The sequence below is a fragment of the Anomaloglossus baeobatrachus genome, chromosome 2 (assembly GCF_048569485.1).
Source record: "Anomaloglossus baeobatrachus isolate aAnoBae1 chromosome 2, aAnoBae1.hap1, whole genome shotgun sequence".
NCBI classification, from domain to species: domain Eukaryota; kingdom Metazoa; phylum Chordata; class Amphibia; order Anura; family Aromobatidae; genus Anomaloglossus; species Anomaloglossus baeobatrachus.
The window spans coordinates 193351016-193495194 of NC_134354.1; positions in this window are offsets into that span (position 1 = coordinate 193351016).

The window sequence follows — 144179 nt, forward strand, 5'->3', positions numbered from 1 at the left end:
ACAAAAAGTGTGCTGCCCCGCATCAGCAGCCAGGCTGCTCGGATCCGGATCCGCGGTGGTTCGAGGGGTATCCGGACTCGGGGTCATGCGGCCGCTCGGATAAAAGGGGGGATATTTACATGGAATGGTATGGTTGAAGTTCGTGACGCCACCCGTGGTGCGTGGTAAGATGGAGTACCACTGCTGTGATTGGGAGTATTCAGTGGCGATGGTGGGGGCAGCTAGGTATTTAACCCCTCCATGGGTAGGGGATGCCCCGGGACTCAGTGATGGTGACAGGGAGGTGCTGTTGGGATGGTAAGGGTCACTTGCATACTCATTCAGTCCAATAACGCTGACACTGACAACTGTAGTAAACCAAAGTTCTGGACATTGCTGCCGCTGAGAGGGAGCACGCCTGGATCCCATGCCCATTAGTGTTGCCTGTTAGTCTGTGACCTTTGCCTTGGCACCTAGTTTTCAAGTTGGTCCCTTTAGCCTCAAACAAATCGGGTCCCACTCACCAGTATGGCTAACTGGGTGAGCTTGCTCCCAGGGTTCAGGCTTGGGATTTTCTGGACCGTGTAGTTGGAAAGTCCTATCCCCCTTGTTGCGCTAGTACCCCGATTTTGGAGCGGGTGGAGAACGGATCTTGAAGGCTCCGTCCTCGTCGGGTAAATTGTCAGGACGTCTGAAGCTCCTTCCTAACCTAGGGTCGACATACCCCGTCGTGACCTGGCCCCTGCCCAGTGATGGCACAAGGCCGCCGGCTGTCCTCCTCGACAGTTCGTGCCCCTTGTCACGATCTCCTGCGACCGGGGTCCAGCTCCTACCAGGCCCAGATCAACATCTGCCACCTAATAGTCTTAAGGAGCCCAGCTCCTGACCTCTCCTCTCAAGAGTCACTCTACAACTGACTGTCTCCTAACACTACTGACCTCCCCTTAACCAACCCCCCAAGTGGGCAACCCTATTCCACTCAGGCCGTCCACTGGTGTGTCTGGTGGGTGTGGTGCAGAGTGTTCCTAGGATTTTGATTAGCTTGTTCTTGGCAACACCAAAGGTCAGGGTCCCGTAACCAAGGAGGAGTTGGATACTGTACAGAAGGGCAGATTGCACAATACCCTGTGACGACCTGATAGGCCAGGGCATCACAAAAGGACACCCAGCTGTGACCTGCATGTGCCCAGCTGTCCAGGTCACCCCCACAGCCTAATCCACCATCTGTGATACAACTCTCACACATTCCCCCACTGCTTGCATAGGGGTCATAGTACACCACTGATCCCATAAAAATAGATGGTGCGGACTCACAGATTACACCAGAGCTTACATTGAAGTGTATGGAGCAGGGTCACATATCTAATCACATTTTGTGTGATACACTACACTGATCCATGTATCTAACTCCAAAGTGCATATGTAATCGTTACGTGACACAGCGAGCAGCACCAACTAACAAACAGCTCTACCAGCCGTCCTTCGTGTCCCTGTCCAAATGAAAGTATCACTTTGCAGTCACCAGTAGAGTTGAGTGTGGTTCGTGGTTCGCGGTTCTCCAGTTCGCGGTTCAAGTGATTTTGGGGGGTGTTCTAGTTAGAACTCGAACTCGAGCTTTTTGCTAAAAGTTTGGTAGCTCGAGTTACGTTCGAGAACGGTTCTATCACTATAAATGTGGCTTTTCACAGTAAGGCTATGTGCACATGTTGCTATCTGCATGTGTCCTGCGTCCCCAGCACATTCCCTCTCCCTTTCCTACTCACCGATCACGGGCGTCTCGCTCCCCGGCTGTCACAAATCTGCGGCGTCTTTTCTTCTTTAGAAAATGGCTGCCGCTTCATTAGTCAATTAGTTATTCCGTGCTTTCCCCGCCCACAAGGCGCTTATGATTGGTTGCAGTCAGACACGTCCCCAAGCTGAGTGACAGCTGTCTCACTGGAACCAATCACAGCTGCCAGTGGGCGGGTCTGTATCGTGCATTAAAATAAATAAATTAATTAAAAAAAAATGCAGTTTCCCCCATATTTGATACCAGCCAGGATAAAGCCGCACGGCTGGAGGCTGGTATTGTCAGGATGAAGAGCGTCACGGTATGGGGAGCCCACCACCCTAACAATATCACCCTGCAGCCGCCCAGAATTGCCGCATCCATTAGGTGCGACAGTCCTGGGACTCTACCCAGCTCATCCCGAATTGCCGTGGTGCGGTGGCAATTGGGGTAATAATGAGTTTAATCATGGCACGCGTCTCCCCGAGACACCTTCCATGATTAACCTGTAAGTGAAAGTAAAGAAACACACACCGTGAAAAATCCTTTATTTGAAATAAAAGACAAAGAAACAACCCTGGTTCACCCCTTTATTAATCCCAAAAATACCCTTCCATGTCCGAAGTAATCCACATGACAAGGTCAGCTCTGCGCTCTCGGGATGTAGTGGCTCTGTAGCAATGAAGCAGGGACTTCCTATCTCTTTTGAAAGAAGCAATAGACTAGTGGGTAAAGTGCCCGCCTAAGAAGTATGATGCTGGGAGTTCTAGTCCTGGTAAAGAATTTTTTTTTTTTTTTATTTATAATTTCAAATTATAATTATTATCTATTTATAAAGTGAAATTAAATAAACACACACCGCAAAAAATCCTTTATTTGGAATAAAAGACAAAAAACACAGTTTCACCATTTTATTAAAATCCTCCAATACCCCTCCAGGTCCGACGTAATCCACATGACACTGTCATCTCTGCTATCTCTGCTACAGAACATGAGTGCTCTGCATGAGCTTCACATAGCTTTAAATGAATCACTTCAGCAATCCAGACTTCAAGACTACCAAATGTGCCAATCATTCATATTAGAATCAATAGCTGAGTGGATAGAGTGCTCACCTAGGGATTATAGGGTTGTGAGTTCTAAACCCGGTAATTTTTTTTTTATTTATTTTTAATAAATTATTTTTATAAATATAATTTAATTATGCACTGAGGGGAGGAGCCGGACATCAGCTGTGAGCTCTCTCTCTATCTCTCTCCTTTCTTTCTCTCTCTCCTTTCTTTCTCTACTTTCTTTTCTTTCTCTACTTTCTCTTCTTTCTCCTCTTTCTCTTCTCACTCTTCTTTCTCTCTTTCTCTCTCTCTCTCTTCCTTCTCTCTTTCTTTTCTTTCTCTCCTTTCGCTCTCTCTTTCTCTCTCTCCTTTCTTTCTCTCCTTTCTCTCTCTCTCTCCTTTCCCTCTCTCCTATCTCTCTCTCCGTTTTTTCTCTCTCTCCTTTCTCTCTCTCCTTTCTTTCTCTTCTTTCTCTACTTTCTCTTCTCTCTCTTCTTTCTCTCTTTCTCTCTCTCTCTTCCTTCTCTCTTTCTCTTCTTTCTCTCCTTTCTCTCTTTTTCTGTCTCTCCTTTCTTTCTCTCTCTCCTATCTCTCACCTTTCTTTCTCTCCTTTCTCTCTCTCTTTCTCTCTCTCCTTTCTTTCTCTCCTTTCTTTCTCCCCTCTCTTTCTCTCCTTTCCCTCTCTGCTTTCTTTCTCTTCTTTCTCTACTTTCTCTTCTTTCTCTTCTTTCTCTACTTTCTCTTCTTTCTCTTCTTTCTCTACTTTCTCTTCTTTCTCCTCTTTTTCTTCTCTCTCTTCTTTCTCTCTTTCTCTTCTTTCTCCTATTTTGCTTCTTTCTCTCTCTTCTTTCTCTTTCTCTCTCTATCTTCTTTCTCTCTCTCTCTCTTTCGCAGACCTGGCGATGATCACCTGATGCGGTCACCTGACAGAATCAGCTGACACTATAAGTCGAGCGGTGAGGCCGTTTTTTTACCGCCCGGCCGGCTAAACTATCAGCTGATGCTGTCGGACAGGAGTCTGCACTGAAGTGTGTAGTTTGTTTTTTTGTTTTTTTTGCACTGATGCATCAGCTGATTGTATAAAAGCCATTTTTACAATCAGCTGCTGTGTCATGTGAATCAGGCCCTTGAACCTGACACATCATCTGATCGCTTTGCCTTCCAGAAAACCGATCAGATGATATTGGATCCGGATTGGACGACGCGGGACCCTTGACCCAGGATTACTGCGGAGGGGGGTTCTTTATTTCAATAAAGATGGAGTCACTAATTGTGTTGTGTTTTATTTATAATAAAAATATTTTTCTGTGTGTTGTGGTTCTTTTTATCGGTACTAGAAATTCATGGTGGCTATGTCTAATATTGGCATGCCACCATGAATTTCGGGCTTAGGGCCAGTTGATAATATACAGCTAGCCCTAACCCCATTATTACCCAGCAAGCCACCCGTCACCAGGGCAGCTGGAAGAGTTGGATACAGCGCCAGATAATGGCGCTTCTATGAAAGCACCATTTTCTGGGGTGGCTGCGGACTGCAATTCGCAGCAGAGGGGCCCAGAAAACTCAGGCCAACCTGTGCTGTGGATTCCAATCCCCAGCTGCCTAGTTGTACCTGGCTGGAAACAAAAATATGGCGAAGCCCACGTCATTTGTTTTTTAATTATTTCATGAAATAAGTGAAATAATTAAAAAAACGGGCTTCCCTATATTTTTAGTTCCCAATTGGGTACAAATAGGGAGCTGGGGGTTGGGGGCAGCCCGTAGCTGCCTGCTGGACCTGGCTAGCATACAAAAGATAGGAATCCGCAGCACAGGTTAGCCCGAGGTTTCTGGGCGCCTCTGCTGCGAATTGCAATCCGCAGCCGCCCCAGAAAATGGCGCATTTATAGAAGCGCCATCATCTGGCGCTGTAGCCAACTCTTCCAACAGCCCTGGTGACGGTGGCTTGCTGGGTAATAAGGGTTAATACTGGCTTTGTTTTACTAGCTAGTATTAAGCCAGAGATTCTTAATGTCAGGCAAGTTTGACCCGGCCATTAAGAATCTCCAATAAAGGGTTAAAAAAAGACACCACACAGAGAAAAAATACTTTAATAGAAATAAATACACAGACACATTAGAGACTCCATGTTTATTACTCCCTCGCATCCCTCCACGATTTGGCTCTTCTGTCTTCTTTCTCCTTCAACACATGCAGCTCTACTACATCAGCGCTGCATAGGAAGAAGGCGGTGCTATTCCCGGAGCTGCTGCTTGTGAGCGGTGACGTCACCACTGACAAGCGTGTTGCTATAGCAACGGTGATCTCTGTTATCGACCGGCTGTGGCAGCCGGTTTATAACGGAACGGGGAAGCAGACCGGGAACCTGACCGCGTGCCAGAGCATGTCCCCGGTACACGGCGATACACAAACGATCACCGTGTACTGGATAGATCTACTCGCAGGTCCTACATGACGCGTCATAGTCATGTGACCAGTCTGTAGCCAATGAGATAACAGACACGTGACTGGTCACATGGCTATTTTGACGTCACGATAGGTCTTGCATCACTGCTGGCAGTGCTGGTTACCGGGAAGATTCAGCGATCATCGGATGGAATAGCGGCAGGAGACAGAGTGCAGGACGCGTCGCGGGGACCGGTAAGTGTTATGGAAATGTTTATTAACCCCTTCACGACCTTGGACGGATCTATCCATCCAGGATCGTGTCCCATTAAGCCCCGCCCCCTGCTTTTCAACAGCTGACATGTGTGCCTGCTAGCCGTGGGTGGAATCGCTTCCACCCGCGGCCATTAACCCCTTAAATCTTGCTGCCAAAGTCTGGCAGCAAGATTTAAATGCGCGCGGCCATGTTTGTTACTTACCGCCGCCCCCACCGAAAGTCACGTGTGTTATCACGTGACTATCGGTGGTTGCCATCGTAGCACAGGGTCATGTGATGATGCCTGCTGCTATGATGTTTCACTTTCGTTTTCCCTCGGCCGAGAGCAGAGGGAAAACCAAAGTGACTGAATCTGCTGTTTACAGCTGTATTGCTGTGATCAGCAGATAGCGATCAGTGATCGGATTGCTGATTGCTATAGCCCCCTAGGGGGACTAGTAAAATAAAAAAAATAAGTAAAAAAAAAAGTTTTAAAAAATAAAAAAAAAAAAAAACAACCTAAAAGTTCAAATCACCCCTCTTTCCCCCCATTGAAAATTAAAGGGTTAAAAAATAAATAAATATACACATATTTGGTATCGCCGCGTTCAGAAATGCCCGATCTATCAAAATATAAAATCAATTAATCTGATTGGTAAACGGCGCAGTGGCAAAAAAATTCCAAACGCCAAAATTATGTTTTTTGGTCGCCGCAAGTTTTACGCAAAATGCAATAACAGGCGATCAAAACGTAGCATCTGCGCAAAAATGGTACAATTATAAACGTCTGCTCGAGACGCAAAAAATAAGCCATCACTGAGCCATAGATCCCAAAAAATAAGAACGCTACGTGTTTCGGAAAATGGCGCAAAACGTGTGCCACTTTTATTGGACAAACTTTTGAATTTTGTTTAACCGCTTAGATACAAGTAAACCTATACATGTTTGGTGTCTACAAACTCGCACTGACCTGAGGCATCACATAGATACATTAGTTTTATCATATAGTGAACACGGTGAATAAAACATCCCAAAAACTATTGTGCGATCACACTTTTTTTGCAGTTTTTCCACACTTGGAATTTGTTTGCTGTTTTTCAGTACAATATATGGTAAAACCTATGGTTTCATTTAAAAGTACAACTTGTCGCGCAAATAACAAGCCCTCATATGGCAAGATTGACGGAATAATAAAAAAGTTACGGCTCTCGGAAGAAAAGGAGCAAAAAACAAAAACCGCAAAAACGGAAAGTGCCCGGGGGCTGAAGGGGTTAACTATATTTGTACATTTATAATGTGTTTTTATGTGTTTGTGTTTGCCTCCCATTGTTTCATATGGGTTTGAGTGGTTCGCTGAACCCAACTCGAACTAGACCTCCCTTCGACAAACCAAGCTTGAGCCGAACCGCGACCGGCTCGCTCATCTCTAGTCACCAGTAATGTCTCTGCACTGTACAAAAGGATAAGGGAGGGTGAAGTTTAAGCTAAAAAACCTAGAAGGGAGGAGACATCAAGCACGAGAGCAGATCATGCACACATTACTGCAGGTGTAATGTGACCTAGCAGTACACTTGGGTTTTATAGCAAATTTCAGCAGGTGCTCATTGCTCACCACATACATTTTTTAAATTATATATTAAAAAGTTTAACTTATTTTTCAATTAAAACATCTTTGCAATTTTTAAGTGGGTTGTTTTTGTTTAAGTTGTCAGCAGATGCTGATCATGCACCATCATGTTGGATTGGATGACTGGCAGGCGATATCAATTTACCTACTAATCGTTCTTTGTACAGATGTGGCAATGCAATGTCACCTGCATGTCCATTTTTTCATACTGGTCTGATCATAACCTAAACAATTTTTTTTATTATTTGTAGCCATTTGGGCCTACAAATTCTTTCAAGTGATTTTCAGCTTAAAATTAGCATAAAAAAGCCAAATAGTGAATGTAACCGTGGTGGACACACTGTTTGATTGTTGTGCCACTAAGGCACTTGTTAATAACATCAGCAGCAGTAGCAACAACAGCCACAGAAGCCACGACAAAGATAGACTGCAATAATGCAAGATCAATGCAGCACACTGAAAACTACACCATCGCCTAATCTGCACAGTCTGCGACTGGGGTGGAAAAGTCATTGGAGATCCATGACTCGTTCATCTTGATGAAAGTTAGGCAGTATACACTTTCAGGGGACAGATGGTATCCATCAGGACACCACCAGCAGTGGTGAAGACATGTTCTGAGTGAGTGCTGACTGCCGGGCATGACAAAAGTAAAAAATTCCTCCCGTCGTGCCTCTAACTATGAGATCCAAAAGGTGAACTAATTAAAATCAATGGGGATCTTCACACCTCCGTATTTTCATATGGACTGTGTGTCCGTGTGAACCACCTGCGTATCTGTGTGATCCACACAGAGAAATGTTTTTTTTCTGGCAGCATGGATAAAATAAGGACATCAAAGTGATAGCATCTGTGTGACATCCATGTGACAAGTACCAGAAAAAATGGATGATACTGAAATGATGGGTTTTTATGTGTAAAAGACGTGCAACGATAGATAGATAGATAGATAGATAGATAGGCAGCTATTTAGCCAAATAAATAAATAAAAGGAAAAAAATGTATGTGGTGTTCCCTTATATTTCATAATCAGCACAGGTAAAGCAGAAGGTGCGGCTGCAACCCCCCAGCTGTTTGCCGTACCTTGGCTGGTTATCAAAAATAGAGGGGATCCCATGATGTTTTTTTAAATTATTTAAATAAATTATTTTTTTTAAAAAATGGTGTTGGGTTCCTCCTATTTTTCATAACCATCTAAGGTACAGCAGACAGCTGAGGGCTGGTATTATTAGAGTGGGAAGGCACATGGTTATTTGGCCCTTCTCAGCCTAAAATTTGCATCCCGCAGCCACCCCAGAAGTGGCGCATCAAATTCTAGTGCTGTACTTGGTTTATCAACGGACGTGTGAAAGTGGCATAACTGAGTTTCCAATATAGTCAAGCAAATGAACTCGTCGGTATTGGAAACTCTGATGGAAGCTTATATAGAGAGAAGCACATGCTCTGACACCTCTGTGTTCACAAGTCACTGCACCAAGCTACAAAAATACCAGGCTGTGGATATGACATAAATATGTAAGCTAAGAATCCCACCCTATTAATACACGCCATGTCATTCATGAAGTGCAGAATGATTGAATACCACAGGATAGTTCACTTTTCTTGTGATGCTCATACTGGTTAATATGCAAAATCTTGTAGACTGGCTTCAGCAATAATTACGAAACTGTAGATCCTGTTTGTTCTTCTCATGGAGATATTTGTATTTTGTGTCTCATGATATAGAATTAAGCACACATTTTCATGTATATAAATATTGTTTTTATTATACTAACATTTGACAGTCCTGACACCATTTGTCATGAGACTGCTCATCTATCCCAAGTTGCTGTAAGATTGGTATTATAATACAGATCACCCAGCCATTTTAGGTAGCAAATTCTGATTTCAGGATCAGGTTATAAATTCTTATATACAGTCATATGAAAAAGTTTGGGCACCTCTATTAATGTTAACCTTTTTTCTTTATAACAATTTGGGTTTTTGCAACAGCTTTTTCAGTTTCATATATCTAATAACTGATGGACTGAGTAATATTTCTGGATTGAAATGAGGTTTATTATACTAACAGAAAATGTGCAATCCGCATTTAAACAAAATTTGACCGGTGCAAAAGTATGGGCACCTCAACATAAAAGTGACATTAATATTTTGTAGATCCTCCTTTTGCAAAAATAACAGCCTCTAGTCACTTCCTGTAGATTTTAATTAGTTCCTGGATCCTGGATGAAGGTATATTTGACCATTCCTGTTTACAAAACAATTCCAGTTCAGTTAAGTTTGATGGTCGCCGAGCATGGACAGCACGCTTCAAATTATCCCACAGATTTTCAATGATATTCAGGTCTGGGGACTGGGATGGCCATTCCAGAACATTGTAATTGTTCCTCTGCATGAATGCCTGAGTAGATTTGGAGCGGTGTTTTGGATCATTGTCTTGCTGAAATATCCATCCCCTGCGTAACTTCAACTTTGTCACTGAATCTTGCACATTATTGTCAAGAATCTGCTGATACTGAGTTGAATCCATGCGACCCACAACTTTAACAAGATTCCCGGTGCCGGCATTGGCCACACAGCCCCAAAGCATGATGGAACCTCCCCCAAATTTTACTGTGGGTAGCAAGTGCTTTTCTTGGAATTATGTGTTTTTTTGCCTCCATGCATAACGCCTTTTTGTATGACCAAACAACTCAATCTTTGTTTCATCAGTCCACAGGACCTTCTTCCAAAATGTAACTGGCTTGTCCAAATGTGCTTTTGCATACCTCAGGCGACTCTGTTTGTGGCGTGCTTGCAGAAACGGTTTCTTTCACATCACTCTCCCATACAGCTTCTTCTTGTGCAACGTGCGCTGTATTGTTGTTGACCGATGCACATTGACACCATCTGCAGCAAGATGAAGCTGCAGGTCTTTGGAGGTGGTCTGTGGATTGTCCTTGACTGTTCTCACCATTCTTCTTTCACTGCCTTTCTGATATTTTTCTAGGCCTGCCACTTCTGGGGTTAACAAGAACTGTACCTGTGTTCTTCCATTTCCTTACTATGTTCCTCACAGTGGAAACTGACAGTTTAAATCTCTGAGACAACTTTTTGTATCCTTCCCCTGAACAACTATGTTGAATAATCTTTGTTTTCAGATCATTTGAGAGTTGTTTTGAGGAGCCCATGATGCCACTCTTCATAGGAGATTCAAATAGGAGAACAACTTGCAAGTGGCCACCTTAAATACCTTTTCTCATGATTGGATACACCTGCCCATGAAGTTCAAAGCTCAATAAGGTTACAAAACCAATTTAGTGCTTTAGTAAGTCAGTAAAAAGTAGTTAGGAGTGTTCAAATCAAGAAATTGATAAGGGTGCCCATACTTTTGCACCGGTCAAATTTTGTTTAAATGCGGATTGCACATTTTCTGTTAGTACAATAAACCTCATTTCAATCCAGAAATATTACTCAGTCCATCAGTTATTAGATATAAGAAACTGAAATAGCTGTTGCAAAAACCCAAATTGTTATAAAGAAAAAAGGTTAACATTAATAGGGGTGCCCAAACTTTTTCATATGACTGTATACTAGTACACCATTTATTTACTGTATAAAAATTATACTGAACAAAAATATAATTGTAACACTTTTGTTTTGCTCCCATTTTTCATGAATTGAACACAAAGATAGAAAAATGTTTCTATGTAAACAAAATAGCTGCTACTCTATACGGAACAATAAACCTACAGCCCATACTTAGTCATTGACACACAGGTCCGAAAATGAACATGTATTAACTGCCATGGGTTTGTTAGGAGTAGATAAACCCCCTGAAGGACAGACAACAGAGGTATCCCCTGTGTCTTCAAAACCTTACCCTCAGGAATAGGACACTCAGTGGGAATGACCACTCTCCCTCTACCACCTGCCCAAAGGAACACCGAGGCCTGAAATTAACCTGAAGTGAGGGCAGAACACCGCCCCTTCTCACCAGAAGCACCTTAGACCCTTCAGATGGAAAAGAAGGTGTAGACTTTATAAGGAAAAGCAGTTGTTTTCACAAAAACTACCCAAACTGACAACATCTCTAAACCACCAATCAATCACAAGATTGTGTTTCATCAGCCAGGGAAGGCCCAAAACAATGAGAGTGGGAAGACCCTCCATGACATAGCAGGAAAAGAACTCCTTAAGAAGAGTCCCTATGCGCAAGTTCACATTATGCACGACTTGGGAAAAACATATCTGGCTGAGAGGAGCAGAATCAATGGCCAGTATGGGAATGGAAGTAAAAACATGCCCCCATTCCACGGTGAACCACAAGCGACCTTGTCTGATGGGATGACCCCCACCCAACTGCATGGGTTCGTCAGTACACCGGTGGAACCTCCTCCCCAGGGAAAACTACAGATGATGGGGTCACTGTACGTCTATTCCTGAGGCATCTATCTACCCTTATATCATGGCCATGGTGGCTTCTAATTACTCTTGAGTAGCATACTGAGCCTACCTACCAGACACCGGCAAAAATGACTCCTAAGCGCAGGATCATTGCATTTGGTGTCAGTTGCCCATCTGCGGAACTCAATACTCCTCCACTGACCGTGGCCCCTGCTGGGGCTTATGGAGATTAGACTCACCAAGAAAGACGCAATCAGGGTCATCATAAACATGGGACAAAGCCACAAAAAACCTCATCCATCGACCGCAACTACTGAGAGTCGATCGGTAGAGAGAAGGACCAGAAATGGAGAACTCCCTGAAGGAAAGAGATTACAATCCCCACTCATTATGAGGGAATATCCCAAATTATGAGCCATATAGTAAATACTCCGCCAGCACACTTGCGTTGGTGGAATATATGCACCACTCGCAATAGAATACAACAAATAGAGAAAAAACGAGTGTATATGCAGAAATGTATTCATTAAAAAAAAGACACAAGCAAAACAGCAATAGAACAAGGATTAAAAACAACTACCACAAAATCAAGGGGGGCATACATGGTGAAGAAAAATACAGTATGTAGGCCGCCAATAGTCATGGGAGAGATGAATGTGTGGTAATGTTGTACAAAGAGATACTAAGTTGGTTGGAAAATAGTAATACATCAAATGTTCATCATCCCTGTTAGGCCCGTTTCACACGTCAGTGAAAAACAGTGACGTTTTTCACTGGCGTGTAAAACACGCACATGTCCCTGCGTGTGCCGAAAATCACGGCACACGTGGGTTGTCTAAGTGCAATCCGGGCTCCGTTCTCCGTGGCCCGTGATTGCACTTAGAGATTCACTCACCTGCGCCCGCTCCCGCTGTCCATGGTGCTGATCGCTCCCGCGGTGCAGCATCCGGCCGGCGGTGACCCCTGCAGCAGCTGCTTCCGGGTCGGCTGTGTCGTGCATAATGAATATGCGCGACAGTAATCAGCCGGCACAGAAGGAGCAGGGAGAACGGGCTGCAGAGGACATCGCTGGACGCCGGGTGAGTTAAAATGTTTATTATTTTAAAAGCACGTTTTTTTCTGGCACGTGTTTCACGGACCACACCACTGCGTGGTCCGTGGAACATCAGTGATGCCAGAAAAAAATGGACATGTCTCCGTGCAGCAATCACGCACACGCGGGTACGCTGCACGGAGACACGTGCAGTGACAAATCACTGACGTGTGACCAGACCCATTCATTAGAATGGGTCTGCGTATGTCAGTGATTCTGGTACGTTTAAAAAAAAGCACAAACGTACCAGAATCACTGACGTGTGAAAGGGGCCTTAGTCGTGGGAAAAATAGGTGGTCAAAAGAAAAAAATACAGTCAACCAGTAATTGGTAATATATAGCCGTGGTCAAGAGGAAATGCAAATTAAAGTATCGTTCTCTAGTCGTGACCCAGGCGTATGAAAATTAATGCATACACATAATAACCAAAGGCTTAATACAGTAAACAGTAATTAATAATATATAGCCGTGGTCAAGAGGAATGCAGAGTCTAGTTCTTTCTCTAGTCGTGGCCAGGGTGTATGGAAGTTAATGCATACACATAATGACCAAAGGCAATAGATTACCAAAAACATCTTTTTGTGAACATATTATCAAAATTATAAAGTGCAAGTGCACTTACCATTCACAATATCATATGACTCAAGTGTGGTAAAGTACCGCATGACAAGAAAAAAAAAAATTTGGACTACTGGCAATAGGCGTATACAGGAATCATCACATAATGCACATACCCAAATAGAAGAAAAAAGGGATCACCACCAACGCGCATTTTGCGAGGTGTTTTTGCTTTTTCAAGGAGGAGACCCTACTGGCAGTATAGAGCTGCTGGATATAAATAGCCTAGTAAATGAATCTAATCCAAATCAGGTGTCGGTTCCCCATGGAGGAAGTGTGTACAGAGGCGGGTCAAACAATCAATGATCCAATAGGTCCACGGCTCACTACAGGCATGTGTCAATCATACAGCTCCTGCAATATGGTAAATAAAGAGATCTATCCGGAACCGGTAAATCTCCCTTACTTTATCCATCAGAGTGAATCCAAATGCACGACTATAAGAAACATCATTATGAGGGACATACCTCTATGTGTTAAAAGAATAGAAACCGCTGAAATGAAAAAGCGGTGCTGTGCACGGGGATCCAGGAAGTCCCAGCACGCAGAGCGCCCCGCCACCAAGCCAGACCGGAAACGAGCATGCGACGCCACGGACGCGTAACCATGGCGATCGCACGCTCCAACCAAGCCATAGGCCAACGAGGGCGGAGGACGCTGCGGATGGGAACACCCCCGGAAATCCCGCCCATCGAAACACACTGCATGATGACACATGCCACGCAAAGCCGTGACATTGGACACTAAGGTCCGATTGATTGCAAAGACGTATGTAATAGTAAAAAGGTGTAGTGGCCATAAATAGGGCGCTGGAGAAATAGAAACATAGCCAAAATATAACAAATATATATACCACAAGACAAAAAAGTATGAACGTCCCCGCATAAAATAGCAGATGTCATAATCAGGGATGTATTAATAAGTATATTATAGCCATACTATGAGCAGTCATGGTCCATAACCCGTGCACACATGAAGGAATGAGAGAGAGAAAAAAAAAAAATTAAACATAAAAAATAAAAATTAAATAAATAGAAAATGAAAAAATAAATTATAAAGAGTGAAAATTATATCCCATGTCAGCTGACCGGTCCCAACACCCGACGTGACACACCATGGATTGCAGGCGCATTACCCCTGGCACGCGCAACCAGAGGGCAGAGCACAAGCATCCACAGTGAGCCACAAAGGGACAAGGGACGTCATGTTGGCAAAAGGAAATTGAATAGTAACTATTCACTTACTGTGAAACAAAGGTCCCTATAGTACATATTGCAATAAAAGATGGATAAATGACAACAACAGGTGTCCCTGAATCAAAAAAAGCAGCAACGATGTTGCTAGTGATGTTGCTGTGTGTGACATCCAGCAACAACCTGGCCCCTGCTGTGAGGTCGTTGGTTGTTGCTGAATGTCCTGGGCCATTTTTTAGTTGTTGCTGTCCCGCTGTGAAGCACAGATCGCTGTGTGTGACAGCGAGACAGCAACAACTAAATGTGCAGGCAGCAGGAGCCGGCTTCTGCGGAGGCTGGTAACCACAGTAAACATCGGGTAACTAAGAAGCCCTGTCCTTGGTTACCCGATATTTACCTTTGTTACCAGCCTCCGCCGCTCTCACTGTCAGTGCCGGCTCCTGCTCTGTGCACATGTAGCTGCAGGACACATCGGGTTAATTAACCTGATGTGTGCTGTAGCTAGGAGAGCAGGGAGCCAGCGCTAAGCATTGTGCGCTGCTCCCTGCTCTGTGCACATTTAGCTGCAGTACACATCGGGTAATTAACCTGATGTGTGCTGTAACTAGGAGAGCAGGGAGCCAGCGCTAAGCGGTGTGTGCTGCTCCCTGCTCTGTGCACATGTAGCTGCAGCACACATCGGGTAATTAACCTGATGCGTGCTGTAACTAGGAGAGCAGGGAGCCAGCGCTCAGTGTGCGCTGCTCCCTGCTCTCTGCACGTGTAGCTGCGTGCGCTGGTAACCAAGGTAAATATCGGGTTGGTTACCCGATATTTACCTTAGTTACCAAGCGCAGCATCTTCCACGCGGCGCTGGGGGCTGGTTGCTGGTGAGCTCACCAGCAACTCGTGTAGCGACGCTCCAGCGATCCCTGCCAGGTCAGGTTGCTGGTGGGATCGCTGGAGCGTCGCAGTGTGACATCTCACCAGCAACCTCCTAGCAACTTACCAGCGATCCCTATCGTTGTTGGGATCGCTGGTAAGTTGCTTAGTGTGACTGGACCTTTAGAGACAAGCTCAAGGATTATTATTGTCTCTAAATGTTCTTCTTATCTTCTTCTTATCTCATATGCATGACTCTACATTTTTGTTTTGCTAAAACTTAAGGGTCATATGAGCAATTTGTAAAGTCCAGCTAGAAGCCTTTTTTGCAATATCACATTGATCTGTAAATGGTATAAATAAACTGTACCTTAGCTGAATAAACAGAAAATTGATCATGCTCACATGAATGCAGGTCTTTTTCTCAGAGCGTTCGATCTTGATTAGGTCTGCAGTGGCCTAATTCAGAGGACATCACTGGTAATCCCCTAAGCTGACTTGTGACAAAACAGAACAGCTACAACAGTTTTTGGCGCCCAACGTGGGGCCGTGGCCAACCATCCTATTCGGAAGAAGTTTTGGGGACTCTTGAGACAGTGAAATTTCAGCTGCAGCAAGGTGAGAAGCTTTATTCTTACACTTTATTTCACTCTCTCTGATTTCCTGAATATTCTGGGTAAGGCTGTACACACGGTTCAAGAACTCTGGCATCACCAGTGAGTATTGTTTTTTTTCTCATGCATGTCTGAATGAGAGTTGAAATATAGAGTAATAAGATAATCTGTTGTCCATCCATTAACTGATTGCATAGATTGCATAGCACAGAAGTTGGGACAGTCTCTGTATAATTACATTTGCTGTGTTGCTGTGTTTTGTGTTTTGCTTTGGCCATCTTTGATGGGCAATACACTGGTCTAGGGATATGTGTTCATAAATGGTTCCATACTAATGCCTAGATAAAGTAGGCAGGCAGTAAGTTGTTGTATATTGATGAGAAGCCTCTGAATAATAAAGTGATGAGTAATTGAGATAAGAGACTTGGTGAAATAATATGTATGTATAAGTCTAATGGTTATAGGTCATACTGTGGACTGTGAAAAGATGTTCCGGTTGTGAAATGTCACAGGGCATAGCCATATAGAGTGTATACCTGACATATGTATTTTTTCCCATCAGTGTCAAGAGCGGTTTAGATAATTTTATTTGCATGTGAGGTTAACTGATCCTTGGAAGGTGTATTGTTACATATGTTTCTGGAATCAATGAATGAGTAAGACAAGTGGTCCTGGGATCTGTCCTTATAGTGAGATATTGTGTGTTTCTTCCCCTCAAAATAGGGATGAAGGTTTTATAGCAAAGTAGTTTTTCCCTTTAAGTAGAATATTAGTACTGTGAAGGTATATAAGTAATCTCAATTTTCTGCTAGGATTGTGTTTTGGAAAGCTTAATCTGGACGAGATAAGACTCTTGCTAAACAAACTGTGCGCTGCTATTCTGTTGGGAGGGGGCAAGTGAACAGCTGTGTGATTTTCTGTCTTCTGCCCTCTGTGAGAAGTCAGCTCTGAGGATTGTTTTGGTTTAACTCTAGTTTACGTTGCTGGAATACTTTGTAAAGGACCAGCATGAGGTACCCAACTGCACATCAGGTCTAAGTGGGTTAGAGAGCAGTGTGGCCTTCCCACTTACATGGAGGTGGTCTAGTAGGTGAGAGGACTATCACACCTGGTCCTTCCTGCTTTAGTCATCTGGTCTATTGGGTGAGAGAGGTGTTTTTTAACCCTTCCCAATACGCCCTGCAAGTGTAGCAGGTGAGAGTGAATGCTGATTTAGCCTTCCAGCTACCACTTGAGAGCCCATTCTGACTTGCCAGGAGACGTGTGGCCTGTTGACAAGGTCCAGGGAAACTGAGAGGGCATTTGCAGAAAGGTGGGCTGTGTGGGAATAAGTTGAAGCCATGGGTAACTTGTTCAGTGTGCAGTGTGGGTCTCCAGCGGGATCCAAAACAGCCAAACAGATAGTGCAAGAAAGGAAAGTCAAGGAAGCAGTGAAAAATATCAGACCAATATCAGAAAGGCAGACATGTCAGAGTGTGGGTGTTTGGATGTTGAGAAATGGCACAGATTCAAGGAAGAGGTGCAGCATTGTGGATGTAAAGAAATAACAGTGGGATGTATTATTATATTATTGTTATGTAAAGTGTATTATAAATGTTTTAATGCACCAAGAGCAAAATCTGTGACTGCTACCGCCCCCCTTCACATGGTCAGAAACCCAGACCAGATGAATGGACTTGTAAACATTGTAGTCAGAAAAACCCAGACTGGAGAAGTACTTGTGCTACGTGTAATGTTACTCGCCCTAAGCAGATTGCACTAAATCCTGTTCGAACCAGATCACATGTGATGACAGAGGACGCTGACACTGAGACAGAGGTAGTGAAGGAATTGAGTTTTGGGGAGGAAGCTGGACATTACTCTGACGGTGAGGAAAGAAAACAGTTATCTGACCCTGAAGACCAACCTTTCCCTCTTTCCCTGACTGACGTAATACAGCAGGAAGGGGAGAGTATAGAGACGTACTTTTGGAGGTTACAGCTGAAGTGGGCAGACATGGGGTACATAGTCAGAACCTCCCTTAATGACAAAATACTGATGAGTATATTCGTTAACGGTATGAATAAGGTTTTACGAGAAGCAGTACAGACAGCCAGACCTGATTGGAGAAACATGTGTGGCGCCCTGGACAAGCCAGGACGTCACAAGCACAACACCAACACACCCCACACTCCCGGTCAGGCACACCGAAGTCCGACGAAAACCCTTGTTGCCTTCCTCCAGGGGATGATGTCCACACCAGGGGGTGGGCCAGGCGGTTGGCCCTGCCCACCGAGGAGTTCACAGTCCTGGAGGCGGGAAAAGTAAGGCAGATTAGTTTTGGAAGTACAAGTGGAAGGAGGAAAGTGGCAGTAGAGAAGCCTGAAGTTGGTCCGGGTGTGTGGCCCGGACGGATCAGCAAGGTTGGCAGACGGTGGTGACCGTCTGCAGGAGAGGCCTATTGGAGCCAGCCGTAAGGACCGTAGATGGGCGGTGGCCCGGCGGTACCGGACCGGTACGCAAAGAGAAGCCAGCACCATCTGGCAGGGGCTTACGTACCCCGGCAAGGCTAGGAGTCGCCGTGAATTTGCCAAATCCGTTAGCGAAGGGAACCTCCTGGGTTTCCCAGCAGCCAAGTCCCGACAGAAGGCAACAGTCCAACCGAGAGAGGGAAACACAGTCACCGCCAAGGCTAAAGTTCCCAGGGCCAGAGGCTGCGGGCAAAAGGGGCTTCTTCAGCACCCATCCAAGCTGGGGGAGCGGGTTACCGGTGGGAACCCATTGGAACCATACACGCTACACAGGTGCAGGGAAAGGCAGTCACCATCAACCTGCCGGGAGGAGAAACACCGCAGCCGTCAGTGGGACCCGTCCATCCAGCCGTGTGTTTTACCGAGAACTGAGTCTTCATCATTGGCTGAGTGAGTACCACCGTGCCGTGCGGCACAGCGCTGCCCCCGCGACCCTGCAAGTCACCAGGCCTCGTAACCCGCCGGCCATCCATCCCTACCCCATCACCGGGGCCCCAGCACAACCAACCCCCTACCCACGGAGGGGAGAACTAACATCCAGGCTGCTCCCTGTCATCGCTCCCGGGATCCCCGTCCAGAGCAGCTGTGGTGTCACCAATCTCACCACAACCGTGGGTGGCGTCACGGACAATATCCAATCCCCACAATCAATCCCCACCCTTTTCACTCACGGGCGAGGAACGCCGCTCGAGTCGCCAGGATCCGGCCCACCGCTCGAGCCACCACCGAGCAGCAGCAGCCGGACCCGAGCAGTGGGAGAGCGCAGCGTCCCCTCCTCCGCCAGCGACACATGGACCCAACAGACGTTCTGCAAGTAGCTAAGAACTAAGCTTGAACTGACAAAATGCAAGCGACCAGTTATGTATGCTAGAGCACAAGGAAAACAGTGGAAACAGAGAGGGAGGGCACCAGGTGACCTAGTGACCGTACAGTGCTGGAATTGTGGACAGAATGGACATTACGCCAGACAGTGCAAAAACCCCAAATAGGAGAGGGAGCAGACTGACTCTCCTCCTTCCCTCCCTTCTCCTTTGCCTCTGGCCTAGGAAACTGGTGACCACGAAGGGACTGGAGGGATTGGTGTCTGAAATTCCCTTGACAAAACAGTATCCCTTAAGCCCAGCCAAATCAATGGCCCTGACCAGAGATAAGAGAATATGTGCAAGCAGGGGCTCTAGTACAAAGGTCCCCCCCCCCTGTAACACTCCCTTGTATCCAATCAAGAAAAAAAGGGCCCAAAGGTTCCCCTGATACATACAGAATGGTGCATGATTTGAGAGCTGTCAATGCTGTCACTGAGAGTGTAACATCCATTATTCCAAACCCACATACCTTACTGTCACAAATCCCAGGGACCTCCAAATGTTTTACAGTAATTGATTTGGCAAATGCATTTTTTCTCTGTGCCTCTACACCCTGACTGTCAGTATCTTTTTGCCTTCACACATGAGGGGAAACAGTACATGTGGACAGTCCTCCCGCAAGGAGGAATGAATTCACCTACCATTTATTCTACAGCTATGGCAGGAATTCTGGAGCAGTGGCAACCGCCTGATCCACAGGTTACGCTATTGCAGTACGTGGATGACCTTTTGCTCTGCTGTCCAGACCAGACATCCTGCAAGGAAGCCACAATTTCTTTGCTGTGTTTTCTGGCAGAGAATGGTTGCAAAGTTTCATGTGAAAAATTACAGTGCTGTAAGCAAAAGGTAACATTTTTGGGTCACTGTATCTCTGAAGGTACAAGACACCTGACTGAGGAGAGAAAACAAGCAATCCAAAATCTCTCCTTACCCAGGTCCCACCGGCAACTGCGCACCTTTTTGGGCTTAGTGTCATACTGCAGGCCTTGGATAAGGTCTGCCTCGCAAATGATGCAACCCCTCTATGATTGTCTGTCATCTGACCCCTTTGACCTTGCTCAGGAAGCTATTGATTCCTTTCATTCCCTTAAACTACTCAGCGCGACTGGACCCAGTTGTCAGAGGGTCTCCCACGTGTGTCCGTGCTGTAGCGGCTGCTGCAGTACTGCTAGGGAAAGCTTGCGAGATCACATTGATATTTCCCTTAGCAATTTACTCCCCGCTTGACATCCATGCTAAACTTGTGCAAGTCCAACCGAAACACCTGTCTATGGCCAGACAGCTCAGACTTGAATGTGCCCTTCTGATTCCTGAGTATGTCACCCTCAAGAGGTGTAATGTTCTGAATCCAGCCACCCTTTTGCCAGTAGATTCAGAAAAGGGGGAATTGGTGACAATGGTAGCAAGTGAGGATGAATACTTTGACATGACGCATGAACATGACTGCATAGAGCTGATGAGTCAGGAGACAGCAGGTTTTCCGCATGTCTATGATACACCTATTACTAATGCAGATTTTGAGTTTTTTGTAGATGGCTCCAGATACCACCTGGATATGCAGTAGTATCCTCACATGAGGTAATCCGAGCTGAACCACTCCCGCCGCACATGTCCGCGCAGGAGGCAGAGCTAACAGCGCTCATTGAGGCGTGTAGAGCGGGATCAGGTAGGAAAATTAATGTTTAGTCAGACTCAAATTATGGATTTGGGATCTGTCATGATTTTGGCCCTATCTGGAGAAGTAGAGCTTTTCTTACGTCAGCTGGTAAGCCTATTAAAAATGCAGAATTGGTAAAACGGTTAACGGAGGCACTAATGTTACCAGTCCAGGTTGGCATCATTAAGGTGAAAGCACACACAAAAGGTGACTCACTGGAGGTAGTGGGCAATAGAAGGGCGGATGCGGCTGCGAAAGCAGCGGCAAAGAGGCCTAGGGATCAGAGGATAGTGGCAGGGAGCCAGCAAGTCCCAGCCACAGTGAGTCTGGATGTCCTGAAATCCCTCCAGCATCAGGCTGCCCAAACAGAGAAGGAACACTGGGAGAAAATGGGAGCTGGGCTGAACTCAAATGGAGTATGGGAAAGTAAGGATAGGTTGTGTTTACCAAGGTCCCTGTTCCCTATGATGGCACAAGCAACACATGGCCCCACTCACGCCTCAAAAAGTCCCATATGTAACCAGGTGAATGCCTTCTGGATCGCTCCTGGCTTCAGTTACGTAGCCTCCAAACACGTACAATCCTGCATTATCTGCGCACAACACAACCCAGGTAAAACAGTAAAAGTCCCTAAGAAAGCAACACCCAGACCGCTCTACCGTGTCAACGACTGCAAATAGACTACATACAACTACCCAAGGTAGGAGTGTATGAATACGTCCTGGTATGTGTAGATCTCTTCTCAGGATGGGTTGAGGCCTATCCAGTAAAATGTGCAAATGCTAAAACAACTGCAGATAAACTGATGAAGGAACTAGTCTGTAGGTATGGCATCCCAGAAGCCATAGAAAGTGACAGGGGTACGCACTTCACTAGAGAAATAATGAGGGACATTATGCATGCCCTGGGAATAGAGCAGGCATTCCATACCCCTTATCATCCACAGAGCAGTGGAAAAGTAGAGAGATTAAACAGGACACTTAAACTAAAAATTCAAAAGGCCATGGCAGAGACAGGAAAGAATTGCGTAGAGTGCTTATCCTTGGCACTCTTTTCAGTCAGACACACTCCAAATAGAAAGACAGGCTTGTCTCCTTTTGAAGTCCTGTTTGGTAGTGCCCCAAAAACAGGTCTGTACTTTTCACAAGTGTTACAGATGCAACACGGCACTATGACAGCCTACGTCCAGGCCTTACAGGAAAGACTTAATATGGTGCATAAACATGTCTTTTCATCCATTCCAGATCCCAATGCAAGTGCAGATGTGCATCAGCTGAATCCAGGTGATTGGGTGGTCGTGCGCAGACACGTGAGAAGGAGCCTAGATCCACGCTTTGATGGCCCATTCCAAGTCCAGCGTCACATCCACCTCAGTGAAACTTGAGGGAAAGCCCACCTGGATCCACGCCAGTCACTGTAAAAAGGTCACTCCACCGGCAGAATGACAGTTTTGCTAATTATCCTGCTAGGTGTAGCAGGGTTGCTGCACCAAACAAAGACACTGAGCGAACTTTTAAATACGGACTGGGATAATAAACTCATTCGCCACCATATTTCTCTTACTGAGGACATGGAAGGAGAAAAGCCAAAAGACTGTTGGATCTGCACACACAGTTTTATTTTCTTCAAAGACTATGCCATATTTAGCCTTACCTCTGGAACCACAGGAGGTGTTGATATCAGACTGTATGTACAATGAAACCTGGACTCTATCGATATTCTGGTGAAAAGATGTATTTGCCACCTTGACTATAGCTGGAAAGGTCACTAATCCCTGGTTCCAGCTAAATATCACACAGCCTAGGAGACAGTCGTGGTGGATGGAATACAATCCGGACATTGAGGGTGTAGTTACCAAAGTAAAGACTAAGATCCCTCATTCAGGCCCCATTACCTACGATGGATTATGGTTCAGTCTTCAATATAATGATGTTGCTATCTGTGGAAAGGACAATGATTGTTTCCATGTGTTTGTGTCTATGTGTGTATCTACATACATAGTCACCAGTTTTTGTCTGTTCTCCTATTATATGTATATACATGTGTATGTATATATGTATATATATGGATGATTCCAGCAAAGACTCCTGGTGGGGAAATACATTTTCTTTTATGAATCCAGCTAATTGGTTTAAGGGCCTAGCAGGTTGGGTTTCTGGCATTATACAATCCTGTATGCAAATATTGTTATTCTGTCTATTGCTTTATATAGCTGTAAAAGCATTGATATATGCATTAGCTAAACTACTGAATAATGTATGTTCTAAGAGTTTCAGTATTGAACCCTCTGTAGTTTACTACGGACCCCAAATGGCCTCTACTGACGGGCAGTAGGTGTCCACACTGAGGGTGGATGGGTGAAGTGGTAGGAAGACCCCTCATGGGTACTAGGCCCAGGAGCCAGCAGCTCCTGTTTGGGCACCTACTGACCCTGTAGTGAAGGTTATACCATTTACAAAAGGGGGAAATTGATATAGAAGGGTTAATAGTTTCTCTATTTCTTTCTTAAAGATATTTTATTGAAATTTAGTAAGTATATTTGGTGGTAGTTCATAATAATCATGGAGCCTTCAGAATTAGAGACAAGCTCAAGGATTATTATTGTCTCTAAAGGCCCCGTCACACTAAGCAACATCGCTAGCAACATCGCTGCTAACGAACAATCCAGCAACAACCTGGCCCCTGCTGTGAGGTCGTTGGTTGTTGCTGAATGTCCTGGGCCATTTTTTAGTTGTTGCTGTCCCGCTGTGAAGCACAGATCTCTGTGTGTGACAGCGAGACAGCAACAACTAAATGTGCAGGCAGCAGGAGCCGGCTTCTGCGGACACTGGTAACCACAGTAAACAGCGGGTAACCAAGAAGCCCTGTCCTTGGTTACCCGATATTTACCTTCGTTACCAGCCTCCGCCGCTCTCACTGTCAGTGCCGGCTCCTGCTCTGTGCACATGTAGCTGCAGCACACATCGGGTAATTAACCCAATGTGTGCTGTAACTAGGAGAGCAAGGAGCCAGCGCTAAGCGGTGTGCGCTGCTCCCTGCTCTGTGCACATGTAGCTGCAGCACACATCGGGTAATTAACCCGATGTGTGCTGTAACTAGGAGAGCAGGGAGCCAGCGCTAAGCGGTGTGCGCTGCTCCCTGCTCTCTGCACGTGTAGCTGCGTGCGCTGGTAACCAAGGTAAATATCGGGTTGGTTACCCGATATTTACCTTAGTTACCAAGCGCAGCATCGCTTCAGTGCGTCGCTGGGGGCTGGTCACTGGTTGCTGGTGACAGCTCACCAGCAACCCGTGTAGTGATGCTCCAGCCATCCCTGCCAGGTCAGGTTGCTGGTGGGATCGCTGGAGCGTCTGACTGTGTGACCTCTCACCAGCAACCTCCTAGCAACTTACCAGCGATCCCTATCAGGTTGTATCGTTGTTGGGATCACTGGTAAGTTGTTTAGTGTGACGGTACCTTAAATGTTCTTCTTATCTTCTTCTTATCTCATATGCATGACTCTACATTTTTGATTTGCTAAAACTTAAAGGTCATATGAGCAACTTGTAAAGTCCAGCTAGAAGCCTTTTTTGCAATATCACATTGATCTGTAAATGGTATAAATAAATTGTACCTTAGCTGAATAAACAGAAAATTGATCATCCTCACATGAATGCAGGTCTTTTTCTCCGAGCGCTTGATCTTGATTAGGTCTGAAGAGGCCTAATTCAGAGGACCTCACTGGTGATCCCATAAGCTGACTTGTGACAAAACAGAACAGCTACAATAATATATATCAGGGATGTTTATGCAGCATATGTGTACGCGGGTCAGGGACCAACAGTCTACCAACAAGGTGGCGCAATGTATAAGACATATATATATAAAAAAAAAAAAAAAAAATTTGATGAAACAGGATGAAAAATGAGAACAGTCCATATTAGAAACGTCCATAATTTTCAGGGCCGATGGTCGTGATTGCTGAAGAGACCCGAAATCACTGTAGGAAAACTCCAAATCCGGGGAACCAATAGAGTGTCAAAACAGGCCAAAAACGATACTAGATAAAGGGAATAGATAACACATATGAGACATCCAGCAGATAGACAAACAATATACATGCCAGATAAACTAAGTAAACTAGAGGTAGATAGACAAGGTTAAAAAACTAAAATAAAAGACAAGATGATACAAAGAAAAAAAAAAAAAATATTTACCATATTGCAGGAGCTGTATGATTGACACATGCCTGTAGTGAGCCGTGGACCTATTGGATCATTGATTGTTTGACCCGCCTCTGTACACACTTCCTCCTTGTGGAACCGACACCTGATTTGGATTAGATTCATTTACTAGGCTATTTATATCCAGCAGCTCTATACTGCCAGTAGGGTCTCCTCCTTGAAAAAGCAACAACACCTCGCGAAACGCGCGTTGGTGGTGATCCCTTTTTTCTTCTATTTGGGTATGTGCATTATGTGATGATTCCTGTATACGCCTATTGCCAGTAGTCCAAACATTTTTTTTTTTTTTTGTCATGCGGTACTTTACCACATTTGAGTCATATGATATTGTGAATGGTAAGTGCATGTTACGGGGGGCTGTCTGATAATAACCTAAATGAGTATCAGACAGTCAAGGTCCACCGTGCAAAGACTCTGCTGCAGACTATGGCAGAGTGCAATACCTCTGTTAACTCACAGAAGGATATAATAAGAAAGTAAAGCAATTCCTCCCTTACTTGGAGGGTGTGTGGAATGATCTCTGTTAATATTCACAGAGACAAAGGCAATGTGTGCGAAATGGCACCTACCTAGGTCCGCTCCTCTAGCGGTGCAAAAGAGACGAACAGCAGCGTAAGCCGCACAAAGCTCCTACCTGCGTTCGCTCCACTAGTGTGCGAGGACACGAACCACTAGATATGGCACCTGCCTAGGTCCGCTCTTCTAGTGGTGCAAAAGAGACGAACAGCAGCGTAAGCCGCACAAAGCTCCTACCTCTGTTCGCTCCCCTAGTGTGCGAGGATACGAACAACTGCCAGACGCAGTATAAGGAACGTGACCCTAGCGGCAACGTCCACCTACGAGTCGAACCACAAGGCCCAGCCAGACCATGTGCCTCAGGCACCTGCCTATGTCCGCTCCCCTAAGAGGTAAGGATACGGACTGCAGCCGAAGCTGTAAGGTATAAGAACGCTACCCTGCCGGTAGCGCTCACCTAGCATAGACAGAGGAATGCCTAGAGGAACGCGCACAGAGCGTCTACTCTTATGCATGAACCAAGAGGACTGAGCGCCATGCGGCATGTGTCAGGGTCTTATATAGACTCTGTGCCTCATCCAAGATGGAGGACACCAGAGCCAATCCGCTGCCAGAACGACAGGAGTGACGTCATGCTGGCCTATCACCGAGCAAGGCATCACAAGCACATGACCAGCGACAAATCGGCATAGAAGGTGTCAGAGACATGTGACCTCGTGTCAGCGATGATGTCACCCGCACATGTGCAATGGCTCCAATATAGGACTTAGTCTCCAGCGCTCGCACATGTGCAGTAGCAAGAAATCTGGACTTAGTCTCCAGCGCTCGCACATGTGCAGTAGCAAGAAATCTGGACTTAGTCTCCAGCGCTCGCACATGTGCAGTAGCAAGAAATCTGGACATAGTCCCCAGTGCTCGCAGCAACCGTAACAGTACCTCCCCCTCAAGGGCCCCCCTCCCGGCGACGCAGGTAATCGGCAACTAAGTCGGGAGCATGGACAGCCTCCTCTGGCTCCCAAGAGCGATGTTCCGGGCCGTAACCCTCCCAATCTATCAAGAAGAACCTGCGCCCTCTAACCATCTTAGAACCAACTATGGCTCGTACCTCATAGCTAGAGCGAGAGGAATCAGAGGCAGGAGAGTGCACTTCACGAGCGTGAGGTAAAATAGCCGGCTTTAGTAGTGAGACATGGAATTTGTCATGAATCCTAAGATGGACGGGTAACTTCAATTGGTAGACTACAGGATTTACCTGTCGAAGAACCTCATAAGGACCCAGGAAGCGAGGAGCAAATTTGACAGAGCTCACTCTAAGTCTCACGTGTTTTGCAGAGAGCCACACAAAGTCCCCTGGAGAAAAGACAGGAGCCGGGCGACGAAACCGATCGGACACCGTCTTCATACGGTCCTTAGCTGCTTGGATCGACTCTTGAGTCCGATCCCAAACCTCTCTGGCATTAGTTGCCCAGTCGGCCACAAGAGGAGGAGGTGCAGCAGCGGGAAACGGTACCGGTACCCTAGGGTGTTGCCCATTATTGAGTACGAACGGTGTCTGCCCAGTGGCCTCAGCCAGCGAATTGTTAAGGGCAAATTCTGCCCAGGGTAGGAGGGAGGACCAGTTATCGTGGTTCTCAGCAACAAAGTGTCGAAGGTATATAATCATAGATTGATTGGTACGCTCAACCAAACCATTGGTCTCCGGATGGTATGCCGAAGAGAGATTCAACTCAATTTGCAGAAGGCTACAAAGATCTCGCCAGAAACGGGAAGTAAATTGAGGGCCTCTATCACAAATGATACGATCTGGCATCCCGTGAAGCCTAAAGACATGCTTGAGGAATAGTTTGGCTAGTACCCTGGAAGATGGGATTCTCGATAACGGTACGAGATGAACCATCCGGGAGAAATGGTCCGTAATGACCCACACAAATCTATGTCCCTGTGAACATGGAAGATCACCCACAAAGTCCATGCCTACCACCTCCCATGGTCTATCTGGCACTGGTAAAGGATGCAAGAGCCCAGCCGGTCTCTGCCGTAATGGACGGTTGCGAGCACACGAGTAGCAGGAACCGACATATCTCTTGACGTGGCTGGCTAAGTGTGGCCACCAATACCACCTCTCCAGTAACTCTCGTGTCCGCCTAATACCAAAATGCCCACCCACCTTTGAGGTGTGGGCCCATGACAGTATATCATTCTGTCGATCAGGCGGAACAAAGGTCTTGCCCGGTGGGATTTGGTCTAACGTCACAGGGGAGAGCGTATGAAAAACCCTGGAGGGAAGGATAAGACGAGGTTCGTCAATGTCTTCCTGGGTAGAAAGCATAGAGCGAGACAGGGCGTCTGCCTTGTTATTCTTACTCCCAGACAGATAGTTGATGGAGAAGTGAAAGCGGGAGAAAAACAAGGACCAGCGGGCTTGGCGAGGATTCAGACGCTGAGCGGTTTGTAAGTACGTCAGATTCTTATGGTCTGTATAGACCTGGAAAGGATGTTTCGCTCCTTCCAGCAAGTGACGCCACTCCTCCAAGGCTAATCTCAAGGCGAGCAGTTCCCTATCCCCAATGGTATAGTTTCTCTCTGCCGGTGAAAAGGTTTTCGCAAAGAAGAAACAGGGCCTTTTTCTACCTGCACCGTTCTTTTGATACAAGACCGCACCAGCACCCACTGAAGAGGCATCAACCTCTAAGAGGAAGGGCTTACTCTCATCGGGTCTTTGAAGAACGGGAGCAGTTGAAAAGTGTCTTTTTACTGCCTCAAAAGCCTGAGATGTCTCAGTAGACCAGGCTTTGGGATTAGCACCTTTCTTAGTCAAGGCCACCAAAGGGGCCACCAAAGTAGAAAAATGGGGTATGAACTGCCTGTAATAATTTATGAATCCTAAGAAGCGTTGCACCGCCTTCAAGGAATGAGGTTCGGACCATTGCAGGACAGCAGAGAGCTTCGCAGGATCCATAGCCAGACCCTCTTGTGAGATAATGTAACCCAAAAAAGGCAATGAGGACTGCTCGAATACACATTTCTCGAGTTTAGCAAACAATGAGTGCTCCCTTAAACGGGAAAGGACACGAACGACATCCTGACGATGAGTCTCCAGATCAGGAGAAAAAATCAGGATGTCGTCCAGATACACCACTACTGAGGATAACAGTAAATCCCTGAACACATCGTTTGCGAAGTCCTGAAATACTGCGGGTGCATTACATAACCCAAAAGGCATGACGAGGTATTCATAGTGACCGTCTCGGGTGTTAAAAGCGGTCTTCCATTCGTCACCCTTTCGAATTCGTACCAAGTTATACGCACCCCGCAGATCCAACTTCGTAAAAACTTGAGCTCCTCTCAGTCTGTCAAAGAGCTCCGAAATTAAAGGTAACGGGTATTTGTTCTTTATTGTGATTGCGTTGAGACCCCTGTAATCTATGCAAGGACGCAAATCACCCTCTTTCTTCCGAACAAAGAAAAACCCAGCTCCCGCGGGAGAGACACACTTACGAATGAACCCCTTCTCTAAACTCTCTCTTATATAGGTCGACATGGCCTCCGACTCAGGTATCGACAGGGGGTAAACCCTGCCTTTAGGTGGAACCGAACCTGGGATAAGGTCTATGGCACAGTCATACGGCCTATGGGGTGGAAGAACCTCAGCACCCTGTTTGGAGAACACGTCAGCGAAATCCAGATAGGGTGTAGGTATGGGAGAGAGATCAGTAGATGCAACCGCAATGACCTTAGGTGGTAAGGGAAGACATCGGGACTGACATTTCGAACCCCAACTAATAATGCTGTCAGACTCCCAGTCAATGTGAGGAGCATGAGTCCGAAGCCATGGGAGACCCAGAAGGACATCGTCTATACCCTCAGGCAAAACAAGAAAAGAAATCTCCTCTATGTGACCCTGAGACAGGGAAAGGCGCAAGGGAACTGTCCTCAATGTAATGGAGTCAGACAACATAGTTCCATTAACAACACGGACAGGAATAGGCGCCTCTAACATGATAGAGGGAATATTGTGTCCCTTTACAAATCCTGAGGACACAAAAGTCCCGTCAGCTCCGGAATCCACAAAAGCCATAATAGGCCATGTATTCTCAGATAACGAGAGCTGACCTGGGATACAACACTTAGAGGGTGCAGAAGACGTCTCTAGTAACCCCCCTCTAATGGTTACTAGGCCAGGGAGTTTCCCTGACGACTAGGACACTTGTTGGCATAGTGCCCAGCCTGACGACATACGTAACATATAGGAGGACCAGACTTGTGTAATCTGGAAGACGTATGACCTAACTCCATAGGAGTGGGAGATGTTTCAGATGCTGAGGAAGATGGTAGTGGACCCTCAACAACTGGAATAGCCCGATGCTTAGGGCGTGAGGAAGAGACCTCGAGTCTACGTTCCTTATGGCGTACATCGATCCTCGTTGCTACTGTGATCAAGTCCTCCAGAGAAGCAGGGACCTCACGAGTAGCAAGAGCATCTTTTACATAGCCTGCCAACCCTCTCCAGAAGATAGGAATCAACACCTTCTCTGGCCAATCTAGTTCTGCCACCAGAGTTCTAAAAGCAATGGCATAAGAACTAGTGGATACCGAACCCTGAGATAGATCTAACAGTCTCAGGGCCGCATCATGTGTAACCTGCGGACCCATGAATACCGCCTTAAGAGCATCAAGAAAATCTTGATGTCTCAGAGTAACCACATCAGAGCGCTCCCATAGGGGAGTCGCCCATTCTAAGGCTTTGTCCTGAAGTAAGGAGATGATAAAGCCTACTCTGGACCTCTCCGTAGAGAAGCGAGAAGAGTTGACCTCTAGGTGTATCTGACACTGACTAATGAAACCACGACATGATCTGGCATCACCAGAATATCTGTTTGGCAGAGCAAGTCGAGGATCATGTGCAGATGTCACCATGGTCTGAGGTTTATCCTCTATACTCTTGAGCCGTGACTCAAGTACTTGTATGTAACGGTGTAACTGCTGATATTCTGCCATAACTGCCAGACCCTTGGCTCAGTCCTAATGTTACGGGGGGCTGTCTGATAATAACCTAAATGAGTATCAGACAGTCAGGGTCCACCGTGCAAAGACTCTGCTGCAGACTATGGCAGAGTGCAATACCTCTGTTAACTCACAGAAGGATATAATAAGAAAGTAAAGCAATTCCTCCCTTACTTGGAGGGTGTGTGGAATGATCTCTGTTAATATTCACAGAGACAAAGGCAATGTGTGCGAAATGGCACCTACCTAGGTCCGCTCTTCTAGCGGTGCAAAAGAGACGAACAGCAGCGTAAGCCGCACAAAGCTCCTACCTGCGTTCGCTCCACTAGTGTGCGAGGACACGAACCACTAGATATGGCACCTGCCTAGGTCCGCTCTTCTAGTGGTGCAAAAGAGACGAACAGCAGCGTAAGCCGCACAAAGCTCCTACCTCTGTTCGCTCCCCTAGTGTGCGAGGATACGAACAACTGCCAGACGCAGTATAAGGAACGTTACCCTAGCGGCAACGTCCACCTACGAGTCGAACCACAAGGCCCAGCCAGACCATGTGCCTCAGGCACCTGCCTATGTCCGCTCCCCTAAGAGGTAAGGATACGGACAGCAGCCGAAGCTGTAAGGTATAAGAACGCTACCCTGCCGGTAGCGCTCACCTAGCATAGACAGAGGAATGCCTAGAGGAACGCGCACAGAGCGTCTACTCTTATGCATGAACCAAGAGGACTGAGCGCCATGCGGCATGTGTCAGGGTCTTATATAGACTCTGTGCCTCATTCAAGATGGAGGACACCAGAGCCAATCCGCTGCCAGAACGACAGGAGTGACGTCATGCTGGCCTATCACCGAGCAAGGCATCACAAGCACATGACCAGCGACAAATCGGCATAGAAGGTGTCAGAGACATGTGACCTCGTGTCAGCGATGATGTCACCCGCACATGTGCAATGGCTCCAATATAGGACTTAGTCTCCGGCGCTCGCACATGTGCAGTAGCAAGAAATCTGGACTTAGTCTCCAGCGCTCGCACATGTGCAGTAGCAAGAAATCTGGACTTAGTCTCCAGCGCTCGCACATGTGCAGTAGCAAGAAATCTGGACTTAGTCTCCAGCGCTCGCACATGTGCAGTAGCAAGAAATCTGGACATAGTCTCCAGTGCTCGCAGCAACCGTAACAGTGCACTTGCACTTTATAATTTTGATAATATGTTCACAAAAAGATGTTTTTGGTAATCTATTGCCTTTGGTCATTATGTGTATGCATTAACTTCCATACACCCTGGCCACGACTAGAGAAAGAACTAGACTCTGCATTCCTCTTGACCACGGCTATATATTATTAATTACTGTTTACTGTATTAAGCCTTTGGTTATTATGTGTATGCATTAATTTTCATACGCCTGGGTCACGACTAGAGAACGATACTTTAATTTGCATTTCCTCTTGACCACGGCTATATATTGACAATTACTGGTTGACTGTATTTTTTCTTTTGACCACCTATTTTTCCCACGGCTAACAGGGATGATGAACATTTGATTGTATTACTATTTTCCAACCAACTTAGTATCTCTTTGTACAACATTACCACACGTTTATCTCTCCCATGACTACTGGCGGCCTACATACTGTATCTTTCTGCACCATATGTCACGCTCCCGATGCCTCAGCACCGCTCCTTACCCATTGACCCGGTCGCACCATCTCGGCACCGCTCCATGACCACTGATCCGGTCCACGTGTCCTCCGGTCACGGCTACCGCCCCCGCTCGTGCTCTCCTGTGTTCTGTTCCTGGTCTCAGGAGTCTGACTCTGACTAGTGCCTCTGTATAGGACCAGGCCGCGCCCACTCTCCTGGTCTTATAGGCCCAGCACACCTGAAGCAGGAAATGACATAGGGCTGTGCTGGGTATATGAGACTTGCCTTTCCATGTGGGCGGGGCCTGATCAACGTGTCTTGAAGCCTTGTCTTTTGAGTTAGGTTCTCAGGTCCTCTTGTTCCGTGTCCTGTTACCTGTACCAGCATTCTGTACCGTCTTAAAGAACTCCGTAACCCTGGTGACCTGGTTATACCTGTCCCTGCCACGCCAGTGCTCCGGCTGCCGTGTACCCTGCCCTCCGGTGGGGTGCATGGCCAGTGGATCCACCTCCTGGGCCTACCAGTCCTCCCTGCCCTGACAGATTGATCAGGCCATGGATTCCGCCGGAGCACAACCGTCCGAACTGGGCAAACTGCGCCAGGAACTGGTGCGACAGCGAGAGACCCTGACCCGCATATTGAATTTCTTGACATCTGTGGACCACCGTTTGTTTACCGCCTCGACCCCGTCTACGCATCGAACAGCGACTACGTCCGAACCCGTTGTCTCCCCGGCTTCGCAACTCCACCTCGCTGCACCACCTCGCTATGCGGGAGATCCAAAGACCTGCAGAGGCTTCTTGAACCAGTGCTCCCTGCATTTCCAGTTGCTCCCGCACCTGTTTGTTTCTGACCAAGCAAAAGTGGCATTTCTGATGTCCCACTTGGAAGGCGAAGCGTTGGCCTGGATAAATCCATTGTGGGAGAATGAGGATCCGGTAAAGGCCGACATCCGGGAATTCCTTCAGGCTTTTCGAAGTACCTTTGATGAACCGGGACGCACTACCGCGGTTACCTCCTCGCTCCTCCGGCTACGCCAAGGAACCTTGAGGGTGGGCCAGTACGCCATCCAGTTCCGCACGCTTGCCTCTGAGCTAGGCTGGAACAACGAGGCATTGACTGCCGCCTTCTGGGAGGGGCTCTCCGGTCACATCAAGGACGAATTAGCCGGTCGTGATGTTCCCCGTACCTTGGATGCTTTAGTATCACTAGCTACCCGGATTGATCTCGGTTTTCAAGAGCGAACCAAGGAAGTATCTCGGGAGAAACGACCAATCCGTCACATCTCCATTCCGCAGAGGTCTACCATTCCCCCGCCATTGCCTTCCTGTGATTCAACTCCCGAACCTATGCAAATAGACCGGTTGAGCCAGGCCGAACAACGCCGTGCAGAGCGGCTCGCCCGGGGCCTGTGTTTCTATTGTGGAAGTAGTTCACATCTGCTCCGCTCTTGCCCTGAGAGGCCAGGAAGACCCCAAGTCCAAGGGATGGTGGGAACCGCCACCCTTGGTACCGGAATCCCCTCAGTCCCGGTTACACAGACTGTCCAGGTAATGACTGAGAAGACCCGGTTCACGGCAGAGGCTCACATTGATTCGGGGGCAGCGGGTAATTTCATCCTACAAGCTACAGTGGACCGTTATCGAATACCGGTCATCCCGCTTGCTAAACCCCTTTGGTTCGCCTCTGTGGACGGAAAACCGCTATACGAACCCGTCCGGTACACCACCGAACCCATGAGACTTTGTGTTGGGGCCCTGCACACTGAGACTATTGCTTTGTACGACATCCCGAGAATGACTCCCGCCCTCCTGCTGGGTCTGCCCTGGCTACAACTCCATGACCCTGACATCAGTTGGCGCTCTGGCGCAATCACTCGTTGGAGTCCGTTGTGCCAGGATACCTGTCTACAGCCTGTTCCTCGGTCCCTGTCACCTGGGCTTGTCATGTCACAACAGGAGGAAGAAGTGACGACGCAGTCCAGCGTCGTACCACAACTCCTGTCTCTTGTACCTGTGGTGCCACCAGAACAAGAAGAGGAGACGACGCAGTCCAGCGTCGTACCACAACTCCTGTCGCCTGAGTCCTTGGTACCACCGGGCCCTGATGAAGAAACGACGCAGTCTAGCGTCGCCCCACTGTCCCTGGCTATTGAGACTTCGATGTCCCCGGCTACTGAGGATGAGACAATGTCCTGTACCCGGTCCGAGACGCCCGATCCGGTCGTCCATGACCCCGGTCCTACTTCTGTCTGTCCTCCGCTTCCCGTTGCCCCCGTTGCCACTACTGGTAGATCGTCGGCTAAGCGTCGTGTGGCCAAGAAGGCGGCACGGGGTCAGCGGTCCTTCCCCACCTTTGCCTTGGTTCCTGGTCCGGTGATTCGATCCGGGGTGCCCCTGGGGTACTGTGCACAGAGGGGGGGGCCTAGAGGGGGGGTACTGTTACGCTCCCGATGCCTCAGCACCACTCCTTACCCATTGACCCGGTCGCACCATCTCGGCACCGCTCCGTGACCACTGATCCGGTCCACGTGTCCTCCGGTCACGGCTACCGCCCCCGCTCGTGCTCTCCTGTGTTCTGTTCCTGGTCTCAGGAGTCTGACTCTGACTAGTGCCTCTGTATAGAACCAGGCCGCGCCCACTCTCCTGGTCTTATAGGCCCAGCACACCTGAAGCAGGAAATGACATAGGGCTGTGCTGGGTATATGAGACTTGCCTTTCCATGTGGGCGGGGCCTGATCAACGTGTCTTGAAGCCTTCTCTTTTGAGTTAGGTTCTCAGGTCCCCTTGTTCCATGTCCTGTTACCTGTACCAGCATTCTGTACCGTCTTAAAGAACTCCGTAACCCTGGTGACCTGGTTATACCTGTCCCTGCCACGCCAGTGCTCCAGCTGCCGTGTACCCTGCCCTCCGGTGGGGTGCATGGTCCAGTGGATCCACCTCCTGGGCCTACCAGTGCTCCCTGCCCTGACACCATGTATGCCCACCTTGATTTTGTGGTAGTTGTTTTTAATCCTTGTTCTATTGCTGTTTTGCTTGTGTCTTTTTTGAATAAATACATTTCTGCATATACACTCGTTTTTTCTCTATTTGTTGAATCCCCACTCATTGTTCTTCACTCTCTGAGGAATGAGGGGGGAGTTTGAAATATAATTTACAAACATCTCTAAACCCCATGAATCTATCCCTCCCCTAAAAAACCTGTCTGGGAGGGCAATCTTGGGTTTGGGCTGTGTCTGGTAATGAGCCGAGACAAGCAGACCCACAATTTGCTGCAGCTTCTGCACAACCTGCAACCACAAATTCATCACCTGTTTTGATAGACTCTGGTTGTGTTGTGCAAAAGCGGCAGCCGGATTCATATTGAATCCAAAATATTTAGGGGGCGGGTTATAATGTCATGCTTAGGCAAGGGGATGTCCGGTACACGGCTCAGAACTGAGGTTAGAACTAGAGATGAGCAAACTTCGAATTTGGGTTCGGATTCGCAAACACTTTTATCAGTAAATCCGTACAATTCGGCCTTTGTTTGGTAACTGTTCACAGTTGCACTAATGCTTTTCTTCTACCTTATTATGACTATGGCTAGAATAGTGGGACTATTTGATGAATGGGGGAGGTGTTTAATAAAGAGAGGGGGTAAAGAGAGGTCAGAGGAATGTTGGACTGTTTTTTCTCTTGACTTAATGTGTGGATGTTCCAACAGCCAATTAGGGTATAGTAACCATCCACAATGTTCAGATACAAGGTCTTGTGTTATTGGCTGCCTAAGTCACATGTACCTCTGCATATAAGAAACGGACATGAGGCGGTGGTGCCATTTTGAGACAGCTACAGATTGGGGAGGGTGCTGCTGCAGCATATATCTCACTGCAGATAAATACTAATTCATAACATTGTGCTCCTGGGACAGATAGACATTTCACCATCTACAGTATATACTGATTGATAATTCTGTGGTCCTATCAAAAATTGAAATTTCAGCATTTAAATTCTAATTGCTAAATCTGTTGTCCTGCAGGCCTGCCACAAAAAGACATCTCAGCATATACACTGTGTTCCAAATTATTATGCAAAAAGAATTTAGGAGTGATAAGGTCAGAAATTTTTTGTTTGTCATTTAAACTCATTGATGGTGATGTGTGTCAGGGCTGTTTATATCACTGAAAGCAATTGCAGATACCTGTGCAAATTAGTTTGGAAGGTGTGTCCAAATAAAGGCAAGACTACTTAAGGCTATGTGCGCAGGTTGCGTAATTACATGCAGTTACGCTGCGATCTGCACCGCAGCATAACTGCATGCATCCTGCGTCCCCTGCATAATCTATGAAGATTATGCAGGAGCCGTGCGCACGTGGCGTCTTAGTTCTAAGAAGTGACATGTCACTTCTTCCCTGCGCTTTGCCTGCATCCCCCGCTCTGTCTATGGGAGGGGCTGCAGTCAGAGCGCATGGAATCGGCTTTTTTTTTTCATTACGGACTTTTTCTGCAGCGATTTGAAGCGCACGTGTGCTGTTCAAATCGCTGCAGAAATTTCTGCAGTGACAGTACGCAACGTGCGCACATAGCCTAAGAAGGCTGTTCCACATTATTAAGCAGCCTACATTTTTTGCCAAAATGGGAAAGAAAAAGGATGTGTTGGCTGCTGAGAAGCAACAAATTGTGGAATATTTAAGTCAAGGCATGACTACAATCAACATTGCCAAGAAACTTCATTGTGATCATCGCACAATCCAGAAGTATGTAGGTGATTGACAACACACACTTGATAAGGAGAAATTGGGGACTCTTTCCAACAGGCAATTGCGTCAGGTTAAAAGAGCAACTGCTAAAATGCCTTCTCATAGCAGCAGATAAGTTTTTGAAGCTGCTGGTGCCTCCAACGTCCCCCGAACAACAAGATGCAGGGTCCTTCAGAAGTTTGCAGCTGTGCGTAAGCTATCCTGTCGACCACCTCTATCCACTGCACACAAGCAGAAACGGCTCCAGTGGGCAATACGATACATGAAGACTGACTTCCAAACTGTTTTGTTCACCGATGAGTGCCGTGCAACGCTCAATGGTCCAGATGGATGGAGTGGAGGATGGCTGGTTGATGGACACCCCATGAAAACACGGCTAATGCGCCAACAAGGAGGAGGTGGAGTACTGTTTTGGGCTGGAATTATGGGGAGAGAGATTGTCGGCCCCTTTAGAATCCCAAAAGGGGTAAAGATGAACTCCATAATCTATGTGGAGTTTCTAAAACAGCACTTCCTGCCATGGTTCAGGAGGAAGAACCGTGCATTCCGCAGCAAGATCATTTTCATGCATGATAATGCACCGTCTCATGCTGCAAATTACACATCTGCATCTCTGTCTGCAATGGGCATAAAAGAGGACAAACGTATGGTGTGGCCACCATCTTCCCTTGACCTCAACCCCATTGAGAACCTCTGGAGCATCATTGTAATTCCTGATTGGAGCCACAGACTTAGACTGGCTGTAAGGGGAGTCTAGAGAAAAGCCGCTCACAAAGCAGGACCCCAAGAACTCTGCAACCCTTTAACCCCTATACAGGGATTTGGAATTACACAGAGCCCCAGAGATCACTACCTGTGGTAGGCTGTAGTCCGTGGTCGTCAGGCAGGGTCAAAAACCAGGAGATGCTAAACAGGAACAGAATCAGCAGGCAAGGGCGTAGTGAGGAGACAAAGCAGAGGTCAAATCTGGAACTGGCAGCAAGGTACAAAAACGACAGGCAGGAGGGTAGTCAAACAACAAGCAAAGGTCAGCGCACAGGAATCAAAATACAAACAGCACATGAACCAGGAGTACAGAACTATCTCTGGCAGTGGTCATGTGACAGGAGGGGGAATAAGAAGGGTGTGGTGTCTTCCCATTGGCTGCAGGTGAATGTTGGCAACTTCAGCTGGAAGACACACTCCACCTACAGTCAGTCAGTGGTATTGCAGGTTCCAGCGAAACCCAGCCTAGTGGATGAGCGGAACCTGTGCTCCGCAGAGCCACGGGCACCGACTCCTCTCCCATCACCAGCACTATCCATGGTGGGAACATGGCATCGTCTGGCGATCGGAGCAGAAGTCGCAGTAGCGGACTCCAGTGGGGACGTGACAGTACTCCCCCTCCACGAGGGGCCACCAGACCCTCAAAACCTTGCTTGTCAGGGAACTGGAGGTGAAATCGCCTGACAAGACTTTTAGCGTGGACCTCACTTGCTGGGACCAATGATCGCTCCTCAGGGCCATAACCCTTCCAATGTACAAGATGCTGCACCACCCCTCTAACAATACGGGAGTCAAGGATTCTCTGTACTTCATACTCCAGGTTACCCTTGACCAAAACAGGAGGGGGGGCCTGACTGGGTGAATGGGAACACGATACAACTTGAGAAGGGATTTGTGGAACACGTTCGATATTTTGAAGGACTGAGGGAGGTTCAGGCGGAAAGCTGTGGGATTGATGACCTCGACTATCTCGTAAGGTCCAATAAATCTGGGACCCAGCTTAGCAGAAGGGATCTTGAGTTTAATATGACGGGTGGACAACCATACCTTATCCCCAACTCCAGGGCTTGGGCCCTTGGAATGCCTCTTATTAGCAGCTGAGGCTTGATCACCCCGCATCCTCTTCAAGTTCTCTTTCACCTCAGACCAGATAGTCTTCAGTTTGTTCACAGTGCTTTCAGCCTCAGGAGTATCCACCATAGCAGAAGAAAAGGACCCAAAACGTGGATGCAACCCGAAATTGCAGAAAAAAGGGGTAGTCTGGATAGACTCCTGATACTGGTTATTAATGGCAAACTTAGTGGTAGATATTCCACCCAGTCAGACTGATGATCAGACACATAACACCGGAGATATTGTTCTAAGATTTGATTAGAACGTTCAGTCTGACCATTGGTCTCTGGGTGGTAGGCGGAAGAAAAAGATAACTCTATATTAATCTTTTTACAAAAAGCCCTCCAGAATTTCGAGACGAACTGCGTTCCTCTGTCAGAAACAATATTTTCAGGAACCCCGTTTAACCGCACAATATGCCTAATGAACAACCTGCTAAGCATTTCAGAATTAGGTAAACCGGACAATGGGACAAAATGACACTGTTTACTGAATCTATCCACTACTACCCAGATACAAGTCTTCCCTTCTGAGGGTGGAAGGTCAGTGATGAAGTCCATGGAGAGGTGGGTCCAAGGACTTTCTGGAATAGGTAGGGACTGGAGAAATCCAGCGGGACGGGTACCGGGTGTCTTGGCTCGAGCACAAGTTTCACAGGCCAGTACGTATTCCTTACGGTCCTTTGCTATGGTTGGCCACCAAAAGCTCCTAGTTACAAGTCGGAGGGTATTGCCTATACCAGGGTGACCTGCAAGGACAGAATTATGAGACTCCTGAAGTACACGTAGACGAAGTGGGGGAGCGACAAACAGTTTACGGTCAGGAGTGGTTTCAGGGGCTTGGTCTTGGGCATCACGGATTTGTTCTATCAAATCCATGGATACTGATGGTACAACAATGCCCTTACCTAAAATAGGAACTGGTTCAATGTTTTCTGACTGAGAGGGACAGAAGCTACGGGAAAGTGCATCAGCTCGTGTTCTTGGTACCGGGCCGAAACGTCACCACAAAATCAAATCTGGAGAAGAACAATGCCCACCTAGCTTGCCTAGGATTGAGTCTCTTAGCAGATCCCAGATAAGTGAGGTTCTTATGGTCTGTGATGACTGTGACCTTATGTTTGGCACCCTCGAGGAAGTGGCGCCATTTCTCAAAGGCCCATTTAATGGCCAACAGCTCACGATTACCAATATCATAGTTTGTCTCGGTGGGAGAAAATTTGCGGGAAAAGAAGGCACAAGGACGAAGTTGAGTGAGAGACAGAGTACCTTGTGATAGCACCGCCCCCACACCAACTTCAGATGCATCGACTTCTACAATAAACGGATGCATAAGGTCAGGCTGAACCAGAATCGGGTCTGAGGAAAAACATTCTTTTAATGTAGAGAAGGTATGGATCGCCTCTGGCTTCCAATTAACCACATCAGCCCCCTTTTTAGTCAAATCTGTGAGGGGTTTGGCAATCTTTGAAAAATCCCTAATAAATTTGCGATAATAATTTGCAAACCCAAGGAAACGCTGCTAGGCTTTCAGGGACTTGGGTTGCACCCACTCCTTAATCGGCTGCAGCTTAGAGGGATCCATGCGGAAGCCTTCTGCAGACAATATATAACCCAGGAAATTGACCTCATCAACAAAAAAACCCCACATTTTTCATACTTAGCAATTAGGGAGTCTCTGAGTCTCTGGAGTACAGTGCGGACATGTTTGACATGTGACTTAGCATCAGGAGAATAAATCAGGATGTCATCCAGATAGCCCACCTCATATTGACCACAGATATCTCTGAAAATGTCATTAACAAAGTTCTGAAAGACAGCCGGCGCATTATTTAACCCAAAAGGAATTACCAAGTACTCATAGTGTCCCTCTGGGGTGTTAAATGCCGTTTTCCACTCATCTCCTTCTCTGATATGGATTAGGTTATATGCACCCCTGAGATCCAGCTTCGTGAAGTATGGGGCTCCTGTGAGCTGGTTAAAGAGATCAGGGATTAGTAGCAGAGGGTACTGATTCTTTACAGTGATAGCATTACGTTCACAGTAGTCAATACAAGGTCTGAGGCCACCATCTTTTTTTCTCCACAAAAAATAATACAGCGCCGACTGGTGACCTGGATGGTCTGATAAACCCTCTCTGCAGACTGTCTGCTATATAATCTTTCATGGCCTGACGTTCTGGACCAGAAAGATTATAAATCCTACCCTTGGGGAGTCGGGAATTGGGGACCAAATCTATGGGACAGTCATAATCTCTGTGTGGAGGTAATTTTTCAGAGTCAGAAACAGAAAACACGTCAGCAAAATCCCTGAATGCATGAGATATGAGGACAGTTCAGCTCTAGTCAGGTTAATAGATAAAGACATGCATGTCTCCTGACACTCAGGGCTCCAGCGCACAATCTCACCCTGGTGCCAGTCTATGACCGGGTTATGCTTGCGCAGTGATGGCATACGCAATACTACTGCTGCAGTCAGGTTCTCAAGAACAAAAAATGACACTGATTCTACATGCAGAGCCCCAACAAGCATGGAGATCTCTGGGGTAACTGTTATGATCCGGAACCATGGAAGACCACCATAAATCATTGGTAAAAGGTGACAAGAGCATTGGCAACTAATCTGGCCGCCATCCCCTTACTAACCATCAACACTAGAAGTAGCCGAGGGGTGAACTAACATCCTGTGCACCACGAACCCAGCCGGAGAACCAGCTATCCTAAAGGAAGGAAAGATGAATAACTCTCTGCCTCAGAAAATAGATTGCCAAAGAATAGCAAGCCCCCCACATTCAAAGACTGCGGTGATATAGGAAAACACAATACACAGATAGATGATAGGATTATCAAAAGTGAGGCCCTACTGACTAAATAGGACAGGATAGGAAAGGGACTGATGGTGGCCAGAGAAAAACCCTACAAAAATTCAAAAACCTGATAGTACAAAAAGTCCTCAGATCGCTAGATCTGAACTCCGTCCTATACCAGGCGCTCTTGTCATACCAATGAACAGAAAGCAGGAACCATACAAATTCAAGAAGCAACAAACACGTGGACTTAGAGGAGCAATACTCCAAACATAGCTGCAGGGAACTTCCCAGCTAAGCAACTGAGAGGGAAGATTCCTGCAAGCAAATAAACTGACAATAACCACAGCAAATGACAAACTCAGATAAGAGCAAAAAGAACCAAACAACAAATAAAGAGCCAAGCACTTATCTGGGGTAGATGTGGTCTGGAGCAGGATGAAGCAGGCTGGTGTACAAAGAACAACTCCGGCATAGCCTGCTAGCAGATCAGGGTTTCAATAGGCAGAGAGTTAGCAATGGAAACGCCCATTGCTCAACACACCTGGTCTCTGTCCAAACCATTCCTGGACACAAGAGGGAGCCTCACAGCAGCAAAAGCATAACTGACATTCACAACAGGTAACAAGGTTAACCACACCCTGAGTGAGAGGAGTATTACACTGGGGAACAATTTGAAAAAAAAATTTCTGTTGAGTTAGGTTTTTGAGCTGATTTATACTAGAATTGGCATGCTGATTCTTCCAAAACTGTAGTCAGTTTTTTTCTATCACGTCAAGTTTTTCCTCCTCAACTTACCTGCCATAGAAGCACAATTGCACTGATTTCTGTAATAAGACTTGTTATCTGAGTACAATTCGACTCATATAGAGCTACGTGGCAACTTGTAAGAGTAGTCACAACTGAGACAGTGTAGTGAGAGGTGAGTGCAGCTCCCAATACGTCATAATTATCAATATCTTTACACAAAAAATGTATCATAGTAGGAATAAATAGGATTTGTGATAGCTTTTCTCTTTACATTGGGCGCTTAGTTGTAATTTATATATCTTTTATGATTTTTTTCTTTGTTAGTTTTCAAAGCTTGTAATTTTCCATCTCAGTGTTTTATTTACTTATGTACATATTTCCTTTGTTTCAGATCATGTCTGCTCCTTCTTCCTCTCGTCGTAAATGCCTAAACAACCCTGACACCTTCTGCTATATTTGTGGTGTTTTCACCATTCCACTTCAAAGGGCAAACATCAGTGCATTTGTCAAAACTCGGTGATCAAGATAAGCCATGGGCCCCTCACATAGTGTGCAAGCAGTGTGTCGAGAGTTTACGGATGTGGACCAAAGGAACACATGAAAAGTTGGCATTTGGTATCCCCATGGTGTGGAGAGAGCAAAAAAGTCATTCCACAGACTGTTACTTCTGTTTAGTGAAAACATCAGGATTTAACAGGAAAAATAAAAGTAAAATAGAAAATCCAAATCTACCGTCAGCTATCAGACCAATGCCTCATTCAGCTGAAATTCCAGTGCCAGTTTTCGAACAGCTACCATCTCTAGAAGTTCTGAGTGATGTTGACGAACACAGTGACAGCAATGATGCAGAATTTGAAATTCACAAGGATTCAGTTCGTAAGGGATTTGATCAGCACGAGTTAAATGATTTAGCACGTGAATTGGGCTTATCAAAAAAAAGCTTCAGAATTACTAGCATCAAGGCTGAATGAGAAACAGTTACTTGAACAAGGAGTGAAGGTATCATACTTTCGTACTAGAGAAAGTACATTTTTGCAGTACTTTCGGTGTGACAGCGGTTTTGTGTTTTGCCATAATATTCTTGGTTTACTACAAGAATTAGGGCTTTCAATGTACAATCCAAATGAATGGCGACTGTTTATTGATAGCGCATCCTATTGTGTCCTTCTACACAATGGCAATTTATTTGGTGCAGTCCCTATTGGGCATTCTGTCTCTCTTCGTGAAGAACATGGAGATGTAAAGAGAGTTATTGAGTTATTGAAATATGACACACATAATTGGATCATCTGTGTTGACCTTAAAATGGTTTGCTTCCTTTTTGGTCAGCAACATGGGTACACAAAGTATCCCTGCTTTCTCTGAATGTGGGATAGCAGAGCTCGAGAAAAGCATTGGGTTGAGTCGAATTGGCCTCCAAGATCTGGTCTTAAACCTGGAGATCCTAACATTCTACATCAGCCACTTGTTGACAGGAAGAATATACTATTCCCACCTCTGCACATAAAACTAGGTCTCATGAAGCAATTTGTAAAAGCATTGCCAACTGACGGCGACTGTTTTAAGTACATCATGTTGGCACTTCCTGGACTGTCCCTTGAAAAAATCAAGGCTGGTGTGTTTGATGGTCCACAAATTCGACAGCTCATCAAAGATGAACATTTCACCGGGACTATGTCAGATCTTGAGAAGAATGCTTGGTTATCATTCAAAGACGTCGTCAAGAACTTTCTTGGAAATACACGTGCAAGTAATTACAAAGAAATTGTTCAGAAACTATTGGAGAGCTTGGTTGCAACATGAGTATTAAACTACATTTTCTGCATTGCCATCTTGCCAACTTTCCGGAAAATCTTGGTGCTGTTAGCGATGAGCAAGGTGAACGATTTCACTAAGATTTGAAGGTTATGGAAGACCGTTACCAGGGTAGATGGGATGTACATATGATGGCTGACTATTGCTGGAGCATCAAACGTGATTGTCCTCAAGTTAAACACTCCAGAAAAAGCTATAAATGTACATTTTTACCTTAAATACTTGCATATATATATATACAGTTAGGTCCAGAAATATTTGGACAGTGACACAAGTTTTGTTATTTTAGCTGTTTACAAAAACTTGTTCAGAAATACAATTATATATATAATATGGGCTGAAAGTGCACACTCCCAGCTACAATATGAGAGTTTTCACATCCAAATCGGAGAAAGGGTTTAGGAATCATAGCTCTGTAATGCATAGCCTCCTCTTTTTCAAGGGACCAAAAGTAATTGGACAAGGGACTCTAAGGGCTGCAATTAACTCTGAAGGCGTCTCCCTCGTTAACCTGTAATCAATGAAGTAGTTAAAAGGTCTGGGGTTGATTACAGGTGTGTGGTTTTGCATTTGGAAGCTGTTGCTGTGACCAGACAACATGCGGTCTAAGGAACTCTCAATTGAGGTGAAGCAGAACATCCTGAGGCTGAAAAAAAAGAAAAAATCCATCAGAGAGATAGCAGACATGCTTGGAGTAGCAAAATCAACAGTCGGGTACATTCTGAGAAAAAAGGAATTGACTGGTGAGCTTGGGAACTCAAAAAGGCCTGGGCGTCCACGGATGACAACAGTGGTGGATGATCGCCGCATACTTTCTTTGGTGAAGAAGAACCTGTTCACAACATCAACTGAAGTCCAGAACACTCTCAGTGAAGTAGGTGTATCTGTCTCTACGTCAACAGTAAAGAGAAGACTCCATGAAAGTAAATACAAAGGGTTCACATCTTGATGCAAACCATTCATCAATTCAAAAAATAGACAGGCCAGAGTTAAATTTGCTGAAAAACACCTCATGAAGCCAGCTCAGTTCTGGAAAAGTATTCTATGGACAGATGAGACCAAGATCAACCTGTACCAGAATGATGGGAAGAAAAAAGTTTGGAGAAGAAAGGGAACGGCACATGATCCAAGGCACACCACATCCTCTGTAAAACATGGTGGAGGCAACGTGATGGCATGGGCATGCATGGCTTTCAATGGCACTGGGTCACTTGTGTTTATTGATGACATAACAGCAGACAAGAGTAGCCGGATGAATTCTGAAGTGTACCGGGATATACTTTTAGCCCAGATTCAGCCAAATGCCGCAAAGTTGATCAGTCGGCGCTTCATAGTACAGATGGACAATGACCCCAAGCATACAGCCAAAGCTACCCAGGAGTTCATGAGTGCAAAAAAGTGGAACATTCTGCAATGGCCAAGTCAATCACCAAATCTTAACCCAATTGAGCATGCATTTCACTTGCTCAAATCCAGACTTAAGACGGAAAGACCCACAAACAAGCAAGACCTGAAGGCTGCGGCTGTAAAGGCCTGGCAAAGCATTAAGAAGGAGGAAACCCAGCGTTTGGTGATGTCCATGGGTTCCAGACTTAAGGCAGTGATTGCCTCCAAAGGATTCGCAACAAATTATTGAAAATAAAAATATTTTGTTTGGGTTTGGTTTATTTGTCCAATTACTTTTGACCTCCTAAAATGTGGAGTGTTTGTAAAGAAATGTGTACAATTCCTACAATTTTTATCAGATATTTTTGTTCAAACCTTCAAATTAAACGTTACAATCTGCACTTGAATTCTGTTGTAGAGGTTTCATTTCAAATCCATTGTGGTGGCATGCAGAGCCCAACTCGCGAAAATTGTGTCACTGTCCAAATATTTCTGGACCTAACTGTATATATATCCTTTGTAAAAAAAAACGTGATAGTGTTAAAAAACATATTTGTCATGCCTATTTCTTATATATTTCATTTTTTGTTCATATTTGTACTATTTAAAAAAAAACAACACTTTTTAGGTACAATAGTTTACACATTTTTGAGAAGACAAAAATCCTATAGTTCAAAAACTTGACGTGATAGAGAAAAACTGAGATCATTTCTGGATTTAGCATCCAAAAATTAATTAAGAACAGTTGCCTGACCTAACTCCTAAAAAGTTGCGTTCCCCAGTGTTATCAATTACAGAGATTTTAATGGGAGAGTTCAGTCTCAGCAAAGGCAAACCCAGCTCTTTTGCTACATCAGAGTTTATGAAATTAGCTGCAGAGCCACAATCAATAAAGGCCTGCAGCCACACAGTTTTTCCCTGGTGAGACAATGAGACAGTTAACATTAACTTTATAGGGTCTGCAGGAAGTACCTGGGCGCCTGAGTGAGTATCCTGGGGCTCACTCAGGTGCGGGTGCTGCTCTGGTCTACAGGAGGGTAGTCAAACAACAAGCAAAGGTCAGTGCACAGGAATCAAAATATGAGCGGATGAGATGAGCGGAGCCGGTGCTCCGCAGAGCCACGGGCACCGACCCCTCTCCCATCACCAGCACTATCCATGGTGGGAACATGGTGTCATCTGACGATCGGAGCAGAAGTCGCAGGAGTGGACTCCGGTGGGGACGTGACAATCATCAAGAGGAGTGTCTATGATGGCGGAAGGCAGTTCACATCTAAGCAACAGCTCTGGGAGGGTATTCTGTCTACATGTAAAACAATTGAAGCACAAACCATCCAAAAACTGACAAATTCAATGGACGAGAGAGTTCAGAAGCTTCTTTCAAACAAGGGGTCCTATGTGCAAATGTAACATCACCTAGAATTAAGTCTTGACTTGAAAACTGTTTGATTTCATTTTGTAATAAGCTGATAAAGCTAATAATTTCACAATTGACCATTTTGTTTTTCAAAATAAAAATAAAAAGGTTGAAAACTCTGCTGTGCATAATGTGACGCCCTGGACTAGCCAGGTAGTCACATACATACCAACATACACACCCCCACCCTAGGCAGTTACAACAGTCTATCAAAAATCCTTGTTGCCTCTCTCCAGGGCCTGATGTCCACACCCGGTGGGGCGGAGCCAGGCGGTTGGCCCCACCCACCGAGGAGTTCAGAGGCCTGGAGGCAGGAAAAGGTGTCAGATCAGTTTTGGAGGTGAAAGTGAGAGGAGTGAACACTTGAGGTGTCTGGGTCGGAGCCCAGGCACTGACAGCAAGGTTGGCAGACGGTGGTGGCCATCTGCAGGAGTTGGTGGAACTCCGCAGAGCCATAAGGACCAGGGTCGGGCATTGGCCCGCCGGTACCGGGCCAGGGAACGGAGTGAAGCTGAGCACACAGGCAAGGCCATCGGACCCCGACCAGGCTTGGAGCCGCCGTCAATAGTCAAATCCGAATGTGACAGGAACCCCAGGAGTTTCCTAACAACCAAGTCCCGATTGAAGGCAACAGTCCACCCAGAGAGGATATACAGCCACCGCCACAGGCTAGAGATCCAAGGGCCAGCGCCTCTGGGCAAAACAGGCTCCTATGGCACCTATACGCCGGGGAGCGGACTACCGGTGGGCAACCACAGGAGTCAGAACATTCTAAAAGGTGCAGGGAAAGACAGCCACCATCAGCCGTCCGGGGAGAGCACAACAACAGCACTGCAGCCGGCTGCGGGACCCGTCCATCCGGCCGTTTTGGTTTACCAGAGACTCTGTCAGTGATTGTCTGAGTGAGTACACCAGTGCCGTTCGGCACCGCGCCACGCTGTCCCTACAACCCTGCACCCCAGCCATCCAGCCTCCCCGTTACACCACCGGACCCCGGGATCACCAACCCCCTACCCACGGAGGGGACAACATCCTAGCTGCTCCCTACCATCTCTCCCGGGATCCCCGTCACCAGCAGCAGTGGTGCCATCATCACCACGTCCTGTGGGTGGCGTCACGAACAATCTCCCTAACCAAACCACCCCTTTTCACTCACGGGCGAGGAGCGCTGCTCGAGTCCCCGGGTCCGGCCCACCGCTCGAGCCACCGAGCAGCAGCAGAAGCCCCGGAGCCGAGTGTGGCGAGCGCGTCCCCTCCGCCCGTGACAACTTGGCGTCACGAACAGGATAGAACCAATCTACCTACCGCTAGAAGTGCACCCTGCAGTCCCCGCCGGCGGCGTCCGGCCGAAAAATTTGAAGCGCCGCCATTTTTGGAGCGAAGATTTCCCGCTTGAGCGTCTTCCCCGAGCAGGGAAGGCGCGAAAAGCGAAGCCCCGCCCCCCAAAGAGGAAGTGCTAGAAAGAACCAAGGGGGGGCGGGTGAAGGCCTGCCTAATGTAGCCGAGGGCATAAAAAGCGGGGACGCCAGGACTCTGCAACATATCCGGTTCCTGGAAGTCTGCCAGCAAGCATGTCCATCCCATCCGGTGATGCCGAAATTCCTGAGCCCACTCCAGGAACGGCGGCGTGGGTGGAAGCCCGGACCGCACAAATGTGCTGCCGCCTGCACGACCAGGTCTAGTTCTTAATGGAGCGCTGGGTGGCCGAGATGGAGGAAGTGGTGGCGGCCGTGCGGAGATGCGAGGTGGAGGCAATGTTGGAGGAGCGGGTAAGCGACCCACGCCCCTGTGTCCGAGAAGGACCGGCCACTGCGGCTGAGGGGCCCAGTCTGCGTCCACTCACCCTCCTGTCTCCCCCGCCATACGTGCCGGTTGCTGTTGCCCCTCCATTCGGTCCGCTACCCCCAACATCGGTAGCGGAATCTAACCCGTCCGCCCTGGAGGACCGGCCTGGGGGCGTTTTCCGTGAACGGCCCGCATCCCTCCTGCTGCCATGGAAGATCCCGCGGGAGGTGCCCGTCCACGACAAGAAGCCGTCGGCCCCGGAAGCAGCCGCACCTGAGACCATCCTGGCCCCGGCCATGGAAGAACCGGCCGCTGTGGGCCCGAAGGCCCAACCAGTGAGGCCAGCTGTCCCTGAATCCCATGCCTCGGCTGAGGCTGCGCCGGGCCACCACTGCAAAGCAGCAGTCCAGGCCACGTCACCGCAGGACCCCCACAAGAGAGTACTGGTTGTGGCCGGTGTGGGCGTGGTCCAGGGGGCCCGACCCGAGCGCAGGGGTGTGCCAACGCCCCTTACTGGGACAGGGAGCCAAGCCAGTTGGGCCGAGAAATTGCCGCCAGGGAGCAGCAGAGGGCCGAAGTGATGGCACGAGTTATCAAGGAGAAAAACGCTCTCCGCAATGCCACCTTTCGGGTGCGGGGCCCGGTGTATGAAGACCAAGTTCGGCATTTGGACCAGCGAAGGGGGTTCGGCTTTATTTATGAACTGGGCCTGGAGGCCGAAGTGTTTGTGGCTCACCGCGACATGAACTCGCACCTCCCAACGGGCCACCCAGGTTGCGATCTGTTGCCGGGCGACCTGGTGACCTACACCCGACACTGCGGGGAGAGGGGCTGGTTCACCCTGGATGTTAAACAAAGGGAAAGCCGCGGTGTGCAGATGCGGCCACAGCCCCCTCCTCCACCGTGCCGTCCGGATATCGAGCTGGAGGAGGTCCTTGATGAGTGCGACCTCAAATAGTGGCAGCGGTCCTCCATTGCAACCAAGTTGTCCCCGTTGGGACCCTCAGCACTTTGAATGAATGAATACAAATCAAACAGAGTTTTTCATCTGATTGTCGACAGTGATTATCCCGGCCGTTGCCGGCAAGTTGTCCCCGGAGGAACCCTATGTGTTTTTACCGTCCGCATGAGGAACTGCTCATGGACATGGCCGAGAACTGGCAGGCAACCCACGAACTTGTGGGTTTGTAAATAGTTTGGTGGGCTGGTTTTCCGTCCGTGCCGCCTTCGGAGAGGCAGATTGGAGGTAGAGCCCGCAGCAGAGGAGGCTGGGGTCCGGCCACCATCTGGACCGGTGGCCATCCTCCGGGGGTCGGGGGTCCCCCTTGGACGTGGGTTCCCCTGAAGTGACAGCCGGGTGCGAGACACCGTACCCGTTCCCGCTCGGGTAACCTGGACCAGGACTGGGGTAGAGGGGTGCTGCCCGTTTCTTAGGGGCAGCATCGAGGATCAGGTTATTTGGGTGGGGGAGCGGATGACCACAAACCCGTCCGTTTAATAAAACTGTTCAATATTTGAAACGTTAAAGTACCGTGCCTCCCGTAAGGGAAGATTTCTAAACATGCTTATTTTGACTGTTTTACATGTTAATTTATCTCTTACAGTTTGAAAATTAAAACCGGTGATGGACGGGCAGCCCGCGGATGGTCTGCATTTTACCAAGGAGGAGTGTGACGCCCTGGACTAGCCAGGTAGTCACATACATACCAACATACACACCCCCACCCTAGGCAGTTACAACAGTCAATCCAAAATCCTTGTTGCCTCCCTCCAGGGCCTGATGTCCACACCAGGTGGGGCGGAGCCAGGCGGTTGGCCCCACCCACCGAGGAGTTCACAGGCCTGGAGGCAGGAAAAGGTGTCAGATCAGTTTTGGAGGTGAAAGTGAGAGAAGTGAACACTTGAGGTGTCTGGGTCGGAGCCCAGGCACTGACAGCAAGGTTAGCAGACGGTGGTGGCCATCTGCAGGAGTTGGTGGAACTCCGCAGAGCCATAAGGACCGGAGTCGAGCGTCGGCCCGCCGGTACCGGACCGGGGAACGGAGTGAAGCTGAGCACACAAGCAGGGCCATCGGACCCCGACCAGGCTTGGAGCCGCCGTCAATAGTAAAATCCGAATGTGGCAGGAACCCCAGGGGTTTCCTAACAACCAAGTCCCGATTGAAGGCAACAGTCCACCCAGAGAGGATATACAGCCACCGCCACAGGCTAGAGATCCAAGGGCCAGCGCCTGCGGGCAAAACGGGCTCCTACGGCACCTATACGCCGGGGAGCGGACTACCGGTGGGCAACCACAGGAGTCAGAACATTCTAAAAGGTGCAGGGAAAGACGGCCACCATCAGCCGTCCGGGGAGAGCACAACAACAGCACTGCAGCCAGCTGCGGGACCCGTCCATCCGGCCGTTTTGGTTTACCAGAGACTCTGTCAGTAATTGTCTGAGTGAGTACACCAGTGCAGTCTGGCACCGCGCCGCGCTGTCCCTGCAACCCTGCACCCCAGCCATCCAGCCTCCCCGTTACACCACCAAGCCCCGGGATCACCAACCCCCTACCCACGGAGGGGACAACATCCTAGCTGCTCCCTACCATCTCTCCCGGGATCCCCGTCACTAGCAGCGGTGGTGCCATCATCACCACGTCCCGTGGGTGGCGTCACGAACAATCTCCCTAACCAAACCACCCCTTTTCACTCACGGGCGAGGAGCGCTGCACGAGTCCCCAGGTCCGGCCCACCGCTCGAGCCACCGAGCAGCAGCAGCAGAAGCCCTGGACCCGAGCATGGCGAGCGCGTCCCCTCCGCCCGCGACACATAATAATTTGGAATATGCATTTTAAGTGCATTTTGAGTGTTTATTATTTTTAAAAATATACTGTTTTCATAGGCAGTTTGATCAAAAACATTTCAATTATACTCAAATAGTAGATCACTGGAAAATAACAATGACTGCAATTCATAAAGTTAATTTAGGAAAATATGAAAAAATATTTTTTGCATAATAATTTGGAACACAGTGTAAGCTCTGAGTGATAATTCTGTGGTTGTGCCATATAAATACTGATTGTTAATTTTGTGATGGGTGACTGATAGGTGTGGGCCTAAGGTTGCGAAACAGCTGGTTAAAAGAGGGCAAGGGTACATCAACCATGAGTGGGAAATCTTGAGGTTGTGGTGGAAGGGGGAATAGGCGTGGAGTTCGAGGTGAAGCTATACTGAACAAACACTGACTCGTCCTATCCAAAGACAACTGACAACTTCTGTTACTAGAAAGACTACTCGACTACCTTTCTTTGGCAGTTGTACAGTGATACAACTTGTATATGAGACCCAGAAAAACCATATGCTACATTGGATGGCATGCGCTGCATCGAGTGGCTTCTCCTCCTCTTCCTCCACCTCAACATTACACACAGTACAGTCCTCAGAGGTGGCACCACAATTACCCTTGTTTCCCCCCCATGTCACAACTCTTCGCTTAAGGCCTAAAACACACTTCCGCAAAAAAAACGTCCGTGTGACACGGTCCGTTTTTCAGGTCCGTGTTCCGTTTTTTTGGGGCGTTTCTCCGGTACGTATGGCATCCGTGTGATGGCGTATGCGAGCCGTGTGTACGTGTAAAATGTCCGTGTTTGTGTGTAAAATGCCCGTGTATGTGTACGTGGAATGTCCGTGTGGAATGTCCATTTGTGTGTTGCACAATGTCATTGATACATGTCGGCTGACAGCAGACAGAGTTGCGCGATGAGAATGAACTCGGGTGAACTTCACCCGACTTCATTGTCATGCCACGGCTCTGTCTGTGTGCCGCGTATTTATTAGCGGTCACCTGTGAAGGATTCACCAGTGACCGCTAATCCCCCGAGTGACTGAAGTGAGCAGCCCTCTCTCATATTCACCGCTCCCCGATCACCAGCGCGGCGAGGAACAGCTGTGCAGAGAATACGCGGCAACAATTACTTTGAATATGCCGGCCGCTGATTAATCAATCTCGTATTCCCTACTTTCCCCACCCACAGGCGCCTGTGATTGGCTGCAGTCAGACACGCCCCCCCCACGCTGAGTGACAGCTGTCTCACTGCAACCAATCAAAGCAGCCGGTGGGCGTGTCTATGACGTGCAGTAAAATAAATAAATAAATAATTAAAAAAAACGGCGTGCGGTCCCCCCCCAATTTTAATACCAGCCAGATAAAGCCATACGGCTGAAGGCTGGTATTCTCAGGATGGGGAGCCCCACGTTATGGGGAGCCCCCCAGCCCTAACAATATCAGTCAGCAGCCGCCAAGAATTGCCGCATACATTAGATGCGACAGTTCTGGGACTGTACCCGGCTCTTCCCGATTTGCCCTGGTGCGTTGGCAAATCGGGGGTAATAAGGAGTTTTTGGCAGCCCATAGCTGTCAATAAGTCCTAGATTAATCATGTCAGGCGTCTCCCCGAGATACCTTCCATGATTAATCTGTAAATTACAGTAAATATACACACACACCTGAAAAAATCATTTATTAGAAATAAAAAACACTAACAAATTCCCTCATCATCACCAATTTAATAAGCCCGAAAAAGCCCTCCATGTCCGGCGTACTCCAGGATGGTCCAACGTCGCATCCAGCTCTGCTGCATGAAGGTGACCGGAGCTGCAGAAGACACCGCCGCTCCGGTCAGCTCCACGCAGCTAATGAAGGGAATAGCGCGATCAGCTGTATTCAGCGTTGGCCGCGAGAAACCTCAGTGACAGCTCAGCTGATCGCGTTCCGTGTGATTTTACGTGTGTGTGCCATCTACCATAGAATAACATGAGTCTTCGTGTGTACGTGTGTCCGGTACGTGCAATTACGTACCGCACACGTACAAATTAAACGGATGTGTGTTGCGGGTCTAACTGACTGTGGGGAACCACATATTGACGAGTCTGCAGAGCTGTTCACATAGTGTATTCCATGGACATCAGAAGTCTACTCCAAACATTCACAGACTGAAGAGAATGAATGTATCTGCACCAATGACCAAAATTTTTGTCAGTTGGATCTGGGGCCGGACAAAGTAGGGTCCAAGCAGAATCCAGACCCTCGTCACTAGATGTTAACCCACGGGGGTGGATGTGATCATGATGAGCCTCAGATACCTTATGCATACACATACTGTACTGTGCCGTCAGGCCAGGATGAGAAGGAAGGTAACTCTCAGGGCGATGAGTAGGATAACAGAGAGACTGATGAAGAGGTTCTAGATCCCACGTGGGGTGAACCCAGAGGCATGCAGCTGAGAAGCCTTAGCAGAGGGGGTGGAGGAGAAGGAAGATGAAGAGTTTACGTTCTGGCTTCCTGCACAGATATAGAGAGTTGTAACCGCTACAACACTGCATCCTCAGCAACTCTTGCTGTGGCCAGCAGCGGTCGTGGGTCTGCAGTCCACATGGGCGGCAAGGATTGCCAAGCCTGGGCCTTTTTTGAAACCGCAAAGGATGACCCAACTTTTGTAATATGCCAACTTTGTAAAAAAAGACTCTATAGAGGTAAAAATTCCAATAATTTGACTACTACATGCATGAACCAGCACATGCGCATGTAATCTGCACCCTCGACCTGTCTCCTAGTGTGACATATGTTCCTGCAGAGCAGAGGGTATCTCACCACCTCCATACTGTGCAGCCAGGGCTCACCACAATCGGGTAATGTTGAAATTAAAATGCATTGGAGAACGCAGTCACACAGCTGAAGAGTTGTGGACAGCTATCCAGGCCGAGCTTCAGCAATGGCTTGTTTCCACTGAACCTGGAGCCAGAGAAGGCCGTACGTATGCGATAATGTTGCAAACCTGGTGGTGGCTTTATGCCGGGGCAACCTCACACACGTCAGTTGCATGGCTCACGTCAGCAACTACTAGGTCACTATCTTGGCCTGGATGCGCTGCTGCAAAAGGCACAGTCTCTGTGAGCTCAATTCCGCTGTTTGAACCCCATGGTTTATCGACTATCATTGCTACAGAGGTCTTTTAGCTTACTGGTTAACCGTTGATATGCAATGTGCCAACATGGTGGAAAGCCACTCTGCACATGTTGTAGCGACTGTGGTAGCCCTGCTGAAGTATGTCATAACACGTAGCATGGGCCTATATGGTACCCTTAAGGTTTCAGTCGCCACAGGGTACTGCATTTCACCAGAGGTGCAGTATTCATCCTTGGTATGGAGGAGGTCATTGCCGGTATACCACCACAATCCACCAAAACACACAGATAGATGCCCTCTCACTGGGACCGGGCTAGGGTAGAGATATTGGGGGGTGGCCATCACTAATGTAGTGGACCCTCTGCTCACTAGTTCAGGAACCCGGGGGGAGGAGCTTGACACAGGGGAGCAAGGCAACAGACGTACACTCAGACAGTCTAGCAAAGACACGGAACAAGTGAGACGCAGAACACGGTCGCTGAGAGGAGAGCTGCGACATAGCTCCCTCAGCACCAAGCGCACACGACATGGTGCAGAGCCCTAGGCTGGTGGGCACTTCACGTCCCGTCACCAGAATCCGCCGAGCAGAGGATTTTAAGTCTTCTGGCCCACCCAAAGCGCCCGGGGCACAGCAGCATATAGAGCCAGGAGTCATGACAACTGAGCGGCACCAGTAACGGACTCGCGCTGCCTGCTATATGGGACAGGAACGGGGTCCATCCAAGGACCCAGATCCCCACGTGGCTTCAGGCCGCAGGGACTCACGCAGGGACTCACACCACATAGGGCAGAGGAAGGACTCAAAGACAGAAACACCGGTTCTGGCCTCCAAACTATCCAGGATTGGGTGGGGCCCATCACAGCGGAGTCTGGCAGTCCAAAGGCGGTGACATCTTAGTGAGTAAAGAACTTAAACTGCAACCGCTGTGTCGTCCAATCCTTCCCGCACCCTGCGCTCCTTCATTAGAGTGGACTACTACTCCCAACCTCCTTATGGGCCTGAGCTCTACCGGTGGAGAGCTGTACCAACCTAGCTGCACTACCATCTGCCCTCAGAGGAAACCTCTTGCAGAGGTGGCTCCCATATTAGCCGCAAACAACAGGTGGCGTCACGAAGACAAACTTTATTCTCCCCTGTAAATAACCCCTCCATTTTTATTGACACCGCCGGGGTCACACAACCGGGCCTGGCTACTATGACATCCCTATTCCTACACTGGCCCAGTGTCGAGTGATCCCCAAGACCCCCGTGGACGTGTCAACTTGGCGTCACGAACAGGATTTCGTGCCCACAACCGCTGGTACTGTGCGCCTACAGACTGTATGTTGTAACTATATCACACTAGCGGCCATTAAAGAAAAACTGGCGCCATGTGTCATCTAGTGATCTGGGTGTATCCGCCCTTCTTGGGCTGGGTGGCGGTTTGGCGCTAAGAGCTGCGCCAGTCCCCTGCAGCAAGTGACCAAAAACAAAACTTACCTAAGGTCCCTGAAGTCCCACCCCCCGAACATGCGGAAGAGGATGGGTTAACTGGACAGTCGGCAGGAGACCACTGGAGTGTGTGCAGAAATCAGAGCTACCTGGAGCACGGGGTAAAGAAAATGTCATCCTCTGGCTGTCCTGGAGGTGAACCGGTGCTACTAACGGTGATCGATGCGGACTACTTAGCAGTGGAAGTGGAGCGGCTGAGTTGGAAGCTGAAGGAGATGCAGTTGGATGCCATCCAATTCTAGGAGTCGTCCATGATGGGAGCGGTGTCAGAGATGCGCGTCCATAAAAGGAAGGCGACGCCAACCCCGGAGGAGGCAGAGACCAGTGTGGAGGTAATGGCTGATCCAGTTGCCCCGGTGGCCGATGACACCTTCGGGGAGACCACTGCCCATCCCCCTGCTCCTGTCCCTGACCTGGCAGCCGCTGACACTGTTCCTGACCCGGCAGCTGATGACATCAAGCTGCCCGCAACAATGGCTCAGACCAGTGAGCCTTACCTCCCAGTCGCAAGTGAAACCATGGCCCATGGTCAAGCTCCGTCATGTGTGGCTTGGGGGGACTGCTATCCACCCTTGTCACCTACTTTGAGGCTTGCCAGGTGATGATCGCCAAACTGGCAGCCAAGGAGGAGCAGCGGTGGGCCCGCTGGGAAGCGATGGAGGCCCGGAGCATGGCCGCAAAGCAGCGGCTCCGGAAGACCCGTTCATCTGCCCGGGGACCGCTGAGGAAGGGAATGGTTGTCCAGTTCAACCTGGATAAAGGATGGGGCTTCATCTCCGAGCCATGAAAGTCCAAGGAGATCTTAAGCCTGCTTTACACGGTACGACCGATTGTGCGATTTCACAATTGATCGTACCCGCCCCCGTCCTTTTTGCGTCACTTGCAAATCGCTGCCCGTGTCGCACAAAGTTACTAAACCCCGTCACACATACTTACCTCTCGTGCGACCTCGCTGTGGGCGGCAAACGTCCACTTCCTGGAGTGGGAGGGACGTTCGGCGTCACAGCGACGTCACACGGGCGCCGGCCAATAGAAGCGGAGGGACGGAGATGAGCGGGACGTAAACATCCCGCCCACCTCCTTCCTTCCACATAGAGACGGCGGCGGCCGCGGGAGGCAGGTGAGCTGCTCATCGTTCCCGTGGTGTCACACGGAGCGACGTGTGCTACCACGGAAACGATGGTCAACTAAAGTAAACGATATTATGGAACCTAACGAGCAGTACCCGACTCACGATTTGTGAGCGATACTGCGTCGCTAGGAGGTGTCACACAGGCCGGCATCGCCAGCGATGCCGGATGTGCGTCACAAAAACCGTGCCCCCGACGATCTATCGCACGATAGATTGCCTGGTGTAAAGCAGGCTTAAGTCTCTCAGCGGGATGTTGAGGCCCATCTGGAACAGGGACACCCGGGTCGTCACCTTTATCCAGGAGATGTGGTAATTTACATCCGGCACAAGGGTGAGCGGGGCTGGAATGCCCTGGATGGGGGGTTGTGCCAGGAACAGAACTCAGTCCCGGTCTCCCGCCAGGAGCCTATTCCAGCTCGTACTGTTGGGAGCAAGCTCTGGAATGCCTATTGGTGTGAAGTATCCCTACCCATATTAGAAATGCGTCCCTGTTAATACAGTTTTTTTTTTTGTTTGTTTGATGGACACCTGGATCACTGAACTATGGGTGGTCAGAACTTTGCCTGTAAAAAGTATGCACCTGTTGTGCTCCCTACCAGAATTATTATGATCACAGGATCCCAAAACCTGTCGTGCGTGCAGAAGTAACGAAGAGTGTTCTGGTACACTCTGAAGCATGCCCACAGCCTACCATGGGGGTTTGAGGCAGGTCCCTCATATTGCTGCCATTTCCTAAATTGTTGTACTTGATTGAAACCATGCAAGGTGCAAAAGTGAATGTTTTATTGCATTTTATTGTCCCAAAAGTTTTAAATGTCTTAATGTAGAAAATGTAAGAGTTTGTATTGTTCATGAAACCATACCTCCCATAAAGGGAAGAAATGTTAGTGTTTTACAGCATCACAAAATATTGCAGTTATAACCTCCCACCAACCACTGACAACAGAGAGGGGATCAATATCTTCTTCATCTCCTGACTGTTGCGTGCCTTTCTCCTCATCCTCTTTATCCTCCTCCATTTGTTCCTTGGCTCCTGCACCTTCATTATTTGAGACCCAACAGTTTGAGCCCCCCTCGATCACAGTACTCCACCCTCTCATGCCACTCACCTGTGCAATGACAAAATCATGTCCTTCATCTGGATTTGATCTTCAATTTATTACCCACGGCAGGTCGGTAGTAACCCCTTTCTTTCTAGCAAACATCCTTTAACAATGGAACTGTAGCAGCCGTTGTGTATAACGTATGCCCTTCATAGTGTCATGTCCTCATCAGAGTCCGCTCCTGCAACTTCTGCTTCAGTGACCAGGCACCGCCGTATTCCCGCTGTGGACTGTGCTGGTGATGGGGGAGGAGTCTGTGCCAGTGTCTGTGCTGGGCGCAGGCTCCGCTCATCCACTAGGCTGGGTTTTCCTGACGCCTGCAGTACCAATGGCTGAGAATACAGTAAGTGGTGTGTGTCTTCCAGCTGAAGTTGCCACTATTCAACTACAGCCAATGGAAAGACACCACACCCTTTTTATCCCCTTTTCTGTCTGCTGGCCATTGCCAGACACAGATTGTATTCCTGCTAGACTCTGGTTCCCCCTGCTCTGATTATTGATTCCTGCTTTGACCCCGGCCTGCTCTCTGACTACTCTCCTGTCTGCTGTACTTGTACCTCGCTGCCTGATCCGGATTTGACCGCTGCTTTCTTTTCTGATTACATCCTTGCCTGTCTGATTCTGTCCCTATTTTGCATTTCCCAGTTTGACCCTGCCTGACTACTACTCTCATCGCACTGCAGCCTACCACAGGTAGTGATCTCCCGGGCCTGTGTAATTCCAAATCCCTGTATAGGGGTTAAAGGGTTTCAGGTTCTCGGGGGTCCTGCTTTGTGAGCGGCTTTCCTCTAGCCTGTCCAACACAGCCAGTCTGAGTCTGTGGATCCAGGCAGGCGTTAGTATAGTAGTTGTTCAATGCGACAAAAAGGTTGCTTGGTTTCTCAGGTGCTGCAGGTATCAGGGAGCCAAAGGTGGAGTATGAAAGTTAGTTTATTCAGGCACAACGCATTTCTGAGACCACTGTCCCTTCATCAGGTGAACATTATGTCCACATTGGGACCCATTTATAATGAACACCATACAAGGATAATTAAAAATAATTGATTCCCTCAATCAATTAACTAAACAACATAAATAAAATTAATACAAATATCAAAAATTAAAAGAAATGTGATTGATTAAAATGCATGTATATACAGTACGTCCTACATATACCCTAGCAATGAAATATCTATTAATTTTAATATATCAATTTATTTTATTTATGAAGCATTGATTTATCTTGTTTGTTTACTTTTCTTTGTATAAATAAGCATCAAAAATTGGCTACCGGAAATGGACACAATATTAATGGTTACTGGAAGGAACCCAATATTAATGGCTGCTGGGAGGGAACTCAGTATCAGTGGGTAGTGTTCTCTATACTGAAATTAAGGCCTTCCGGTGTTAGAGTGGCCAATTTAAGAGTCTATTGATCAATTCCCCATATCTATTTATCTAAAGTCGGCGTTACACGCTACGATAAATCTAACGATATGTCGTCGGGGTCACAGAATTCGTGACGCACATCCAACATCGTTAGAGATGTCGTACCGTGTGACACCTCCGAACGACTCTTAACGAGCAAAAATACTCACCTTATCGTTGCTCGTTGACACGTCGTTCATTTTCATAATGTCGTTCCTTCTTCTGCACGCCGGTTGTTCGTCGTTCTTGAGGCAGAACACATCCTTTTGTGTGACACCCTGGGAACGATGAACACAGCTTACCTGCGTCCTCCGGCAATGAGGAAGGAAGTAGGTGGGTGGGATATTCCGGCCGCTCATCTCCGCCCCCTCCGCTTCTAGTGGGCGGCCGCTGTGTGACGTCGCTGTGACGCCACACAAACCGCCCCCTTCAGGAAGAGGATGTTCGCCACCCACAGCAGGTAAGTACGTGTGATGGGGGTTAACGAATTGCCCGTGACGCACAAATGACGGGGGCGGGTGTGATCGCTCATGCGATTGCACGATATATCGTAGCGTGTAACGCCGCCTTAAGGCATAATCAGCAATTTGTTCTATGATGAATAACCGTAAATGATCAGGATTTTGTGATCTTCAGTGAGGAAATGTTTGGAAATGCTGTGATTTAGGATGCCATGATTAATGTTGTGATGATGTTTATTGAGTCTGCAGTGCATCGGCTGAATGGTTCTTCCAACATACTGTGGACCACAACATTCTTCATCTTATTCATGATAGAACAAATGCCTGATTATGCCTAAGATAGTTATGGGGAATTTTGAATTCTAGTGTTTGTCTTCCTTGACCTGTTGTTTGCCACTCATTACTGTGGGGTTTTCCTCCCTTCTTTTAAATTTCCTCCTTATTTGACCTATATTTGTATATGACATTTACATGCTATTTATTTTTTAATGTGAATCAATAAAGTAGTATTTTTTTCTTTCACTGGTTTATGATTACTCCACGTTTTTGTTGCTAATATATTTGAAGTAGTATTCCACAAGTTATTATGGGGAAACAGGACAATTAAGGTTTATATTTCTCACCCCGGCCAAACATTTTGTGTTACATGAATATTTGGTTACTGATCACACAATGCAGGATCTGGTCCTGAACCCCCAAGTAGGTGAGCAGTGTTCTGCCAATAGTGATGTGTCATTCATGAACGATCTGAGACAAAGCAGCGGCTCCCTGCTGTGAATGACGAGAGCCGGCACCCCTGTAAGAAATCATTAAATTATTATAATGGCTCTCATTGGACGTAAAATTGCAGTTTATGGCAAACGAAACCCTGCCCACCCAAGCAAAATCCCACTCACTCATCAATATAATTGGCTGGCTGCAAGTGAGCGTAGTTTCAACAGCGTTAATGTCATCTTAAATATATGTTCACCTGGGGTGACCACATATTTAGTAGGGATCGATTTAGCATCCAAAAGATCAGGTTCTTTTTGGTGAGCAGAGCCAAGAGAGCCGGATAACCAAAAAGAGCAAGCCTGCCCATCACTACCTGCCACTTCCTCACTAAACAAACAACACAAATCTCCTGCCCAATCATTATCCAGAGAGCTATCCAGGATACAAGGTTGTCCGACCTCCCCCACTGGTCACAAACTGAAGCCCCCCTCCGGCAGGCAGAAGAAGGCAGCATGATGTGAGTACTGTACTGGTTGATACATGTGACCATTTCAGCGTACAGTTCCGGCCCCTCTGCTAGTCCCGTTATAAGTAACATTACTGTCTCACCTATACATTGGCCTTAGTAAAAAAAAATAACTGCAAAGGCTAAAACCTGCCAGTATTATGGGATATCTTGTCTATCATTTATCTATCTACAGTCATGGCCGAAAGTGTTGGCATCCTTGAACTTGTTCCAGAAAATGAAGTATTTATCCCAGAAAATTATTATAATTACACTTTTTGTCATACATATGTTTATTTCCTTAGTGTGTATTGGAACAACATAAAAAAAACTGAGAAGAAACGGAAATTTGACATATTTCCACGTAAAACCCCAAAAACGTTCAGGAGAAAACTGTTGCCACCTTTCCAAAATTGTGCTTTGTTTCAAGCATGTGATGCTCGTTCAAACTCAAGTAACAAGTGGGCAATATGAAAATCACACCTGAAACCAGATAAAAAGGAAAGAAGTTGACTCAATCTTTGCATTAAGTGTCTGTGTGTGCCACACTAAGCATGGAGAACAGAGAGAGGAGAAGAGAAGTTTCCAAGGATTTGAGAACCAAAATTATTAAAAAAATATATTAACAATCTCAAGGTTACAAGTCCATATCTAGAGATCTTGATGTTCCTTGGTCCATAGTGCACCATATAAATCTAGAAGTTAAAACATAAATAAAAAAAGTTTTGAACCAATAATAAATGATAATGTGCAGTATGTGTAAAGACAACTTTCTTGAAAATAAAATAAGAGGATAAAAAGAAGAAACGTTACTCGAAACAGACCCCAAGATGTGTTTGTCCACAAATGGATAACTTATATATATGACCACGGGGGAAGACTATACTCTTTATGGACACCTGACAACCCAGTCTGGCTGTCAGTGGTAAGGGGGCTTATAGCTGCAATGCCCCTCTGGGAATTATTCAAATTGTCGCTCCAGTAAAAGAGACAAACTCTAGCGCCACCTATTGGAAGCAGCAATAGGATTACTGCTTCCAATAGGTGGTGCTAGAGTTTGTCTCCTTTCCTGGAGAGACAATTTATATATATGAAAAATATGTATGCAAAATTATTTTACATGGAGCATATCAATACAAAAATTCAAAACTCCATTATTTAGATCTACATTGAAAAATAAAAAAAAAATACACAAAAGGGGACAAAATAACAATCCAAATCTAAATGATATGTGATGACCAAAAAGATCCACTAGATGGCAGTAGTGTGCTGATATTGACCTGAATGAGATCTAGAGTGGAAAAGTAAAGAGTAGTCACTGCTGGATTGACTTGGAAAAGAAATGCGCATATCGCAAAAATATAATGCAGAGAGGGGATGCAAAAAAGAAGAGAAAGGCAACCACAATACAGTGATGAAATGTTGCACCAAAGGAACACGTTTAAAATCACTGACACTGCATAAGAATGCTAATAATTCAAGTGAATAGGATCTATAGGTGTGCAAAAATACAAGAATGCATATGTTTGGGGAAAAGCAAATTAGTCATCCATAATAATGGAGAACAGAACAATGTGGACCATCAGACCCGCATCAAGGTTGTTTGTCCCACCCTTCCTTTTTGTCCACATTATAACTAATACTTTGCATTTTTTACTATGCATTTTTCCCATACATTTTTTTCTGAGTGTAACCACACACTATGTGTTCTTGTATTTTTGCATAACTTGAATTATGAACATTCTTATGCAGTATCAGTGATCTTTAATAATATGGTGCAACATTTCAATACTGGGTTATGGCTGACATTCTTTTTTTTTTTTTTTGCATCCCCTCTCTACATTCATTTTCTGCAATTTTTGCATTTCTTTTTCAAATCATTCCAGTAGTGATTACTTATACAGTGTGTCCACCCATATCCTGTCCACCGCCATTAACTTGAGAACAGCGGCAGCTATAGGAATAGAAGTAGTGTCTAGGTATAGTAAAGTAGCCATGCGCTTCGCAATGGAACCTATTATGCCACCTGGTGGAAAACAACGGAGTTTGCATTTTTATCTCAAACGGAACGAGATAGAGAAAAAAAGTGAATTACAAAGTTGTAGGGCATCATCAATTCAATGAGAATCGACACCTTGCATACAAAAATGGTATGATTAGAATGTGTAAAACTCACAAGGCTGCGGACGTGAAGCGATACCTCATGGAGACCTTCCTACAAGTCATTGGGTATGGCGGCTGCGTGGAGTGGCCTCCACATTCACCTGACCTGACCCCATTGGACTTATCACAGATGTTTGTGCAAGCGTGTCACCTACCATATTGCACAACGTGCAGCAAGACACAGTATGCTGTCCAGAGTCCAGATGTGCATTGCAGCTGTTGGTGGCCACTTTGAGCATTAAAGTTAAATGAGCGCCATATGCGTGACCAGCATTCAATGTTTTGGGGGGGAGTCATGGGTTTCATATCATAGAATTTCTGTATGCAAGGTATCGATTCGTATTGGATTGATGATGCCCTACAATTTTTTAATTCACTTTTTTTCTCTATCTCGTTCCGTTTTTGGGATAAAAATGCTAACTCCGTTTTCCACCAGGAGGCGCAATAGGTAGTTTCATTGCGTAGCACATGTCTACTCTACTATACCTAGACACCATTTCTATGCCTATAGCTGCCGTCATTCTCAAGTTAATGGCGGTGGACAGGATATGGGTGGACACACTGTATTTTCCATCCAATGATCTCATTCAGGTCAATATCAGCATACAAATGCCATCTAGTGAATCTTTTTGGTCATCCCATATCATTTAGATTTGGATTGTTATTTTGTGCCCTTTGTGTTTATTTGTTTTTCAATGTGGACCTAAGTAATGTACTTTTGAATGTTTGTGTTCATATATTCTTTATAACATAATTTTGCATACACATTTTTCATATACACCGTGTGCAGAATTATTAGGCAAGTTGTATTTTAGAGGATTTTTTTATTATTGAACAACAACTATGTTCTCAATCAACCCAAGAGACTTATAAATATCAAACCTTAATATTTTTGGAAGGTGGAGTGGGATTTTTTTTTTAGATTTGGCAATCTTAGGAGGATATCTGTTTGTGCAGGTAACTATTACTGTGCAGAATTAGGTAACTTAATAAAAAACAAATATATTCCCATCTCACTTGTTTATTTTCACCAGGTAGACCAATATAACTGCACAAAGTTTAGAAATAAACATTTCTGACATGCAAAAACAAAACCTAAAAAAATTAGCAACCAATATAGCCACCTTTCTTTATGATGACACTCAACAGCCTCCCATGCATAGATTCTGTCACTTGCTTGATCTGTTTACGATCAACATTGTGTGCAGCAGCCCCCACAGTCTCCCAGACACTGTGCCGAGAGGTGTACTGTTTTCCCTCCCTGTCGATCTCACATTTTATGAGGGATAACAGGTTCTCTATGAGGTTCAGATCAGGTGAACAAGGGGGCCATGTAATTATTTTTTCAACTTTTAGACGTTTAATGGCCAGCCACGTTGTGGAGTTGTTGGATGCATGTGATGGAGCATTGTCCTGCATGAAAATCATGTTTTTCTTGTACGATACCGACTTCTTCCTGTTCCACTGCTTGAAGAAGTTGTCTTCCAGAAACTGGCAGTAGGTCTGGGAGTTGAGCTTCACTCCATCCTCAACCCGAAAACCTTGCTGGCGTCTGAGTCGGAGTGGAGCTCTTTGCCCTTTATTGATCCAGCCTCTGGCCCATCAAGAGTCACTCTCATTTCATCAGTCCAAAAAACCTTTGAAAAATCAGTCTTAAGATATTTCTTGGCCCAGTCTTGACATTTTATCTTATGCTTCTTGTTCAAAGGTGGTCGTTTTTCAGCCTTCCTTACCTTGGCCATGTCCCTGAGTATGGCACACCTTGTGCGTTTTGATACTCCAGTAACGTTTCAGCTCTGAAATATGGCCAAACTGGTTGCAAATGGCATCTTGGCAGCTTCACGCTTGATTTTCCTCAATTCATGGGCAGTTATTTTGCGCCTTTTTTTGCCCAACATGCTTCTTGCAACCCTGTTGGCTATTTGCCATGAAACGCTTGAGTGTTTGGTGATCACTCTTCAAATGTTTGGCAATTTCAAGACTGCTGCATCCCTCTGCAAGACATCTCACAATTTTGGACTTTTCAGAGCCCGTTAAATCTCTCTTCTGACCTATTTTGCAAAAGGAAAGGAAGTTGCCTAATAATTAAGCACACCTTATACAGGGTGTTGATGTCATTACACCACATCCCTCCTCACTACAGAGATGCACATCACCTGATTTACTTAATTGGTAGTTGGCTCTCAAGCCTATACAGATTGGAGTAGGACAACATCTATAAAAAGTATCATGTGATCAAAATACTCATTTGCCCAATAATTCTGCACAAGGTGGATATGTTATTCATTTGTGGACAATCGTCTGTTTTGAGTGACATCTCTTCTTTTTATCCTCTTATTTCAATAAAGTTGTGTTTTATGCATACCTTTACCTTTAAATATTGGCTCAATACTCCTTTTTATGTAAATTTTTATAACTTTGAGTAGAGCCGCCCCATATAATTACATGGCCATTTTAGGTTTTCTTAACATAATCAAGAAGTTTATAACCCATGGCACTGTGGCTAATCTCCCTCGATGTGGATGGTAGAGAAAAATTAATGAAGGGTTTCAACACAGAATAGCACAGAGGGTGGATAAGCAGACTTAATCAAGTTCCAAAGAAATTCAGGCTGTCCTGTAGGCTCAGGGTGCATCAGTGTCAGTGTGAACTACCCATCAACATTTGAATTAAATGAAACCATATGCAAGGAGACCAAAGAGGACGCCACTGTTGACACAGAGACATAAAAAAATCTAGACTGTATTTTGTTAAAATGTATATGAGTAGCGATGGGTGGAAGTGGACTGTAAAAGTCTGGATTTGCGCGGGTTCAAAAGTATCCAAGCACCAACCGCGGGCCCAGAGTTCTCAGGGATCTCTGGGTAATGGTCCAGGTTTGGAAATTCAGGTAATTAAAAAATAAAGGAAAAATAAAGAAAAAGAAAAAGGAAAGCAGTGTTATACTTACTGAGTCTATCACGCCGCTGTACACTAGTTCAGGGCTGCTCATACTACTTCCGGAACCGCTGATTATTCTTCATGCATATGCACTGCTTCCCCTGCCTACCAACAGTCCCCGCATCTCATTGGTTGCAGTGAGACACACCCTCACCCTTTGTGACAGTGTGTCTGACTGCTTTCAATCAGAGACACAGTGTGTGCATCTCTATTGGTGTAAAAATAAATAGGTGTAGGGTCCTCCCATATAATGATATCTAGCACAGCTAAATCATACAGCTACCGGCTGCAGCCCCCAGTCGTGTGCTGAGCTTGGCTGTGTATCAAAATAAGAGGGACCACATGTGGCTTTTCTTAATTATTTCATTAAAAAAATGACTTGCGGTCCCCCAAATTTTGATACCCAGCCATGATAAAGCTGGCAACTGAGGGCTGTTATTCTCAGGCTGGGGAGATTGTTTTTGGGCTCCCCAGCCTAAAATAGCAGCCTGCAGTTGCGCAGGATTGCCACATCCATTAGATGCAAAAATCCCGACACTTTACTCAGCTCATCCCAATTGCCCTGTTGCGGTAGCAGTTGGGGTATTAAGGGGTTAATAACAGCTAACAGCTGCTACTAAGCCCTAGATTAGTAATGGGAGGCGTCTATGAGATCCCCCATTACTAATATGTAAGTGAAAAGAAAAAAAACAGCAAAAAAATCCTTTATTTGAAATAAAATACAAAAAACCCACCCTCTTTCACCCCTTTATTAACCCCGAAAACACCCAGATTCGACATAATCCACACAAGCTCCCACGACGATTCCAGCACTGCTACATCTAAAGTGACAGTGCATCAGCATATAACATGACCACCTGTTGTGGGCTTTAGGCAGAGACTGAGCGGCAGAGATGAGTGATGACGTCAGTCAGGTTATTTGTGGTCACAGCTGGATGTTCTCATGTTTCTCCACCTGTGACCACAGGTATCCTGACTTCAGGTGACCTCATTTAACTGAGTGACCTCACCTGAACCTTCATCCCCTGGCAGAACACTGCATGTTTTTTGCCAAGAAATACAGGTTTGATGTTGAAATTTCTACACCATATTCCTCAATCTACACCTCCTGGCAAAAAAAAAACAAAAAAACAACACGTGAAAACACCATGCGGTTTTTGATGTGATAGTGATGCAATGTTTTTGCCAGGAGGTGTAGATTGGATGTAGGAATACAGTGTGAAAATTTCAGCACTAAATCTGCGTCTCATGGCCAACAAATGCACAATAACAGTTTTAACGCTGTTTTGGTGTGGTTTTCTGCCGGGAGGTGCAAATTTGGTGCTGAAATGTCTGCACCAGATTTCAGCACCAAATTTGCACAATCTGGCAGGAAATCTGTCAAAGCCATTTTTTGTGCATTTGTTTGCCAAGAGATGCAGATTTGGTGCTGACATTTTTTACACCATATTCCTGCACCCAATCTACGCCTCCTGACAAAAAAAAAGCATTACTATTGTCACGCTAGGTATGGGGAAATACCAAGCGCACAGCAAAAGAGAAGGAAAACCCTATGTGTAGGGAGAGGGAAGATGGTGACCCCTGACCGAACATACTGCTGGTCTCTAGAGTCCCTCACTACCCTAGATAGGTTCCGCACCGATGTGCCAAGCCGATTACCTGACCCTAGGTATCCCTATTGCTGGGCCCTAAATAGGTAACAGATGGGATGAGTTTTTCGTCAACCCCACTAAACACTATAGAAGGGGACATTAGTGAGACCAAATTGAGAAAAGAACAAGAGGAAAGCTAGCTGATGTGCAGAAAAATGATGGGATCACCAAAATATCATAATCAATAGTTTATTGAGTACACAAGAAACAAAAAAGCACTATAGCTGATACAAAAAAACAATGGGTGTGCATATTACAGGACAACACTCATCCACCAAATTCCATAACATTAAAGAAAGAAAAACTCTGCCATGCCCTGATATAACCACACTCTAATCCCTATACAAAAGAGTGTGCAGCAAAACCTGGGATAATACATATGAAGTAAGAAGTCGATCTTATAAAAATCAACACAGGAAAAACATGAACAAGTTGAGAATACAAAAGATAAAAAAATATATCACAATAGCATAATATTAAAAATAGACATAAGACGTGATAGAAAAGAACAAAACCTGTTTCAGCAAGGGCAGAGCATTTAAATGAACAAAATTATAGGAGAGCTGGAAGGAGAGGAGACGCCCATGTGTATCGCCAAGGTGGCTTCCTCAGGGATAGACTGTATTATCCCAGGTTTTGCTGCACACTCTTTTGTATAAGGATTAGCGTGTGGTTATATCAGGGCATGGCAGAGTTTTTCATCTTTAATGTTTTGGGATTTGAAGGATTGGTGTTGTCCTGTAATAAGCACACCCATTGTGTTTTTTGTATCGGCTATAGTGCTTTTTAAATGTTTTTAAATAGTGCCTTTTTGTTTCTTGTGTACTATCATATTGATTCTGATATTTTGATGATCCTCAATTTTTTCTGTACATCAGCTTTCCTCTTGTTCTTTTCTCAATTTGTCCTTGATGTGTATTTGGGTTTGATCCTACAAACTGTGGTGCCTTCTATCTTTAAAGGGAACCTGTCAGCAGAAATTTCCCCTAAAACCTAACAGATTCCCCCTCTGCAGCTCCTGGGCTGCATTCTAGAAAGGTCCCTGTTATTATTGTGCCCCCTTTCTGACCAAAAAAAAGAGTTTATAAAGAGGTACCTTTTTGGCTTCGGATTCTATAAATGTGACACGGGGGCGGACTTTCTGGTGTCCGTTATTCTGCCCCCTGGTCCTGTATGCCGCCCCCATCGCTGATTTCCATACTTTTGGACGCCGCCCACTGCTCCAGCCATCCCCGCGCATGCCCAGTGCCAGTCTCAGGGACTGAGCACTGTGACTGCTGGTGACGTGTGCGCAGGCAAGTGATTATGGGCGGGACTGTGACTGTTATCAGCAAGTACCCGCCCATAATCTCGTGAGCGCGCAAACCGCTCCAGCGGTCACACTGTGCTCAGTGTAGATGCTAGACTGTATGGGCTGCTTCCAGGGATGACGTCCCTTTGTCACGTGATAGTATTTTGAACACGCCCCTATCACGTGACAAAGGGACGTCATCAACACCCTCTCTGATTCTAACCAGATTGTAGGCCCTCCTTAAGTCTCATTTGGAGAACCCCTTAGCTGCCACAATCTGGTTGAATAAATCTAAAATCAGAGGGAGAAGATAAGGGTCTCGGACGATAATCTAATTCAATTCCCGAAAGTCCAAACAAGGGCGGAGAACCCCGCCTTTCTTTTTAACGAAGAAGAACCCTGCCACCATGGGTGAAGATGAAGATCTGATATGTCCCTTCTCCAGACTCTCAGCAATGTAATCTTTCATGGTCTGTCTTTCTGGGCTGGAAATATTATGCAGTCTGGACTTGGGAAGTTTTGCTTAAAGAAGCAGATTAATGGGTCACTCATACACGAAGGGGAGGCAAATCCTGACAACCTCTCTCAGAAAATACATCCTCAAAACCAGACAAAAATGCAGGTAAGGACACCGTAGAGACCATAGGGAGAGAAGTGTTCAAACAATTATCAATACAGTAGTTTCCTCACTCCACAATTTCCATGGATTGCCAATCCACTACTAGATTATGTTTCACCAACCAGGGTAGACCAAGTACAATGGGAGGAGAAGGTCCTTCAGGACATAACAGGAAATAACTTTATAATGCAGGGGTCCTACCCTCAGTTTTATACCATGTACTATTTGTGTCAGGCATCCCTGAGCAAGTGGTGCTGAGTCAATGGCATAGATGAAGATGGGGTTAGTTAACATAATGCAGGTAAGCCCATGAGTTCTTACAAATAAAGCATCCACCATGCTGATGTGACGCCCTTGGACTATCAGGTCGTCACAGGGTATTGCACAATCTGCCCTCCCGTGCAGTATTCACCTCCCTCTTGGTTATGGGTCCCTAACCAAATGGTGTTGCCTACATCAGCTAATCAAATCCTAGATACACCCTGCGCCACACCCACCTGACACACTAGTGGACGGCTTGAGTGGAATAGAGTCGCCCACCTGGGGGGTCAGGGAGGGGAGGAGTGTAGTCAGTTAGTTAGTGAGTTAGTCAGTAGGAATGGTGGTGAAAGTAGCCCTCGAGCTGTGAGGAGCTCTGAGGAGGCCGGGAGCGGTGACTCCCATAATGAAACTGTCTAAGTAGCAGACGGTGGTCTGGGCCTAGAGGAGTTGGACCCCCGGTCGCAGGGGATCGTGGCAAGGGGCTTGGGTCTGTCGAGCAGGATGGCCGGCGGCCTTGCACCATTACCGGGCTGGGACCAAGGCACGACGGGGTACGTGGACCCTAGGTCGGGGAGTAGCTGCATGCAACCAGATAATTTACCCGTGGCGAACGGAGTCTTCAAGATTTTTTCCCAACTGCTCCAAAATCGGGGTACTAGCGCAATGAGGGGGATAGGACTTTCCACCCAAAACGGTCCACAAAATCTCAAGCGTGAACCCTGAGAGCAAGCTCCCACGCTTAGCCATAGTGGGGAGCGGGACCCAGCAAGTTTCACACTACCGGGACCACCAGAGAAGTAAACTTAGTGCCAGAAGGAAGGTCACGGATCATCAAGCAGCACCATTGGGGACGGGACCTTAACTAGCTCCCCTCAGCGGCAGCGGTGTTCAGAGATTTGGTTTACCCAGTTGTCGGTGTCTGCTTAATGGACTGAGTGTGTACAAGAATTATCCCTGCATCCTACGGCCTTATCTGCACACCGAGTCCTGGGGCATTTCCCCCTACCCATGGAGGGTTTTAACACCTTGCTGCCCCCTTCCATCACCCCCGGGTACTCCCAACTGCAGCGGTGGTACTCCTAGTTACCACACACCACAGATGGCGTCACGAACTCTATAATCCCTTGTAAATACCCACTTTATTTGAGAGGCTGCATGAACCCCGGGTCCGGAGACCCTCGAGCCACTGCGAATCCGGATCCGAGCAGCTCGGCTGCTGACATGGGGGCGGCACACTGACTCCTGCTGACTCCTGCTCCACTGTCCACAAACACTTTCTCAGTTCTGCTCTCTAGCACCACCTCTGCTGTCAGGATAAAGTGAGAATTACATGTGGAAGACAAACATACACGCTGATTGTCCATCCCCACACTACCATGTGTAAGCCAAGTAACAGATATTCCTTTTTGCTTAGGAATTGAGAGATAGACTCTAATAAAATGACCCTCTTTACAACAAAAAAAAACAACTCTTCTCTTTGCAGATTTCAGTGAGAAAATGCAAAGTAGTAGCTCCCCCTAGCTGCATGGGCTCCTCAAAAGCCATGAGTGATGGTTCAACCCTAGATCGCCCCCCACCGACAATAGGGTACTGCCCCAAGAGAGAGTCTACAAGGAGAATGGTCTAACCAGTCTATCTCAGAGGTGTCTGTCCATACATATAGTGAAGGACATGGCAGCCTAAAAGGACTCAATAGTTAAGGCCCCATTACACGCATCGATTTATCATGCGATCGCATGTGCAATCACACCCGCCCCCATTGTTTGTGCGTCACGGGCAATTTGTTGCCCGTGTCGCACAAAGTCGGTCACCCCTGTCACACGTACTTACCTCCCGACCGACCTCGCTGTGGGCGGCGAACATCCTCTTCCTGAAGGGGGAGGGACGTTCGGCATCACAGTGACGTCACACAGCGGCCGCCCAATAGAAGCGGATGGGCGGAGATGAGCGGGACGTAACATCCCGCCCACCTCCTTCCTTCCTCATTGCTGGCGGGATGCAGGTAAGCTGTGTTCGTCATTCCCGAGGTGTCACATTGAGCGATGTGTGCTGCCTCAGGAACGACGAACAACCTGCATCCAGGAATGTGACCGATATTTTGAAAATGAACGACGTGTCAACAAGCAACGATAAAGGTGAGTATTTTTGCTCGTTAACAGTCGCCTCTGAGAGCCAGGTCATTCCATTTAGTGTTGGCTGCCTATCTACAAAATTCCAAATTGTAAAGGCTGCTTTACACGCAGCGACATCGCTAGCGATGTCGCTCATGAAAGCACCCGCCCCCGTTGTTTGTGCGTCACAGGCAAGATTAGACATAACTGACTGCAGCTCACTGAGGTTCTTTTTGCCCCTTTTTCCTTATTCTTGTGTTTGAGGACTTACTAGGATTTTACTCTTAAGGGGGCTTTACACGCTGCGATATCGTTAGGGAATTATTGTCGGGGTCACGGTGTTTGTGATGTACATCCGGCTTCATTAACGAGATCGCAGTGTGTGATACCTACGAGCGACCTTAAATGATCGCAAAAGAGGTCAAAATCGTTTGCCGTGGAGAGGTCGTCCTGAAACCAAAAATCGTTGTCTGCTTATTAGCGATGTTATTCGTCGTTCCTGCGGCAGCACACATCGCTGTGTGTGACACCGCAGGAGCGATGAACATCTCCTTACCTGCGTCCCGCCGGTAATGCGGAAGGAAAGAGGTGGGCGGGATGTTACGTCCCGCTCATCTCTGCCCCTCCGCTTCTATTGAACGCCTGCCTTTGTGACGTTGCTGTGACGCCGTACTAACTGCCCCCTTAGAAAGGAGGGGATTCGCCGGCCAGAGCAACGTCGCAGGGCAGGTAAGTCCGTGTGACGGGGACTAACAAGGTTGTGCGCCACGGGCAGCAATTTGCCCGTGTCACACAACCGACGGGGGCGGGTACGATCGCATCGTGTAAAGTACCCTTTAGTCTGAGTAAAGAAAGAAACAAATCATTAATCTCAATTAAAAAAAAGTTTGGACTTTGTGTAAAATGTACAGAAAACAAAAAAGCGATGTTTGGGAAATTCTTACAACCAGATTTTATACATAACGGAACATAGAAGATGAACATTAAACATTTTTCCATTTCATTTGAAAAAAAAAAAACTAAATTGATGACAGTAATATCTCAAAAAAGTTGGGACACAGTTAACAAACGGCTATAAAAGTAAGTGGTGCTACTGAAAACAGATGGAGGCTTAATTTTCACGTAAGTCATATAACTGCATAAAAGGAGCTGGTTAGGCTGGTTTCACATTTGCATCGTTTTGACAGAAACGGAATCCAGCACAGATGCAGTACAGTTCTTTTATTTACAGTGGAAGCGCAACACCATGCGAATGTGTGCTTCATACACACACATGTCCACATGGTGTCGCATTTCCACTGTAAATAAATGAACTGTCCTGGATTCTGTTTCTATCAAAACAACGCAAATGTGAAACCGGCCTTAGGGAGGCAGAGTCTGTCAGAAGCAAAGATGGTCAGAGGTCACTGATCTAAACAACTGCATCTAAAATTTTAGAGAATTGTTCCTCAGTGTAAATTTGCAAAGACTTTGAATATCCCACCATCTACAGTACATAATATAATCAAAAGATTCAGAGATTCTGGAGAAACCCATGTACACAAGGCTGACTGTCAATATTTGATGACCATGCTGTACATGCCATCAAGCAGCACTGCATTAAAAGCAGGCATAGATCATAATGATTCAGCAATACAAATCAATGCATGTGTAGTGCCCCTGAGACTGTGTCGCAACAGGGTATATCATAATATCCTTCCCTGGCAGGTCAAGTTGCTAATCTAGTAAGTTGTACACACACCTCACACAACCATACAGCAGGGAGAAGCAGTCACTAGGAAAGGGTTAACAATGTTTCTTCAGACACAGGAAGCCAGTTCTTAGCAGACCCAGATTGCTATAGCAACCTGGGAAAGTGGTGGGGGACATGAGCAGTTAGGAGTAGAAAACAGTTTCACTTTACCTCAGAATAAGCTTGGACACGAGACAGAGCAGACACACAGTGGTGCAGCTCCCTGAAGGGGAGGCTGTCAGGCCTTCAGGGAGGCAGAACCTAGCTGTCTGGATGTAACACTGAACAGACAGCTCCACCAAGCTGGGGGCCAGTAACATGTAGAGAGACGGGACCCTTCACCTGTAATCGTAGACTAAAAGGGAGCAGTCGCCAGAGAGACGGGACTGGGCACGAGAGGTACAGAGCCATAGTTCGAGTGGCCGAGGTGCGGCAGCAGAGAGGGAGCCTGAGAGAGGGGGATAGAAGTCCAACCCACGAGAGGCCCAGGCTGTCGGCCATGCGGACCGAGACCAGGGAAGAGTACAGAGTTGTGCATGGAGGAGAAAGGCCACAGATTACCAAACCAGATCCAGCCTCTGACCTGCCCAGGAAGCGACCAGAGTCTCTGATGGCGAGGACCAGCACTCGGGGTGCAATACCACCTGAGCCAGTAAATAAAGTTACTGGAACCCGCACCTGGTGACTCTGTGAGTAACTGCCGCCGCCCTGCGCTCCGGCACTCCCGTGGACTGCCGCCCCCGTTCTCACCAACCTCCTGGGGTACCCCGCTCTGCCCGTGGGGAGCGATACCATCCCGGCTGCACATAACACCTGCCCCGGAGAGAGACTGTGCAGCGGCAGCTAGTTCCTGGCCGCATACCTGCGGGTGGCGCTGTGAAGCATGGCCATTCCTCATCCAGTACTGCCCCTGGGAGAGGACTAGTCACAGGAAGGGTCGGTGGCAAAGGAGAGCGAGACCCCAGTCACCGCTGCAACCGGTGACACACTTCCCAGGGGCCTGTCACCCTCATTCCATCCCCATCTGTACTGGACACTTGTCCATTTGCTGTTCTTATTTAACATGTAGCCGACGGGGTCACGAAACCAGGTCAGGCCAGTCACAGCTACCCCAAGGAACCACTGGCATGGTGACGAGTACCATAAGGCCCCGTGGACGCTACACATGGGCTCAGGAAAACTTCCAGAATACTTCCTTCCAGAAATCACTTGCTGTGAACACAGTTCGCCGTACAGTCCACAATGGTAACGTAAAGTTCTATCATGCAAAAAGAAACTAAATATCCGCACAATCCAGAAACGCCAATGTCTTCTCTGGGCCAAACCTTATTTCAAATACACTGAGTCTGAATGGAAAACTATTCTGTTGCTGACACGCCCGCGCTGGAGCCGTGGGGCACTCGTTACCGGGCCGTGGTTTTGCTTCTGGGACGCCCAGTCCCGTGACCCCAGCAGTGTCATTTAAATATAAAGGGGATGATGACAGTTTATTTGTGACGCCACTTGTGGTATGCGTCAAGTTAGGTGCCGCCGCTGCGAGATGGAGACCTCTGGGGCAGATGGTGACGCAGCTGAGATGGTGCGGCTCTCCACAGGCAGAGCTGGGCCCCAGGGCAGATGGGGGTAGTAGTAGGTGATGGCAGGAGTTGCAGGGCTGGAGGCTCAGGTGAATAACAGAGCGACACAGGGATGCAGTCCCAAGATGTTTACTCACTGTAGGAGGTTTCAAGGTAACACAACGTGAGTGACCACCTTTGGAGTGCTGGGTTCCACTGTGAAGGGCTCCAGCCGATCCCGGGTAGTTCGGAGGACAAGTCTTGTGCACCTTTCTTATGTACCTTCCCTCATCATCTTCCTGCGATTGCTTCTCCTTCCTGCTTTGCGCCCTCACACACAGAGCCCGGAGCTAGTGTCCGTGGAACCTTTTGTGTGGCGTAAAGCTCTATCCCTTGCCCTATGTGGTCACCTTCCAGCAGATTCGTGTGCGGATTCGGCCTCGGTACTAGATGTGCCCTCGGCCTCTGGTTTTACTAGCGGAGTATGTAGGTTCTTCTCCTCTAGCCTAGGGACCAGTCCCCGATCTGTGACCAAGTCCCTCCACTCCGTTTCTGTATGTAGAACGGGGCCACGGGAGTATGGTACATTTCCCGTGGTCCCTAAGACCCCTTCTGTCTTATGCCCGGTCCGAGCTGCACCAGCTCCAGGCCACAGGTCCCCACTCCTCCACTGCTCCCCCTCGACTCTCCAATACTTTAGTCTTCCCTCACTAACTCGACTCCACTCCCCAGCCTGGCCTCGGTTTCACCATGCAATGACCATGTCTGATGAGGTGCTGCTGAGTGAGAGTGTTGTGTGTTTGTGTGCATACCGGTGGATGACCTTTTCCGTACCCAGGATGGAATACCACACCTCTGGATAAGGTGCGGTACCTCTGTGGCGACTGCCTCAGGGGCGCCACACTCCCCCACAGCAAATCCCAGCATGTCCTCGGACTGGAACAAAAACAAAACTACAGTGGTGTCATGACACGCAAGTTTATGTATACTGCAAACAATGTAAACATTTTGTTCCCTTTATGGGAGGCATTATCTTGAACGTTACCAACATGATAAACTTTTGCATTACAATATAAAACTCGACAATGTGAAACATCATTTTCACACAATTAACTTTGCTGAGGAGCCCGTGATGCCAAAGTTCCTTGCACCGCTCCTGATTCTGTGCAACATCAGCAACAAACTGAACAATGTGGGGGACCCGCCACAAACAAACCCCCAATGTAGGCTCTGGGTGGGCGACTGAGCGTTCCTGACCCCGCTTCATTACTTCTGCCACACAAGACGGGTTTTATCTCCAGTGGTCTGTAAATTCTGCTAGAGGGCACTGTAATCAGCGCAATTATTTACAAGGCAGTCCTGGTCACCCTTAGTCCAGTGACTCAGTTGTCCATTTAACTCACTCACAAAACATTATCTGCAGACTTGCTTGCACCTTATTGGCAGCCTCCCGGGCAGACGCACACTCTGGTGCAACGTTCAGGTGCTGCACATTCAGGACGTACCACTTCCTTTCGCCTTTGTAGCTGTTGTATGCTACCATATCGCCGGGGTATAGGTCGCGACTTGGATGACCCTTTTGGAGGTAGGCTTCTACCTCCCGCCAAGAGACGAAGACGTTTTTTGTGAGGCCGGTCTCGCTGATAAAGCCCCATCCCCATTCCAGATCAAACCGGATTACCGTCCCATACCTCTGCAGTCCCCTCTCAGATTGTCAGACCTTGGAAAGCCGCTGTTTTATAGCCATGTTGCGGGCCTCCATTTCCTCCCATCTCGTCTGGCACTGTTTCTGCTCTGCTCGCAGCTGCAGCAGCTGTTGTTGGCATGCCACTTCAATGGCACTGTCAGACAGGGTGGGTGTTAAAGGGGCCACCAGTCCTTTCCCACTACCGGCCATGATGTCCCAGGCCAAGCGTAGCTGCACCTGACTGGGTGCAAGGGCCGAGGGAGTTGTAAGGGGTCCCACCAGTATATCCACAGCTACCAGGGTAACAGGGGTTGTCGTCTCCATTACTTCACCGGTGCTGGTCTCTCTTTCGTACCCAGGATGGAATACCACACCTCTGGATGAGGTGCAGTACCTCTGTGGCGACTGGGGCCTCAGGGGTGCCACATTGCCAAATCAAAATCTGAATTTTCCCTTCCCCATGACAGCACCATGATAGAGAGAGGTCCACTCTTCTTAGGACAGGAAACCCACTGAAATAAAGGGGCACCACCTCTCCTCTGCATCAACTCAGTTTCCTGTCCCAAAATGGGAGACCCAAAAGTCTAACCATCTGTAGAGTGCAGTGGTAAAGATGGCGGCTTTGATCCTGGGGCTAAACCAGCAGCTGAAAGAATGACTTATCTGCCGTGGCGCCGGTGCTTAGCCTCGGATGCGTCTCCCCAGGACCTCGGCTCCCCTGCGCTGGCGGTCGCAGGCATTACAGGGTCGGTGGATCCTCTGCCTGGAGCCACCTGGGTCTGCTGGCCCTGAAGTAGAGTGTGCCGGGCAAAGATCTGGAAGCATGTGGCGGTGTCTGTATTCGTGGCTGTATGACGTAAGCACTATGAAACCGAAAGTTCCACGGCACATGCATGGGGCCCGCAAGATGGTGTGCCTCATCGCTAGAACGCTGTAAGAGGACTCAGGCTGCCATTAAAGAGTCGCTGGCTGGGTAATGGGTGCTCACACCCTCCTTCAGCTGTGGAGGACCAACAGGATTGACTGATCCCATAGCAGTAACAGAGGCAGCCATTCCAATATGAATTGTACACCACTGTAACTGGGTGGAGGTTTTAGTGGCTACTGGTGGAGGCTAACACTGTACGCATCTGTTCACATGGACATGTGTCCTCTAAAGGGAGCACCCTGAAGAGTTATAGCTGATTTTTTTGAGTGTGCCGTTGTATACCATTGTAGCTGGTTGGAGGTTTTAGTGGTTAGTAGAGAAAGCTAGTAAAGAGAAGCCTAACTGCACATATCTGTTCACATAGACATATGTCCTTTAAGTGGTGGACCCTGGGGAGTGATGGCTGATTTTTTTTTTTAAGTGAACCATTTTAAGTGAAGCGGCTAGTGGTGGAGGTTAACTCTGCATATATTTGTGCACATGGGCATATGCTTTGTGCATGGGCAAATGCTTGGAGACATATATAGATTTTTGTCATTATGCAGTTGGTTTTGCAGCTATTTGTTTATAGCAGTGTTCCTTTATCCGGTCCTTGGGGGCCGCCGGTCATTCATGTTTTTTTGGGCTTCCTTGGCATTGTGCTGGTGTAGAATCATTATGACGAGGGTGGTTAGATTGTCACCTGTGCGATGCTGGGGGTGTCCTGGGTCATGCGCTGTGTTGGTTGATTTTGGGGACTGGAGTTGGGAGACACTGGTTTATTGTATTGATGCTGATTCTGGTTATTTCAACCTAATTTTGTTGCACAGTTTTTCAGATTATACTAAACAGGCGATGCCAGTATAGCTAATTTGTTTTTGCAGTTAGTGGTTTGTGGTATGGTCCAAAGAAAGGTTTTGTCTTTCCTAAACCTGTCTACAGTTTTGTAAAGCGGAACTATACAGTATATTATCACACTGTTTTCTTACGAGCAATATCCAGATGGCACCACTGTAGCTAGGGTTGGTCTGTGGCTACTGGATTGTGGTGATTTCAGACACGATAGTTATCAAGTGTCTGGCTACATATTATCAATAAGGGTGCATCATTTTTTCCAGTGCAGGCAATACAGAAACATGTTTGGGTAAGTATTTTATTTCATAGTCTGGGTTGTTATACTTTCTATTATTGAGTTTTTCTTAAGGGGTTAGAGGTAAGAGAGCTCTACATTTAGATACCAGTTTACACTTGCCTCACTGCTTTGGCAGTGTTGAGTTTTATAAATATGGACTCAATACTTTACTGGCAGACAGTGCGATGCCAGGATTATTTTATTTCAATAATTTTGTCACATAAATCAAACTTTAGCAATAATCAAGTCTTGGGCTGTTGAATGTTTTATTACAGTTGATAAAGTATTACATTGGGAATTAGGATTGGATAATTGGTGGGGGTGTTGATCCATTTAAGGTGTCAAATGGCCTCTCTTGTGGTGGTTGGAGAGTCAGGTGGAACTGACCAGTAAGTTACGGTTGACTAATTTTAATTTAATAGAAGCTGTTACAGAATGGTGGTGAATAGGCAGGGCTGTGGTGACCAGCCTGAAGGATGTGATAATGGTAACATCATCAAAGTGTGGATGTTAAGCACAGAAATGAGGATATTTGGTAGGGTCTTTGAAGCCCTTGAAGTGGACTGAGTTTGCTACTGTGGCAAGTCGAAGTGTGCCGCCAATGGATTGCTGCCCGCCATTTCTGCATGGTATCTGTAAATCTCAGAATGTGACCTCACTCTTACTATACTCATGGGATTTTAAATAAAAAGCTGTGGCCTTTTGACGCCAAAAAATAACGTGATGTGTATTTTATTCTACTGAGCTATGTAGTTTGAGCCATGTGCTAATAAATGAGGGTCCATCCCATATCCAGAAGAAATGAGAATGACGTGAAAAAAATCCCAAATGAGAGATTGAGCTTCACAAGCCATTTAAATCGGTCATTATTGTTACCGAATTACAAAATTGTATGGTTTGTAAATATGAAAATAGTCAGCTCACCATAGATAACTACTATGGGCTCGGAATCTCACCAATTGGCATGCCTTGTAGATCCATAGAAAGAATGGTCAGACTCAACAAATGTGTATTACATTTTTTTTTCAAGCATTGTTCCAAAATGTTTAAAACAGGTACAGAAAGTACATAAAAAAGATACCTCCAATGTGTTTCTGGCACAAAGTTCCCTTGCTCATGGCATGTGAAAAAAAGGTAATACTATTCCATTAAAACACCTTTTGGTTCGAAATAACAATTGGGTGGGCTAAGTAGTAGTAAATTAAATTGAATGTAGGATATATAACAGGACTTCACTTCCTTCTAGTTACTGCCCTTACTAGCATATGGGGCCCGGTGAAAAGTGGGCCCTGGGGCAATTACTTACCGCTTTATTGAGCCCCAGCCCCAGTCACCGCCACAGCTATGATTCCAGCAACAGACATGGCTTTCCTGGCTGTGTCTGACAGCAATGACGTCAGACACGGCCGGTCCACCCTCTGTTCATTCTGAAGTTTGTACTGTGCATGTGCTAAAGAGGCTGCCATGCGCAGTACAAACACATGAACTTAACTAAGAACTATGCTGTTATTGTGATCCTCCAATCAATGCCGAGCGTGCCGGGATTTTAATGTTCAGTTTTCAGTGTCAGAGGTGAGTATGACCTCTGTGTGTCTGTTTTCAAATAACAAATGAATGGTCTGCACTCAGGCTGAGTTGAGGATGGTGCTAGTGAAAATGGGGTAATACCCGACGAGTGCAGTGAATTCATTCATATATGTGTCTGTTTTCAGGCTCCTTTTCCTGGCTCATGCACAGTACTTATATACAGCCATCCCTGCAGCCTCCATATTATGTATGAAGCCAGCCCTGCAGCCTTTATATTCCACAAATACAGCCAGAGCCCTCAGACTCTATATATATGGCCAGAACTTCTATATTCTATACAGTATATACAGCCAGAACAGCAAGCCACTATATTCTATATACACAGCCAGCCCATGCAGCCTCTATATTCTTTATATACAGCCAACTAAACAGCCTGTATAGTCTATATATACAACCAGCAGCCTTTATATTGTATATTTGCAGTCAGAGCCAGCAGCCTCTATGGTCTATATATACAGCCAGAGTATGGAGAGTGGCAGCTGCAGCATCTCTTCCTGCTGATTGTTCATTTGATCCAAAGGCTGGGATAGAGAATTTGGTTGTGATAGTGTAGCTCCCCACAGGACAGGTGTTTTAACCTACTCGTCGCCGGGCCAGGGGTGCAGATCCTCTGTTGGCTTGGCCCAGTTCCGTTGCCCCGAGGCGTACAGGAAAGAGGATAAGAGGGTGGCAGAAAGACAGGAATGGAGAATGGGGGTGGTAGTGACGGTTAGGAAAGTCTTTTAAGGTGATCGTGACACCACCTGTGGTACGCGGCCAGGAATGTGGGCCGCCGCTGCAGGGTCTCTCTCCGGGGCAGATGTTAAGTGCAGCCGGGATGGTGTCGCTCCCCACAAGTGGAGCGGGATTACCACCGGAGGATGGTGGGGATGGTGGTAGTCCCCGTTGGTGCCGCAGCGCTGGGCGATAGAGCCGGTAAAGGAGAGGCAGAGACAGGGGCTGCGGATCCAGGTCTTTTTTACTCACAAATCTTTCAAGCTCTTCCCAGGTTACTGTTCTCTGCCACGATGGGCTCCAGCCAATCCCGGATCCGTGAAAGGTCAAGTCCGGTGTGTGTGTCAGCCTCTGAGCCCCTTCTTCTTTTGATGCGCTAAGTATCGGACCCACGTGGCGTGAAGCACTTGAGGGTCCCGGTGTCAGAAAAGTGTCTGTATGCTGATAGCGTGGTTCCGTTATGGGCCGGTCCTCAATCCCGGATCCTATATGCTAATTGCTGCAGACTCATGGGACGGGTCGGGTGACTGTTCATAGCCATTCCTCGCGACCCTTGCAGAGTTGGTAGACAACTTGATGTATGCCTGCCCTAGGATTCTGTATGCCGACAGCGCCAGTCCTGTGGAATCAGCTGCCCTGCTTCTCCCCAACGACCGTGTTGAACACCTTGGCCCACACTGCCACCGGCTGGTTCACTACTCTCACTAGGTGAACCTGCTCTTCCCACTGTGCTCTTGACTCCCCCTGGTGGTTGCTTCTCCCTGCCCCTGAGTCCTCAGTCCAGTGAATCTGGAGAGCCCCTGGTGCGGTGGTGTCCTGTAAACCCACCGCTGTAGTGACCCCCTACTGTGATCCTACCCTGGCCCGGTGACCCAGTGTCATTGTATGTTTGTGTGAGGGGAATCCGGTATCGACCTTCCCTGGACCCGGAATAAGTACTACACCCTAATGTGGATGCAGTACCCTGTGGCGCCTGAAGCCTCAGGGGCGCCACAATAGGACACAGAGCTCACATAACATCACAATGTCACGTGAGCCCTGAACCACGATTACCAACAGCACTGGAATGGCGGCAGCATGGGAGGTGAGTACAGGTTTTTATATTTTATCTGGTGTACTCAGTTAAGTGTAAACAGAAGGGGTTGTCCTAGTAGTGGACAACCCTTTAAATGTGTGATGGTGAGGATGTGGTGCCGTAGTGCAGTTTTTCCAAGAGTGGTGGTGGTACTGTGAAAGGTTTGAGAGGTGGAGGCAGAGCTGGGGTGGAGCCTGGGCAGAATCTCATGGGGGCCCAAAAATGTTGCCAGTATGGGGCCCTGAAATTCCTAGTGGCAACCCTATGTGTGCAGTATGGATAACAAGAAGGCTGTCCAGTGATGTGCTGTAAAAGGAAATATGATCAGCTTAAATAAATTATATTATAACATTGCACCATAATTTTACACTGTATAATTTGTGGATTTTATTGACTGAAATATGCTGCTTATCGTAAGAAGAGCTCACATGGATTACAGGGATGAGAGTCGAGGCTTTGAGAAAAGTTTCTATTACACAAGACTACTTACTGTGAAAGTTCCGGTGTATCCGCTTGCTCTATTAAAATGGCTCACACAGGGTTATGAAGCACATATTGGATTAACAGCTCTTAGTTAACTGTCTGCATGTTTTTTTTCTCAATTTAAAGTAAAGTTTGAAGCTTATACAGTAGTTAGATTTAGGGGTACAAGACCAATGAAATATGTATAGATTTCTAGCAATGCCTATACTCCACATCAATGGTAATGTGTAAAGCCTGCTTTACACGTTGCAATTTCGCATACGATATCGTATGCGATTTGCAACGCCCCCATCGTATGTGTGGCACGTTCAATTTGTTGAACGTGCCGCACAAACGATTAACCCCCGTCACACGTACTGACCTCGATGTGGGCGGCGAACGTCCACTTCCTGAAGTGGGAGGGACGTTCGGCGTCACATCGACGTCACGCGGCAGCTGGCCATTAGAACCGGAGGGGCAGAGCTGAGCGGGACGTAAACATCCCGCCCACCTCCTTTCTTCTGCATTGTGGGCCGGGAGCCGCAGGACGTAGGTAAGATCTGTTCATCGTTCCCGGGGTGTCACACACTGCAATGTGTGCTACCCCGGGTACAATGAACAATATGACGTGCAATTCTAGAGAAAGGTACAATGTGTATGCGATGAACGTTTTAACGTTCAATCGCAGTCGCACGTACCTGTCACACACTGCAATGTAACTTACGACGTGACCCCACCGACACATTGTAAAATACATTGCAGCATGTAAAGCAGGCTTTAGGAGTACGCATGCCATTAATGCTACACACAAAACCACTTACAGTATTAAATACACAACACAGTACATGTTTTTATGAAATATCTGGAGAGAAGTCAATTGTAAGCACTAACCTGAGAAGCCTGTATACAGCTTGCACAATCCATCAGTGAATTTAGCCTGCCTTTGATCTCATAGCTTGATTGCCATGCCCAACTAAACCAATGGGCTTTATTATTGCTCCACAAACTGCCCTTTCAAGCCATAATAGTTTCTGTAAGTTGACCATGGATAATGTGTTGCATGTACAAACATTATGTAACCCCGACCTGGACCTTTGGATATTCCTAAGTGGCCATGGATCGAGATATCCAAAGGACTAGAAAAAGCCATCCCCCTTCACCCTGCCTGGTGCCTTAATTTTGATACAGTTGAATACAATAGTGCAACAAGGAGCTATCAGCTCACACTTCCACCATTCAACCTGTGCTTCTGATTCTCTAGCGCATTTGTTGGGATTAATGACACTAGATTGCAGGCCACATGCTGCATAGAGTGGAGCAGTGCATTGAGGCAATAAAATGAGCTAAGTATTTTTTATTGTCAGTTAACACTTGTAGGGAGAATCTGTGGGGATCACCTTATTGTGGGGCCATAATACTTCATGAAGCACTGTGGGAACATCATATTGTGTGTGAGGGACTGTGTGGGTCATCATACTGTGGGGGAGCTATTGGGGCATCATACTAAAGCGGGCTTTACACGCTGCGATCTCGCTAGCGAGATCGCAAGCGATCGTACCCGGCACCGTCGGTTGTGCAACACGGGCAAATTGCTGCCCGTGGCGCACAACCTCGCTTAACCCCGTCACACGCACTTACCTGCCCTGCGATGTCGCTCTGGCCGGCGAACCGCCTCCTTTCTAAGGGGGTGGTTTGTGTGGCGTCACAGCAACGTCACACAGCAGGCGTCCAATAGAAGCGTAGGGGCGGAGATGAGCGGGACGTAACATCCCGCCCACCTCCTTCCTTCCGCATTGCCGGTGGAGGCAGGTTCGTCGCTCCTGCGGTGTCACACATAGCGATGTGTGGTGCCGCAGGAACGAGGAACAACATTGCTAATAAGCAGAAAACAATTTTTTTGTTTCAGGACGACCTCTCCGCAGCAAACGATTTTGACCGCTTTTGCGATCGTTTAAGGTCACTCATAAGTGTCACACACTGCGATATCGTTAATGACGCCGGATGTGCGTTACAAACACCGTGATCCCGACGATAATTCATTAACGATATCGTAGCATGTAAAGCCCGCTTATGTGTGTGTTTCTGGGTGGGATGTGCCACATTAACTCCACAATTAAATTATTGTAATGCCGAGCTGTTAGTGTACCTGGAATGAGGTCTAGAGTGGTCCAACTACCATAGATTATGCTACCGGACACCAGGCTAAGTGATATAATTAACACCAAGTGTGATTTTCCTTCATGAAAGCTTATTCATGGAATTGCTGACCAATCTCTTCCTGTTATCCCATCCAAAACAAAGGTGGGACTCAACCCATGAGCGGATAAATATCAATTCCAGGCTCCTGATAAGAGGCATTCAATGTGTTTTATGTAACATAAAACTAATCTTGGTTGAAACATTGTTGTTTCAGTTTCCTTTATTATTTGATATATACAGTATTCTAAAGAGAATGTATTACATGATGTTTCGTACCCTTGTATGATGACGAGTGAATCTTTTGAAATACAAATTTGCTGAGTTTGCAGAAATGTCCAAAAAAATTTGATTCACGGGGAATAAATTTGACCTCATTTCAATAATGGAAAGCTTATAATTGCTATTGTTAAAGTAAGGAAGGAGATAACGTCTTCAAGCCTGCCCAAATATACGGTGTGGTAAGAACACTGAAACAAAGAACTGTTGAAGAGGTGTGAATAAGTTGGGTAGATGAGTGTTTGTAGCTATTATACTGCTATGTCTTCTGCTGTTTATTATTATAGAAACACCTACATTTATTCATGATATAGTTTTATTCACTGACCATATATAATAAAGGTCCAATCCGCTATGAGGTATAGATTTAAGGAAATCATTGTGCATGTACTGTATATACATCTCACCAGCACTGATGGAATCCTTAAAACCACTGAGTAAAGAAAGAGCTGTGCTAGCATTTCTGGAGGCATTGCTGAGATTCCAAAATACTTTTCAAGATCCAAAAGAAATGTTTTTGAAGAAGGAAAAAAATGGGGTAAGTAAGCCGTTGTCTTACATATTCTCTCTTCTTCATCAGATAACTATCTCATTCAGATTTGGGAGGTCAGTACAGTATTTCTTACAGAACATTCATGATTTTATGTTATGCAAGCTTATTGTATTTTATTTCTGATTTATCTGTCCTTACGGTAGTAATGTGATTGAGTGAGTAACTGAGAAAAGCATCTACCAAGGTCAGGCAGCAGACAAGGATGGGAATAAATAGCAAAACCAAACCCACCTATATTTTGTAGCTGCTATTAATCAAATAGCAGTACATTTCTGGAACTTTACTTGCACATATTTCTGAAATAAAACATCCAATCAGAACAAAAGCTATGGTTACATTCAGCATCCTAGGGCCAGTATATCACTGGCTTTACTTTATATATGAAAATCCCGATGGTTGGTTCTCTTGAAAGCCTGCTTTACATGTTACAATTAATCGTGTGATCGCATTTGCGATCGCACCCGCCTCCATCGTTTGTGCGGCATGGGCAATTTGTTGCCCGTGTCACACAATGCTGTAACCCCCGTCACACGTACTTACCTTGCAAACGACCTCGCTGTGGGCGGTGAACATCTTCCTGAAGGGGGATAGACGTTCGGCGTCACAGCGACGTCACACAGCAGCCGGCCAATAGAAGCAGAGGGTCAGAGATGAGCAGGACGTAAACATCCCGCCCACCTCCTTCCTTCACCATTGCCACACGGAGCAACGTGTGCTGCCCCAGGTACGATGAACAACAGGACGTGCGATTTTTAGAAAATGAGCGACGTGTCAGCGATGAACGAGAAGGTGAGTATTTCTGCTCGTTCATAGTTGTCACACGCTATGATATCACTAATGATGCCGGATGTGCGGCACTTACGACGTGACCCCACCGACATCTCGTTAGATATATCGTAGCGTGTAAAGCCCGCTTTAGGCCCTGTGCGCACTTACCGGTTTTTCCCATGGATTTCCTGCGGTTTTGGTGCATGTTTCACTACAGAAAATGTTCATAACAACCTATGGAAAAAAAAATGCTGTGCGTACTATGCGGAATTTGACAGCTGCATGTTCTGCTGCGGGATTCCCGTAGCAAAAACAATTGCATGTCACTTCTTTTCCGCATGTCGCTGCGGGATTTCACTCCATTGACTGCCATGTAATCGTGAAATCCCGCAGGGAATAACGCAGGCAGCAAATTCTGTGCGGTTCATTGCGTTTTCCTGCGTTATCCCCTCCGGTATTTCGCGGTTTACCTGCGGTAATGTACATCGCTTGCCTGCGGTTTGCAGGGAAGTGATGTCATTATGACAGGAAGAGGAAGTGGAGCAGAGAGTAAACACACACAGATCACAGACATCACAGAAATAGAACACAGATACAGACATATAGAATACACATAGAAAGCAAACGGAAATATAGAAAAAAAAACACGTGGGCTCCGCTGTATTTTTACCTTCCAGCCAAGGTAAGCACACAGCGGCGGCCCCGTGTTCTCAGGCTGGGGAGGGCGAGGGGCAGGGTTAATGTCCCCCCTCCTCCTGCAGCCGAGAATATCAGCCGCAGCTGCCCCGGGACTGTCGCATGCATTATGCGGCAGTACCGGAGTGTCCCTAGCTCTTCTAGATGCCGTGATGCGGTGGCGATCCAGGTAATAAGGAGTTAATGGCGGCGGATCACCGCCACTAAGTCCAGGCTTGATCATGGCAGCGTCTATGTGACAGGTGACATGATCAACCTGTAAGTAAAGTGAAAAAACGCACACACCAAAAAATCCTTTATTTTAAATAAAACACAAAAAAGCTCCTGGTTCACCCGTTTATTAACCCCCCGAAACACACTGCTCCGGCGTAATCCACGTCCTGCGATGCTTGCATCCAGCCGCGACTGACACAGACACAGCGCTGAATGCAGCATCGCAGCGAGACAACAGAGGTAACCACAGGGCATTTCCCACAGCAGGTAATGTGAACACACTGCCGACCGTGAGAAATGCAGCGTGTGCTCACAGGGACTCTATCTATCCCTCTATCTATCCCTCTATCTAACTATCTAGCTATCTCTCTATCTATTCTTCTATCTATCTATTTATCTATCTGCTATCTAAGGAAATTTTTTTTTTTCAATGTGCTTTATTGCATTGAATGCATTAAAGCACATGTACCAACCCGCACACGGCAAAACTGCGGCAATACCGCGAACAATACCGCGGTAAAGCCGCAGCAAACCGCGGCAAACCGCATGCGGTTTTCGGGTGCGGATATGCCACGGTTTTTTACCGCGGGTGCGGTAATCTTTCAGTGCTTGCAGCATTTTCTTGAGAAAATTCCATTTTCCAGTGCGCACAAAGCCTCAGACAGTTATATTGTCTCTTTGACACTGTGAGTGAACACAAGCTTGAAGAAAACAGCAGGTTTTACTTGCTGGGATTGCTTAAGTGTCCTTGACTTAAAGACGAAAAGGTTAATGAAAGCTATCTGAATCAGCAGGGACTAGGGAACTATATGCAGATTGGTAAAAAATTGTCTAAAGCTGGGTTCACACATAGCGACAGCGACAACGACATCGCTGTTACGTCACCATTTTCTGTGATGTAACAGCGACCTTGTAAGTCGCTGTTATGATCGCCGCTTAGCTGTCAAACAGAGCGACGCAGCAGCGATCATAACGTCGCTACATGTGCAGAGAGCAGGGAGCCACGCACACTGCTTAGCGCTGGCTCCTTGCTCTCCTAGCTACAGTACACATCGGGTTAATTAACCCGATGTGTACTGCAGCTACATGTGACAGTGCAGAGAGCAGGGAGCCGCGCACACTGCTTATCGCTGGCTCCTTGCTCTCCTAGCTACAGTACACATAGAGTTAATTACCCGATGCGTACTGCAGCTACATGTGCACAGAGCAGGAGCCGGCACTAGCAGCAAGAGCGGCGGAGGCTGGTAACGAAGGTAAATATCGGGTAACCACGGAAAGGTCTTCCCTTGGTTACCCGATGTTTACAGTGGTTACAGCTTACCGCAGCTGCCAGATGCAGGCTCCTGCTCCCTGCTCGCTTCATTTCGTCGCTCTCTCGCTGTCACACACAGTGATGTGTGCTTCACAGCGGGAGAGCGACGACGAAAAAATGAAGCAGGACATTCAGCAACGAGCAATGACCTTACAGCAGGGGTCAGCTCGTTGCTGGATGTCACACACAGCGACAGCGACGGGACGTCGCTGCAACGTCACAGAAAATGGTGACGTAGCAGCGACGTCATTGTCGTGGTCGCTGTGTGTGACACCACCTTTAAAGACAGAAAACAAAGAGTGGTCGTAAATGACACATTCTCTAAATAGGCTATAGTCAGTAGTGGGGTACCACAGGGATCTGTGCTAGGCCCAATTGTTTTTAATCCCTTTATTAATGACTTTGTGGAAAGCCTTATGAGTAAAGTATCAGTCTTTGATGACAATACCAAACTATGTAGAATATCAAAAATTGACCTTGATATTACACTATTATAAGATGTCTGAATGGGCTAACACTTGGCAAATGAGATTTAATGTCATAATTGTAGAATAATAAACCTAGGACGGAGTAATCCTATTGCTGCATATACAATACATTAAATGAAAGTCTACTACAGAACAAGAAAAGACCTTGGGTATTTTGGTTACAAGTAAGCTGAACAGCAGTACTCAATGTCAACCAGCAGCTAAAGGGAAGCAAGATTTTAGGGTGTATACAAAAAAGAGATTAGATCCAGTGATCCCAACGTATTGGTATCGCTCTATAAATTACTTGTAAGGCCACATCTAGATTATGCAATACAGTTTTCGGGTCCACATTTTAAAAAGGACATTCAGAAGACAGAATCTGTTCAAAGGTGTGCAACTAGATTATTACAAGGAATGGAAGGCCTCCCATATGATGAGAGGTTGGAAAAGTTGTGCTTGTTTATCTTAGAAAACATATGTCTCAGAGGAGATCTCATTTATATGTACAAACACACATGAGATCAATACAAAAGACTGGCACATGACCAAATATTTCCAAAGACCATACTAAGGACCAGGCAGTACTAATATCAGGTAGAACAAAGGTGTTTCCGGCAGCTAACTAGGAAAGGGTTCTTTACAGTTAGAGCAGTCAGACTGTGGAATGCCCTACCACATAAGCTAGTATTGGCAGACATTATAACAGCTTTTAAAAAAGGGTTGGATGATTTTCTCAGTACATTTAACATTGTGGGTTATAAATGATTTATTGACAAAAATATATAATGGTAGTGTAATGTTGAACTTGATGGACCTAGGTCTTTCGTTAACTTATGTAACTATGTAATTATGAATCTGATGTAGTCCAAAAATAGAAACCTGGAAACATAAAATGTGAGAAATAAAAACAAGAGTCCTCTCTTGTCCAGTTTCTTAGACAGCAAAGCTCCCAGGTGCGACATAGTCCAGCGCTTACCATGATGTTCCTCGATTACTTACATCAAAGTCTATGCAGTCTCAGAACAAGGCTCCTTGGCATTTGAGCAGCAGCCACTCACGGCTCATGCCGTCCTCTGTGACACCACGCGACTGTGATGAGCGGTGATGACGTCAGTAATCTTACTGACATCACTGCTGTTGCTGTTTCACAAAAAGGGACCGATCATGTTACGCAGTTACTGAAGTCTCCTCTTATCAAATAACGGGTCTCATGCTCTACTTTGTGTGATCTGGCAACAGCGGTGATGTCAGTAACTTTACTGATGTCATCACCGCATGTCACAGATGCTGAGTCTCTCGGAGCGAAGCCTAACCGGGAAGTGGCTGCTGCTCAAAGACTATGGAGCCCTTTATGAGGCACCCTAGCCTTTGATCTACATAATTGAGATCATTGTGGGAAGCGATGGACTACGTCAGACGTGGGAACTTTACTTTCTAATAAATTTGTGAAAGAGGAATAGTGTCTTATTTTTATTTCTCTATTTTTATGTATTTCAGGTTTCTCTTTCTGGACTGCGTTGGATTACCTCAACTACATCGGATTTCTTGAAGTATGTGAGACCTGCATGGCTTTTTTTTTATAAATAAAATGTAATTGTGTCTACATTTTTTTTCTTTTGACTTACTATATTACAGTCACCTGGTGGATTATATACAATAAAATCATTTTTTATTAAATATTATTGTATTATTAATACTGCCTTGTCCACCAGCAACATAGATCTTGTCAAGGAGACGTAACAGTCTTTCTGAACAAAAAGTTCCAGAATTATTGCACTTATTTATAAGTATTAAACCAATCAGGTCCTGACAGTGCTGATATGCCTGCAGTAAAGTGCTCATGCCATTGCATCGGTGGGTAGATCAGATCCTATGATAAATCAGATCCTATTACGTCCTGATAGTGCTAATAACACTGCATTATCATTGTACACCAGAACCTTACAGTAAAGACGGGCAGTGAGCCCCATAGGGGTGAACAGGCCCATGACGATCGGGAGGGTTAGGGTAGGAAAGAGTTAAGTGCTAAGGGTGGAGGTACATAGGGGCTGCCTGATTGGTGGGAGAGTCGGGAAAAGGGATTGGGTGAGGGACAATATATGGGAGGGTTGGTGTGGTGGGTATAAAGGGGGCTGTGCAGAGGTCACTGCCCCTTTTGACCTACAGACAGCGTGTCCCCCCTGCGCTGCTGCCTCCCTGACTGAAGAATGGTGGCGGTGCTGGAGCTGGGGGCGGGGGGCATCTGAGGACATCGGCGAGGACGCGTCTGCAGGGCTGGAGCGGCTATCTCTGCTCCTGCGCCCGGACCTGCGCTGCAGATGGGGACCCTCCGGGGCAGCGGAGTGCACCTCACCTTCAGACGTGTCTCCGGCCGCCGGGAGGAATCCTCGCCGGAGATCCCACGGGCCGGGGGTGGGCGGAGCTTCTGCGAGACCTACTTCCGGTCCGCGGCCTGCACGGCCACGGACCAGAGCAGCGGCAGCCCCCAGTGAGGTGCGGGCTGGGGGTGGCGCCCGGCACCACGGAGCGGACGGGGAGACTCCCTGCAGTCGGCAGAGGAGAGAGCATGGATGGAGGGGCGGCTCGGATCGGAACGGTAGTCGGAGGGGGCTGGTGGCAGGGTCATGCAGTCTGCAGGGCCCTTGCGGTGGTCAGTTATTACGGTACCTCCCAGCAGGGATCAGGCTGGGGGGTGTTCCCGGCATCCGGACGGAGAGGCACGGCTTCCTGCAGTCGGCAGGGAGGGGGACCACCGGGAGCTACAGAGCTTACAGCGGTGCAACAGGAGGGGGCAGCAAAGAAGGACGGCGGCAGGACGCTGCGCCGCGGCATGAAACAGAGGACAAGCAGGAGGCGCACGGAGGAGCAGGGTGTGGTGACCATGGGGGTTGACGGCCGCCAGGTGTGGGCTGTCCCCTCGCTGGTCCCCCCAGCGGACTTCAGCAGCTCTTCTTATTCTGGCGAGGAAAAAGGACCGGAGGAGGCGGCAGGACGGATGGAACGGCAGCAGGATGTTCGCGGTACGGCTGCTCCGGATTCGGTTCAGAGGCAGCCCGGTGAGAGGACAACCAATATGTTTAATGTTGTGGGTAGTGTTAGCGAGGGCGGGGGTTCCACCGCGGGGAGTGGTTTGCCGGGGGTTTAGTGCGGTCGGTCAGTCGGGGTTACCCGGGGCGGAGTTTTGGGGGTAGCTGCTAGGGGTGTTGCAGGGGTTGTCGGCTGAGAGGTCAGGTCGAATCGGGCCTGGGTCCCTTGGCGGGGGGCGTGGGTGGGTCCCACGGTCGGGGTGGCTGCCGGTGGTACCGGTGCGCGAGGTAGAGGCTTAGGAGGTTGTGCCGGCGGTCGTTGCGGGTCAGGCGGACGGCGCGGCGGCCGTGGCGTTGGTTAGCGAGGACGTGGAAAAGGATGATGAGGTTGTGCGTTTGGATGATAGGGCATGGAGCGAAGTTACGGGTGCTTTGAGAGTCCGTTAGGGGTGCATTTGAAAAAGGAGGTGAGGGAGTAGATAGGGAAAGGGGAGTATGGGGAAATTTTTTCACTGCTTCCCTTGGAAAAGTTTAACTTGGTTACAGTGAAGCCAAGTGACCCTAAAAGAAAAGGAGGATAAAAAACAAAAAAAAAAAAAAGGGGAGGTGTAGGTTGATCCCGAGGACGTTTGCTAACTGGCAACGGAAGGCTATGCGGCCGGGCATCCGGTGGGAACACAAAGATATATTTTCTGTGCATGCGTTTGATAACGGCTGCGGCGCAGCCCTTTCGAGGGGGTGCCAGGGGGCCCGGGTGCGAGTGGCGGGTCTTCGGCTGGAAAAAAGAAAGGGGCGTGTTGGAAATTTAGTGAGGGGCAATGTAAGTTTGGGGCAGCGTGTCAGTTCAAACACGAGTGTTCCAGTTGTGGAGGTTTCCCACTCTTTGGCCAGGTGTTTCAAAGGGGGAAAGAAAAGTCGGGGGAAGGTTTTGGAAACAGGGAGGACGCCAGTGTGGGTCGAGGCGATGCGTCCCTATTTAAATAGATATCCGGATGATTGGGCGGCGGAGCTGTTTGCGACGGGTTTTTATGGAAGGTTTCCGGATTCCATTTGAATTTGGGGGCGCCGGTGTTTCGCCCAGGTAATTCGGGGTCCGCAAAAGAACATCCGGAGGTGGTGACGGAAAAGCTGCAGAAGGAGGTGGAGTGGGGATGGATGGCGGGTCCTGGTCCAGGACCCACCACTCCCCAACTTGAGGTTTTTCGCCGCTGGGAGTGGTACCCAAGAAGGAGTCGAACGAGTATCGGCTCCTTCATCATCTCTCTTACCCGGCTGGGTTGTTGGTGAACGGTGGGATTTCACCCGAGTTGCCGGCGGTCTGTTGTGTATCGTTTGACAAGGCTTTGGAGTTAGTGTGGGTAGTGGGCAAGGGGCCCTGATGACCAAGGCGGACGTGGAAGCAGCTTTCCGGTTACTTCCGGGGCACCCGGAGAGTTTTCACCTTTTGGGGTGCATGTGGGATGGGGAATACTATGTGGATGGGTGCCTGCCCATGGGTTGTTCTATTTCATGCGCTCATTTTGAAGCGTTTAGTTCGTTTGTGGAATGGGTAGTCAGGGATGTGGCGGGTGTCCACTCAGTAATACACTATTTGGATGATTTCTTTTGCGTGGCTCCAGTGGGCTCCTCGGTTTGTTCCTTGCTGCTATTTACATTAGAACGCACTGCGAGAAGCCTGGGCATTCCGTTGGCGCAGGAGAAGACAGAAGGGCCAGTGACGTCCCGATGTTTCCTGGGTAATGGAATTGACACGGTGGCTATGGAATGCCGATTGCCGGAGGACGAGCTGCGTGATTTGAAGGCGTCGGTGCAGTTGTTGCACCGGACTAAGTAGGTGCGGTTACGGGATTTCAGTCGGTCCTTGGGAAGTTGAATTTTGCCTGTCGCATTAGGCCGATGGGGCGAATATTTAACAGGCGTCTGGCGAGCGCGACAGCAGGGGTGATTGCTACAAATCAGTTTGTCAGAGTGACAATGATGAGGAAAGGAGATTTGCTGGTGTGGGGCTGCATTCCTTGAACGATACAACGGATGGTCGTTATGGGTGAGCAGGGCAGTATCAGATAGCCAGCTGGAACTGTTTATTGATGTGGCGGGGGCATCAGGTTTTGGGGCAATTTTAGGACGCATTGGTGTGTGGGCAAATGGCCACGGCTTTGGGTGAAAAAAGGGGTTTGTGACGAATTTGGCGCTGGTGGAAATGTTCCCCATCATAGTGGCGGTGGAGTTGTGGGGCCCAGAATTTGCAGGCAAGAAGCTTTGTGTGCATTGTAATGACATGGCAGTGGTGCATTCGATCAATTCATTGTCGGCAAAATCGCCCCCGGTAGTGTGCTACTTGAGACATCTGGTGTTGGGTTGCTTAGAACTCAACATGTGCGTGGTGGCGCAGCATGTGCCCGGAGTGCAAAATGAAGTGGCTGATGCGCTCTCTCGGTTTCAGTTCCACAGGTTCAGGCGACTGGTGCCAGGAGCGGACAAGGTTGGAGAACTATGCCCGGCATGGCTGTGGGACCTGGCGTCGGTGTAGCATTTGAGGGAATCAGGAGACCGGTGGCTGAGGCTACTTGTGCCGATACCAGGCTGTGTGGCAGGAATGGGAGGAATTGGAGAAGGCGGATTTTATGGAGCTTGGTTAGACAGGCCGAGTGCTGGGGGTTTTGTCATTGATTAGCTGGGATTTTTCAGCAGGCCGATCTGTTTCGGTGCTGATTACAAGTTGGGCGGTGTTGGCCTTCTTGTTTAAAATGCAAGGGGTTCGGGACGCGACAAAGGATTTTCTGGTGCGGCAGGTGATGAAGGGTTTTCGAAAGGGCGCGCGGTCGCGAGACAGGAGACGGCCACTATTGTTTCCGTCGTTGGTTTGTTTGGTGAGGTGTTTGGGGGATATATGCTCGTCCGATTAGGAACGAGGCTGTTTACGGTTGCCTTCGTATTGGCATTTTTGGGGCTTTCTGCATCAGAGAATTGGGTAGCCCTTCCAGGCATGCGGTAGGTGGGCTGTTATTGGAGGTTGTTACGCTTGGAAAGGATGGCGCGAGTGCCGGCTACGGTTTTCAAAGACAGATCAAATAGGTCGGGGACGTCTGGTGACATTGTTTGAATTGCCAGGGCACCACCTATGCCCAGTAGTTCAGGTGGCGGAATTCTTGCAGGTGTGGGGTGGCTACCCCGGTGTTTTCATTAGACATGTGGATGGATCTGCCTTATCGCGATTCCAGTATGGCAGTGCTGAAGACGGCTTTAGTACGGGCCGGGGGAGGAGCCAAGGGATTATGGGTCCCACTCCTTTCGGATTGGGGCAGCGACCGAAGCGGCTAAGTGGGGGGCTGAGTGAGGATTGGATCCGGCGGATTGGGAGCTGGGATTCATCCAGGTTTCGTTTGTATATTAGACCACATCTGATTAGGTGATGTTTGGTGACAGGGGGGTCCTTTATTGAGTATGGTTTGGTGGGCAGTTTCTTCGTACGGAGCGGCGATGTAGGAAGCCCGTGTGAAATGGCTCGGAGTTCGGGGCATGACTTGGAGTAGAGTTCACCCTGAATTGGCGTATTATAGCCGGATTGACAGGGAACCTGATGTTTTAATGCTGCATTTGGGGGGGAATGACCTTGGAGTGTGGACGGCGAGAGAGTTAAAAAGGGATATCAAGTTGGACTTACTTCATTTGTGGAGGGCGTTCCATGGCATTGTGATTGTGTGGTCCGATATGGTAGCCCGGATGCAGTGGCGTTTTGGGAGGGCGGTGGATCGGATTAACAGGGCCCGGAAAAAATTGAACTGGGCGATTGGCAGGTTTGAAGCGTGGAATGGAGGTTTGCTGGTTCGATTTGAGGAGTTGGAGAAGTCCACCGAGCAGTATTTGAGGCGTGATGGGGTCCATCTCACGGATGTCGGTTTGGATTTGTGGATGTTGGGTTTGAGGGATGGATTGGAACGAGCATTGGGGGTGTGGGGGGCCCGGGCCAAGTAAGGTGTCACTTGGCCGGCCTGTGGCGGGGTGATAGGTCCGTTCAGAGAGGTTTGGTGTACCGACAGTAGGTTTGTTGGTATGAAGCCACTCAGGGGGAGTGGCTTCGAGTTGGGTGGGAACTTGTAGGCGGAGGTCCTGCAGGTTCTGGGGAGGGGTAATTAACAATGGAACGTTAATTACCCTACACCTCGGGTCGGTTGGTCACGGCCGAGGTGGCCCCCTGGGCCGGTTGGAGGTTACGGCCGGGGGATAGGAATGATGGTTGCCCTCTCGGATGGACCTATCAGGTGTCATTTTGTGGAGAATATGTATATATGTACAGGTTCAGGTGTTAATGGGGTGGCATGTTGAGCCACAAGTTTGGTACATATATACTGTTTAATAAAGCTGTGGCCATTCGGCAATAAAGTCGGAGTCTGTGTCGTTACTAATATATTTATGTATAATCTTTGTTTATTAAGAAAAATACAATACAAATGACAAGAACCAAAGCATAGGATCAAATATTGCATACAAATTTGACTTACAAATCAATTCCTTAGAAATACAAAAAAGAGTCATGTAGACATATATCCTTCTGGAAAGTAGCAAAAGGCAATAACAGAGGGAAGGGAAGAAAGGAAGGGGACATGCATATCTCAAGATCTTTCAATTACGAATGTTATCTGCCCCTCTCCCCCCCTCCACATTTGTTTGACTCTGCTCCCTCTGTTTACTTTGGATAGGGTATTATTTCAAAACCAAAATATAATGAGAGGGAGTCTACGTACCCACTTGACTCGTATACCAGAACATTAGGCACTAAGAATGCAACTTAAGGTCAGGAAACAGGGTGAAAAAAAAGAGAAAAAGAGAAAAAAAGGGGGGGGGGGAAATGAGCTAGCAGTGAAGATAGTAACTACATAGAGAGAGAAAGAAGGTGAAGGGTGGGTAAGTCCGAGGGGAAGGGATGTCCATGTTCTCCCAGGTGCGGCTGTTGGAGAAACCAGGCCCGGCCAGTATTCCCCTTCTATTCAAGGACCAAACAGTTCTCTATACGCATTTGTCTCTTTGAAAAGGATCCAAGGTTGCCAAATCTTTAAGAATTTCTCGCTGTCCTCTGTCACCTCCGCGGAAAGCTCCTCCATATAACATATGGAGGAGAGTTCCTGCTGCCATTCTTGCTTAGAAGGAGACGTTGTCTTCCGCCAGTGTCTAGGTACCACCGCACGGGCTGCCGAAAGGCAGAATCTAAGTAAGTCTCCTTTTTGTGTCTTAATTGAGCCGGGCAACATGGACAGCAGAGAGATCTGTGGGGAGGGCAGCACCCTCTCTCCAGAGATATTGGTATATGTCCGAAACACCTCTAGCCAGAAGGGTTTAATTAGCGGGCATTCCCACCATATATGCAGCATTGTCCCCGGGGAACCTCCACACCGCCAACACAGCTCAGATACAGAGGGGAAAATCCTATGCAGCTTCACTGGGTATAGGTACCATCTTGATAAAATTTTGTAATTCTTTTCTTTCGCATAGCCTGCCGTGGCCAGCTTATGGGTAAACAGATATGCTTTCCGTTTTTCTTCTTCAGAAAAGGTGGTGCCCATTTCTTTCTCCCATTGTGACATGAAGTGTGGATCCGTATCTGCCTCAGGAGCTGCCTGACTCAACAATTTATAAATTAATGATATTAAGTGAGAAGGTGGGGACTTCTGCATGAACAACCCTTCAAATGGGGTCAAGGAAGGGTTGGGTAGATGTTTCCTTTTTCTCAATCTATTGCTTACAAATGAGTGCAACTGTCTGTACTCTATCCATGATAATGAACAAGGGGGATCCAGACCCTGCAGATCCCCAAAGGACATGATGTCATGTCCTTTTAATACATGATGAATCCTAACATCATCATCTTTTCCCCAGCGCAAGAAAGTGGAACGGTCAGATCCCGGAGCAAATTCCGGATTGGAAAGGATCGGGGTGAGCAGGAGTGGAGGACCAGATAACGAACTTTTTTGTCGGGTCCGATCCCATTCTTTTAGTGTGGCCTTTACCAAGAAGTCAGCCGTAGGCAACTTTACTCCCTCTCGTGACTCCAACCAAGGTAGATACCGCAAGGGTACATGCGCTCCCCCTTGCTCTAATGCTACCCACTTCTTATGTTCAGCAAAAAAGTGCCAGTCAAACATGCGCATTAATAGAGTAGCCTGATGGTATCTACGGAGGTCTGGCAGTCCAGCCCCTCCCCTGTCCGTCGGTCTGGTTAAAGTATGATATTTTATTCTCGCCCTCGAGTGTCCCCATACAAACTTGATCAACGCCGATTTGAGTGTGCGGAAAAAGCTAGCGGGTGGAGATATGGGGACCGCTTGAAAAACATATAGAAACCGTGGGAGTACGTCCATCTTGAAAGAGTTGATACGTCCAAACCACGAAATAGGTTTTTTGTGGTATGATAGGAGATCTTTGAGTGTGCGTGTCAATAGGGTTTGATAATTTAATGCGTAGAGGAGAGAGAGGTCAGCCGGGATCTGTATGCCCAAATATTTAATTGCTTTAGTTTGCCACCTGAATGGGAAATTCTGTTTAGCCAATGCCACTTCGTGGGATCTTAGGGTGACACTCAGTGCTTCCGTTTTTGAGTAATTCACTTTGAAATTGCTTACCTCTCCGAATCTCTCAAACTCCTTCATCAAAGAGGGTAGTGTAATGTGGGGTTGAGAAACATAAATCAATAGGTCATCAGCATACAGGGAAGTCTTATAAGTCTCCTCATCCACCCGTAGACCATGTACACTGGGATTCCTCCTTATAGCGTTAGCGAGGTGCTCCATCACTACCACATACAGCAATGGCGAGAGAGGGCACCCCTGTCTCGTGCCATTCCTTATCGCAATGGGTCGAGACAATGCTCCATTGACCTTGATCCGTGCCGAGGGACACGTATACAACGCCAATATTTTTTGTAAAAAGAGCGGGCCCAAGCCAATCTTTTGTAACGCGGTTCGGAGGAAATCCCAATGCACCCGGTCGAATGCCTTCTCCGCATCCACAGATAAAAGGCCAACCGGTGAAGAAGAAGAGATCGCATTAGCCATGAGTAATAACGTCTTATTCACATTGTCGCGGGCCTCCCTACCTTGAACAAATCCGACCTGATCTGAGTTAACAATTGAGGGGAGGAGAGGGGCCAGTCTATTGGCCAGTGTTTTAGAAAACAATTTCACATCCACATTTAATAAAGATATCGGCCTATAATTGGTAACCAGAGATGGGTCCTTGCCGGGCTTCGGCAAGACTGTAATGAACGCCTCCAGGGACTGCGCCGCAAATGGAGTCGTGTCTGAGACCGAATTGAAAACCCTTGTAAGGAATGGGGCTATCAATTCTCTAAATGTCTTGTAAAATGCCGGGGAGAACCCATCCGGACCCGGGCTCTTTCCTGCAGGAGAGCTTTTAATCACCAGCCCCACCTCCTCCTCTGTAAACTGTTCTTCTAATTGTGAGACCTCCTCCTCCCTCAACGGTGTGGATGCCGTGTCTGTGATGTACTCATTGATCCTCTCCATCAGTTTACTCTGCTCCATATCCGCCAGGCGTCCCTTAATGTTATATAGATCAGAGTAAAATGTCCTCATTTCCTCCATGATCTCCACCGGGTTACTCGTGTCAGTGCCGCCACGCCGCTGTATTCTCGGTATGAATGATGTGTTGTTGCGGGGGTGAAGAAAGCGTGACAGGGGCCTACCACATTTGTCCGAGTGTTGATATAGGAAACGTTGGTAATGAGAGCGGTATTTAAGGTATTTTTCGTTAAGAAGCGTCTTCAAGTCCTCTCTATTTTTAACGAGGTCTGCTAAGACCCCAGCTGATCTGTTTCTTTTATGTGTGGTTTCCAACCTATGTATCGCATCAAGTAGTGTGCTAATTTGCAAAGTCTTCAACTTCTTAATACGTGCCCCATGTTTTATTAAAACTCCCCGAATTACGCACTTGAATGCTTCCCACTGAAAAGGTAGGGAGGTGGAGTCCCCGGCGTGTGTTGCCAAAAAGACCTCTATTGCTTCCTTGACATCATTTGCGCACAGTGTATCCTTCAATAGATTGTCGTTAAGTTTCCATGTCCACTCACGCGTCTGACCCCCCGGGGGCGAAACTGTTAGGAAAATAGGTGCATGATCGGACCAAACCACGCTTCCGATCTCAGCAACTGGGTGCCATGTGAGGACATGCTGACTTACTAAAAAAAAATCAATACGGCTATATGAGCCGTGTGGGTTTGAGTAAAAGGTATAATCCCTTCCCGAGGGGTTTAATACCCGCCACACGTCCGTCAATTGAACCTGATGCACCTCCCGTTTAAAGGACCGTAAGTGGGATAAGGGGATCGCGCTTCGGCCAGTTGAAGTATCCACCTGTGGGTCTAGGGGCATATTAAAGTCTCCCCCCAAGATGACCACTCCCTCTGAGAATTCTGTAAGGGTTCTGAGAAATCCCCGTCCCGCTTTTGACTGATCTACATTGGGCGAATACCAACCCGCAACCGTGAACACATTACCTGAGATTCTCAATTTAACCATAACGTATCTGCCTTCTGGGTCCAACTTCATGTCTATCAAGGAGTGACTCAATGATTTATGCAAGGCAACAGACACCCCCCTGGATCTAGAGTCTGCGTTAGTACCATGGTACCAGGTCGGGTAGTAACGATTTTTCATGTTGGGGACACAACCAGTTTTATAATGAGTTTCTTGGAGAAGAAGAATGTGCACCCTCTGCTTGTGCATATCATAAAGAATTTGGGTCCTTTTTTGGGGAGTATTAAGTCCCTTCACATTCAAAGAGCCGAATTTTAGTTCCGCCATGGTTCCGCACCTAGGGTCCAATCAATCACCTGTGTTTGGAGAAAGGATAATAGGGAAGTTGGGGAAGGTTGTAGGAAAAACAGAGAAAGACAAAAAAAAAAAAAAAAAAGAGGGGGGGGGAAGGGTGAAGAGGAGAAAGAAAAAGAGGAAGAAGAAGAGTTGGAAGAAAAAAAAAATTAAAAGAAGAGGAGAGAGAAGAGGAAGTAAAATAAGAAGAGTTAGAAGGAGAATTAGAACAATTAGAACAGAAAATACTTCAGCACCAAGAAAGGGCTAAAGCGTACCGCCAAACCTGACGGAGTTAATGGGGTAGAACTATATAAAGCTGCACCTAGGCCAGCCAAGTGCAACAACCCCAATAGAGAAGCGGACTGCACACGGAAGGCAGCTCCGCCTGACCCAGAGCATATTATTTTAACAACTTATATCAGCAACCTTCATTTTAAAGTTACGCCGCCCTTCAGCCTTCAACTTTAGCACCGAGTGTGTTCCTCGCGGGGGCTTGGCGGCCAATTAAGATGTTCTCACCATCCCCACGACGACGCAAACTCAGGCCACAACCTTTAGACAAAAGGCAAAAGGAGGCCCCTCCAACACCTCCTTGGTAATGCAATATAACATTAACTGTCAGTAGTGTGTTAACCTGTAATAAGAAAAATCAAACCACATCTCTGCAGTAATATGACTTATACGCCTTATAAACCTTCATAAATCTTCGCCTCCTTGTGAATGTCCGACCTCAGCCACGATCTTCGGGCACTTCTTCCTGGTTTCTCCTCCTCTCCCAGACCGCCGCAGGGTGGACGCCCCCTGGTCCCCCGGGGGGCAAACACGGCCAGTCTGTGATGGTCACCTCCAGAATCCGTAAGGCCGCTGTAAACGCTGGAACCCCCACCGGGTGGCTCAATACGTGCACCCTGCCCGCCTGCCGTACCCGCAGGCGAAAAGGGAACCCCCACGTGTACGGGATATTCCGTTGGCGCAGCGAGTCCAGGAGCGGGCGTAATGCCCTCCTTTTCTGGAGTGTCCATCTGGAGAGATCAGGCAAAAGTTGTATCCTCCGTCCCTGGTGTCTTAGATTCTCTGCCGAGCGGGCCCGCCCCATTATGGCGTCCTTGAGTTGGTATCTGTGTACCTTGCAGATGACATCCCTAGGACGGTCCGGGTCCTGAGAGCGGGGACCCAAAGCTCTATGTGATCGGTCCAGCTCCAGGGGAGAGTCTAGTGGGACTTGTAACAGAGCATTAAAAATGTGGCGTAGGGTTTTGTCCAAATCCACAGATTCAATCGATTCCGGCAAGCCACGGACCCTTATATTGTTTCGTCGGTTGCGGTTTTCAATATCGTCAATGAGGTCAGTCAGATACTGAAAGTGAGCATTGTGGGAAGAAATGCGGGAATCCTGCTCTGTTATTTTAAGTGATAGGGATTGTGCTGCAGCTTCAACAGCCCCCACTCTTTCCCCCATCTGCTGTACTTCGTCTCTCAGGCCTGAGAGCTCTGCGCGATAGGAGCTTTCCAATCTAGTTACATATGAGTCCATATCAGCTTTTGTAGGGATATTTTTGATGTGACTACTGAGGCCCTCTAACACCTTCCACATCTGGAGCAAAGGCTGATGATCTGTGTGGCCTATTCCCCCGCTGGTGCCAGGGTGCCCGGCCTCTTGAGCAGCACCATTAAATGTAGCAGCTGAGAAACACAGGCTTGCAGGGGGGCTCCCTCCAAAGAACACAGTCCCAGCGGTTCCCATCTGCACAGGGAAGACGCACAGCTCCGTGCCTGCAGCAGCACAGTGGTCGGGTGAGGCAGCCCTCCTTCCCTCCCCCCTCCGAGTCTCCAGGCCCAGAGTAGCTGGCGATCCTCCAGTGGAAGTGGGGCCAGATGAATCCTCCAACATCATGGACCCCCCCGCATCACTGCCCTCCCCTCCCGCTCCAGTCATGGTAAGTGCCGCCTGGGTGCAGACTGAGTTTTCCGTCACTGTCCCGCCGGCGTTCTGGGCCTCGGCGCCATTTTGCCTTCCCGCCTGAGGAGCCGCTCGAGGTGCCGCTCCGGCCTGCCCCTCACTGACCTGTGCCCGCTCTTCATTGCCGCCTGTGTCCGCAGCCGGAGCCCGGGCGTCAGCTGCATCCTCCGGGTCCTCAGCCGCCACTGCCGCCGCCACGGCTGCGCCCAGGGAGCGGCCGCTTCTCGTATGCCTCGCTGCGTCCGCCATCTTGTGCTCAGGGGCTGCCCGCTCCGGATCCCTCAGATAGCTCCTGATATCCCGCGTTGTGGTGGCCGGTGTTTTAAAAGTATGTCGGGGGCCTCCTCCCCTCCTCCTGTTGCCCATCCGCTGCTCCAATCTCCGTTTTTGTTGCCCTGGTGTTATAAATGCCCGGGTCAGGGCAGGAGCAAAGACACTTCACGACTCTATCCCTCCATGTCCAGGCCACGCCCCCCGTTACTAATATATTTAAATTAAGGGGAAGTTTGTCACTGGAGACCCGCTTATCCCTTATAGATACGTCAAGACGGGCAGTGAGCCCCATAGGGGTGAACAGGCCCATGACGATCGGGAGGGTTAGGGTAGGAAAGAGTTAAGTGCTAAGGGTGGAGGTAGATAGGGGCTGCCTGATTGGTGGGAGAGTCGGGAAAAGGGATTGGGTGAGGGACAAGATATGGGAGGGTTGGTGTGGTGGGTATAAAGGGGGCTGTGCAGAGGTCACTGCCCCTTTTGACCTACGGACAGCGTGTCCTGCCCACTTGCCCTGGAATAATGTAAAAAAAAAAAAAAAAGGATGTTGTTTTCTTTTGAGTTTGTTGTCACAGCGGGGTGACAGGTCCGTTCAGAGAGGTTTGGTGTACCGACAGTAGGTTTGTTGGTATGAAGCCACTCAGGGGGAGTGGCTTCGAGTTGGGTGGGAACTTGTAGGCGGAGGTCCTGCAGGTTCTGGGGAGGGGTAATTAACGATGGAACGTTAATTACCCTACACCTCGGGTCGGTTGGTCACGGCCGGGGTGGCCCCCTGGGCCGGTTGGAGGTTACGGCTGGGAGATAGGAATGATGGTTGCCCTCTCGGATGGACCTATCAGGTGTCATTTTGTGGAGAATATGTATATATGTACAGGTTCAGGTGTTAATGGGGTGGCATGTTGAGCCACAAGTTTGGTTCATATATACTGTTTAATAAAGCTGTGGCCATTCGGCAATAAAGTCGGAGTCTGTGTCGTTACTAATATATTTAAATTAAGGGGAAGTTTGTCACTGGAGACCCGCTTATCCCTTATAGATACGTCAAGTGTTCATACTGTTCTATCAGTGCATAGATCAAATCTTTAGATTAATCAGATCCTTGCAACAAAGTGCTGATATCATTACAATAAAGCTATTCTATTCCTGACCAATCTACCAATTGATTTTAATGTAGAAAAAAAAAAATCGCTGGGAATCCGTGGTAGCAATAAAAATTAACTTTTATTTTCTTTTCTTAAAAGATTATTCATCACACCGACAATAACAATATCGACCTCATAGGTCGTCATAGGTCATGAAAACGATGCATTTCATTAGCGATGGCTTCTTCTGGTCTCACTCTTGACTTGGCTGGCTATGTCGTCTCCTGCTTGAATCTGAAGGAAGGCATAATAAGGACTTACCCAGGCATACCTTCAGGGTGAGCTTTTCCTTGTTCTTTTTTTATTCTAATAGATTTTAATATTTATTTGTTACTGTGGTTAACACTAGTAAAATTAAAACTGAATACCCTATCATCAATGTTATTGCCTAAGGTACAGAGGCCTAAAGGGTGCTTTACACGCTGCGACATAGCTAACGATATATCATCGGGGTCACGGTGTTTGTGACGCACATCCGGCGTCGTTAGCGACATCGCAGCGTGTGACAGCTAGGAGCGACGATCAACAATCGCAAAATCGTCAAAAATCGTTGATCGTTGACACATCACTCCTTTTCATAATATCGTTGCTGCTGCAGATACGATGTTGTTCGTCGTTCCTGCGGCACCGCACATCGCTACATGTGACACCGCAGGAATGACAAACATCTCCTACCTGCATGCACCGGAAAAGAAGGAAGGAAGGAGGTGGGCGGGATCTTCCGCCCGCTCATCTCCGCCCCTCCGCTTCTATTGGACAGCTGCTGTGTGACGTCGCTGTGACGCCACACGAACCGTTCCCTTAGAAAGGAGGTGGTTCGCCAGCCAAAGCGACGTCGCAGGGAAGGTAAGTCCGTGTGACGGGTGTAAGCGATGTTGTGTGCCACGGGCAGCGATTTGCCCGTGTCGCACAACCGACGGGGGCAGGTACGCTCGCTAGCGATCTCGCTAGCGAAATCGCAGCATGTAAAGCGCCCTTAACAGCTGTAGTAATGTAGAATTATTATACCCTATGGAAAAAAAACTGGGTATCTACATAAATCTCAAATACTGTGATCCCTCTCAAAGACCAACTTCTCAGAACTTGTAATTCACCTGAGAGATAGGAGAGAACTCATAATTCACCTGAGAGATAAGAGAGAACTCATAATTCACCTGAGAGATAAGAGAGAACTCATAATTCACCTGAAAGATAATAACTCACTGGTTGATCTCTGAGAGGGATCACAGTATTTGAGATATACTGTATGTAGATATGCAGTTTTATTTCTATAGAAAAATATTCATCGGGATCTAACAAACTATAAGCAAGATTAAGTTTACCAATGGAAACATAATAGGTCTCAGTTTACACCCAAGTCCATACTTCAAAACACAACACACAGTAGGAACCGTCATCGCTCCGAACGTCAATTTTTCATCGTCTGAACTGAATACCTCCGACACTCATATGGATAGTCTTGACCTCTCAGATTCTGTATTGGATTCCTCAGAAAGAATAACCTATTCAAAAAAAGCAAAAGGAGGAGAAGGAACAAAAAACTCAAAAGAAAATTTGACTTCTCACAGGTACCCTATAAAGAGAAGGACCATGTTATAACAGCACAGTACCCCACTAATTATCCTCACTCATACTATCCTTACTGCAGAAGAAATCTAAGTATACTCCACATGTCAATTTGTTAGGTCCGGGTGATGGTGGATCCTCTGGGCCGTGCACCAGACTCCCCCAGTGAGGCAACCTGGAGCTAACCCCTATACAGGGACTGTCCGGTCACCCCACCAGAGGGCCTAGGTACACGGTAGCCGGAGTACTAGCGGAACCGGGATAGCGTCCCTCAGGGAACGGGTAGAACGGAGTCTTTAGAGCCACAGAGTTCTTGGAGACAATTAAGGGAGTCCGGTACGGGTGCTGGTTAGGAAGCTCAGACGGGATCCGGGTTAGCTGGATGTGACGGGGAGGCAGCCGGGTGAAGCCGGGGATCACAAACAGGCACGGGCAGACGTAACGGTGGTGGGATTCCCCGCTGACGACACCGGAGGACCTCTTGGCAAACCCGGATTCAGGAGCCGGTTACGGAGGCAGAGCAGACTCTACGAAAGAGACAGAGTTAGCACAGGCAAGGCACATGGGGACCTGGACTCCTAGCTTGCAGAACTTGACGAACAGGCGACGCCCTCCAGGCAGGGAGCTCCTAATATACCTGACCCTGACTGATGCAATATCCTGTTAGGGAGTGCAGGGCCTTTAAGAGGAAGTCAGTGACCGCGCGCGCGCCCTAATGCACATGCGTGACGCCCGGGTGCCGGAGGCCAGAGCAGGGAGCGGTGCCGAGGAGGACGTGTGGCTGGAGGCAGGAGACCCGGGGACAGGAGCGGTGAGTGAGAAACGACGTCGGGACCCGGGGAGCGTGACAGTACCCCCCCCCCCAGGCCCCCCTCCCCGCAACCGGGACAGAAAGGCACGAATCAGAGGAGTACCCACATTCTCCCGGGGTTCCCAGGACCTATCCTCGGGACCATAACCTGCCCAATCGACCAGGAAGTACTGCCGTCTCCTGACGATCTTCATGGCCACGATATCTCTTACCGCATAGATGTCATCATCGGCTATGGGAGGAGGAGGACAGGCATCAGAGGAGAAGGGACCGAGGACAACAGGTTTCAGCAAGGACACATGGAAGGAGTTGGGTATCCGCATGGAGGGCGGTAGCTGCAACTTGTAGGACACCTCGTTGATCTTCCTGAGGACCTTGAAGGGACCGATGTACCGCGGACCCAGCTTGTACGAAGGAATCTTGAGTCGGACGTACTTGGAGGCAAGCCAGACCAAGTCCCCAGGAGAGAAGCAAGGAGGATCAAGATGTCTCTTGTCCGCATGTTTCTTCATTCGTACAGCAGCATGTCCCAGGGAGGTCTTGACTGAGGCCCATATAGCGGAGAAGTCTCTGGCCAGGGCATCTGCTGCAGGTACATCGGAAGCTGGAGAGACTGGTAACGGCACAGAAGGCTGGAGACCATAGACAACATGGAAGGGAGAACTGGAGGTGGATTCGCTGACCTGGTGGGTATGAGAGAATTCAGCCCAAGGAAGGAGCGTGGACCAGTTGTCCTGGTGGACATTGACGTAGTGACGAAGGAAGGTGGTCATGATCTGGTTGACTCGTTCCACTTGTCTATTTGACTGAGGGTGGTAGGCAGAGGAAAAGTCCAGAGACACCCCCAGGTGTTCACAGAGAGCCCTCCAGAAGCGTGAGGTGAATTGGGTTCCTCTGTCGGACACGATATGGGCAGGAAAGCCATGCAGCCGGAAGATGTGCTGTATGAAGGCGTCCGCAAGCTCTTGAGCAGAGGGCAATCCGGCCATAGGAACAAAATGAGCCATTTTCCCATTTTCGAGAATCGGTCCACCACGACCCAGATGACCGTATGACCGGAGGACAAGGGCAAGTCCGTGACAAAGTCCATGGCTATGTGTTGCCATGGAATGGAAGGAGTCGGCAGAGGGAGAAGAGGACCAAAGGGCAGGTGCTTAGGCGTCTTGTTCCGGGCACAGGAGGAACATGCAGAGACGAAGGCGGTGACATCCGTACGAAGAGACGGCCACCAATAGTGACGGGCGATGACGCCCCAGGTTTTCTTCTGGCCGGCGTGTCTGGCCATTTTCGAGGAGTGTCCCCATTGGAGGACCTTGAGTCGGTCGGTCTCCGTGACGTATGTCTTCCCAGGAGGGATCTGTGCCAGGGAGACGGGAGCCACCGGGATGACCTTGCTAGGACAGATGATGGGCTGGCTTGGCTCCTCCTCTTGGTCTACCGGAACAAAGGACCGAGACAGGGCATCTGCCCGTACGTTCTTGTCCGCAGGCCGATAGTGTAGCTGAAAGTCAAACCTGGCGAAGAAGAGAGACCAACGTGCTTGGCGCGGATTCAGCCTTTGAGCGGAGCGTATATACTCCAGGTTTTTGTGGTCAGTATAGATGATCACCGGGTAAACCGCTCCCTCCAGGAGATATCGCCACTCCTCCAATGCCATCTTAACGGCCAGGAGCTCTCGATCACCAATGGTATAATTGCGTTCTGGGGCTGAGAAGATCTTGGAGAAGAAGCCGCAGGTGACCATCTTCCCGGTGGCAGATTTCTGCATAAGTACGGCTCCTGCCCCTGCGGAGGAGGCGTCAACCTCCAGGGTGAATTGGCGGTTCAACTCAGGATGGTGAAGGACGGGAGAAGAAGCAAAGGACCGCTTCAGAGAGCAGAAGGCGGCTTCGGCCTCGGGTGTCCAAGCCTTCGGATTGGCCCCCTTCTTGGTCAGGGCGGAGAGCGGAGCAGTTAGGGTCAAGAAGTGAGGGACGAACTGGCGATAGTAGTTAGCAAAACCGAGGAAACGTTGGATGGCTTTTAGTCCAGAAGGAGGAGGCCAGTTGAGGATAGCAGAGACCTTCCCGGGATCCATCTGCAGTCCGGTGTCCGATATTACATAGCCCAAAAAGGGGAGGGATGATTGTTCGAACACACACTTCTCGTGTTTGGCGTATAAGCGATTCTTCCTCAGCCTCTGTAGCACGATTTGCACGTGCTCTCTGTGGGTACGTAGGTCTGGGGAGTAGATTAAGATGTCGTCCAGGTATACGACTACACAGACATAGAGGAGGTCCCTGAACACGTCGTTCACCAGCTCCTGGAAGACTGCCGGAGCATTGCAAAGGCCGAAGGGCATCACGCAATATTCATAGTGCCCGTCCCGGGTGTTGAAGGCGGTCTTCCACTCGTCCCCGGAGCGTATGCGAACCAGGTTGTAAGCCCCACGGAGATCCAATTTGGTGAATATACGGGCTCCCCGGAGCCGATCGAAGAGTTCAGGGATGAGAGGCAGGGGGTATTTGTTTTTCACTGTGATCTGGTTTAGTCCCCGGTAATCGATACAGGGCCGTAGGTCGCCTTCTTTTTTCTTGACGAAGAAGAAGCCCGCACCAGCCGGGGACGAGGAACTTCAAATGAACCCCCGTGCCAGGTTCTCGGTGATGTATTCAGACATGGCCCGGGTCTCAGCAGGGGACAAAGGGTATATCCGTCCCCGAGGGGGTGTGGTTCCCGGCAGAAGGTCAATGGCACAGTCGTAGGGTCGATGTGGAGGCAATACCTCCGACTCCTTTTTATCGAACACATCCGCGAAGGACCAATAGGCTGGAGGAAGACCAGGTAAGGAGTCCGGGGTCGGAGGACGACGGACGGGCTGGACTGACTGGAGGCAGTTCTCATGACAAGACGGGCCCCAGCGGATGATTTCTCCAGTACGCCAGCTGACCGTAGGTTCATGTACCCGTAACCAGGGTAAACCCAGCAGAAGCGGATGAGACATGCGTGGCAGAACATAAAAGGCGATTTCTTCGGTGTGTAGCGCACCGATACGCAGTTTCACAGGTTTAGTGACGAACAGGATGGGATCAGAGAGGGGTTTCCCATCCACAGAGGCTATCACAAGCGGTGTCTGCAGCGGGGTGACAGGTAACTGGTACTTGTCAACTGTGGCCTGGTGGATGAAGTTACCCGCTGCCCCGGAGTCGAGATATGCCTCTGCCGTGAAGCGGGTTTCTCCTGTTGTCACCTGTACAGTCCATGTCACTGGGTCAGAGAGCTTCCCAGTACCTAGGGTGGCCTCTCCTACCAACCCTAGGCTTTGGAGTTTCCCGGTTTCGCTGGGCAGGCACGCACCTGGTGTGCGCCGTCTCCACAATAGAAGCAGAGACCCTTGGCAGCTCGTTCCGCTCGACGCTGCTCGGAGGACCGTAGCCGGTCCACTTGCATGGACTCCATGGGCTCATGGATGGAGGAGCCAGAGAGCCCGGATGAGGAGAGGATAGGCTTCTGTGGAGAAGCGGAGTGCCTTACAGGGCGCCGCTCGCGGGACATTTCCTTAGACCTTTCTTGAAAGCAGAGGTCTATCCGGGTTACGAGGGCGATCAGGGAGTCCAAGGTGGAGGGGACGTCTCGACCGGCCAGCTCGTCCTTGATACGACCGGTAAGCCCCTCCCAGAAGGCGGCAGTCAAGGCTTCATTGTTCCACCCCAACTCAGATGCCAGCGTGCGGAACCGGATGGCATACTGACCAACTGTCAAAGTTCCTTGGCGTAGCCTGAGGAGGGATGAGGCGGATGAAGAAGCACGTCCGGGTTCATCGAACGCGGTGCGGAAGGTGTGCAGGAAGTCCTGGATGTTGGTGGTTACTGGGTCTTCCCTCTCCCACAAGGGGTTCATCCATGCCAGTGCTTCACCCTCCAGATGAGACATGACGAAGGCAACCTCAGCTTGGTCGGAAGCGAAGAGATGTGGGAGCAGTTTGAAGTGCAGCGAGCACTGGTTCAAGAACCCATGGCAGTTCTTGGGGTCCCCGGCAAACCGAGGTGGAGAGGCTAGTCTCAGTTGCGAGGTCGCAGAAGTTGTCCCTACGGAAGCCGTGGATGTGGTGGAAGTGGACAGGGACGTGGCTGTGGATTGCAGTGTGTTCAGGCGGGTGTCCACTGACGTCATGAAGGCCAACATATGGGATTGGGTCTCTCGCTGACGTACCAGCTCCTGCTGCAATCCGGCCAGTTGGGATGCTAGTGCTTCGGTGGGATCCATGGCCTGTTCGTTCTGTTAGGTCCGGGTGATGGTGGATCCTCTGGGCCGTGCACCAGACTCCCCCAGTGAGGCAACCTGGAGCTAACCCCTATACAGGGACTGTCCGGTCACCCCACCAGAGGGCCTAGGTACACGGTAGCCGGAGTACTAGCAGAACCGGGATAGCGTCCCTCAGGGAACGGGTAGAACGGAGTCTTTAGAGCCACAGAGTTCTTGGAGACAATTAAGGGAGTCCGGTACGGGTGCTGGTTAGGAAGCTCAGACGGGATCCGGGTTAGCTGGATGTGACGGGGAGGCAGCCGGGTGAAGCCGGGGATCACAGACAGGCACAGGCAGACGTAACGGTGGTGGGATTCCCCGCTGACGACACCGGAGGACCTCTTGGCAAACCCGGATTCAGGAGCCGGTTACGGAGGCAGAGCAGACTCTACGAAAGAGACAGAGTTAGCACAGGCAAGGCACATGGGGACCTGGACTCCTAGCTTGCAGAACTTGACGAACAGGCGACGCCCTCCAGGCAGGGAGCTCCTAATATACCTGACCCTGACTGATGCAATATCCTGTTAGGGAGTGCAGGGCCTTTAAGAGGAAGTCAGTGACCGCGCGCGCGCCCTAATGCACATGCGTGACGCCCGGGTGCCGGAGGCCAGAGCAGGGAGCGGTGCCGAGGAGGACGTGTGGCTGGAGGCAGGAGACCCGGGGACAGGAGCGGTGAGTGAGAAACGACGTCGGGACCCGGGGAGCGTGACACAATTTTGGCATCGTGGATGCCAATACAGACTATGGAAGGTATTATGGTACTTGGAGGACTATGGTGGTGCATTCTAATATATGGAGGACTATTTGGATGTAGTATAATATATGGAGGACTATGAGGCTGCATTAAAATATATGGAGGACTATGTTGGTGAATTTTAATATTTGGAGGACTATGCGGGGTGCATTATTATATAAGGAGGACTATGGGGGTGCATTATATTATATTGAGGACTATGGGGGTGCATTATAAAATATGGAGGACTTTGAGGGTGAAATACAATATATGGAGAACTATGTGGGTGAATTTTAATATTTGGAGAATTATGGGGGGTGTATAATATATGGAGGACTATAGGGGGTGCATTATATTGTATAAAGGACTATGATTGTGCATTATAATATTTGGAAGAATATGGGGGTGTAAAAAAACTATAAAGGATTAAGGGGTGCCTTATAATATATGGAGAACTGTGGGGGTGCATTATACTATATGGACGACTATGGGGGTTCATTATAATATATGGATTACTATGAGGTGCATTATGATATATGTAGGACTATGGGCATGCATTATAAATAATATATGGAGAACTATGGGGGGTGCATTAGGACTATGAGAATGCATTATACTATTTGGAGGTTAATTCGGGTGCATTGTAATAATTGGATTATTATGAGATGCATAATATATGGAGGACTATGGGGTCAATTATAATATATAGAGGACTATGTGGGTGCATTTCAATATTTGGAGGACTATGGCGGGTGTATTATAATATATGGAGGACTTCGGAGTGTAATATAATATATGGAGGACTATGGGTGTTATTATAATGAATGGAAGACTATTTGGGTGTGAATTATAATATATGGAGGAATATGTGGTGATTGTAATATTTGGAGAACTATTAGGGAGTGCATTATCATATATATGGGGGACTATGGGGGTGCATTATACTATATGGAGGACTATGCGCAATATAATATATGGAGGACTTCAGGGGTTTATTATACTATATGGAGGACTATGAGGTACATTACAATATATGGAGGACTATGGAGGTACATTATAATATATGGAGGACTATGGGGGGTGCATTATAATATATGGAGGACTAGAAGGTGCAGTATACTATTTGAAGGACTATGAGGGGTGCATTATAATATTTGGAGGACTATGAGGTGTTTATTATACTATATGGAGGACTGTGGAGTACATAACAATATGTGGAGGAACAAGGGAATGCATAATAATATATGGAGGACTATGGGGTGCATTACAATATATGAAGCCTCATAGGGGTGCATAATAAAATATATGGAGGACTATGGGGGTGCTTTATAATATATGGAGGACTATAAAGATTAATATAATATATGAAGGATCATGTGGCTGCTTTATAATATAAGGAGGACTATGGAAGATGCATTACTATAAATGGAAGACTATGGGGTGTGCATTAAAATATATGGAGGGCTATGTATGATTCATTATAATATATGGAAGGCTATGGGGTGTAATATACTATATGAAGGACAATGGAGTGTGTTATAATATATGATGTACTATGGGGTGTTCATTATACTATATGGAGGACTATGGAGTGCATTATAATATGTAGAGAACTATGGGGATGACTATGGGTTCATTACAATATATGGAGGACCATGGGTGTTTATTATAATATATGGATGACTATGGGGTGTGTATAATTTATAATATATGGAGGGGTATGGATGATGTATTATAGTATATGCAGGGCTATGTGAGTGCTTAATAATATATGAAAGACTAAGGGTGCAATATAATACATGGTGTACTATGGAGGGTGCATTATAATGTGTGGAGGACTATGGGTTTGCATTATATTCTGTCTCTCACAGACCTGTTATTTTTTCTTTAAGAAGCCCTCCTACCTGTATCAATTGCACTAGTTTGAACTGATTAACAGTATAAAAGACACCCATCAACTGACTCAATCACTCACATTCCAATCTCGCCCCTATGGCCAAGACCAAATATATGTCTAAGAACACCAGGGACAAAATTGTAGACCTGCACAAGGCTGAGATGGGCTACCGGACAATATGCAAATAGCTTTGTGAGAAGGCAACAACTGTTGGTGCAATTATTAGAAAATGGATGAAACACAAGATAATTGTTAATCGTCTTCGTCTGAGGCTCCATGCAAGGTCTCGCCTAGTGGGGGAAGGCTGAATCTGAGAAAAGTAAGGAATCCGCCCAGAACTACATGAGATTACAGTCTTAAAGATTAGTAACACACTACGCTGTCATGGATTAGAATCCTGCAGGGCACGCAAGGTCCCCCTGCTTACGCCAGCACATGTCCAGGCCCATTTGAAGTTCGCCAGTGACCATCTGGATGGTCCAGAGGAGGAATAGGAGAAGGTGTTGTGGTCAGATGAGGCCAAAAGAGAACTTTTTGGCATTAATTCCACTTGTCGTATTTGGAGGAAAAGAAGGATGACTACAACCATAATAACACTCTCCCAACCGTAAAGCATGTGAGTGGAAACATCCTATTTTGGGGTACTTTTCTGCAAAGGGGTTAGTACAACTGCACCATATTGAAGGGAGGATGGAAGGGATTATGTATCGCAAGATTTTCTCCAACAGGCTCCTTCCATCAGTAAGAGCATTGAAGATAGGTCCTAGCTGGGTCTTCCAACATGACAATGACCCAAAACACACAACCAAGGCAACTAAGGAATGGCTCCGTAAGAAGCATTTTAAAGTCCTGGAGCGTCCTAGCCAGTTGCCAGACCTGAACCCAATAGACAGTCTTTAGAGGGAGCTGAAACTCAATGTTGAACAGAGACAACCTGAAAACCTTAACGATCTGGAGAAGATCTGTACTCTGTTCTCCCAACTTGGAGTAGGCTTGTTCCTCTCAGACTCTAGCCACTACAGACAAGACACAACTTGGACACCCAACTTGGAGTCTCCACATTTCAAAAGAATAGGGGCACACAGTAGGACAGTAGCATCAATTGCCCCATAGTACCTATAGTGTTTTGGCCCACAAGTGAGGCATGGGCCATGCTCCAAACAGGGTCTGGCCCAAAATTTACTGGTTTCAAAAAAACAGGTCGATGGGTGACAGGAGTAGGCCTGTTCCTCTGAAACTCCAGTCAATACAAACAATACACAACTTGAACACAGAACTTGGAGTCTCCACATTTCCAAAAATTAGGGGCAGGTACCAGGACAGTGGCATCAATTGCCCTAGAGTACCCATATTGTTTTAGCGCTGCAGTCAAGCATGGGCCATACATGACACAGGGTCTAGCCCAGCATTTACAACTTTCAAATGAAGAGGTAGATGAGGGACAGGAGTAGGCCTGTTCCTCTGAGACTCCAGCCTTTAAAGACAAGACACAACTTGGACATCCAACTTGGAGTCTCCCCAATTCCAAAAATTAGGAACAGGCAATAGAAGAGTGGCATCAATTGCTCCACAGTACCGATAATGTTTTATAGCTGCAGTTAAGCATGGGCCATACATGGCAAATGATCTGACCCAGCATTTACAGTTTTCAAATAAAGAGGTGGACAAGTGAAAGGAGGAGTAAGCCTGTTGCTCTGAGACCCCTATCACTACAGCAAAGGCACAACTTGGAGACCCGTCTTGGAGTCCCCATATTTGCAAAAATTAGGGGTAGACATCAGCACAGTGGCATCAATTGCTCCACAGTACCCATAATGTCTTTGCACAGCAGTGAGGCATCGGCCATGCACCAGACAGGGCTGGTCATGACTAAGGAGGAAGCAAAAGGATGAGCAATGGGAGGAATATTAGGTGCTTCATACATATAAAAAAAAGCAAATTGTAAAAGTCACAGTGGTGGACACAACGTTTGATTGTTGCGCCACCAAGGTAATTGTTAGTAACATCAGCAGCAGTAGCAACAAAAGCCACTGAAGCCACGAGAAAGGTGTCACAGATTGCAATAATGCAAAATCAATGCAGCACACTAAAAACTACACCATCACCTAATCTGCACAGTCTGCGACTGGGGTAGAAAAGTCATTGGAGATCCATGACTTGTTCATCTTCATAAACGTTAGCAGGTCTACACTGTCAAGGGACAGTCGGATGCGCTTGTCTGTCACCAGCAGCACTGAAAACACATTCTGAGAGAACGCTGGCTGCTGGGCATGAGAAACCCTCCAAGGTGTGACTTGCGAGCTCAGGCCACTATTCCATTTTCGAAGACCAAAATGCGAAAGGGTCCAAACCCTCCCTATTGGCATCGATACTGAGCCCTAGATACTCCTGCACCATCCTCTCTAGTCATTCACTATGTGTCAGACTTGTACTCTATTCTGTTGGTGAACGGGATGGTCTAAAAAATGTGTGCGACAAGTCGCAGAAATTGCTTCTACCACTTAAACTGCTGCTGCTAATGTATCTGATGACTCGATGTTCCCAGGGTTGGAAGTCGACAACAGCGATGTACATGTGGCGGCCCTGAGGGTCCAGTCACCAGAGAGGTACTGCACCTCAGCCAGAGGTGTGGAGCCCCATCCCTGGTAAGGAGTAGCACACAGACTACAGTACACACACACTCTTAGTATAGCTACACTCCATCAGGCCGTGGCTAGGGGGAGTTGCTCCTTAGGGAGAGCATAGTCCCGGAGCCATTCTGGAGGTGGGGTTAGTTAGTGGGTGGACACCTAGAACAGAGTGGAGAAAGTGAAACTAGAGAGAACGTGTTAGGAGGAGAATGAAGGAAGCAGTGGAGGGGAGAGGACCTGGGGACTGGAGCCGGAGGAGCTCATTCTGGGACCAGGTTGAAGAAAAGGAAGAAGGGGTCCTAGAGTCATAGGAAGTGAGAGATCCACCCGTGGGCTCGCATTCACAGCCGACGTACTAGTGTGGAGGGACTTGGCTGCAAAGGACACCGGCCCCTGGACTAGTGGAGAACAACAAGGCTCAGCTAGCAAAACTGGAGGTTGAAGTAACTTCATGTGCCAAAGCCACAAACACTCGCAAATCCACTGAAAAGGTAACAACAGAGGGCCAGGGGATCAGGCAGAAGAGCCCCCCAAAACAAGGTCCGTGGACACCGGCTCAGGGCACTGTGTGTGAGGTGCAGGGCAGGAGGGCAAAGCCAGTGTAGGAAGACAACCAGGAAAGGGACACAGAAAGGTACACCGGTCTTGTGCCTCCAAACAACCTGGGGATCGGCTGGATTCCATCACTGCAGGACTCAGCACTTCAAAGGCAGCATTTGACCGGCCAGGTGTGATAATCTAGAACTGACAACTGTGAGTAAAGGACTTGTGACTGTATCTTGCTGTGTCCTGCACTCATTGCCTATGCCGCCAGCCCCGCACTATTCAAACATCCCACTGGCTGAAAACTGCCTACGATTGCCCTGGGGGTCCCAGCTCCAACTGTACCATCTCAGCTGCGTCACAATATCTGTCCGAAAACCACAGGTGGCGTCATGAAACATTATACCATGTAAATATATATTTCCCCCATTTAAACAACACTGCCAGGGTCACGGACTCAGGCCCTGCCACCGTGACATACTCCCAGAACAGAATCGTCCCGGTTCCGGGTGTCTTCCTCAAACGGGCCCTGGTGGGCATGTCACACACTGTGTACCTCATTGCTGCCTTGAGAAAACCACTCTTAAGATTGTGTATCAGTTGGTTTCGATACTCCAGCATGCACATGTCTCTTTCAAGAAAAAGAAGCATCTGGCAACACTTATTCTTGTACTATGGATCTAATAGAGTGGCAACCCAGTAGTCAGCACTATTTCTAAACCTAACAATTAAGGAATCATGTTGCATGTAGTGCAGCAAAAAGGTGCTCATGTGTCAGACTCTTCTGTGAGGTTCAAGTCTATGGTGTGTTGGTGGCAGGGTAACACTCAAGCTTGCTTCCTCCATCTCCTCCCACCAACCATGGACAACAGAGAGGGGATCAATATCTTCCTCATCTCCTGGCTGCTATGCGCCCATCACCTCTTACTCCTCGTCCTCAATTTGTTCCTCAGCTCCTACACCTTTGCTAACAATTTGCCTGGTACCATGAGTTCCCCTCAATTGCTATACTCCACTCTCACATGCCACTCACATGTCCAACCGGACATTAGACATATTGGTCTCCCTTCTGCATCTTCCTCTGCTTCATCCTCTTCCTCTGGGACCACCACCTCCTTCTGCAGACTATTCAAAGTGTAGATGACCATAATAATAATGCTGATGATGGTATCTTCAGCGCTAACCATCTTAGTAGCTATTTCAAAACTGAGCAAAAGTGTGCAGTGGTACTTTATCTGTGCCCACTCCACAAGCGTGGTTTGCTGGGCTGCGCTGGCTCAGGCTATGCATCATGACATACTGCAACAGGGCTCGTTGCTGCAGCCACAGTCGCTGCAACATGTGCAGAGTGGAATTCTACCATGACAGCACTTCACATATCAACCGGTTAACCGGTAGGCCGAAAAACCTCTGTAACGACGCAAGTCGATTAGTCAAGAGGAGCGAACGATGAAAGTGAGCAAACAGCGACCGTGCCTTCTGCAGAAAGGCATCAAGTCCAGGATAGTGGCCTAAAAATTGCTGTACAACCAAGTTGAGGATGTGAGCCATGCAAGGCACATGTGTGAAGTTGCCTCGGGGTAGGGCCGCCACCAGGTTCGCACCAATATCGCACACGGCCTTCCCTGGCTCAAGGTTCAGTGGAGACAGCCATTGCTCAAACGCTGCCTAAATAGCTGTCCACAATTCTTAAACTGTGTAACTGTGTTCTCCAATGCATTTTTGTTTCAACACTACATGATTGCGGTAAGCTATGGCTGCACTGTATGGAGGTGGGAGAATAGTCTCTGCACTGTTTGAATGTGTGTTACATTAAAGAAGAGGTTGAGGGCGCAGTTGGAGGCTATAGAAGAGGTGGAGGAGGCAGAAGCTTTGGAGGAAGTGGCAGATAAAGAGGTTTGTCTTGCATTCTAAGGGGTACTTTGCACACTACGACATCGCAGGTGCGATGTCGGTGGGGTCAAATCGAAAGTGTGAAAGTGAAAGCACATCCGGTGTCGCTGTGTGTAAATCCTTTTTGATACGATTAATGAGCGCAAAAGCGTCGAAATCCTATCATCGGTGTAGCGTCGGTCATTTCCATAATTTCGGAAGGACCAATGTTACGATGTTGTTCCTCGTTCCTGCGGCAGCACACATCGCTGTGTGTGAAGCCGCAGGAGCGAGGAACATCGCCTTACCTGCGTCCCGGCTGCAATGAGGAAGGAAGGAGGTGGGTGGGATGTTTACGTCCCGCTCATCTCCGCCCCTCTGCTTCTATTGGCCGCCTGCCTTGTGACGTCGCTGTGACGCCGCACGACCCGCCCCCTTAGGAAGGAGGTGGGTCGCCAGCCAGAGCGACGTCGCAGGGCAGGTAAGTGCATGTGAAGCTGTCGTAGCGATAATGTTCGCTACGGCAGCTATCACAAGATATCGCAGCTGCAACAGGGGCGGGGACTATCACGCTCGGCATCGCAACAATCGGCTTGCGATGTCGTAGTGTGCAAAGTACCCCTTAGAATTATAGAGCAGCATGTTCCCTGCCTACTGTTGTGAATGTCGTCTGTGTGGGTGCTGTTCTGAAGCTCCCTCTGGTGGCCAGGAATGGTAGTGGAGCTGAATCTGAGCCTGTGACTCAGACAGGTGTCGGCATTAATTGGAAATTGGGGAAGTCCTATTGCAGACAAGTCTGGTCTATATAGGAGAGCACTTTTTTCCCGGCTGGCACCAGTTATAATTGTATATTCCTCAGTCTCTGTTCCTGGCCTGGAGATTTGTCCTTCCCTGTATCCCTGAGCAAGACTTCTGCAGATAAGTTTTCAGTTTTTTGCCTTGCTTCCTGTTTTCACCTTAGGGTGTTGTTTTTCCTTGTTTTGCTTTGTATCTGTTTTCTTGCAGGTGAAGTTTTGTTTCAATTGTGTTGTGAGCATGGATATTTCCCCTATGCTAGCTCTCCTGCACTAAAAGGCATTTTATCCCTGTCTAATTTTATTATTTGCTGTTCTGTATTTTGTGTTCTTTTGGTATTTTGTTCTTCCATTATTTACAGGAGTACCTGATATAGTGGGGGTGAGGTCGTATGACCTCCAGGGCCATTTTTTACTGTCAGGAGTTTGGTATTTTTCTAAAGGGCTTTTGTACTGACTATAATCAGTTCCTTTCCTGTTCTTTGTATCAAGTTAGTTGCGCCTCGCCTTTGCTAATTCTATTTTTCCTATCTGAGTATTGTGTTTTCCTATATCACCGTAATCTTTGTATGTCAGGGACTTCTCTGAGGCAAGATAGATTTCCTCATTTCATTCTGTGAGGCGTAGCTAGTTTCTCAGACTGTGACGTGGTGTCTAGGTTTTTAGGAACGCTCCACAGCTATTTCTAGTGTGGCCTGATAATCAGGGGATTGCGGTCAGCCCAGGTTCCAACTACTCCTGTTTCTTGGTGTTTTTTCACCAATGGGAGTTTTTTGTAATCTTCCACGGTTACCGGATCTTAACAGCCTACCCTCCAGTAATCAGAGTCACCCAGTGCCCAGTCAGCAAGATGTAACTCCCCTGTCCATGCTTGCTTGTCCAGGAGTCAGTGATGAAATGCACCCTATGAGACATAGAGTTTTTCAAGGAAAGGGTGATGTTGTCTGTGACTTGCTGTTGGAGCACAGGCACAACTTTATTAGAGAAGTAATGCCAACTGGGTAACTGGTACTGGGGGACTCTGACAACCATTGGCTTTTGGAAAACATCTGTATCCACCAGGTGGAAAGGCAGCATTTCCGTGGCCAACAGTTTAGATATAGTGAATCTCAAGCTTTTAGCTTTGGCATGTGTAGGAGGAAATAATCATTTATGTGACCACAGCTGCAGGACTGGCTGTGGTGCTGAAAGATGCTGGAGTAGGGTATACATGACAAACTGGTGTACTGTAAGGGAGGTGTAGGCGGACATGTTATGGTGGAGTGAGCAAGATGTGGTGTGCTCGGTGTCTGACATTGGTCAAAAACACCAAGTATGTCCACTTCCATAACAAAGGACATGCTCTCTCTTGCCCCGACTGTAGTGGGTAAAAACGTGTAGCTTTTGCATCCGGAGACCTGTGTGAAAACACTTTTGATGGTGACAGAAAAGCAAAAAGCAGCAGATGTGGTTGATGGGGCAGCCTTTGGTTGGTGAGGCACACTAGGTTGCGTTTTAGCGCAGTAAGATTCCCAGACTGACGCATGTTGGCATGTGCCGGTTCATGCATGTAGAAGATAAATTATTGGAATTTTGCCTCTGCTGAGTTGATGTTTACAAAGTTGGCAGATAAAGTTGGGTCATCCTTTGCGGTCTCAAAAAATGCCCAGGCTATGCAAACCTTGCCACCTCTGAGAACTGCAGATCTGCGACCACTGCTGGCCACAGCCAGAGTTGTTGCTGAGAATGCATTGCTTGTTATGGTTGCGTCATTTCGTGTTTCTATGGGAAGCGGCAACACAGCCTCCTAGTCTTCCTCCTTCTTTACCTCCTCTGCTGAGCTACTCAGCTGTGTGTCTCTGGGGTTACACCAACCTCATCATCATCATCATCCTCTCTGTCATCCCATTCATCAACCTGACAATCACCCCTCTCATCTTCCTGCGCTGACTGCAAAGTACAGTACGAATGCGCCTCAGGGATCTGAGTCTTATCATCATCATCTCCTCCATCCCCCGGGGCTTAGCGTCTGCTGACGAGGGTCTGGATTCTGCTCAGACCCCACTTTGTCCAACCCTGGATAAAACAGACAAAGATTTTGCACATCGGTTCACATGCTTTCCTCCTCCTGAGTCTGGGAATCTTTAGAGCAGACCTCTGATGCTCATGGAATAGAATGTGTGAAAAGCACTGCAAACTTGATCATCTGTGGTTCCCTACAGTCAGTTGGGCAGTTGTAGAGATGTGACGTAGAGGAAACAAGGGTAATTGGGGTGCCACCTCTGAGGACTGTACTGTGTGTTATGTTAAGGTGGAGGAAGTGGAGGAGAGGCCACTTGATGCAGCATTTGCCATCCACAGTAGCACATGCTCTTTCTGGCATTCATCTAAAAGTCATACAGCTGTGCAACTACCAATGAAAGGAAGTAGAGTAGCCTGTCCAGTAACAGAAGTTGCCAGTTGTGTTTGGCTAGATGTTTGTTCAGTAGGGTTTTCCGGAACTTTAGCACCAACCTCACGTACACCTCGAATACTACGCTTATTACCCCTTCCACCATGACCTCGGGATTTCACACTCATATTTGATGTACCCTTTTTTAACCAGCTGTTTCTCAAAACTAGTTCCACACCTGTCAGTCACCTGTCACTAAATTAACAACCACTATATAGATGAGCAAATAGCAATTTTGACCTAAAGCAAAGATTTTGCACTATTTAGATGAGGAAATAGACATTTTTAGCTGGAGCACAGCATGACCACTATTTTGATGAGGAAATAAAAAGTTTGAACCAGAATACGAAATGACCTCTATTTAGATTAGGAAATATCAGAGAGCAATAGAGAAGGGTGTTCAATTGCCGCGCCAACAGATCACTCATTCAGATGATGAAGACCAATGTCACTTTATTTTCATACAGGTCTACGCGTTTCTGGAGCACCTGCTCCCTTCCTCAGGACCGTCAGGTTAAAAATAACATCAAATCTGTTCCACAGAGATCAGACACATCATAAGTAGTGAAAATGACATCATAGGGACCACCCTCTTCAGAAAAAAACGGCGGGAAAAGGGTGCCACGTTGTCAGCTATGACGTTTACATAGAAACAATAAAAAAAACCAAAAAAAAAAACCATCAAACACATGAATGTCAAAAAACACCTCTCTAAATAGTGAATCACACCCATTACATGTTGCATGAAAAAACGGGATGTGTGTAAAAAATAAAATACATAACGATAATAATTAAACCGTGTATATGCATGACATGTCCATATAATATGAAAAAATGAACATGAAACAGTGTAGAACCCGGAGAAGTACGGGTGCATGAAACATCAAGTGCATACTGTGCTTAAGCAGAGATGGAAGAACGTCAGCATCAGTCTCTGCCGCCACCAAAGGGGAATGAAAATAAAGTGAAAACCGATGTGGATTGAACCTCAGGTAAAAGCAAGTGTAGTTGAGTGTGCAAAACATGGGCACATAGAAACCCCGACAGTAATAGCTCACGGGCAAAGGCTCATGACCGCAGTGTACTATAGGGCAAGAGCGTGGGAAAAAAAGGTCTAAGCATGCGCCCAGGATAAGTATCTGGAACCGACAGGTCAAACAAGTTCAAAACCGTGGGAACCAATCTACAGCGCATGCGTGGCAGCCGAAAAATAAAGCAGATACCGAGAAATATAGAGGAAAAATCCCAGGGACACCAACAATACAAAAATAGAATTAATATATAAGGAATTGAAAAATTGGAGAAAAAGGAAGGAAGCAGAAGAAACCAAAAAATCCTTTGATGTCATGAAATCACGGATAGATCAATCTGTTGAGTCCCATCAACCAAGAGAAATTAACACCGTGAATAAGAGGGATCTAATCAAAGAATACCCTACAACCATATATATACACAGAAAAAAACAGAGAAAAAAAAAAAAGGGACAAAATGCATATATACATCTGACTGTATATATGAAAAACTATATAACCACAATAGTGTAAAAACATATGTACACCTATATAATTGCATATGTCATATAACACATACTATAATAAGAGGCCCAAATATAGAGCACATGGGCCCAGGTCCATAGAGGACAATGATAATGAAAACTATGATCAAAAATATGTATATAAAAAAATATATATATATTTTTTTTTTAAATGTATAAAAATATATATAATAAAATTAAATAAATATTAAATAAATATTAATATCCCATATCTGAACGGCCAAAGGTGAGATATGTATAAATTATCGTAGATAAGAAAATATAAGATAAAAATAGTTAAAAATGCATAAAAGGAAGGGAGGTAAAAAAATCCATATGTATATATGTGGAAAATAAATACAGTTTAAAAACATGATAAACAATGTCAGTTAAATAAATCAGTTACCTCATTAAGGCCCCGAGGTTTTAAGGTGTTGAGTTTATAGATCCAGTAGGTTTCTTTTTTATTTAAGATCTCCATCCTATTGGGATTATGGGTGGGTATCTGCTCGATTGGAGTGACTTTTAACTCAATTTTTTTGTTATGATATATAGTAGTGTGCCGGGATAATCCATGTAGCATATATCCCACCTTGATATTATGCCTGTGAGAATTAATTCTATTATGCAGGGCTTGGGTCGTCCTCCCCACATACCGCTTATTGCAATCACACTCGATCAAATAGATAACATAATCTGATTGACAGTTAAGGTGTCCTTGTATAGGGAAAAAAGTATCTCCAAGGTCAGACCCAAAACTGACCCTACCATGTTGTATCGATTTACAGCATAAACAATTTTTAGCCATACATCTATAGCTTCCCAAAGGTTTACTGGTACTGATAATGTTGGAAGGACTCCTCAATCTACTTGGTGCCAACTGGTTCTTTAAGTTGGAGGCCCTACGAAACGTGATTCCAGGGAGGGGGGGTAAAACATTCTTGAGAAAAGGGTCAATATGAAGTACAGACCAGTGTTTCTTTAGTATTCCCCTAATATCATCACTATCACAACTGAACGTGGTAAGAAAATTCGATGAAAACTCATTTTTGGAAACGGGTTTAACATTTGACGACACGGTTGTGCTGGAAGGAACATCTAGAACCTGATGCCTATTAGTCTGATACGCTTTCTTAATAACAGGCAGAGGGTATCTTTTATTCAGAAACCTTTCCTTCAGGACCAAGGCTTGATCCTTGAAATCACCATCTAATGTGCAGTTTCTCCTGACTCTCTGGTATTGGTTTTTGGGGATGTTAAGCAGCCATTTGTTATAATGGTTACTATTAAAATTAATGTAACCATTGCAATCTACTTTTTTGAAAAAAGTTTTTGTCAGGATTGAACCTTCAGTATGTGAAATAGTAAGGTCTAGGAAGTCAATGGAGGACTGGTTCACAGTAGGTGAGAACCTCAGACCCCAAGTATTGTTCACTATACCCTCTAGAAAAATAGAGAGGTTATTGTCAGTGTTGTCCCAGATTAAGAATAGGTCATCTATGTACCTCTTATAAGTCACCACATGTTTGAAAAGTTCGGAGGAGTAAACATGCTGCATCTCAAAAAGCCCCATTACTAGATTTGCAAAAGTGGGTGCAGCTTTCGAGCCCATGGCTACGCCACAGCATTGATGGTAGATCTTATCTTGGAATGTGAAAAAGTTGTTCTTGGAAATAAATTCCATACTGTCCAAGACAAAATTCTTTTGCGCAGCAGGTAGGCGATCATCTACCTCTAGAAACTGTTTGAAGCATTCAAGCCCAAGGTCATGAAAAATATTCGTGTAAAGGGATGCGATATCTAAGGTCACAAAAAGAAACGAATCCCTCCATGTGACACTCTTTAGGATATCTATAAGATGAGGAGAATCCCTAAGGTAGCTTTTCAGATTAAAAACATGCGACTTCATAATGGAATCAACATATGCCGCCAGGTTTTCAGTAAGTGAACCAATCCAAGAGATGATGGGTCTTCCAGGAGGGTTAGTCAGACACTTATGTATTTTAGGGAGATGATAATAGAACGCCAGCTTGGGGTTCCTTATATCTAAGAACTTATGCTCATCTTTATTAAGGACCCCTAGTTCAGAGGCCCTTTTAATTAGGGATTGATAATCGGAAATGGAATTTAGATATACAGACATGTCAACCACCTCATAGTGTGTACTATCGGATAGCATCCTCAGAGCCTCCTGGACATAGCTGCTTCTGTCCTGTAGGACAATGCCTCCCCCTTTGTCAGCATTACGGATGACCAAATTCGAGTTGTTTTTCAGGGAAGTGATGGCCATTCTCTCCTCCCTGGATAAGTTGGTTTTAGGGGGGTTCCTATTGGTAAGGACCCTCTTGAAGTCCTCTAACACTAGATCGTTAAAGGTTTTAATGTGGTGTCCTATATTATGTAGGGGATAAAAATTAGATTTTAATTTGTAATCTGTATGGAAAAAATCGTCCAAAACCACTTCATTATTAATAGAGGAGGATCTGTTAATCTGGAAATGCCTTGTCAGGGTCAATTTCCTAATAAATTTCTGAAAATCTAGAAAGAGATCAAAGTCATTTGAAGATCTGGTGGGACAAAAGGAGAGGCCCTTCTTCAGGACACTCAACTCACTCTTTGAGAGACTATAGCTGGAGAGATTGAAAATGCCTGAGGTGTCCTCCTTAATCATGTACTTTTTTTTCTCTTTTTTGTTTGAGCCTTCTCCCAGCTCTGGTCCCTCTAAAGTGTTTTTTCTTTTCCCTCCTCTGGGTGTCAGAAAGTTCGTGATAGGGACCTGTGAGTTCCTGGCCAAAGGTAAAAAAGGCACACAAGAATCATTCTGAAGAGTGTTGTCTATAGTAATAGTGCCCTTATTCAGAACAGCCGACAAAGGTATCGGAGCTGAAGTGGAAGGGTTAAGATCATGAACCTCAGAGGAAGTTGGTAAGGATAAAAAATCATCATGTACAGAGATGTCTAAAAGATCAATAAAGTCGCCATCGTGGTGGCTAATGTCCACAGGGGGAGCAGTGTGTACCTCTAAAGCTGACAACGAGTCCCTCTTTTTCCTAATATTTTCTATTTGTACCCTCAAAGATTCAAGCTGTTTCTTTGTATACTCAAAATCTATAGGTCCCCTGGAAGGTGGAGGTGCTACAGATATAGGTTCCAGATTATCCACTATCACGGGAATACTGACTTCCACTGGATTTATAGTAGGAGAGTCTATGAAGACCTCATCATTGTTTGTGACCAATGATGTACCGTAAGGTTGGGCAACAAAGCAAGTCTGAGACACAGAATCCGTCGCAGACGTTTTGTTAAGCCCAGTACTAGCATTATCCTTGACGGTTACTCTCCTATCATGAGAGCTCGTGTTCCTTTTATGGTATTTGCTATTGAAGAAATTTCTGTGACTACTGCGAGATCTAGGTCTCCGAGTAATGGAATTATTAACCCTCACGGTAACCCCCTCAGTCATAGTCTTATTAGAGATCATATCAGATCTATCTCTTTGTAGTATTTTAGATTTACGGAATATAGTATCTTGTTCTAATTGGATAAGTTTTGTGTTGATGTCAGAATTAAGAATTTTATATTCTGGATGTGAATCAAATATACTGAGCTCTTTATAAAGCTCCGAAATACTGGTAGACGCATCAACAGCAATAGCATTACGTTTTTTGTAAAGACACTGCAACATTCCTTGCATACAAGTCCGTAAGATAGTGTCCCATTCATTCGTGAAGGTCAGGTCCGCAGGGAAGGGTGAATCATGTTTTATTCTAAGCCCCCTGGGACACAGTTTTTCCTCCATGTATATAGTTAGGAAACGGGCATCCAGCCCAAAACGGAGCTCCTCTTTGAGCAAGTCCTCTAGACGCAGAAATAGTTTTTTCATAGTATCAGTCTCTTCCTCAGAAAAAATGCCAGGCAACTCCAGTCCCCCACAGATGTTAAATGTCACAGGAGTACCTACGGTTTGGAGAATCAGCTTCTCTCTTGATGATAACCGATTGTTGAAGTAGTCCATAATTCAGGAAAAAGTGACCCCCTGCAGCTCGGTCCACAGATAAAGAAGATCTGGTCTTGCCAGGTCCAAAGGCAGGTATAGAAGGAGGCTGTGGACAAAAAAAGCGCAAATAGGGTCTTACCCCGATATATGTGGGGTGGGGAAGGGGGAGTAAACTCACTCACCTGATGTAGTTGTGACAGTCACAACTACTATAAGTGCATGTAAAACAAGATCCACGGCTGCAGCCACCCAGTGGCAGACATCAGAGAGCAATAGAGAAGGGTGTTCAATTGCCGCGCCAACAGATCACTCATTCAGATGATGAAGACCAATGTCACTTTATTTTCATACAGGTCTACGCGTTTCTGGAGCACCTGCTCCCTTCCTCAGGACCGTCAGGTTAAAAATAACATCAAATCTGTTCCACAGAGATCAGACACATCATAAGTAGTGAAAATGACATCATAGGGACCACCCTCTTCAGAAAAAAAACGGCGGGAAAAGGGTGCCACGTTGTCAGCTATGACGTTTACATAGAAACAATAAAAAAAAAAAAAAAAAAAAAACCATCAAACACATGAATGTCAAAAAGCACCTCTCTAAATAGTGAATCACACCCATTACATGTTGCATGAAAAAACGGGATGTGTGTAAAAAATAAAATACATAACGATAATAATTAAACCGTGTATATGCATGACATGTCCATATAATATGAAAAAATGAACATGAAACAGTGTAGAACCCGGAGAAGTACGGGTGCATGAAACATCAAGTGCATACTGTGCTTAAGCAGAGATGGAAGAACGTCAGCATCAGTCTCTGTCGCCACCAAAGGGGAATGAAAATCAAGTGAAAACCGATGTGGATTGAACCTCAGGTAAAAGCAAGTGTAGTTGAGTGTGCAAAACATGGGAACATAGAAACCCCGACAGTAATAGCTCACGGGCAAAGGCTCATGACCGCAGTGTACTATAGGGCAAGAGCGTGGGAAAAAAAGGTCTGAGCATGCGCCCAGGATAAGTATCTGGAACCGACAGGTCAAACAAGTTCAAAACCGTGGGAACCAATCTACAGCGCATGCGTGGCAGCCGAAAAATAAAGCAGATACCGAGAAATATAGAGGAAAAATCCCAGGGACACCAACAATACAAAAATAGAATTAATATATAAGGAATTGAAAAATTGGAGAAAAAGGAAGGAAGCAGAAGAAACCAAAAAATCCTTTGATGTCATGAAATCACGGATAGATCAATCTGTTGAGTCCCATCAACCAAGAGAAATTAACACCGTGAATAAGAGGGATCTAATCAAAGAATACCCTACAACCATATATATACACATAAAAACACAGAAAAAAACAGAGAAAAAAAAAAAAAAAGGGACAAAATGCATATATACATCTGACTGTATATATGAAAAACTATATAACCACAATAGTGTAAAAAGTGTTTTTACACTATTGTGGTTATATAGTTTTTCATATATACAGTCAGATGTATATATGCATTTTGTCCCTTTTTTTTTTTTTTCTCTGTTTTTTTCTGTGTTTTTATGTGTATATATATATACACTGCGGTCATGAGCCTTTGCCCGTGAGCTATTACTGTCGGGGTTTCTATGTACCCATGTTTTGCACACTCAACTACACTTGCTTTTACCTGAGGTTCAATCCACATCGGTTTTCACTTTATTTTCATTCCCCTTTGGTGGCGGCAGAGACTGATGCTGACGTTCTTCCATCTCTGCTTAAGCACAGTATGCACTTGATGTTTCATGCACCCGTACTTCTCCGGGTTCTACACTGTTTCATGTTCATTTTTTCATATTATATGGACATGTCATGCATATACACGGTTTAATTATTATCGTTATGTATTTTATTTTTTACACACATCCCGTTTTTTCATGCAACATGTAATGGGTGTGATTCACTATTTAGAGAGGTGTTTTTTGACATTCATGTGTTTGATGGTTTTTTTTTTTTTTTTTTTTTAATTGTTTCTATGTAAACGTCATAGCTGACAACGTGGCACCCTTTTCCTGCCGTTTTTTTCTGAAGAGGGTGGTCCCTATGATGTCATTTTCACTACTTATGATGTGTCTGATCTCTGTGGAACAGATTTGATGTTATTTTTAACCTGACGGTCCTGAGGAAGGGAGCAGGTGCTCCAGAAACGCGTAGACCTGTATGAAAATAAAGTGACATTGGTCTTCATCATCTGAATGAGTGATCTGTTGGCGCGGCAATTGAACACCCTTCTCTATTGCTCTCTGATGTCTGCCACTGGGTGGCTGCAGCCGTGGATCTTGTTTTACATGCACTTATAGTAGTTGTGACTGTCACAACTACATCAGGTGAGTGAGTTTACTCCCCCTTCCCCACCCCACATATATCGGGGTAAGACCCTATTTGCGCTTTTTTTGTCCACAGCCTCCTTCTATAGATTAGGAAATAGTCATTTTCATCTGGAGCACAGAATGACCACTATTTAGATGAGGAAATATCAATTTTCAGCTGAAGCACAGAATGACCACTATTTAGATGAAGAAATAGCAATTTTAAGCTGGAGCACAGATTGACCACTATTTAGATGAGGAAATAGCAATTTTTAGCTGAGCACAGAATGACCACTATTTAGGTGAAGAAATAACAAGTATTAGCTGGACCATAGAATGTATAGTAAATAGATGAGGAAATAGCAATTTTTAGCTGGATAACAGAACGATGAGTATTTCGATAAGGAAATAGCAATTTAAGATGGAGCACAGAATTACCACTACAGTCCCGACAAAAGTTATGTCGCTTATCCATGTTATGTAAATTAAAGCTTATAACCTCACTTTAAATTTTTCCATTGGTTTCACAAATTACTCTTTTGAAAGCTGAAACCTTCCCAAATTTGGTTTAGGTTATGAAAATAAAGTTGCTGCAAAGCTGAAATATTGATCATTTAATGAACTCAGAAAAGTCAGATTTTGGCAAGACAAAAGTTTTGTGGCCCACAGAAAGTAATGTGAAATTCAAACAAATAATTAACTTCTAATACAAAGATATGTTGCATAACATTGGTGAATTAAGTTGTGGTGCTATTAGAGCCATATTTAATATTTTGTGTGACTTCCATGAGCTTGAAGGACTGCATCTGTGCCGCCCCCATGCCAGCAGCCGGTCGCTGCTCGGATCTGGACCTTCAGGGGTGGTGGCTCGAGGGTCTTCGGACCCGTGGGTCTCGCGGACACGCCGAATAAAATGGGGGATGTAGATATACGGGCTAGGCCGTAATAGGTTTGTGACGCCACCCACGGTGTGTGGTGAGGTGGGACACCACCGCTGCTGTTACGGGGCACCCGGGGGAGATGTTGTGCAGCAAGATGTTAACCCCTCTGTGGGCAGAGATGGTGGCCCCGGGACCCGATGGCTCTGGTGCAGGGGGAATGATGACCGCGGGTGGTGTTGGTGTACTCACTTTCAGTAAAACACACAAGTCTCTGGTAAACCAAGGTGGTGGCCGGTGCCATGGCCGGTTGCGTTCGGGATCCCCCACCCGGCTGGTGGTCTCTATCCTTTTCCTGCACTGTTTAAGTAGAAAAGACTTCCCAGTATGAAATGTAGGAGTCCACTCCCGGCTGGAGTTTTTACAATTTATTGATGAAGTCATCAGGAATAGCAAAGAATGCAGTCCTACATGCCTACCAGAGTTCATCTAGATTCTTTGGTTTTATCTTCCAAGCTTCTTCTTTCATCCTACGCCAAACATGCTCAATGATGTTCGTGTCTGGTGACTGGGCGGGCCAGTCCTTGAGCACCTTGATCTTCTTTTCCAGGAGGAACTTTGTTGTAGAGATGGATGTATGAGATGGAGCACCATCCTGCTGCAGAATTTGACCCCTTTTATGATTGGGAATGTAAGAGGTAGCTAATACTTCTTAATATTTTAGGCTATTATTATTGCTTTCCACCTTGCAAATGTTTTGCACACCCCCATACTGAATGTAACTCCAGACCATGATCTTTCCACCACCAAACTTAACTGTTTTCTGGAATCATATGGGCTCCAGTAGGTCTCCTGCAGTATTTGGGGTGGCTGTGGTGTAATTCAACTGAAGATTCATCAGAGAAATACACCTTCTGCCACTTTTCCAGCATCCATCTGTTTAGCAGGCTGTCGGACTTGGTAAATGCCACAAGGTTTTTTAATTGCCTTTTGTTTAGTGCTGGCTTCTGGGCACTGATTTGACCATGGAGGCCATTTCGAGACAGAATCCTACAAACTGTTCTAGTTGACACAGGAACTTGAGGTGACCAGGCCTTTTGGAGCTCTGCTGCAGTGGAAGAGGAGCTGGCTTTGGATTTTCTAACCAACAAACGTTCCTCCTGGGCAGTTGTCTTGCAGGGTCTGCTGGACCTGGGCTTGTCAAAAACATCTCCAGTCTCTTCAAATCTTTTTTTAATTCTTTGTACTTGACACTGAGACACTTTAAAGAAAGGTGCCAGCCACCCACTAATTAAACGATCATTTAGTGAGCACAGGTGAGGATGTAAACTAGGATTGAGTGCATTATGTGACAAGGCGACAAAACATTTTGTCTTGCCAAAATCTGACCTTTCTCTGTTCATTAAATGATCAATATTTCAGCTTTGCAGCAACTTTATTTTCATAACCTAAACCAAATTTGGGAGGGTTTCAGCTTTCAAAAGAGTAGTTTATGAAACCAATGGATGAATTTAAAGTCAGGTTATAAGCTTTTATTTACATAACATGGATAAGCGACAGAACTTTTATCAGGGACTGTATTTTGATGAGGAAATAGCAATTTTTAGTTAGAGCACAGAATGTCCACTATTTAGATGAAGAAATAGCAAGTTTGAGCTGGAGCACTCAATTAGCAATCACTAAATGATGAAATGCCGATTTGTGGCACACAACATTGCCAACATTGCACACCCTGCACTTCAAAATTCTGCACTGTCACCCTCCTATCTAAACTACCTAAAATTAAACCCCCAAGTAAGCTAACTATCTGTCTAGCAGCATCAGCACCGTTCCTAATCTGTTGCACTCACAAAATGGCTACGATGCTACAGTCATGGCCAAAAGTTTTGAGAATGACACCAAAATAATATTTTCACATGATCTGTTGCCCTCTGGTTTTTAATTGTGTTTGTCTGATGTTTACATCACATACAGAAATATAATTGCAATCATATTATGAGTACCAAAAGGTTATATTGACAGTTAGAATGAGTTAATGCATCAAGTCAATATTTGCAGTGTTGACCCTTGTTCTTCAGGACCTCTGCAATTCTCCCTGGCATGCTCTCAATCAACTTCTGGACCAAATCCTGACTGATAGCTGTCCATTCTTGCATAAGCAATGCTTGCATTTTGCCAGAATTTGTTGATTTTTGTTTGTCCACCCGTCTCTTGATGATTGCCCACAAGTTCTCAATGGGATTAAGATCTGGGGAGTTTCCAGGCCATGGACCCAAAATCTCTTTTTTGTTCCATGAGCCATTTAGTGATCACCTTTGCTTTATGGCAAGGTGCTCCATCATGCTGGAAAAGGCATTGTTGGGCGCCAAACTGCTCTTGGACATTTGGGAGAAGTTGCTCTTGGAGGACATTCTAGTACCATTCTTTATTCATGGCTGTGTTTTTAGGCAAGACTGTGAGTGAGCCGATTCCCTTGGCTGAGAAGCAACCCCACACATGAATCGTTTCAGGATGCTTAACAGTTGGCATGAGACAAGACTGGTGGTAGTGCTTACCTCTTCTTCTCCTAATAAGCTGTTTTCCAGATGTCCCAAACAATCGAAAAGGGGATTCATCTGAGAAAATGACTTTACCCCAGTCCTCAGCAGTCCACTCCCTGTACCTTTTGCAGAATATCAGTCGGTCCCTGATGTTTTTTCTGGAGAGAAGTGGCTTCTTTGCTGCCCTCCTTGAAACCCGGCCTTGCTCAAGCAGTCTCCGCCTCACAGTGCGTGCAGAAGCACTCACACCAGCCTGCTGCCATTGCTGAGCTAGCTCGGCACTGATGGTAGTCCAATCCCGCAGTTGAAACAGTTTTAAGATACGGTCCTGGTGTTTGCTGGTCCTTCTTGGGCGCCCTGTAGTCTTTTTGGGAACACTGGAAGCTCTCTCCTTGAAGTTCTTGATGATGCGATAGATTGTTGACTGAGGTGCAATCTTTGTAGCTGCGATACTCTTCCCTGTTAGGCCATTTTTGTGCAGAGCAATGATGGCTGCACGTGTTTCTTTAGAGATAACCATGGTTAACTGAAGAGAAACAATGATACCACGCACCAGCCTTCTCTTAAAGTGTCCAGTGGTGTCATTCTTACTTAATCATGAGTGATTGATCGCCAGCCCTGTCCTCATCAACACCCACACCTGTGTTAATGGAACAATCACTAAAACAATGTTAGCTGCTCCTTTTTAAGGCAGGAATGCAATGATGTTGAAATGTGTTTTGGGGGTTGAAGTTCATTTTCTTAGCCAATATTGACTTTGCAAGTAATTGCCGTTAAGCTGATCACTCTTTATGACATTCTGGAGTATATGCAAATTGCCATTAGAAAAGCTTAAGCAGTAGACTTTGTAAAAATTAATATTTGCAGCATTCTCAAAACTTTTGGCCATGACTGTACATATCCGCTTTTTATATGTGACTTTGGCAGCCAATGATACAAACTCTTATGTCTGAACATTGTGGATGGTTTCTGCTCAACTATTGGCTGCCGGAACTTACACCCATTAAGTTAAGAAAAAAAATCCACCACTCCTCTGACTTCTGTCCACCACTTTCCCTCATTAAACACATCCCCCTGCTCATCATACAGCACCACTATCATAGCACAAGTAAAAGTAAGGTATTAGAAGCCAAGAACAGTTACTGAACAAAGCCGAACACTGCCAACTTTTTAGATAAATTGCTTGGGTGTCCAAACACGAATCCGAAATGGGCAAAGCTTATGTCGAATTTGACATTGGCAAACCTTTTCCAAACAAGTTTGCTTATCTCTAGATACTACTGAAATTGCGATGATGTGTAAGGGAAGGGCCTTTTGGTGAGCAGTACTCAGACCCATGATTTACGGGCCCCCTCGTAGCCGCAGGGTCTGATGCTGTGAGTGATATTCCCCCCAATATTTTCCTATGGGATTTTCCTGGATAGATTTTAACTAGAAGTGATTGCTTACCTCAATATGTCAGTGGAAATTATAATCGAGCACAATAGCTGAGCTCTATTCTTCAATCAGTGTTCACTGTGCAGATTAATATTAATCACACTACAGTACAATTCCATATGTGTTTACAGCATGGCAATACTGTATTTCTATATTAGTAAATATGCCCAAGTAAGTCTGATGCCCCTCCAATGTGAGATAAATGTTCTTTAAGACATCAAAGTAGCTATGCAGAATTTTGAAACACAGCTACATCTTAAAAAGTTGTACAATGCAATCAACATTTAAGTAGTGTGAGATGCCGCGGGGAGAAGTACTAGAGAACAGGTATGTTTCCCCTCGGTTCATTTCATATGTCTCCATGTATTGATTGTGGAGCGGTCGGCCCATGCAAATGGGCTGGGAAAGTTATATCTGGCTCAGCAATAAGTTAGTCACTGAAGCCTGTTTATTTCAGTGTAATTTTGGGTTCGATTTTTCCTGGAGCAATCAGTAGGAATGGCAGTGGGACTGGTTGCTCCCTTCTCCACATTCAATCCAGGGTTTTGATTCCTCACTGGATCAGCTGAAAAAATCAGGAGGCATTCAGAACAGGGAACCTGCTGAGGAGAGGTACAGGCTCATGGCTGCTGGGGCTGATACTCCATACCTCCACTGGCTGTGCTGAGGAACCCACACAGTAAGAGAATACTGTTTTGTTTGTTACATAGGTTTATTTTGTAGTTAGCATTCTGTTGTTAGTTAGTGGCCAGACGGCCTTAGACGTTTATTTTCCTGTTTTTGCATGTGTAACACTGAGGCATAAGTGTACACAATAAACACGGCAGTGGCCGTATCTGTGTGGAAATTGCCAGTCTGCCGCTGTCATCTGTGAATCCATAGCCACTCGCTTGGACCAAAGCAAAGATCCCAGCTGAGCTATATCCCCTGGCTCACAAATGGTGTCTCGAATGCGGGCATTAGTGGCTATTGGACTGTGACTGCAGACAAACCGTTCTATGGGCATTGTCTCCTGTTAATGTCCTGGCTGAAAGCTCCTGTGCTGCTGAAGAGCCAAGAGACCAGCAATATGGAGGAGCTGCTGAAACAGTTGGTGCAGGCCAACATTAACCAACAACAGACCAATGCCCAGCTACAACAGGCCAATGTCCAGCAACAACAGGCCAGTGCCCGGCAACAACAGATCAATACTTACCTCCAGAAGGCGCTGGAGCAGCAGCATCAAATGCACCAAGAGCAGTTAAATGCAATAAAGGAGTCCTTGGTTCGGCAGCTGCGAGACGCGGAGGACCGTGCACAAAGCCCTGCCAGTGTGCGGAAAGCTATACAAAAGACTTTACTTAAAATGACTGCTGATGATGATGTGGAATCATATCTGGCAGTGTTTGAATGTATTGCAGAACGTGAGCACTTACCGGTGGACAAATGGACTGAAGTGGTCGCTCCATTCCTGATCGGAGATCCGCAATAGGCATATAATGATCTAAGTGGAGCTGATGCTATGGACTATAGAAAACTAAAAGGCGAAATCTTGGCAAGGCTGGGAGTAAACACATATGTACGGGCACAGAGGGTACATCTATGGACCTTTGTGGCACATCAGCCAGCTCGTTCACAAATGCATGACCTCATCCATCTGGTAAAACAATGGCTGCAACCAGAAACTTTGACGTCCGCACAGATGGTGGAACGTGTTGTCCTAGACAAGTACCTGCGAACCTTACCGGCTAAGATCCAGAGGTGGGTCGGACAGGGTGACCCAACTAGCGCTGACCAGATGGTGAATATTGTCGAGCGTTACAGCGCTACTGAAAGCCTACTCCAGGGGACACTTTTACCTTGCTGGGGTTCTAGGAAATCGCCTGAAAGTCCTGTTAAAACTACTCCTTTTCCAAAAGAGAATGTTGCAACTAGGGGTAGCAGGTCCACAAAGGACTATGTTGGTGTAATTTCTCAGCAAGTCAACAGGCCAAGACTGAGGTCCCCAGCTTGGAGGCAAGGGCCTATATAGTGTTGACAATGTCGTGGGCTCGGCCACGTAGCTGCTAACTGCCCATTAACTACAGACCTATGGACTGTAACACTACAAGGCATCTGTCATTATACGTACAGTCAGTCTGTGCTGCGGAGATCCTCACAGGAAATGAACAACATGTGTGTTGCGTTGAGGTCAACGGCTATAGTGTGAATGCCATCTTAGACTCTGGCAGTCAAGTAACCTTGGTACATGTTAGCTTGGTGGACCCTGGAGTAATAACAGGTTCAACTGTGGGCATTAGTTGCATACATGGCGATACTGAAAACTACCCCACAGCCTGGGTAACTCTTGCCACGCCCTTGGGGGACAAAAGACATCATGGCGGTGATTGTAAAGACTATGTTGCATAGTGTAATCCTGGGGAGAGACTTTCCCTTATTCTGGGACTTGTGTAACGTTAAAAATGGCGTGAACACCCCGGTTGAAGAAAAACTGGTGAACGATACCCTGGGGTTAGCCCCTGAGCCACTGGAGCAAGATGATAGGGGACCCACCACAGGGGTAGCGCCAGAATCTGTAGACTCTCCTCTGGCTGTGTTTGCAGGCGAGGCGGACATGCTAGAGCAGACCTGGGCAAGGGGCGGCCCACGGGCCACATCCGGCCCGCCTGCTCTCTGTGACCGGCCCGCCCGTCTTCAGCCGGTGCAGTGGAGCCGGGCTGCAGCGTGCCAAGCAGGGAGAGATCCTGTGCAGGTCCGCACAGTCAGTGCAGGCAGCGGAATGCAGGAGTCTTTCCTCTGTTCCCTGCCGGCACTAATTGTCAGTGACACACGTGCGCGCTCTAACGTTGTCAGTACTGCGCTGCGTGTGTCATTTCAAAAGTTCCCGCCCGGCAGGAGAAGAAGCAACACATCAGACGGAATAATTCATCTTGCAGGACCTGCGATGATGTCACACCCATGTGACTGTGTGGGAGGAGACACAGGATGCCGGGCAGAAAGCAAGAGATGCTGAATCCTGAAGGAAATGTGGACACATGATGACTGGTAATAAGAAAAGAGAGGACATGAGGGGGAAGGGGGGCTGCAGGGTGAGTGCATATGAGGGAAGATGGAGTTGCAGGGTGAGTGGTATATGAGGAAAGATGGAGTTGCAGGGTGAGTGGCATATGTGGGAAGATGGAGTTGCAGGGTGAGCGGCATATGAGGGAACATGGAGTTGCAGGGTGAGTGCATATGAGGGAAGATGGAGTTGCAGGGTGAGTGCATATGAGGGAAGATGGAGTTGCAGGGTGAGTGGTATATGAGGAAAGATGGAGTTGCAGGGTGAGTGGCATATGAGGGAAGATGGAGTTGCAGGGTGAGTGCATATGAGGGAAGATGGAGTTGCAGGGTGAGTGGCATATGTGAGAAGATGGAGTTGCAGGGTGAGTGCATATGAGGGAAGATGGAGTTGCAGGGTGAGTGGTATATGAGGGAAGATGGAGTTGCAGGGTGAGTGGTATATGAGGGAAGATGGAGTTGCAGGCTGAGTGGCATATGAGGAAAGATGGAGTTGCAGGGTGAGTGGCAAATGAGGAAAGATGGAGTTGCAGGGTGAGTGGCATATGTGGGAAGATGGAGTTGCAGGGTGAGTGGCATATGAGGGAAGATGGAGTTGCAGGGTGAGTGGCATATGAGGGAAGATGGAGTTGCAGGGTGAGTGGTATATGAGGGAAGATGGAGTTGCAGGGTGAGTGGTATATGAGGGAAGATGGAGTTGCAGGGTGAGTGCATATGAGGGAAGATGGAATTGCAGGGTGAGTGGCATATGAGGGAAGATGGAGTTGCAGGGTGAGTGGCAAATGAGGAAAGATGGAGTTGAAGGGTGAGTGGCATATGTGGGAATATGGAGTTGCAGGGTGAGTGGCATATGAGGGAAGATGGAGTTGCAGGGTGAGTGGCATATGAGGGAAGATGGAGTTGCAGGGTGAGTGCATATGAGGGAAGATGGGGCTGCAGGGTGAGTGCATATGAGGGAAGATGGAGCTGCAGGGTGAGTGCATATGAGGGAAGATGGAGTTGCAGGGTGAGTGCATATGAGGGAAGATGGAGTTGCAGGGTGAGTGGCATATGTGGGAAGATGGAGTTGCAGGGTGAGTGGTAAATGAGGGAAGATGGAGTTGCAGGGTGAGTGCATATGAGGGAAGATGGAGTTGCAGGGTGAGTGGTATATGAGGGAAGATGGAGTTGCAGGGTGAGTGGTATATGAGGGAAGATGGAGTTGCAGGGTGAGTGGCATATGTGGGAAGATGGAGTTGCAGGGTGAGTGGTATATGAGGGAAGATGGAGTTGCAGGGTGAGTGCATATGTGGGAAGATGGAGTTGCAGGGTGAGTGGCATATGTGGGAAGATGGAATTGCAGGGTAAGTGGCATATGTGGGAAGATGGAGTTGCAGGGTTAGTGGCATATGAGGGAAGATGGAGTTGCAGGGTGAGTGGCATATGTGGGAAGATGGAGTTGCAGGGTGAGTGGCATATGTGGGAAGATGGAGTTGCAGGGTGAGTGGCATATGTGGGAAGATGGAGTTGCAGGGTGAGTGGCATATGAGGGAAGATGGAGTTGCAGGGTGAGTGGCATATGAGGGAAGATGGAGTTGCAGGGTGAATGGCATATGAGGGAAGATGGAGTTGCAGGGTGAGTGGCATATGAGGGAAGATGGAGTTGCAGGGTGAGTGGCATATGAGGGAAGATGGAGTTGCAGGATGAGTGGCATATGAGGGAAGATGGAGTTGCAGGGTGAGTGGCATATGAGGGAAGATGGAGTTGCAGGGTGAGTGGCATATGAGGGAAGATGGAGTTGCAGGGTGAGTGGCATATGAGGGAAGATGGAGTTGCAGGGTGAGTGGCATATGAGGAAAGATGGAGTTGCAGGGTGAGTGGCATATGAGGGAAGATGGAGTTGCAGGGTGAGTGGCATATGAGGGAAGATGGAGTTGCAGGGTGAGTGGTACATGAGGGAAGATGGAGTTGCAGGGTGAGTGGTACATGAGGGAAGATGGAGTTGCAGGGTGAGTGGCATATGAGGGAAGATGGAGTTGCAGGGTGAGTGGTATATGAGGGAAGATGGAGTTGCAGGGTGAGTGGCATATGAGGGAAGATGGAGTTGCAGGGTGAGTGGCATATGAGGGAAGATGGAGTTGCAGGGTGAGTGGCATATGAGGGAAGATGGAGTTGCAGGGTGAGTGGCATATGAGGGCTGCAGACTGACAGAAGGATGTGAAGGGGTGCAGAGTGTTTGAGAGGGGTAAGTTGGGGTACAGGCAGGGTGAGATATGTGGGCAGGGTGTGTGACATATGGGGGTGTAGTGTGTGTTATATGGGGGTGCAGGCTGTATGGGGTGTAGTGTGTGTGATATGGGGGTGCAGGCTGTATGGGGAGCAGGGTGTGTGACATATGGAGGTGTAGTATATTACAGGTGTGCTATATGGAGGTGTATATAGTGGTGTATTATATGGGGGTATAGTGATGTAGTATATTACAGGTGTGCTATATGGAGGTGTAGTATATTACATGTGTGCTATATGGAGGTGTAGTATATTACAGGTGTACTATATGGAGGTGTAGTATATTACAGGTGTACTATATGGAGGCGTAGTATATTACAGGTGTGCTATATGGAGGTGTATATTACCGGTGTGCTCTATGGAGGTGTAGTATATTACAGGTGTGCTATCTAGGGGTGCAGTGATGTAGTATATTACAGGTGTGCTATATGGAGGTGTATATTACAGGTGTGCTATATGGAGGTGTAGTATATTACAGGTGTGCTATATAGGGGTGTAGTGATGTAGTATATTACAGGTGTGCTATATGGAGGTGTAGTATATTACAGGTGTGCTATATGGAGGTGTAGTATATTACAGGTGTAGTATATTGGGTGTAGTGATGTAGTATATTACAGGTGTATATAGGGGTGTAGTGATGTAGTATATTACAGGTGTATATAGGGGTGTAGTGATGTAGTATATTACAGGTGTATATAGGGGTGTAGTGATATAGTATATTACAGGTGTATATAGGGGTGTAGTGATGTAGTATATTACAGGTGTACTATATGGAGGTGTAGTATATTACAGGTGTGCTATATGGAGGTGTAGTATATTACAGGTGTAGTATATGGGGTGTAGTGATGTAGTATATTACAGGTGTATATAGGGGTGTAGTGATGTAGTATATTACAGGTGTATATAGGGGTGTAGTGATGTAGTATATTACAGGTGTATATAGGGGTGTAGTGATGTAGTATATTACAGGTGTATATATGGGTGTAGTGATGTAGTATTTTACAGGTGTACTATATGGAGTTGTAGTATATTACAGGTGTGCTATATGGAGGTGTACTATATTACAGGTGTAGTATATGAGTATATGGGGTGTAGTGATGTAGTATATTACAGGTGTAGTATATAGGGGTGTAATGATGTAGTATATCGGAGGTGTATTATATAGTGGTGTAGTATAATACAGGTGTATATGGGGGTGTAGTATATTACAGGTATATGGAGGGAGTGTAGTATAATACAGGTGTAGTATATAGGGGTGTAGTGGTGTAGTTTATTACAGGTGTAGTATATGGAGGGGGTGTAGTGATGTAGTATATTGGGTAGAACTGAGGTAATTATATTAGTCCGGCCCTCTAAACCAATCCCAATTTCTCATGCGGCCCCATGGGAAAATTAATTGCCCACCCCTGTGCTAGAGGATGTTATAGAGATGCCAGGTCTTGAGGTGGCCCGTGATAATTTCGGGACCGCTCAACACCAAGATGCTACTTTAACAAGGGCATGGGAAAATGTGAAGGTCTCTGAGGGAAACCCAGTGTACCCAGGGGCTCAAAATGTGTTTCCACATGTGGCAGTGCAACAGGGCATGCTATACCACATTGACAAGATGCGAGGAGTGGTGGTGGAACAGCTAGTGGTACCCAAATCCTTTGGTCAGGTGGTTTTAGACCTTGCACATAAACATTCCTTGGGGGGCCACCTGGCTGGAGAAAAGACAAAAGACCGTATTCTGCAACGTTTCTTTTGGCTGGGTCTGGTGGGAGATGTAACTCGGTACTGTCAGTCCTGTCCTACATGCCAGTTGACTGCGCCTATGTCACATTTTAGAAGCCCCCTGGTACCCTTGCCAATAATAGAGGTGCCCTTTGAGAGGATAGCAATGGATATTGTCGGTCCATTAGTTAAATCTGCCAGGGGTCATCAATACATTTTGGTGGTACTGGATTACGCCACCCGTTATCCGGAGGCTGTACCCTTATGGAATGCCAATGCAAAAGCAATTTCAAAGGAGCTTTTGAACATGTTTTCTCACACAGGCATTCCGAAAGAGATACTTACGGATCAGGGGACCCCGTTTATGTCTCGTATTCTCAAAGAACTATGTAAATTACTAAAAATCTCCCACCTGCGTACCTCAGTGTATCACCCTCAGACGGACGGTCTGGTCGAGCGCTTTAATAAAACCCTAAAGGGGATGTTGAAAAGGGTGGTGGATAAGGACGGGAGGGATTGGGATACTCTCCTGCCATATCTCTTGTTCGCCATACGAGAGGTACCCCAATCCTCCACGGGCTTTTCACCTTTTGAATTGGTCTATGGGCGGTGTCCCAGAGGCCTGTTGGATATTGCCAAGGAGACTTGGGAGCAAGAGGTGACTCCTTACCGCAGTGTAGTTGAACATATAACACTTATGCAGGACAGAATTGCGGCAGTTATGCCAATATTCAAAGAATGTTTGAAGCGCGCACAACGCGCCCAAAGCAGGGTTTACAACCGGGCGGCTATAACACGAGTTTTTCAACCCGGGGATCGAGTGTTAGTCTTGGTACCTACTGTAGAAAATAAATTTCTTGCAAAATGGCAGGGGCCATACGAGGTGCTGGAAAGAATAGATGAAGTGAATTATAAGGTACACCAACCAGACAAGAGAAACCCCCAACAAATCTACCACGTAAACTTGCTTAAGTCCTGGCGGGACAGAGAGAGTCTGGTAGTGGAAACTACCCTTGATAGTGGGCCTCGAGTGGCACCAACATCTGAGGGAAGTGACCCCCAGATAGTACCACCAGAGGTGGGTATTGCAGACACGCTATCCAAGACCCAAATACAAGAAACCAAGGAGTTCGTACAGAGAAATGCAGATATTTTTTCAGAACTACCTGGCCGTACTCACCTAATTAAACATGACATTGTCACCAACCCTCAGACACGAGTACGGTTAAAACGGTATCGAATTCCTGAGGCTCGGAGACAAGCCATTGCCCGGGAAGTAGAGAAAATGCTGGCGCTCGGGGTTATTGAGGAGTCCCGGAGTGAGTGGGCTAGTCCTATCGTGCTGGTGCCCAAGCCCGATGGGACTATCTGGTTCTGTAACGATTTTTGCAAGTTGAATGAGGTATCGAAATTCGATGCCTACCCAATGCCAAGAGTTGATGAACTTATAGAGAGACTAGGTTCAGCCAGATACATATCCACTATTGACTTAACAAAAGGTTATTGGCAGATTCCCCTCACTGACTCTGCCAAAGAGAAAACTGCCTTTGTTACGCCACAGGGACTGTTCCAGTACCGGGATATGCCATTTGGTTTGCATGGAGCCCCAGCCACCTTCCAACGACTAATGGATATTGTCCTAAAGCCCCATGTCCAGTATGCATCTGTTAGGGCCAGGTGGACGGGCAGACCCAGGAGGTG